General features: G+C 42.9%; 2 long non-coding RNA genes across 15 annotated transcripts in view; both read left to right on the forward strand.

The window, feature by feature from the left end:
* The first annotated feature begins 14,324 nt into the window (after window positions 1–14,324).
* LOC119867052 lies at window positions 14,325–76,899 on the forward strand. 14 transcript variants are annotated; one of them, XR_005382277.1, is made up of 5 exons: window positions 14,377–14,895; window positions 14,989–15,136; window positions 27,104–27,208; window positions 37,726–37,870; window positions 41,019–42,750. It is a non-coding gene; the product is annotated as an uncharacterized LOC119867052 (long non-coding RNA). The 14 variants fall into 14 exon arrangements; XR_005382282.1 differs by lacking the exons at window positions 27,104–27,208; window positions 41,019–42,750 and adding exons at window positions 75,462–75,605; window positions 76,680–76,899 and having other exon boundaries at window positions 14,392–14,895; XR_005382279.1 differs by lacking the exon at window positions 27,104–27,208 and adding an exon at window positions 44,905–45,142 and having other exon boundaries at window positions 14,787–14,895; window positions 41,019–41,090.
* Window positions 76,900–141,586: 64,687 nt separating this feature from the next.
* The window catches only part of LOC119867018, a 4,189-nt gene continuing 1,596 nt past the window's right edge, over window positions 141,587–144,179 (forward strand). Inside the window, exons 1-2 of the long non-coding RNA XR_005381996.1 lie at window positions 141,587–141,696; window positions 144,142–144,179. The exon at window positions 144,142–144,179 is cut by the window's right edge and continues 110 nt beyond it. This is a non-coding gene — a long non-coding RNA (uncharacterized LOC119867018). The remainder of the gene's footprint in view (window positions 141,697–144,141) is intronic.

Raw genomic sequence — 144,179 nt, forward strand, 5'->3', positions numbered from 1 at the left:
GTCATAGTTTGTAGCACTTAATCTCTGCTGCCACGTGGGGAAATTACCTTGGTCTTGTGGACACTGCCCTGGAAACCATTCCAGTGGTCTCTGGGCAGAGAATGCGCAGATCAAATTAAGATGCTTGCCTCTTGTGGTTTGCTGGTTTGTTAAATCAGTCCAAAACACACAGCAAGAAGCAGGGGGAGAAGCACGGGGTAGTCACCGCAGTTGGGATGTTGTGCAGGTGCAGTGGAAAGGCCATCCCCCTGAATCCCGGTTGCATGACCTGTCCTGTCTCTCTGCGGCCTGTGTCAACCTTCTGCCACAATGGCTTGGTGTCAAGGTTGAGCAGGGGTTCAGCAGGGGGAGTCCGTGTACACTTGTTCTATTGGAGGGATGCAGGGGCTGTTATGCCTGGCCACTGCTATAATTTGCCAACAGCTATGGGTTTTATCTGCATTTCTTGGATGGTACATAAGGGATTCAGACTGGGACATATTGAGTGTCACAGATGGGTGGCCGATATAAGGATGACAAAACCATCTGCTTAGAAGTGGCATGACCCATACCCATTGACTTGGTCTTTCCAAAACCAAGTAGCACTCTAGCCGTTCTCTTTCTCCTCCTCCTCCTCCCCCTTCTTGTAAATCACATACATCTCTTACAAGTTACTAACTTCTTATCTACACTTAACATTCCTTATGAATTCTGCTTATGTCTCAAAGACTACGTGCTTGCTCATTCTCTGTATTTCACCTTATTAATTTCATCCAATCCATTTGTTTTCCTGTCCTCGATAGCAGAGTATAATATCCTCAAATGATAGTACCAATTCATGTTATGTCTGCTCATGACCTGTACCTTGGCTGATGAATTCCCAAGATTACAAAAAGAAAAAAGTGAATCAGATCTGTCTTATACTTAAAACACCTAGGTATCATCTACAAGGAAGTTTTGGGAGAGGGATACAAAACTCCCGTTCTCACCAGTCCCCATCCACATCACTGGTGGACTGCAGGGACTTATTTGGATTAGAGTATGGAGGTGGCATCTGATCAAGAAAAGACAACTGGGCTGGGAATTGAGTCTGTCCAGATTGGTGAGGCCCAGTGAAGAGAAGTGGATGGGAGGTGTGATGTGGTTCCTTTGAAGGGAGAGAGAAATCTCATCTTCTGTGTGGTGGAGAATTCAGCTCTGCCCGATGAGAGGTCTGGTCTTTGTCCTGAGCTCCTGGGAGGAGATGTCTAAGCCCTTGGGACATCTTGCCTGGCAGGAGAGTGTTTGTTTGCCTGGAGGTTTGCAGCTACAGTAATGTGATTTAGGGTGGGGGCTTCAGGTTACTTGGGATCAGATCCCTTCCAGAGGGATACTGAGGTTAACCAGGTAGGAGGTCAACCTGATAGAGGGACCTGAAGGAGCCCTGATAGAGACTCTGGACTCCAAGGTTTGGAGGGTTTTCCTGGTTGGCAGTGCTCTTTGCAGATTGTCACACATGTCTGCTGCGAGGGTGAGGCTGTCCTGACTCCACCAGGAGAGGGCAATTGTAAGCTCCGAATTTGGAGCATTCCCGAACTCCACCCTGTGCTCCTCTTCTCATGGCTGATTTTAAACTGTACCCTTACCCTGCAATAAACTGTAACCATAAGTATAAAGCTTTCAGTGAGATCTATGAGTCTTTCTAGTGAATTATTGAACCTCACGGTGGGGACTATGCCCTGACCCTGAACTTTGCATTGCCATTGAAACCCAAAATACTGCATAACTCAAAGTGTTTATTTGCCGGGCCAAGGGATAGACAGGATGGTTGTGGGTCACTGTGGCTGGTGTTTCCAGGATCCCATAAAATATGGTTTGAAAACATGTTCACATAAAATGGAAGATTTATAGATGCTGAGGGAGCCTCTTATTTTTCTGATTTAGAATTTCTTGACATAGTGTGATATGTATGTATGATTGTGTGTGTGCACACATACACGAGTGCACAAGAGGAGAATTCTCTGCTCTGTTGCTGCAGAAACACAGTGATCATAAAGCTGCACACATGGGGTAGTAGCATTGCACCTACGTATATCATATTTGAACTGCAGGAAATCAAAGACATGGAGAAAATCTTGAAAAGATTTCATGGGGGATGGGGAACCCCTTGCCTATAGAGGAAAAGGGATAATGATCACATTGGATTTCTTTTCAGAAACCGTGCAAGCAAGAAAGAAGATAGTGGAGTGACGTATTTATAGTGTTGAAAGAAAAAACCCCAACAACCGAGAATTCTGTACTCTGCAAAATTATTCTTTGAAAGCCAAGGGGAGACAAAGACTTTCTCAGACAAACAAAAACCAAGAGAACTTGTTATCGCTAGACCTGTCTTGCAAGAATTGTTCAAAGACTTTCTTTGGAGGGAAGGAAAATGATAGAGGTGAGGAACCCAGATTTACTTGATAAAGGAAGAGCATTAGAAAAGGAATAAATGAGGGGCACCTGGGTGACTCAGTGGTTGAACATCTGCCTTTGGCTCAGGTCGTGATCCCAGGGTACTGAGATCGAGTCCCATATCAGGGACTCCCCTGAAGGGAGCCTGCTTCTCCCTCTACCTGTGTCTCTGCCTCTCTGTGTCTCTCATGAATAAGTGAATAAAATTTTTAAAAAAGAAAAAGAATAAATGAAGGTCGAATAAAATATTTTATTTTTCTTATTCTTGATTGAGCTAACAGAGAACAGTCTGTTCCAAATAATCATAACAACAATGCATTATGTGATTATAGCTTACTGGATAAGTGATCCGACCATAGCAGTGTAAAGAGATGGGAAGGGAGACGAGGTGAATACCCTGTTAAGAGATGTTTGTACTGCCCGTCAGAAGGTAGAATGTTGTTGGAAGACCCCTTCCTGGATCACTGGTGAACAAATGTTGCAAACTCAAAGACAACTACTAAAAAAAAAATCATTAAAGGCGTGTAACTGATATGCTGAGAGAGGAGACAAAATGGAATCATATAAAATGTCAACTAAAACCAGAGAAGGCAAAAAAAAGAAACAAAAGGCAACGAACGGAAAGCAGTAACAGGATAGACATGAGTCCAAATGTATCACTGATCGCTTTAAACGTCAACAGTACAGGAATTCAAAGACAGAGACTGTTGGAGGGAATCAAAACACAACACCCAGCGATATGCTGCCTGCAACAGACCTACTTTAAACACATAATCAGATGAAAAGTGAAGGGAGGGAGAAAGATATGTCATGTCAACGTGGAATGAAAGCGAGAGTAACTATACTGGTACCAAGGCAGGGAACCTCTGCACCTTGAACCCTGGCACCCCTAGGGAGCCCCAGACTGGCTTTGGCTGACAGTTCTCTTGTTTCCCTCTTGGGTAGAGGGACAGGGGACAAGTGGCTCATGACAGAGTCTCAGGGGATAGACAAGGAGGCTCTGAGCCTGGGTCTGCTGGACAATTCCTATTGACTTCTTATGAGTTGTTAGGATTGGATTCTTGGTCTCTTAGGGGATACCTTTCAGTCCTGGGTCCCTGCCTACCCACAGTGACCACACACAAGGAGAAAGGGAACCTCACAGAAGGAAGATCCCAGAAACTTTGTGGATAGCGCCAGAGTTCCTAAAGCAGAAGGACAATTTAAACCAGATACTGAGACTCATCCAGGGGAAGGATCTCTACCATTCTGCTCTGACTTCTCTTGTGCTCATAAAGGGACATGGTCTGGCCCTGCTTTGACCCCATAGGTTTGCAGGAAGGCCACAGGGACCTAGAATGGTGAGCTCCAGGCTGGGATCGGCCCCTCCAGCCTCCCCCAGTGCTTTCTACTTCAGAGCAGTTAGGGGGGAGCTATTCTCTAGAATGTGGCTGGCCTCCCCTCTCCCAGCCCAGCTGATCTTCTCTGTTTGCCAGACACCTGTTACCTTAGAGATGGAACTCTCCATAGGGTTCTGAGTGGTCAGCTGTGGCCCACGGGCTGGCACTCGGAGGCAGAGCTGTGGAGCCCTACGCAGCCATGGAGGGCCCACCTTTGGCCCCTGGATTCTCTTTCCAGTTCATCCTGGAGCTCATGTCGCATGTACTTCTGGTGATTTCTGGAAGCTGGGGAAGTAGCCCAAGTGTCCCTGTGTTTCCCTGGGGCGATGCTGCTATGTACTGAGGTGCTGGTTTTCCTAGAGAAGAGACGACTCACTCTAAGAAGTGTGAAGGTGCTGGGCAAAAGGTGTTCTTCCCATGGTAAAGCCCGTGGAGGAGGCAGTGAGAACCCTGGACAGATGACACCAGCCAATGATGCCCTCAGGCCGCCCGGGGTGGAGGCCAGTCCTCCCACATTGTAAACCTGCTCGTCAGCAATGAATGCAAACCTGAGCAGGCTCTCACTTCGGGACACTGTCAACTTTCTGAAAAAGGCACAGATGGGCCAACCTCCTAAACTTCCCCAAGTCACTGGTGAAAAAACCCATCTTAAGGGTATCAGAGAAGGATGGAGAACAACTTTGGAAAGAAAGTAATGGATCATTTGAGTAAAAACACTCATTTTCCAGAAAAGTCCAGAACTGCTTAACCAAGAAATTTCAACATGGAAGTAGAGAGGTCAGGAAAAGGAGGGGGAAGAAAGGCTGGAGCCGTGGAAGGCAGGCGTGGAGCCGCCCCGAAAGATCCAGCCAGCCAGTCCCAGCCCAGGGCAGGCCCCGGGCTGCAGGCCGCCCCTCGCCTGACCTCCCTGCAGATCATCGGGGTGCCGGGACCTAGGGAGTCCAGCAAAAGTGGGGAGCAGGACACAGCGATCACCCCGCCCATCGGGCACAAGGATGTCACTGATGATGCTGGGATCAGTGTGTCCCTTCAGAGCTCTGACCAGGAACATCAAGAACTAGCCAGACAAGCGTGGGAAGAAAAGCGAAGGGAATGAAGAGCTTAGACGACAAATAAAAGTCTCCAAACCGAAGAAGCATCTTTGCAGCGTGAAAATTCACAGCTTGAAAGGGAGATTCAGCGGCTAAAGCTGCAGCTTCAAATTCTGCCTGAATTACACCAAGAACACATCCTGCAACTTCAGAGAAAACTGGCGGAGGAGGAAATGCGGCACCTGCACCCGAGAGGAACCTGGCCAGCCTGTGGCGAGGCACGAGCTGCACGCATGTGTCAGATCCGCAGCCTCTGCGGGAGGCCGGCCAAAGACGCAGGCAAGGAGTTGGGGAGGAGCACCTGCCACTGTCGCCAGAGGGCCTCTTCATGAGAAAAGCGGTCCAGAAGGCTGGGTGGCAGCTGTACTGACCCAGAGGGAGCTCAAGGAGCTAAGAAGTGATCGCAACGGGCACCTGCTCGCTGGCCGACGTTGAATCCAAGCAGCACTGAGTCTGCCCCCTGGACAGGTGCACGCGGTGAGGCCTCTGGGCCCCCGAGCTTACATCCTCGCCAGGGCCAGGGCAGGGCAGGGAAAGGAAGGGGGTGTGGAAGAGGAGGAGGAGGAGGAGGGAGATGATGGGGGATGAAAGCTCTCAAGGCCAGCTTTGGCCTGTAGCTGGCTGGCTCCTACTACCCAAAGGTGGACAGCAAGAGGAACGAGGGGAAGAACAAGGTGTAATTATAATTTCTTTTTAAAAATTTTGGCCTCCTCAGCAATTAATATTGCTTTCAGATCATTTAGGAATTTTTTTTTTTTTTTTTTTTTTTTTGGAGGGATGGGGAACGGATGTCTGAGCTTTTCAGGCCTTCCCTAAAGTTTTTTAGAAGAAAATTTTCATTGATATCCAACATACACACATGAAAATTTCAATCACACACATAACATCATAAATATACACTTCAGTCAATCGTCACAAATGACCACACTGGTGTAGCCACAGCCATGTCAAGGAATGGAAATCTATCAGGATCTGAGGCTTCCTCCCAATTGCCGTGTCCTTTCTTCTACCCTGAATTCTAACCTGGCAAGTTGCTGTTTAAATATGATAGATCTGCCTTATTTCGAGGCTGGCTTCTGTCCCTTACCTTGTGTTCCTGGTTGTAGCTGTGACACGTTCATTCATTGTTACTTGGTATCCTGTTGTATGAGTGTGTCACACTTTCCGTAATAATGCAGCTATTTTATCTTGTTGTCTTGTTTATCTTTGGATAAACATACGGACAGGCACACCTGTAGGAGGTGCTGCCAAGGTTTTCCCAAGTGGAGTTATAGCTTCCACCACCGAGATACTGCTCCACATCTTTGCCCCCAAATGGTAGCGTCAGTCTCTTTCACTTTAGTTTTTCTGATGGGTGCATGTGGGTTTTCTTATGGCTTTAGTTTGCATTTCTCTGCAGACTAATGAGACTGAGCGCCTTCTAATTTATTTTCACTGATTTTATTTTTTGACACAATTAAAAATCTTCTGGCTGTGGACTCAGCAAGGCCTGACCCATGGCAGATCCATGAAGTACAGAAATTTAAGATCTAAATTCGTTTCCCAAAGTGTTCCCGGCATCTGTATTATTTGCCATATCGAATTATCACAAACTTTTATCTATCCATTTCTCTCTCTCTCTCTCTCTATCCTCTAAACTGCTCATTAGAAGAGCCTCTTTTCCGAGGCGACTATTCAAACTTCTTAACCATTATTTTCCTTTGAGCTGTCTTTTTGTTGTTGTTTAATTAGAGAATTTCTTTATAGAGTCTGGATATACATCTTTTGTCAGGTGAGTAGAATGCAGATGTCTTATCCCTTTCTATGGCTTCCTGTTTCACTCTTTTTTTTATTCATTCATTTGAGAGAGAGAGAGAAAGAAAGAGAGACAGAGAGAGACAGAGAGAGAGAACGAGTAGGAGGAGGGGCAGAGGGAGAGGGAGAAGCAGACACCCCACTGAGCAGGGAGCCTGATGCAGGGCTTGATCCCAGGACCCTAAGATCATGGCCTGAACCCAGGACAGATCCTTAACCAACTGAGCCCCCCAGGCAGGCCCCCACCACCAACACTCCATTCTTCTAACAGTGTCTTTTGATGAATACAAGTTCTTGATTTGGGTGAAATCTAGTAAATCAGTATTTTCCACCATGGTCATTATTTTATGTGTCTTTAAGAAATCTTGGCTCACGCCTGTGTCATTAAGACATTCCTCTGTTGTATTTCTAGAATCCCTATGGTTTTGTTGTTCTCATTTAGAGCCACAGCTGGTCTAGAATTGATTTCTATGTAGGATGTGAGGTGGCTGGCAAGAGAGATATTTTTCCTTATAGTCAACTGGCTTAGAACCGCTTACCAAAAAGCTGCTACTTCCCCTGTTCTACAGCACGAATCTCTCATTGTGTAACAAAAACAAAGGTGTTCCTGTACATGTGGCTCTGCACCTGGATGTCCTATTCTCTTCCCTTGGTCTGTTCATCTCATCTCTTTGCCAGGAACACACCACCTTAATGACGGTAGCTATATAATAAATCTTGATTTCCAGGTACCGTAAGTGCTTCCGCTCTCTTGTTTTTCAGGATTGTCCTGGCTATTCTTGAACTTTTGAACTTCCATACACATTTTAGAATCAGCTTACCAGTTTTCACAAATATCTGCCTGGATCTTGATTGGGGCTACATCGAATATACATTGCAATTATATCAATCAATTTGGGAAAGAAGTGGTATTTTTTATTTACATCATTGAACCTTCCAATCCGTAAACAAAACATACACCTTCATTTATTTAAATCTTCTTTAATTTTTCCTCATATTTAAAATTTTTTATGTAGAAGTCTTGCATGTCCTTTGTTATATTTATTCTGTGTATTTAATAGATTTGACCCTGTTGTAAATGAAATAGCTTAAATTTTTTATTTTCTAATTATGTATTATTGGTATATAGAAATATTATTAATTTTTGCTTTTTTAATATTGATCTTGCATTCAATAAAATCTAGATTCATTTCCAAAAATACTTATCATTTAGCTTCTGATTAGTTTTCTGTGGCCGCCACAGCAAATGACCAAATTAGGAATCTTAAAGCAACACAGATAGTCTGCAGTGGGCCATGCTCCCTCTGCAGGCTCTGGAGGAAAGTCCTGCCTGGCCTTTTTCAGCCTCTGGTGGTTTCCAGTGCTCTTTGGCTCCTGGCAACATAAATTCCAACCTCTGCCTCCATTTCCAAGTGGCTTTTCTTTCTGCAAATTAAATATCCTTCTCCTTTCTATTATCTTATAATTGGATTTAAGGCCCACCCTAGATCCAGAATGATCTCATCTCAAGATCCTCAGCTTGTTTACATCTGCAAAGACCCTACTTCTAAATAAGGTCTCACCCCTTAGTACCAAGAATTAGGACTTGGACCTATCTTTCTGGGAGATACAATTCAGAACATTGCAGCTTCCAAGCAAATACAAATATTCAATATCTTCTTTGCCCCAAGTGAAGTTCTGCACCTTGCTCTTCTTCACTTTGCAATGTATCTTGAAAATTGTTCAAAAAAAAAAAAAAAGGAAAGAAAAGAAAAGAAAATTGTTCCATATGAGCCTCTTCAAGGGTCTTCTCACTATCTCTAAGCCTGCAGAACTCTCTGTTGGGGAAGATGCCACTATTTACAGGACACATCCTCTATTGCTGGACATTTGGAAAGACTAGAGCTTTGTTTTTTTGTTTGTTTGTTTTTTTTTTTTTAAGATTTTATTTGTTTATTCATGAGAGTCACAGAGAGAGGCAGAGACATAGGCAGAGGGAGAAGCAGACTCCCTGGGGGGAGCCTGGTGCGGGACTCAATCCCAGGACCCCAGGATCACAACCTGAGCCAAAGGCAGATGCTCAACCACTGAGCCACCCAGGTGCCGGACCAGAGCTTTAGAGCCCATTCAGTCTCGTCCTAGCAAGTGACCCTCTCTTGGGTAGGTGATTGCAGTCTGTGGCCTCAGACTCCTCCTCCGTAAGACACGCAGTTGGAGAGATGGTCACAGCCTGCTTTCCAGCTGTCAGGGTCTATGACCCCCTAGTTCCCTCCTCCTGTGTGCTCTCAAGTAGGGGTTCTGAGGGAAACTTAGAGAGAAGACATTCCTTGCTTCCTGCCCGGGCACAAAATGATGGTGGTTTGCACATGTAGGAAGGAAATATGGGAGAAGGAGGAGAAGTGTCCTGACTCAGGCAGAGGAAGCTTTCCTAATCAAGTCCAGATGGCTGAGTGCTCATGGCCCATCCGCCGTGTCAAACCCAAGGGCTTGGGCTGTTGGGTGCAGTAAGGTTGCCAGTGCTAGATGGCCTTTGCTGGCGGCACTGCCTCTTCTTAGAAGCACCAGCAGGACCAAAAGGTCCAGGCCATTTTTCAATGTCTCGCCTTTGTTTCATGATCCTCTTGGTGACCTCCATGACCTATCCAGGTTTGGGTTTCCAAAACAGAAAACAGGTGCTTGATGTCTTCAGTCCAATGAATGTTTTTCTAAAACTCCTTCCAAGCCACTTGTCTCAGACAGCACCTGGCTGCCGTTAGCAGTGTGGCACTGGTGGCTCTGAGGTGCTCAGAAGCCCTGCTGCAGAGATTGTGTGTCATAATATTATTCTTTAGCATGGATTAATTATAGTAATTTTTCTCAGCTCGCAGCAGCTAGCAAATTCCCCGTGACATGCAAGGATCCAGGTTGCTGGGACTGTGCATCTTGTGTTTATTGACTTCTCACCTACCTTGGATGACCTGGCCTCTGGTGAGAGGCTGCTGTTTTTATTCCTTTAGGTCATCTTGGTCTGGGTTTCTGCAGAGGCCTGTCACCACACTGTAAGCTAGTCTGCCCTCCCCCATGGCAGAGTGAGTAAATTCCAGAGCTTTAACAGGGGGGTCTATGGGCCTGGGATGTGGCAACGCATGTCCCAAATTTTCTCCAACTTAGCCTTCTCACCAAGCAATGATTCCTGTGTATTGGTGAGAGCAAAGTTTTCGGATGCCAGAACCAACAGCTAAGGGTTGGTGGGGCCGGGCGGGGCGGGGGGGAGTTCTTCATGGCAGAGGGGAGGTAGAAGGATGTAGAGTTAGGTAGTTCAATACTCTGGCTCCGGCTGTACCAGGCATGTTCTTGATCTTGGGCTCTACCTTCACAGACACTGAGCCTCAGTTTACCCATTTATGTCTTCAACCAGGTGCTGGGGTGACAGAGAGGAATCAGGCACAAACCCAGGCTCTTAAGGAGCTTACAATCTAAGATGAGAGACAAGCAGGAAAACAAGGGTTTAAAGGTATCTTAGGGGTTTTGATGGAAGTAAGTAGGGATGACCATGAGGACACAGTGGAGGAAAAACTCACATGTCCCCGTGGAGGAGACACGTGGAGGAGAGAGAGAGATGCACAAGACAGACTACACCTGATGTTGAAAGGTGAGTGGGCATTTGCTCAGTGGGAACAGAGGAGGGAAACACCTGCCAAACTTAGGAAACCAAAAATGGCTTAGCATGGCTAGAGTGTGGGGAGCAAGAGGTGCTATGGGGAGGAAGGAGGGCTGAGTCAGGGAGGACCTTGTGTGCTCTTCCAGGGAGTTCGTGCTGTCCTCCCAGATCCCTGGTTCTCAACCAGGGGCAATCTTGCAATATCTGAATATATTTTTGATTGTCACCACCAGGGAGGCAGGGAGGCTACTGGCATTTAATAGGTAGAGGCCAGAGATGCTGTTGAGCATCCTAAATGTACAGGACAGCTCCCCCTGCAACAGAATTATCCAGCCTCAAATACCAATAGTTGAGAAATCTACTCCCATGGTAACTGGAGCTGTTGGAGGGTTTTAAAAGCTGGAGATTGGCCCCCACAGCTTTTTTTCTCAAGAAGATCACTTTAGGAGCACAATGGCAGGTCTAAGTCAGGGAATACTGGAGGAAGGAAGATTGTTTCAGGCAAGAGATGTGATGTCCTAAAGCTAGGAGTTGACAAACTGTGGCCCGTGGTCCACATGTGGCTTGCTATCTGGTTTTATAAGGCCAGAAAGGTAAGCATGGATTTTACATTTTCTAATGGTTGAGAAAGATATATATCATGACATTATACAAAATTCAAATTTCAGAGTCTATGAATAGCTCATGGAAACAGAGCCACATTTATTTATTTCCACATTATGTAGCCTTTGACCTACACTGATGGAGTTGACTGATTGTGACACAGACCACATGGCCCACAAAGCCTACCATGTTTACAATTTGGCCTTTTATAGAAAAAGCTTTTCAACTCCTGACTTTAACCAAGCCAGTAAGGTGGAGGTGGTGGAAAGATATGGGCCCAGACAGAAAAAAGTAGAGTTGATGGGCTTGGCCACAAGTTGAATATGAGATGAGGAAAAGAGATCATTTTCAGGTTGAGAATTTTGGTGAAAGAGAAAAAGGATCCAGGAGAAGACAATTACATAATTGTGAGACATCATGGTTGGACAGACAGGGCTGGAGCTTAAGAAAGAGAGAGGGGCTGGTGATGAAGATTCACAAGTCATCAGCTTGTGGAGCATCGATGAAGCCAGCAGGTGAATTAGCCTAGAACAATGGCCTTGGCCCTGTATGGGTCATATGACTCTTGGGGGATCTACTGAAAGCTTTGGTCCTCTGTCCAGAAAAAGAATACACTCAAAAAGATCTTCATATGGACCTCGGTTCTAGAACCATGGACATCATGAGGTCCTGGACTCAAGATCAAGAATCTCTGGCCTGCCCTCGAGAGCAAAAAGAGAGTCAAGCCTTGTGAGGGCACATAAACATTTAAGATGTGGGCAGAGAAAAAGGAGTCTGCTAAGGAGGCTGGTCAGAACGACTAGAAGAAAACTTAGATGCTTAGGGACAAAGCCAAGGGGGAAAATGTCCGAGGAAGGATAGATGGAAGGATCAAAGTGTTCTGTGCTCATAGAGAAGTTTAGGTTCATGGTTGAAGAGCATCTCATGGAGGCTTGGTGGTTGTGGTCATGGGTGAGCTTTGCCTGGACATCCGAAAGGAAGATGGGGTGAGGGGAGGGCTGGAGCATGAGTGGGAGGTGAGGAAGAGTGGACAGTGAATGCAGGCCTTTCTGCAAGGGCTTGGGTGAGAAAAGAGGACAATTATGGCAGTGGACAGTTGGTGTGTGGTGCTGCTCCTGTCTTAATCCCAGATGGACTTGAGTTTTATATTTTGGCAATGAACCAGCAGACAGAGCGGTTGAAAATGCTCAAGACAGCAGAGAAATCTTAGAAGCAAGATTCTGGTCCTTTGGGAGGTGGTGTGGGTTGTAGGTGGGAGTGGTAGGGGGTTGGGAGAGTGTGCTGCTGACTCCCCAGGTTCCCATGCTCCCCTGCACCCACTAGGCAATACCTCAGCCGCCCACCATGGCCAGAGTGACTTCGGCTGAAGGTCTACACTGTCCTGCCATCCTTCCCACACACCTGGGATAAATGCTGATCTGGCTGGAAAAAAAATTTGAAATTTATATCCAAGGCACCTAGGCTGGTAATTCTCACCAAAGACATCTGGAGCCTGAACAACATTTGAGCCCAAATGCATTGGTTGCCATTAGCTGCTTTTAAGGGAACGATAAGTAGCTGTTGATATTTTAATGATGGTTATTTTATTGAGTGGCCTATACAAATGCAGTCATTTTAAGATGTTTGCACTGATTGAATACACACTATTTCAAATGAGAGGTGTAAATCAGTAGTAAATATATAATGAATCATCCTTTTTGAAAAAAAAAAAGATGATTTATTTATTTATTTTGAGAGAGCGAGAGCAAGCAGGGGGAGGGGCAGAGGCAGAGGGAGAGAGGGAGGGAGAGAATCTCCAGCAGACTCCTAGCTGAGTGCACAGAGCCTGATGCAGGGCTCGATCTCACAACCCTGAGATCATGACTTGGACTGAAATCAGGAGTCAGAGGCTTAACTGGCAGAGCCCTTCAGGTGCCTGGAACCATCCTTTCACAGGTATTGCTGAGTTTAAGAACTCCTATCTAGGGAAATATAAATTATATTAGTAATTGATTGGTATACCCTTTCAGAGAATTTGTGACAGTTTTCCTATAAGTGCTGAGTGTGGGACACTATTCCTTTGGTGGCTCCCCATCGGATCGTAGTCTTCCCTGCTTTGAATCTGGGCTGGCCTAGGCCTGCTTTAACAAATGTGTGGAAGTGACACTGGGCTAGTTAGGGGTTAGCTCTTTAAAAAAACAAAACAAAAAACAAAAAACAAAAACCCATCAGCTTCTGCTTTGTACTCTAGGGAAGCCAGCTGCCGTGTAAGAAGTCCAGCTGCCCTAAGATGAGATGCTGGGAGGAAGTGCAAACTGTGTGAAGAAGCCACATGGAGGAGAATCAGGGACCCTCTGTCTCTCCCCAGTAACGAGAGCTGAGACCTCAGACATATGACCCAAGTTGAATCATTTCATTAGCTGGTCAAGCTACCAAGCTGACATCATGTGGAGCAGAGACAAGCTCTCCCCACCAAACTCGATCCAAAATTGCAACACCTTGAGCAAATAATACAATGGTGGCTGTTTTAAGCCACTAAATTCGGGGTATATTGTTTTGCAGCAATAGGCAAGAGAGACACGATGCCTTCAAAATATACAGAAAGGGAGAAGTCACATGCATGGAGCGTTTGCAAAGGATCAGCCAACAGAGCCTGATCAGCCGGTCAGCCTGGGTTGAGGAGGAGAGAGATAAAGGTAGATCCTTCCCTTCAACCCAGATGAAAAATAATTCCAAGTAATATTTGTACAACACACTGCAAGAAGTTATAAGACGTGTCGGTATGATTGTATATTCATCAGTTTCTGGTCTACTTTGGCAGGGTCCAGGGTGGGAAGGGAACAGAGAGGCAAATACAACGAATGTTCCCTGCATAACAACCCCGAAGTTCAGATAAGCAAAGAAAATGAAAATTATCCACTATCCCATCACACAGAGATAACATTTTCAAAATATTTGCTAATTTTGATAGGTAAAAGGATATTTTATCGTTGGCTCATGTAATATTTATTTGATTTCCAGCTGTTTTTGCTACTTTCATGTTTGTATTTCTTCTGTGAAACATAAATTTGCATTCCTTGCCCCCCCCCGTTTATATTCTCCAGGGATTTTTTTGAGGCATGCTAATAATCATAAAAAAGTGGGCTCACACTGTGTGATTGTTAGCTATTGTGTCTCACTCTACACTAGATCATGAGCATCTTTGCATGTCTATCAACGGCATATGGGTTAGGGCCTCATAATAGTGCATCAAATGGATGGTCCATAATTTGACAAATGTCTTATTGCTGGACATTCGAGGCTGGTTCCAGTTTTTCAATTCCTTTTATTTTATTTTATTTTATTTTATTTTATTTTATTTTATTTTATTTTTTTCAGTTTTTCAATTCCATAGTGAATGTTTCAGCGAACGTCTGCGTAGCTACATCTTTGTGCACATACGTACTTATTTCCTTACTACAAATGCCAAAAAGTGGACTCGCTAAGTAAACAAGTTGCCTATAGTGAAGCCTTTTTGAGATATAATTTCAAATTACCATGACAACGGGGACCAAAACTGTCCACCTTCCCCAGGGGTATCAGGGGAGAAATCCCCCTGCATCTATGTGCTCCCAAACTAGACGTGATCTCACTCTTTTTTGGTTTTCAGGAAGGCACTGCTTTTTGAAAATTGTTACTAACATTTGCCTCAAGTACACATATGTTCTGATGCCAAATAGCCAAATGCCAAGTTGCGGGGGGTGGGGGCAGTGGATAGGGCCAGCTAGCAAATATTTTAGGCTTTACAGTCTAAGAGGTAAAATAGAAGATATTATTTAAGTACTTAGATAAATATTTAAAATGTAAGAACTATTCTTAGCTCATGGCTGCACCAAAACAGGTGGTGAGCTGGATTTGGCCTACGGGTCACAGTGGCCTGTGGGTCACAGTTGCTGACTGCTGCTCTGACTGTGGCTCACCCAGCCTGAGGCACTTCATCCCATCATTTCTCAGCAGTCAGGGTCACAAGTCTCATCAGGTAACTCTCAGGATGGAACTTGGCACTAAAGCTCCTGGTGGAAGGATTTCCTAGAATCCTTAGGTTGTCACCCTTTTGTGTGTCTCCTAATAGATCCCAACAGTGTTCCGTATCTAGGTGAGCCATGGGCATGCAAGCGTGTCGTCAGAGTTCCGGGGCAGCCAGCTAGCAGAGCCTGGGCGGTCACCTAAGCAGGTTATGAGACGGGCCTCGTTCTCACTGTGTATTTTACAATATGAAGGTGGGTTTTTCCTGATCATAGAAGTATTACATCTTGTAAAAAAAGCACAAAAATGTATAATTATTATATGCACTTTTCAGAGATTACCTCTATTAATATTTTGGTTAATTTCCTTGTGGTCATGTGTGAGAGAGACAGAGAGACAGAGAGAAAGATAGAAGAAAGAGAAAGAACATGAGAGACAGAGAGAGGCAGGGAGAGAGATTGAGAAGAGAGACAGACTTCAAAACTGGAATGATTTATATATCAAATCGCATCGTTTTATTCACCAAACACTGAGTTAGGAGTATCACTGGTGGGTTGATACCGCCACACATGGATGTGCCTTTTGTTTTAAGATTTATTTATTTATCTGAGGAGGGGAGAGATATAGGGGGAGAGAGAGAATCTTAAATAGACTCAATGCAGAGCTCCAGGTGGGGCTCAATCCCAGGACCCCGAGATCAAGACCTGAGCCAAAACCAAGAGTCAGACACTCAACCTACTAAGCCACCTGGGTGCCCCTGGATGTACCTTGCTCTTTCTTTCTTTCTTTCTTTCTTTCTTTCTTTCTTTCTCTTTCTTTCTTTCTTTCTTTCTTTCTTTCTTTCTTTCTTTCTTTCTTTCTTTCTTTCTTTCTTTCTTTCTTTCTTTCTTTCTTTCTTTTCTTTTTCTCTCTTTCTTTCTTCTTTTATTAAAAGATTTTATTTATTCATGAGAGATACAAAGAGAGGCAGAGACACAGGCAGAGGGAGAAGCAGGCTCCATGCAGGGAGTCCGATGCAGGACTCGATCTCAGGACCCCAGGATCACGACCTGAGCCAAAGGCAGACCCTCAACCACTGAGCCACCCAGGCATCCCTGGATGTACCTTTTTCAAACCAATTCCCACCTAATGCACATCTGGTCCTCTTCTAGTTTCCATTGTTGGAAGTCATGCTACAGTGAGTATCTTTAAATCTAAGGCTTCCTCTATGTCTTCATGTCTTTTATTATTTCCTTACAGTCAAGTCCAAAAGCAGGGATGCCCCTCGAAGACTAGGTGTGTACTTAAAATCTTTTATCCGTAGTGCCGCTTCGCTTTTCCAGAAAAGTTGCACTAATTCACGACAATGTACCTGCGTGATCATAATCACCGCCTCAGAGCAATATCATCTTCAAAAAATTTGCTAATTTTGATAGGTAAAATGATATTTTATTGCCGGTTCATGTGATATTTATTTGATTTCCAGTTGTTTTTGCTACTTCCAAGTTTGTATTTCTCCTGTGAAATAGAAATTTGCATTCCCTGCCCCTGTTTTACTTTTTTTTTATTTCCTTATTGTTTTTGTAAGAACTCTTTAAATAGTAATAATATTAACACTATTGTATAAGTTGTGAGTGTTTTCTGAGTTGCTCTTTAAGATTCTTTAGGTGTCTTTTTGATGTGGAGAAGTTTGTGTTTTTATGTTTTCCAATCTGGCAAGCCTTTTCTTTGTGACTCCTCCCCTGGCTTTCATGTTTGGGAGGTTCATCTCTGGTCTCATCCTCTACCCCACAGCACCTTTGAAGTTTCTTTTTTAATGGCTCCATGTTTTATATTTAATTCTTTAAGCCATCTGGAATTAATTTCAGTCTAGGTTGAAATGAAGGCTGTAACTTCATCCCCCTTGCCCCTCCCCAGAGCTAACCATCTGATCTGGCTTTATGCATTAATCCTTTCCAAACATTTAGCGGGCATTATTTTCTCCCACTCTGCAGTATGGGGGGCAGAGGGGGGAGGCTGGGGAGGAGGGAGGGAGAGGGGGGCAGAGATTCTCTGAGCCACACTCCAAAGTTGCCAGTAAGTCCTAGGTGGGGGTTCTTTTGTCCCCAGGGGCCTGTGATCCTCTGAAATGCACTAAAATCCTCATCCACAGAACTCCTGTCCCCAACAAGGGTCAACAAGCCATTGACAGAGGCCATCTCCGGCCCCCACTCAGAGGCCTCAGACACAACCCCAGCTTACACTGACCTACCAGCCTGAGTATGGGGCCAGGTGTCTCCGGGTGGGGCAGTCACATGGTGCCAGTGTGCCAGTGTGCTTTGTTGAGGAACCGCACTGACTATCCAGAAGACTCCCCTCCAGACCCCTCGCCTATATGGGTACTCGGGTACCCCATTACCCAGGAATTTCCAGAGATCCATCGCTGCCTCCTGGAGACCAGGCCTTGGGCCGCTCCATGGACTAGTTGTGAGCACCCCCAGCTGGCTTCCACTCTGCCACTTGATTTATCTAAATATTTACCGTGTGGACAATGTGAGACCTCAGCCAGGACCCTCACCACCCCTCCCTGCCCCTAGGAACTCAGAGTCTAAATAACATGCGGCCAACAGACGCTTCACTCAGGCCAGAGGAGGCCTGGCAGGGTGTCTGCTCCAGACTGTGACCCTATACCCACCGTGCAACCTACCAGTGCTTACCCAGCCAGCCTTTCCAAAGTGCATTGGAGACAGGAGCTCAGACGTTTTTAAGTATATATATTTCTATTCATATATGTATAAATATTATAATAATTATAAACATGCTTCAATTATTTTTTAAAGATTTTATTTATGTATTTGAGAGAGAGAGAGCACCAGCTGGAAGAGGGGCAGAGGGAGAGGGAGAAACAGGCTTTCTGATGAGCAGGAAGCCCGATGTGGGGCTTGATCCCAGGACCCCGAGATCATGACCCGAGCCGAAGGCAGATGCTCAACCCTGAGCCACACAGGTGCCCTGCTTCATCAATTATTTTAGAAACATAATTCATCAATTCATCAATAATTCATCAATTATTATATTTCTATAATATAGAAATTGCCAGGTTAAGGAGGCACTTGCTCAAGATCACCTGTGGGAAATGGCAGCCCTGGGAGTCAACCCCGAGGCAATCTGTTCTTCTGCCTCAGTCTCCCCCCGCAGGTTCATGGTCCCCAATCATGATGGGTCAGTGCATCATGACCCAACATTTTCCCCCAAACATGCACCATACATCAGCCCTTTCCCATTAGGGGTTTTTCTCTTTCCTTTCTGTTCTCTTGCTGCTTGCCTGCACCCACCAATGTGTCTGCGTATCCTTACCCCCTACACATAGCTCCTCCACATTCCACATCTACATTTGCAACATGATGACATTTGTATGAGATGTTTTGGGTCCTCCTTTTGGTGCCCAGAGGGATGCAACCATATTAGATAGATCACTGGGTGCGGTGGCTCTTTATCTCTAAGCTCTGGCAGCGTACATAGATGACGTGCCAGGGTAGAGGTGGTTTGTGCAAAGATTGGCACATTAGGATTACAAGAAGCCTTGAGGGACTTTGCTTTTATTTCCACACTATTTTCCTCTCTCAGTAGAATTATTATTGATGTTTTGAGTAAAGGATTTTATTTTTCACTGAAGACCCTTCCTTGTCTTCTGCAGACAGTCTGCCTGCAAGAATGTCTGAGGAAAGTTTTGATGTTTCTATTGCTCAGTGGTATGGCTGCATTTCCAAGATCATGCGGAAGGCCACTTGCGGTTTGGTTCTGTCCCTAAAGTGTTTGGTTCTGTCCCTAAAGGGAAACAAATGCAAGCATGTTTTGGTTTTATTGTTTTGTTTTTAAAGATTTTACTTATTTATTCATGAAAGGCACAGAGAGAGAGGCAGAGACACAGGCAGGGGGAGAAGCAGGCTCCCTGCAGGGAGCCTGACGCAGGACTCGATCCTGGGTCTCCAGGATCACGCCCTGGGCTGAAGGCAGCGCTAAACCGCTGAGCCACCCATGCTGCAAGCACGTTTTTGAAGCATTGTCCTTTCAACGAGGCCAGGTCTCGTTGTTCAAGAGTGTCTCTGCCTACCTCTCCGTTCCTCTTCCTCCCCCTGACCCGGCCAGGGGAGCACAGCCCTCAGGGTGAGCCTACGAGGAATAATAATAACAATGACACTGTGCCAGCAGCTGCCATTGGGTGCCTGGGGTGCCAGGCACTCTGCTTGGTGCTTTTTTTTTTTTTAATATTTTATTTATTTGTTAGAGAGACTGAGAGCACAAGTAGAGGGAGTGGGAGAGGGAGAAGTGGACTCCCTGCTGAGCAGGGAGCCTGGCGTGGGGCTCGATTCCAGGACCCCCAGGATCATGACCTGAGCCGAAGGAGATGCCTAACCGACTGAGCCACCCAGGTGCCTTCTTGGTGCTTCATGTGCATCTTTTCACTTAACCCTAAACAGCAGCTGATGGAGGCAGGAACTCCTTGTGTTATTCCCGTATTACAGACTGGGAAATTGAGAATCAGAGAAATTAAGAAACTAGCACAGTCACACAGCTAGCCAATGGAGAGCTGCCTTTCTGCTCCAAGTCCCCATTCCCGGCCTTGGGAGCTCTTCGCCCTCCATCACCAAGGCTGGTGTATGGGGTCCTTGTAGCAGGTCCAGCAGCACACTACCAGGTGCCTCAGATTGTAGTCATGATGGTTGCTAGCACCAGGACCCGCAGCTTGCTTCTCTGCGGTGGTCCCAGGCCCTCTGGGGCACCTCCCCCTCACAGTGGGAGCCACTTGATGTCCACATGTGGACGCGGGCCCTGTTTTCAAAGCAATGCTGAGCCAAAGGCGGTCCCTTTGAATGGGTGAAGACCTTGTTTCTTTACCTTTGGGTTAATCCACTGCCAGTGTGGCCATGCTCTCCTTCTTGCCCCCTATGACTGTCCTTGCGGCAAACCTCCACCTTGGACCCACGTTTGGCCTTCCTGCTGTGTCACCCAACAGGGCAGTGGCTGCCCAGACACTGGTGACACTCTTCCTGGCCTGGGGACCGAGGTGCTGCTTCCTGTGCACCTGGCTCTCCACTGATGGCATTTGTGTGGCTTGTCTTCGTGGGAGGGGCCTGGGTCTGGCTGACTTGTGGTGTCTGGGGAGAAGAGGCCGGGAGGTGGCAGCTGGGGAAAGTGCTCTCCAGCAGAGACAGCAGGCACTGGCCTTTTGTGCGGCCCCGAGCAGGGCCAGAGGGAACTGCCGGCATGCCCCGTGTCTCTGTGGGCATGCTCTGCTCATCCTTGGTTCCCACCGCATTGCCAGGAGACACTGGATTGCATCCTGCCCTCGTGCACCCTGGGTGCTGACATACAAAACAGGGCCCGTGCCCTGAACAGGCACATTGGGTTTAGTCCTGTGTTCACAGTGATGCGGTTACGTGTGCCTGCAGATGGAATCTCCAGGAGAGCTTGTGGAAAATGCAGATTCCTAGGCCCACCCACGGACCACCACCCACTGCCCACCAAATGGGTCGCATCTAACATTTATGCTGTGCAAAGAACTGCTTTAAGCCCTTTCCATGTGCAGACTCACATAGACCTCCCAGCCCGACGAGGCAGGTGCCACTAGTATTGTTCCCACCTTACACCAGGGGACACCGGCACAGAGAAGGTGGGTAACTCGCACAGGTCACACAGCCCATAAGTGCCAGAGGCGTGATTTGAACCTGGGTCACAAAGCTTCAGAACCCTCTGCCCAGACAGTCTGAGAACCTACTGTCTCATACAGAGAAGCTTCTCCACTCTCAGGAATGGGCAATCTACTTTCAGTCCACTGGGCTGATTGCTGCTCTATTGCAAGTCAAAGCTTAAAGAAAATCTCGTTAATCTATAATATTCATATTGATTCAGCCATCATGCTCCTTGATGTTTCCCCAGAGGGACTGAAAACGTATGTCCTCACAAAAACACGCACATGCCAGTTTATGCCTAATTGTTAAAACTCAGAAGCAACCAAGATGTCCTTCAGCAGGTGAGTGTCCATCCAGACAATGGAGTATCATTCAGCACTTAAAAGAAATGAGCTATCAAGCCAGGAAAAGACATGAAGGAACCTTAAATGCACATTACGAAGTGAAAGAAGCGATTCTGGAAAGGCTACACACTGTATGATTCCAAGTATATGACATTCTGGAAAAGGCAAAACCATGGAGACGGTAAATAGATCAGTGGTTGCCAGGGTTTGGAGGGAAGACAGGGTAAGTATGTGAAGCACAGAGGAGTTTTAGGGCAGTGAAATGACTGTGTATTTTTTTTTTAAAGATTTATGTATTTATTACTTTTGAGAGTGTGTGTGTGAGGGCAAGGTGCAGGGGCAGAGAGAGAAGGAAAGGGGGAGAGAGAACCTCAAGCAGACTTCTGAGCATGGAGCCCTACGTGGGGCTCAATCTCATGACCTTGACCTCATGACCTGAGCTGAGATCAAGAGTCAGGTGCTCAACTGACTGAGCCACCCAGGTGCCCTTGTGTGATATTTTAATGATGGATACATGTCATTACACATTTGTCCTAACACACAGAATGTACAACACCAAGAGCAAGCCCTACGGTGTACTGCAGACACCGGGTGATTATAATGTGTCATGCAGCTTTATGGATAATAACAAAGGTCCCTTCAGCGGGGGGTGCTGATGGTGGAGGGGGCATGGAGGCAGAAGGCAGAGGGTGTATGGAAAATCTCCGTACCTCCTACTCATTTTTGCTGCAAACCTAAATCTGCTCTTCAAAGGGAAAGTTTATTTTCTAAAAATTGCATTTTAGTGGCTCTTGGCTGATCACCCACCTCACTGTTCTCTAAACGAGGTGCTATTATCTTCCCAAACTCTGTAAGGAGGTTCTTAACCTATTGGGGAGTCACTTACCCTTTTGAGAATCTGATTAAAGTGTGGACTGTCTTCACATAAAAAATGACACTCGCATGCAAACACACACACCCAGTTTATAAGTAATAATAACAGGGGTTCCCAGGGAACTTACAGACCCATGTTGAGAATCACAACCTAATGAACTCATTAACTTTCTCTCAACCACACCCCCTGCTCCCGCCCTCTGCTCGTCTGTTTAAAAATTCTTGGTAAGAAAGAAAGAATACAAGGGGAAAATTATTTGGTTGGAGACCAAGTAATTAAGGCACAGGCTTTACTTTTCCTTGGTTCTTATAAACACTCACCTTAATTAAAGTGCTCATTTTGAGATCAGAGCATTGGCTGCCAGGAGGCAAGATGAGAGGGGAAACCCCCTTGGGATTATGAAAGGCCCCTGCTTGCTGAACCCGGGATTCTTATTAGTGAGGTGACCCTCTGCCTTGACTAGCTTACACAGATTCTATCTGGCAGCAGATGTGGGGTGCTTTTCTCTTTGAAGTCAGCTGTTGCCATAAACTGTAGAATTATGCTACTGCGTGTTATGCAACAAGTGTTCTTTCCCTACAGGTCTACCTTGGGTAGGTAGATTAAATCGATTAAGAAGCGTCCTCTGATGGTTAGTTTTCATGTGTCCCCTTGGCTAGTCTTTCAGCCTAATCTACAAATTTTGGACTTGACAGCCCCTATAATTGCATGAGCATATTCCTTTAAATAAATCTCTTTAGAAAGATAGCATCTATGTATCTATGTATCCATCCATCCATCCATCCATCCATCCATCCATCCATCCATCCAACCATCCATCCATCCATCTGTATGTATATCCTATTGGTTCTACTTCTTTGAAGAACCCTAATACACATCCTAAAGAATCCAGCAATCCATGTGGACGACATTGCTCTGTAATAAATGAATGATCTATCTGTTATCAAATGTCATCCACTTATCCCCATCCCATGCTCAGAGCTCCTGGCCCCTAGGAGGAGAGATGTGAAGTCAAAATAGTGAGCTGGGGATAAACAGTCACCCGGGAGCAGTGTCACTGTGGCCAGTGTGGGAGGCATGGCGGGGGATAGAATTTGTTAAAAATGTAGATTCTCAGAGGCCCATCTCCCCAAATTCCATGTCTCTGTGTCTGCATCCAGAATCCTGCATTTTAACCATCCTTTAGAGCAATTCTGCCGCAGGTAATCCTTTGAGAAATCGTTTGCCAGAATGGCCTCTAAGCCTCTAGATCAGACCAAGGTCCATTCTCCACCCTCAGGACTTTTACCATCAGTTCCTCAAGTTCCAAAGCTGGGAGTAGGGGGTCCATTTTTTAGCCTCTGGGTCTCTTGACAAGACTAGTGACCTGGCCTAGCCATGCCTGTTGAAGTGCAAAATGCTTACTATCAAGAGATATATGAATATCTTGGTCTTAATATTCTGGTGGCTTCACAGTTTGATACTGACCTGCAGACCCATTTTACAAAGCAAAATGTAAGTAAGATAGAAAAGAACCCAAGACCCACCATCAGGCACTGACCCTATAACCACCACCAGCTCTGGGGGTTCCCTCCCTCTGACAAGCCTCACCAGACCTCGTTTGCCTGCATTTGAGAATGACGAATGGGGCTGACCTCATTTTTTTTTTTTTTTGACCTCACATTTCATTGGAACTTTGTTAGTCTTCACTGGGAAGAAAGCGATCAGGATACTGGGTGGGTGACTGGGGGCATTGGGAGGACGCAAGCAGGGGGTGGTGGTCATAAAACATGAAGACAAGGAGGCACAGGCCCCTTCCTACAGTGTTCTGTTGATGCAGATTTCCCGACTCCCATCTCTGTGGGGCAGCCTGTCTGCTGCTTTGACAGCAACTCGTGGGAACATTTAGTAGAAAAGGGAGTGAAGACTCAAGGCTTTGACTCCAGTACTGGGATTGCTACCAATGCCATCATCCAAGCTCATCCTGTCCCATCACCTGGAGAGACCATGGATGTGTGTAACCTGGACTGGGCTCTGAAGGTCCAGTTCAGATCTCTGCCGCCAGCTAGTGTGACCCTGGGTGAGTTCAGGAACCTCTCTAAATCTCAGTTTTCTAGTCCAGGAAGTAGAGCCAATGTCTCATGGATTTCTTGTGGGAGCTTGGTACATAGTGAGCTAATATCGACAGATGTTAGCTGTTTAGTGCTGTGCCACTACCCCGAACAAATGTCACATTTCCTTTCCTGGCATCGCCCTCCCCTACCTTATAGGGTTGCTGGAGAATTGATCGAGACAGGAGTTGTCAACACTGTACCTTGCAAACACAATTCGAAGTTCAACTAATGCAAGGGTCATGATCATTACCTGCCAAAGCCACACCACCCTATTGCTCATCCTTGCCTCTCTAACTGGAACGTGCTCCCTCTCCACCATTTTCTACCTAGCAAATTCTTACTCAATTAACCATTACTCCCTCCAATAAACTCTCTCCAGCCTCCTCAGCCCTTTGGCTATTTCCCTTTCTGAATACATGGAATTATAATTACAGGTTTCCAATCTGACTCTACTAGAATCCAAGCTTTTCTGAGGAAAGGAACTTGTCTGTTCTTTTGTAAATCCAAAGGTCTAGCAGAATATTTTGCACAAAGTAAGGACCCAGTAAATTGATGGATGGATGGGTGGATAGATGGATGGATGGGGGAATAGATGGATGGATGGGGGATAGATGGATGGGTAGGGGGATAGATGGATGGATGGATGGATGGATGGATGGATGGATGGATGAACAGATGGGCTAATAGATGGACAGATAGATGGTTGGATGGGTGGATGTACAGATGGATGGACAGATTTTGTAGGTGTGTCTCAAGAACCACCAACAGTTGATATCTGCTCTCTGAGCTATCTCTGAACATGGTGTTGTGATTCCCTTCTCTTCAGCTGACATTAATCAGTGATCGGTACAATAAATATAGGAGGACTGATGGACTTTTAGCAAAAGGTTAGTTCACTCAACTCCACATCTAGAATATGGTCTTGGGATATTTCAACCTACATTTGGTCTTCCTCAAGGGAGTCTGCCTACAAAGGGCTGAATGCTTGTCCCAATTGGAAGTCACAGTATCTGCCCTGCTTTTCAAACTTCCATGAAAGATCTGTCATTGCAAAGCCAACCAAGTACATCACCGTCTTAGTGACCAGAATGGGTTGTTCGGCATCCTTTATGAATCTGCCAGACTGTGGAAGAGGAGCACTCCCTCTCGTTAAGACAGAACATAGTATTTAACAAACATCGCTGGTTGGGAAACCAGGACAGATGCTCTTGGCCTGGTTCACCACTAATTTGCTCTGGGATTTGGGGCCAGTCAGTCACCTCACTAGACCTCAGCCTCTTTGTGAGACAAATGGGGACTGGATGAGTCTCGACCTCCGTAGGGTGTGATTTTACGTTCTGCAGGGCCAGTGGCCTCCAGAGGGACACAAAATGCCAATACTGGGTCTTCAGAACATCAGGAGCCCCTCCCAGTCCTCCCCCCGCCCCATCCCCTGTCTGCCCCAAGTGAATAGGACACAGCAGAGGTGGAAGCTGTTCGGCACAGTGGCTTGGGTCCACCATCTATTTGCTCAGTGGTCTTGAGCAAATCCCTCAACCCTCTGCACCTCAGTTTCCTTATGGGTAAGATGAGACCATGAAAGAACCTACCTCCAGAACGATTGAAAGATGAAAAAGGCATAAAACACAGGAAATGCCCATTGTGCCTGATGCAGAGTAAGTGCTGGAAGGATGCTGTTTGTTACTAAGGCATCAGTGAGCGAATTAATGCTGGAGCCAAGGGTCTCTCCTCCTGGGTCCTCCCCCAGGGCTCAACACCATGATGCTTAGGTCTATAGTCTCTGGTTTTTGAAGGTGCATTCAGCCTACACACTGTTGGCATAGCCCTGGGCCAAGGAGGGAAGCCAACTGGCTTGAATTAAGCCATTGTCTGGATAAAGGGGAGCCCCGTCCTAAAAGCAGGTCATTTGGAGTCTGGCAGAGCTAGTGGGGGGCGGGGGTGCTTTCATGGCTTTCCAGCCCTTCTGGATGTCTCTTTCTCTATTTCCTTGCTTTGTCCTCGTGGCCCTGTGGGTGCTTTGATCAGAGCAGAAGGGCTCTGACCACTGACCGGGAAAAGGCCACACTCCTCCGATGTGGCAGTAATTTAAACCTACACCAGAGCTCAGGCTCCCAGGGCCCAGGAGGGCTGGTTTCCACCAGGAGGCTTGGAGCAGACAGCTGCTCCACTTCGGAACATTTTGAGAAGGACTTTGTCTCCAGCAAGCAACCCTTTGGCTGCCGGACTCCTGCCTGCACTCATGTAATGAGGTACAAAATAGGCCACTGTCCCCAGAGAAGAGCATGTGCCTGTCCCACTGGCGGCGAGGAAAGGAGCTCTGGGGTGACATTTCGGCCTGCTCGGGCTGCCATCACACAGTCCCACACCCTGGGGAGCTTGCACAACAGAGATTGATGGTTGGACAGTCTTGGAGGCTGGAAGCCTGAAATCAAGTGTCAGCATGGTTGCTTCCTCCTGAGGGCTGTGAGGGCAAATCTGTTCCAGGCCTCTCTCCTGGCTTCTGGTGGCTTGCTGGCCCTATTGGGTGTTTCTGGGCTTGTGGACGTGTGCCCCTCTCCATCTCTGCCTTCACCTTGACATAATGTTCCTCCTGTGCAGGTGCATGCATGCGTGTCTTTGTCCCGATTTCCCCCTTTTCTAAAAACACCAGCCACACAGGATTAGGGGCCATCTAATTGGGGTGGAGGATGTTATCCATTCTTCCCTCCTAAAATATCAATAAAGGGTTTTTATGTACAAAAAAACCCCAAAAAACAAAAAGCTGCTTCTAAGTGTCCATTCCACCCTTTACTGAGGGGACTGGACCAGCCTGATTCCAGGGTCCTTCAGCTGCCCCATGAGTGGTTAGACTCCTTGCCCTCAGCTGTTGCCAAGTCGATCACCTTTGTGAGAGAAAACCTAGTAAACATCAGCCCTCATCCTTCCTCTGCTTGAAGGATGTGATTGCTCCTGAGACTTTTCCCAAGAAGGTGCTAGAGACATCCGCAAAATTAGCTGAGGTCTGCAGAGGCCTCCAACTCCCCTGCACACCCATTAGGACTATCCTAGAGGGGCTGATCTCAGTTCTCCGGCTGCTTCCAGAACTTCCGGGGAGATCCCTCAACCTGAGCAGCCCCAGAGACCATGTGGAAGGAGGGGAGGTCCCCATGGTTCTGGTCATTGTAACACAGACCAAGCTGCGCATGTCTAAGGCCCGGTGGAGTGTGAGAGGTGCCCTGGGCTGGGGCTGGAAGATCCCAATGGTATTTTGTCTTTGTAGTCCACTCCAAGAACTTGAGGGATATCCTTGGCCTCCACAGAATGGGAAGTTGTAAGCAGTCACGTGAGAGTGGACAGGCCTCAACTGGATGCTCAGAGGAGTGAGGTGAGCTGGGCAGAGCCAGCGAGGCTGGTGACCAAGGACAGGTGACTCAGCTGCTCAGGGCTCCCCCAGCCTGGGTGTGGGCCTCACAGTACCTGCAGGGGGATTCTTGAGGATAACACACAGTGTGGAGCACACTCAGTTGGCAGTGGCCAACACTGGATGTGTAGACAGCAAGCAGGGGGCCCACGTTGGTGTCGTCTCCCAGACACCACGCACTCCAATCTGGGGTCAAAGCAGAGGCTCCTTTTGTCTTCCTCCTCCTCCAAGTGAAGTTCAGAAAAGTAGGGTGTGAAGTGAGGAAACCCTTGGGAAGTGATAGGAAAACTAGGAAATGTTAGCCAAGCCTTGCTATTTCACTGGATTCCACTTCTTACTGGATGAACGTCCTTTGCCGCATGCTTTCTGGGCTGGCTCTCTGCCATGTTCTGAACCCTCTGAAGAGGAAAGGGGCAGGCCAAGGTCAAAGTCACAGAGGGAAGGAAGGTAAATCTCCTGTGTTCTGCCCTCCATACTGTGACTTCTCCTAGGATGAGAGGTCACTGGTTTCTGCCTGCCATGCTTTGTCCTTCATTATCTCCACATACCCCAAACCCAGAGACCCTCGGATTCCAGAGACCCTCTGGCCAAGGCCTCTCCCCACACTAGCCCCTTCTGTCTTCCTCCACAAGAAATCTTAGCTGAGGTCAAGCAGCAAAGCAAACAAATCAATATTAGCTCTGTAACCATGATTACACTAAATCTTTGCTAAACAGTGATTTTAAATCATTTATAAGGGCCCTCCAGAAATGCACAATTTGTTCTTCCATGAAAAGCAAGCATTTTGAACTTAAAAAAACAAGGATAAAAGAATAATATAATATGTCAGACTACAAGGCTAAAAAACATATTTTTCGGGAAAAATAATAATAATCTATAGGATATTGCTCATGGGTATCAAAAAAAGTCTTTCCAGGAAAAGTGCTGGTGATGTGAAGAGCCATAGTTGAACATTTTATACAGAGTGTAGTTGACATCTCAACATAACTGAAACAGTAAAAAAAAAAAAAAAAAGTATTCATGGGTTTTCCCACCCTGTTCCCTTGTCCAATTCAAATTAGTAAATAAAAACAATCGTAAACTATAAAGGAGGCTCCACAAGATCCTGGTTTGTCTATGATGATGACTCTAGTACTTTTTTGAAACATCAAATAAGTAACTCTCAAAAGAAAGAAGGTTGCTTTGCTTTGCTAACATCTAGACACGTACTTAATTTTATCTCTTTGTGCTTTTGGTGCCATCATTTTTTAGAATGACTCCCCCAAAAGGAGATGGTTGAGCCAAAGGATATGCATCTTTGCCAGGTTTTGAAGCCCTACTGCTAAGTTGTCTTCCAGAAATGGCACATCAGTTTGTATTTTGGGGGCTGAAAACTTAGCTTCATATTCTGTTTGTTAAACCCAGTTACGCAAAAAGTGGTTTCTCTTGGTTTTCATATATATTCTATTGACTAAGGAGGCTGAACCCTTTTTCTCATACATTACTTGGCTATTTCTATTTACTATAAGAGTATTTCTTATTCTCTCCTGTTTATTTTATGCTGAACCATTTGCCTCTTTCCTACTGTCTGTCCACTTTCTTTGTGTTTTAAGTATATTAAGCCCTGTGTTTGTCGTATGTTACAGCTGTTTTCCCAGATGTAATTTACCTTTCATGCTATTTTTAGATTTATAAGAGTAAAATATTTTTTAAAATCATTTCTCCCAATATGTTGTTTTATTGATTTTTTTCCCTTTGCTGTTATGCTTAGAACATTTTTCCTATTGCAACTTTACATAAAATCTTACCTCTTTTTCCTTCTAAGACTTTTATGCGTTTAAAAAATATATAACCCATATGCACATTATTACCATGGGTGTTACGAGGAGGGGGTCTGGCTTGATTTTTTCCACATGGTTAGCCAGTTATTTCAAAATCATGTATCGAGTGATTCGTCCTTCCCCACTGATTGGAACACTATTTTTATTTTACCTCCTGATTTCTTATATATAAGCAGAGCTGTTTCTTTGGTTTTTATTCTACTCTTTATTTATTGGTTTCTAAGTGTCAGGCCTTTTATATCTTTGTCACTTTAAAAATCTGTTTTAATATCTGACAAAACAAGTTCCCTTCCTTCTTAAAAAAAAAAAAAAAAAAAAACAACTGACCCATTTCACACATTCTGTTAAATCAACTTGGAAATCATTGTCAAATTCCAAAAATAACTTTATTGAGATAGAGGCTAAAGTTCTAATGAGTAATGCAGTTAGTTTGGGACGAATAAACAATTTTTCAGTGGTAAGCTTTCCCAACTCTGTTCTTTCTACTTATAAAGTGAGTTTTATTCAGTAAAATTTTGTGGTATTCTGATCCTAGCTCCCAAATACTTTCCCCCCTCGGTAGTTTATTTTTATTGCCATTGTGAGCAGATTTATTTTTTCCTTTATGTTTTCCCAACACCCACAGTTGCTGGTGGGATGCTAGTACATTTGCTTTTCTTTTCCATGAGGGCAGGGGCTCTGGGCCCACAGGCCATGTGAGATTGACTTTTCCCTCATTAATGTCAAATCTAAGAGATGTGATGGCAGGTTCTTCATAGACGCAAATTCGTTGGACGCTTCTGAGAATCCGTAGAACACTCTTTCAGAAACTCTCAACACCCTTTAGATGTGATAAAGCAAAGCACAGTTATCCTGGACACATTTCATATGTTACTCTCTGCAGGCAGTCTGAACTCAATTTTCTTTTCAGCCTCTCCTTCAAGAAAAAAACAGATACTCAATGCCAGTGTAGGATGTCCAGACAGAAAGCTCCTTGATGGTCTATTTCATACTTCTATGCATCCCTCATGCCTAGGACACCATGGGCACAAAATCAGGACTCATAGTATAAATCCCTGATTTGAAGCACTTGGAGACCAGACTCTGTTCAATGGTTTGCAACCCTGACTCAATATTAGAATTATCTGCGGAGTCTGAAATGCTACTGATGCCTGGAGATGCTGGCTTAATTGTTCTGATATTGAGCATCAGTATATTTTAACCCCCCCACCCCCTCCCACTCCAGAGGACTCTAATGTGTAGCCAGGGCTTAGAAGCACTGTCTTAAAAGATGCTCAACCTTTTTGTCAAATTCTTATTTACAGGCAGCAGAAATAACCCATGGATAATTTGTGCAAAAAAGGGATTTGTTGGAGTAATATTTAAATTTAATATTAAAATATTTAATATTAAAATCCAGGGGCTTTGGGCCCACAGGCCACTTGAGATCATCTTTTCTCTCGGTTAAAAAGATATAAAATCATAAACAGAAAATTAGGCACAAAAGTAAATATGTAGGATGAGGGGAAAAATAAATACCATAAATGTCACAAAATTTAGAAATACTACATAGTATTCTAATATTTTCAATTTTTTGCTTGACATACTGCTGCAATAGACTTCTCCATTTCCTTTTTGGTTGTTGAAGAACAGGGTTATGAAACCTAATTGTATAATATTTTCCATAGAAAGAAGAGATAAGTCACTTGTTCTTTTAGCATGGCTGATTTAAATGTCTTTTTAAGGTGGTCTTTTTAATATAGAGTAGTTTTAGATTTATAGGGCGGTTGTGAAGAGAATACAAAGAATTCCTGTGACCTCTCACCCATTTTCCAATTTACATTTGTTGCCACTAATGAAACAACACTGACTGATACATTACTATTTACTGAACTCTGCACTTATTTGAATTTCATTAGCTTTTCCCTAATTTCCTTTTTCTGTTCTAGGGTGTCACCCAGGATAACACATTATATTTTGCCATCATGTGTCCTTGGGCTTTGCCGGACCCTGAGTTTCTCAGATTTTCCTTGTTTTTGGTAACCTTGACAGTTTTGAGGACTACTGGTCAGAGATTTTGTAGAATGTCCCTCAATATGGGTTTGTCTAATATTTTTCTCCTGGTGAGTCCAGGATGGTAGGTTTAGAGAGGAAGACCTCACAGACAAAGTGCCACTTTTATTCCATCAGATGTAAACGTGGTCGCCTGGTTGAGATCCAAATTTGTTTTATATTACTTATAATTTTTAAAAGTTCCTTTCAGTTCACAGCCATCACTGGCCACATCATGAAAAGTTGTGGGATTGTTGTCAGATTTGGGAAAATCTATTGAGTTTCATCTGCGCCATGAAGGTTTAGGAGAATTTTCCTAGACCGGCTTCTGGCTCTGTGCATTTTGAATCTTGCTGTCCTCCACTCTCTACATAATCCCAGGGCTTGGCTCTAAAGACATATCCATACTTCAGTATAAAAGCTGGCCCTGCCCTTTCATCTCGTGAGGCTCAGTGAATGGGCACTGGGTGGTAGAAATGTTCCTGGCAGCATTCTGACCTTAGGGTGGCTAGCAAAGACTATGGAGGTAATTATGAAGCACATAAATGTGTCACACTAAACCCAAACTAGATGTATCCTAACCCAGATTCCCTTTAGCTTGTTCCCCAAAATGTGGCAGCCTCTCTGACACCATGCAAAACAAAAGGAAGTGTGACAAATGGGTATTTGGAGCGGAAGGGATCAGTGGTCTTAACCAATTACAGTTAAAATAGCTTGCTTTTGCAGATTCTATAAAAACAGTGAATAGATTGCAGGAACCCCCTTTTGGTCCTAGGAAGAGGCTCATTCAGGTGAGGAGCCCGGAAATTTAAGTCATTAGACTTACTGTAATCTGGTTCTGCAAATGCCTTCATATGCATATTGACCCCACAGGCCCTGGATCCATCCAAGAAGCTGCAGTTTGAACCACTAGCACCACCGTGTCTGGAAATGAGATGTAAAAAAAATTCTCCCCCATGCTTGCTTTGCTATGCCACCACCTTCTGATTCAAGATATGGAGACAGTGCTTTTGATTGACTGAGCCTAGATCATATGTCGTCACCACAGGTGCTGGGAAGGCTGGGAATGCATCTATTACGATGAGCTTGTAGTGGGGAAGCGAGCTCTAGCGTCTAAAGTAGGATCCTCCTAACTTAAAGAGGAAGGTTCACCACTTGAATTTGCATAACGAAATATGAAATGATACAAAAGTGGTTACCTGTTGGAGGAGGGTGGATGTGAAGAGATTAGGAACATGACTTCTTAATGGGAACATTTTCGTACCATTTTGAGTTTTTAAACATGTGTATATATTATCCAGTGACAAATAAGAAATCTTAAAGGGAATATAACCACAGGACCAAATGTCACAAATCGAGGTAATGTCTTTCTTTGGTCAGCATTCTCAGCAAGGATTAAAGACACGACAACACAAAGTAGATCGTGTTTAAATCTGTGTTATTTAATGCCACCAAATCCATTGGGCCAATTTGCTGTCCTCCTTTCTTTGGCCATTTTGGCATGCCCCCAAATGACTCATTTTCACAATAGCACCGTGAATTGGCAGTGATTACCTCGCTAGGGAGAGAGAAATGGTGTGGATTTCCCATACAGTGCAATGTAATATGACTTAGTTTCTTGTCAGGAGATTTCAGAACAGTTTCTCATACACAATAGAGCCCTGTCAGAACCAAACACCACACTGTGCCCTGGGGTAGAATGAACCAGTGAAATGATTCTGAAGATTTGCCTATTGTCCAGAGGTGAATCCTTAGGTCTTGTCAATCCAAGGTCTTGACCCCTTTAGGACACAGACGGGGTCTGTGTGTGTGTGCAGAATTATCATCCAAGAAGAGAAGTGGAAGTTTCCAGAAAGTGTCCTCTGAGGCCATCTTTGTCCATCAGGAAGATCATACTCCTCTTTGAGAAGAGAAAGCATTGGGAAAGGGAAAGATGAGGAGAGGATCCAGCCAGGATGATATTCAAAATATTTAACAACTTGTATGGGATGAACCCTACAATCAGAGTAGTCTCTAGTTGTTACTTTAGTACTGGCTATAATGCTGATTTTTTCAACCCTGTTCTTGATCACCCATACTAGCATTTTCACCAGGGCTTCTAGAACTTCTCCAAAGCTCTAAAATCCATGGGATCCAGGAAGAGGAAGTAAAGAGACAACTAGATCCTAACTACTACCTTTCACGGGGCAAATGACACCACACATAATCTATATAGACCCCAGACAAATAAGAGAATGTACTCCTAGGACTTAGTGAATGTTCAATACATATGTTCCTTTTTTTAAAAGATTTTATTTATTTGTTCATGAGAGACACACAGAGAGAAGCAGAGACATAGGCAGAGGGAGAAGCAGACTCTTTGTGGGGAGCCCGATTGTGGGACTTGATCCCAGGACCCCGGGATCATGACCTAAGCCAAAGGCAGACACTCAACCACTGAGCCACCCAGGCATTCCCAATACATATGTTCCTTAAGAGTGGGAGTAAGGGTAAGCTTTAAGGTGATATCCCTGAAACTCAATCTATTGCCATGAACACATAGAAGGTGTTCAATAGATATTAAATACAGATTGATTGATTAAATAAATGTGTTGGCTACAGGTTCTGCCAAAGTCTTTATATAAGGATCCTCCATGTGATTTCTAGAGACACTAGACACTAGAGACACTAGACACTCCCATTTAAACCCAATATGACCTGGTCTGAGAGGTAAGGGAGGAGTTCGGTTATGAATTGGATTTTTTTTCTTGGCAGGATAGGCATGAATCTGCTATTCATGGGCTTGTGAACAATCTTCTTGAAGACTCGTGGACTCTCCTGTGGTCACTCTTGCTTCCCACCCCAATGAGAAAGGAAGCTTGTGCTCTTTGTGTACCATTTGAAGTCTATAATCTGTCCCCACACCCCGGCTCTGTGCCTGACCATCGGCACACATGGAGTGTCAGTTATTATGGATATAATTATCTGGTCCACAAACAGGTCAAGCTATATATAACTTGGAAACTTTCAGGTGCTCAAATTAGTTGTCATAACTAATGTGAATCCAAATACTTATTTCATTGGATTTTTAAAAAGTTTTTTCCAGTTGGGCCACTCTAGTCTTGGATTTTTTTTTATTAGAGAGATCCATCCAAGGATCATAGGATAAGCACCCGATAAGAAGAAGCTCCTGGTTTCTCAGCCCTGGGTATGACCACCTTCCTGCCGCCATCATGTCTGCTCATTTCCCTATCCAGGTTTTGGGGCTTTATCTCCTGTTATAATCCCGAGATTTCCCCTTGGATAAAGAACAGCTGAGTTTCTATCTGATCCTCTGACACATATTATATCCTTTGATCTTCCCTGGGGATCAAATGATAGGCCTCCTTGATCAAGAAAGACACCTGTGTGCAATATAAGATTTACCTTGTCAAATAAATGTTTGGCCTTTGCCCTCAGCCCCTGGAAGATAACCTCTAAGTCCTTGGAACGACCTGACTGATAAGAGTGATTTTGTTTACCTGGGGGCCTTGAGCCATGCCAGAGGGTCTTTGTTAATGATGTGATTTATAGTAGAGGGTCTCGGACCATATGGTATTAATTTGATGTCTGGACTAGCTGGAGACAAAGTTCAGACATGTGGATGAGTCCCAATTAAAACTCTAGACAGTAAGTCTTGAACTTCCCTGGTTAGTAGTAATCTGTTGCTTGTCACCACACAAAATATTGTATCCTAGAGAAAGGTGTTCTTGGCACAACTCATGTCTGATGACTCCTGGACCCTGGCCTATACACCTCTTCCCTTGGCTGATTTTAATCAATATCCTTTGCTGTAATAAACCATAACCAAGAGCGTTTGGCTTTTCTGAGTTCTGTAAAGTCTTGTCACAAATTACTAAAACTGAGGGTGGTCTTGGGGACCCTGAACTTTGCAACTCTAAAAGTGGAACACCAGCATTAACCTACCTGGCCAGAACTCCCATGAGAAGCAACAAATATCTTCATCCCAAACCTTGAGGACATTGCATTATTATTCTCATCCTGATTAACAGGTGTTTTCAAAGTTACCCCATGCTTAGAACAGTCTCCTAATACCACTGACTTTTGCAGGCATCCCTGCCTCATTCTCAAACCATCCCTCTTTCTATTTATCTTCTTATAAAAATATCTCCCATTTCTGTATTACTGCCTTTTTTGGTCAGGCACACACCCCAGGCTCATACCTATCCAAATAAGATTCTCCTTCTAACAATCAATTCCTGAACCATCAGAATTTACCATATCTTCATGCCAACATTTGCATATCACACCAACTTGCTCAGATAAACTCCAATATACAGACACAAGGAGATCTAGCCAAAAGAATGTAGGAAATTCATGACTTATCACAGAACTACATGTGGCGGTCTTGATGTAAATGCAAAAAAGCAGGAAGTCCCTGAATTGTACAAAAAGAAATGACATGAGAATTGGAAAAGACAGTCCTGCAGCTTTTATAAGACAAATCCATCATATGCAAGAGAGAACATTAGATTTCCTATTCTATTTTTTTCAATGGTGATCCAATTAACACTTGAGCAAAAAGCCATCTACAACAGTATTATGTTTCTTTAAGTCTCAGATTAAATGCTGGAGAAGTGCAGTAAAACCACAATAATTTGAATCAATGGGCAAAGAGCCCCATATAAATTAATGACAGAATTACAGAATATAGTGGAAGAAAAACAATTATATTACTTCCAAGTACTTACATAAATTTTTTAAAAATGGTAACCAAATAGACATCTTATGGGTCAATTGTAATGGGAAGACAATTTTCCTATGTCATTTCACATTATTTTAATTGAAACTGGTGTTACTTAAGTGCTTTAATAATGTGGAAAATCATTTCTATTCTTAGTTTAAATATTTTCCTTCCAGGTCATCTAATATTGTTGGGTAAACTTGGAAAATAGTAATTCTTGTCTCTCATGAAGATAAAACTTGAGGGAGGAGAAAAGATAGGAGGGAGGCTGAAATTAATAAAGAATTGCTTGACTTGAATGAGCTGGCATATTTTTTAAAAGATTTTATTTATTTATTTGAGAGAGCCTGATAGAAAGTGGAGAAGCAGACTCTCTGCTGAGCAGGGAGCCCACCACAGGGCTTGGTCCCAGGACCCCAGGATCATGATCTAAGCCGAAGGCAGGCACTTAACACACTGAGCCACCTCAGTGCCCCTGAATGAGTTGGCGTATTATAGATCAAGAGATGGCTTGCTTTCCACAGATAAAAGTAGGTACATCCTGGGAAATGTATGGTCCAAGAAGGCACTATTAACTCTTCACCTTGTACTATTAACTCTTCTATTTATTATTCCACAAACTCTTTTATTCAGCAAACATTTCTTTAAGACCTATGTCATGTCAGGCCCCATGTTTAGTTTTGGAAATTTCAAGATATGTAAAATACTGTGTCCTAAAGCAGTCCACTGGGGATTCCAAATGACTATAATTCAGAATAAATGGCCTCCTGAATGTTCTCACAGAGCCTAGGGTGGGAGAAATGAGTTCTTTCAGCCTCTTCCTGAGCTTAGAACTAGATATTTTCTAGTCTTCCTTCTTGGTCACATAGGGCCACATGACTCAGTTCTTAAAACAGAATATACACAGAAGTCACGCTGTCTACACCTGGGTCTAGGCTTTAAGAGGTGAACATACCTCCTTCACTCTTTCTCCCTCCTGAAACCGAGACACAGCGGTCCCACTTTGGCCACAAATGAAGACGACGTCCTTGGATCTCGGGAATGATGGAGCAATGACTAGACAACCTGGAAGAGATTGAGTTGCTGCCCAGCAGCCTGGCACCCCTGAAGGAGCAGATGGAACAGAACTGCCCACACACTTGGCACACTCACTTTGGTTCTGTTACTTGAAGGGGGAAAAAAAACAACTATAGTTTTAAAACCATTTTGTGATGGAGTCTGTTTATTTTTATTATGAAAATTTCGAAACACATAGAAAAGCTAAAGGAATTATACAATGGACATTCATCTGCTCCCAGTCTGGATTCTTCCACTAACATTTCACTATATTTGTCTTCATTATTCCAAATCTATCCATCTTTTTACCCATCTTTTCATCGATCAGCCATCAGTCCTTCTTTTTGAACATAATTCACAGTATATTGCAGACTTCTAAGTACTTCAGCATGTGTATTATTAACTAGAATTTAATAATTCTTTTTCTCTTGAAGAAAACTTCATATACAATGAAAGGCACAAACTGTTATTGTATAATTATAATTGTTGAATTTTGACAAACATTGCACCCACATTACCAAAATCCCTATTAAGCAAAGGTCATTTCTTTTCTCTAGATGTTTTGAGAGTATTTCTGTTATAGCAATTTAGCTTTACCCTAACTCACACAGAGTAATCATTTTAATGATAGTTCCATGAGCTGAATATCTTTTATGTGTCAGGAATTATATATATTATCATATTTAATTTTTATAATAATGTTATGTTGGAGGTATAATTAGCTCTGTCCTGCTAAGAAAAATGAGGCATAAGAAATTGCCCAGGTTCACCCAGCTGGTAAGTGGCCAAGGTGGGCTCTTGCAGCCAGATGTGTCTGATTCCAAGGTCTGCTAACTTCTCTCCATTCCCAGTGTGATTGACCTTGCCCAGGGGCTCAAAGAAGCTTAGCTTCCCACATATGGGACACTGGAGCTACATCTTGAGCCTCAGTCCTTGAAGACTGAGCTGAATCCACTCAGCAGAAGGACAAAGCAGGGATGAGCCTTCACATGCAGGGTAAGCATCACATACAAAGGTAATGAAGTGTGAGGTTGTAGCATTTTGAGAATTGCTAATGTCTTCATCTGCCTAGAGCTTATTAGGGTAATGATGTAGGGGCAATGGAGGATGAGAGTTAAAAGTTGACCAGGATTCCAGTGCTTTGCTAAGCGGATTGGACCTGGTTTTCTAGGCTGTGAGAAGCCATCAAAGAAGTTTAAGCAGGGAAATGACATAATTAGATTTGCATTTTTAATGCAATTTTAGAATATTGCAGGTGATATAGAATATTATATGGAAACGATACAGGAGCTAAGGAGACCAATTATGGCATAGGTGAAATAGTCCAGAGGCTTAAGGATCCAAACTAGGGCAGTTCCTGTGAAGGCCAAGAGCACAGCTGAGGAGACAGATCATAGAGTCCTGATCAGGTTATTCCAACTTTCTGGACCAGACTTCCATCTGTTCTGTATGTGCTCTGGTTAAGAAAATCTTTATTTATTTGGTGGTGAGGACCCTACAATATCCTTTACTCCTTTCCATAGTCTGTGGCTTATCTTCTAATTCTTTTGTTACTATGTTTTGTAGAACAGAAGTTCTCATTTTAATGAGGTCAGCTTCTCAACTCTTTCTTCCATGAATTGTGCCTTTGGCGTCATATCTAAAGAGGCATCGCTATACCTTAAATCATGTCAGCTTTTGCCTATGTTAGCTCTTAGTTTTATGGTTTTGCATTTTACATTAATGTCTAGGATCCTTTTGAATTATTTTTTGTTGCCGTCTGACTTTTCAACTCTTGTTCCCCCTCCTTGCTATGAGACAGGGCAAGGAGACTGAGTCATACATGTGAATCCCAGACCCATTGCTAATAAGATAGGCACCCTTGGACAGGGTAAATGATGTTTATGGTCATTGAAGGGCTCAGGGCTTCTGCAAGTTAAACTTATTTGGTTTGGGGTTTGGTTTAGAGGATATTCTCAGTTTCTAAGCTGCAGAATGAGCCTTAGGTGCATCATCAGGTTTATTGTACATGTGGAAAAACAACTGTCTCCATGAAGCTTCGCAGGCCAGCTTGCTCCCATTCAGTAAGCGCTGTGCTGCAAACTAAGGGACCATCCCTTCCAATCTTTCAGCCCTGTGTAACCAGGGAGACTATTGATGCACAAGCTATAAGGAAAGAAAAGAAAAAGGAAACCTGGAGTTCAGGATAGTTGAATACCCTTTCCACCTGGGAAGTGTGGGGTCTGTATTTCCTTTCCATCAGGTATCATGTTGTTGAGTAAGAGCTCTTCCTCTCTTTAGCTTTCTGTCTACAGACCTCAGACCATTGGTCTTTACTTCACAGTGCACTAGCATCGCTTGAAGATCTTTGAGAAAACATCAGGTCCCTTTTCTCTGTTGTCCAAGGAATCAGATTCAGTTGATCTGTGGTGAGACCGGCTTTTTGAGAAAAGCCCTCCTAAATCAGTTTTTATGGAGAACGCTCTACTAAGCTTGGTTAATACTTCTTGTAGAATTAACAACATTTTGTAGCATAAATATTTCTGATGGAGAAAGAATGACAATACCCTGTTTTGTCCTGGCATGTGGAAGGCTCAGAATCCCGGGTCCCCTTTGCTGCCATACCTCCCAACCCCCTGCCAATTTCACTTACTCAGAAAGGTTTTCATTTTAAACCCATTTTAAAAGCAGGGTCTGTTAAAGTGAAGGACATTGAAAAACCCTGAAGTCAGAGCTCCCACCCAGATGAAATTTCAAGGATTTTCAACCTGTGATCATTTTCCTGACCACAGGTTGAAGAGAGACACAATTTTTGTGGATGATTTGCAAGAAGCAGACCACCTGCTTCTTCTTCCTCCCTTCCTTGCAAACCTTTCTTTTTAGATATGTCACTTGGCCCTTGGGGGCGGAGAAGGGTGAGTAGGAAAATCATTCCCAGGCTGGAATACAGGCACTCCTTCTCTTGCAAGAAGCAAGTACACTTTTCTGAAGAAGAACCCTCCCTGTTCCCCTAGGTAGGAATGCCCTAGAAACAAGAGCTTGTATTTCTCACCCCCTGTGGACTTTGATGTATTCTGATTTTAATGCCCACCAAGGATTTTCCAGATCTGGGCACAAAAGATCTATAGGGGAAGATGAGAGCTTTCAGTAGAGGTAATGTGGGTAGACACGTGGAGGGGAGTTTAAAGGAGTCTGAAAACACGGCCACTACAAGGGGCACTGTTCTAGTGTCCAGGAGTCATCCTGCAGCAAGAATCATCTTCTGCTGACTACTCCAGCCTCATGAGCTGTGAATGTCCCATCACCTGCCAATCTCCTTGCCCTAGGCTCTTCACCAAGGGCCCTCTCCATGGCAACTCAACCCCCATGGAGCCACCTACCTTTGACCAGAATCAGTCAGCTCCATTGTGGGTCACCTTCTTCAAGGGCTCCCCATCCTCATTCCAGAATCTCTTGTTCCAGTTTTCTAGAGCTGCTGTGACCAAGTACAATAAACTGCGTGGCTCAGAGCAACAGAAATCTATTGTCTCACAGTTCTGGATGCTAGAAGCCCAAAGCTGTCAGCAGAGCCACGCTCTCTACAAAATCTGTAGGGGAAGGATCTTTCTTCACCTCTTCCAGCTCTTGGTGGCTCCAGACATCTCTTGGCTCGTGGCAGTGTCATTCCAATCTCTGTCTCCTTCTTCACCTGGCCTTCTCCCCTTGTCTCTGTGTTTTTTTAAAGAAACACCTATGTTGTTATCTGCAACAATATGAATGGATGGATGGAACTAGAGGGCATAAAGGGAAGTGAAATAAGTCAGTCAGAGAAAGACAAATACCATACTGATTTCATTCATATGCAGAATTTAAGAAACACAAATAAAGAAAATGGAGACAAACAATCAAACAGAAAAAAAAAAAACCAGACTTTTAACTCTAGAGAACAAGCTGGAGGTAACCAGAGGAGAGGTCGGGGTGGGTGGGTGAAACAGGTGATGGGGATTAAGAGTGCACTTATTAAGATGAGAGCTGAGTAATATACAGAGTTGTTGAATTGTTATGTTTTACACCTAAAACTAATGACACTGTATATTAATTATACCTGAATTTAAAAAAAAAGAACAGTCGTATTGGAGTAAGTGGACTCTATGGTATCTTACATCTGCAATGGTTTTATTTCCAGATCAAGTCACATTCTGAGGAACTCAGGATTAGGACAGCAACATATCCTTCTCTTTTTTTGGTGGTGGTGGTGGTGAGGATGAGTGTTATAATTTAACCCCTAACAACTGGGATTAGAAGGAATTTGAGTTGGAAATGCCTGAGCCCCTAAACTGAGTTAATAGGACTCCCCCACCCCACCCCCGTTCCCTTCCTCCATTCTTCCTTCCTTTCTTGTTTTTCCTGCCCTCCCCAATACCTTCTCTTGCTTCTTTCCCTTCCTCTCTCTTGTCTCCTGTTCCTTCCCTCTATTACCTGTGCCCCTGCTGCTGCCCTCACCCATCTGCTCATCTGTCCATCTCCTTAGGAGGCCCAGTGAGAGGCACAGATGAGGAATGTCAGGCTGCCCAGAATGGCACCAGCCGGATGCAGCTCACAGACAGCTCACAGGCCCCAGGGAAGGGGGAGGAGGCCAGTCTCCATCTGAATGTCCTTCTACTTTGCAAACCTTGTCTCCGCTGCCATTTTTAGCAGCAGCTGAACTTGCAGAGACACTGCTCTGGCCCTCATGCTGTCATCCCAACCCTTCAGGCGATGCCTTGGCTCTCCCTCCCCACTGTCACAGGACACCCGCCGCCCTGCTGACAGTCAGCCTGCTTTTCTGACATTGTGAGGCATGGGCCTGGACAGCCGAGGACAGTGCTGCAGTTGCTGTGGAAACCCGAGTGCCTGTGGGGACTCTAGTGGGATTCTGATCCACCACTGGAAAGGCTCTGGACAAGATGTCAAGAGTTTAGGGACAGTGATCAACCTTTTGTGTTAGGTGTTGTCTGTGGCTCGGGGGATGCCCTCACTCACCTTCCCTGGGCCCCAGCTTGCTTTTCTGGTGAAGAATTACAAAACCTGGCCACCTGCTGGAAATGGGGGTAACAGGTAATATACAAACCACCAAGACTCTGAATACAGAGAAATACAGAGAACAAACAGGTGGTTGCTAGAGGGGGAGGTGGGTGGGAGAATGGGTGAAACAGATAAAGGGTTTTAAGAGACATGAACTTCCAGCTACAGAATAAATAAGTCACGGAGATGAAAAGTATAGCATGGGGAATACAGTCAATTAGACCATAAAAACATTGTTTGGTGACTGATGGTGACCACACTGTGGTGAGCACTGAGCACTGTATGGAATTGTTGAATCATTATGTTGTATACTTGCAACTAATGGAACTGTATGTTAATTATACTCAATAAAAATAAAAATTTAAAAAAAAAGAAGCACAAACACAAACTAACATTTTAAATGGATTATCTTGCCAATTGCCTGGGGTCTTTTGGTTTGCTGTCCCTAGGTGTTTGGGGTTATTACTTGTAGGAAGGAGTGATGGAAGAGAGAGAGAGAGAGAGAGAGAGAGATGGGAGGAGAGAAAGCTGCCTGGTTCCCTCATAGAGAAAGGCTCAGGACAGAAGCAGAAGACTTGGTTTTGAAGAGAGGCATTTGAGTCTTGCTGCACCTCCCCGTGCGCAGGATCAGGGCCTTGGAGACACAGTGGAGAGGGGGAGGTCCCATCTCAAACTCCATCTTCTCAATTTGCCCCGAGATCATGGTGTAGCTCAGGACCTCTGAAGGCTTTACTGCCTTGAGTGAAGAACATCAGGACCAGGTAACATGTGGCTCATGGACCACTGCACAAAGGGTACATCCCTTCTGGAAACACCATGCTACCAAGTGGCTACGAAGGCCTTGCAGGTGCCACAGAGAGGCCCCAGGGCAGGAGATCATGAATAAACTCTTTTCGCTTTGAGAAATATTCACAGTTGCAGTTGTTATTATTTATTATTATTTATTTATTATTATTTATTTATTTATTTAGAGATTTATGACAACATGAAATATTTGTTTATTATTTCATTGGGATGTATGTCATTTACTGACCACGATCCAGGACCTGCCCTCCCTTCCTCCTGGTAGCAATAGAACTGCCTGGCTGGACTACATTTCCCAGCTTCCCCTGCAGGGGCCATGGCCACGTGACTAGCTCCAGTCAATGGATGTTGTAAAGTGATGTATGCCTTTCCCAGGGTCCTGCCCTTCAGGGAGGCTGCTTGCCCTCCACCTCTCTTACCAGGGCTAAAAGGTGGACTTGGGGTTAGTGAAGTGGTTCCAATGAGGATGACATCACAGAGAACAATGGAGCAGAGAGAAGGAGGAAACCTAGATCCCTCCATGACCTGGTGGATCACAGCAGCTGCACTCCCTTAGACTTTAAAGGAGAGAATAGGGACCCCTGGGTGGCTCAGTGGTTGAGGGTCTGCCTTCAGCTCAGGTTGTGATCCCCGGGGTCCTGGGATCGAGTCCCGCATCGGGCTCCCTATAGGGAGCCTGCTTCTCCCTCTGCCTATGTCTCTGCCTCTGTCTGTATGTCTCTCATGAATAAATCAATAAAATCTTTTTAAAAGCAATAATAAATGAGAGAATAATCAACCCTGTATCTTGTTTAAATTACTCTTATTTTCATCTCTGTTAAAACTGCTGAACCAATAGATCCTAACAGGATCAATAAGTAATCTGCATTTTATGAGGCATGCTTATTGAGCTCCGTGAGAGTTAAACCTGAGCCTACGTTTTCATGCCAAAATGCCCAAATGTTGCCTGTTCCCCACCCTTGCTAACCAACACAATCTACCACTTCCCCCAAAGGGTTTCTTACACCCAGGAAGTTGGCCCAGAACTCTTTTAAAAATATTCGATTCTCAAATCTGAATTCTTCAAGTCCATGAAGAGGTCAAATCAGATGGTTCTAGCCCAGAGAGGAAACTTCAGAGTGAACCCTGGTTTCAGGAGTTGTAGGAGGCCCTATTGGCACCATAACTCTATAGCCCAGATTTTTTTGTTTAGATTTTTTACTTACTTTTTTTTTTTTTTTTTTTATGAGAGACACACACAGAGAGAGGCAGAGACACAGGCAGAGGGAGAAGCAGCCACCATGCAGGGAGCCTGATGTGGGACTCGATCCCGGGACTCCAGGATCATACCCTGGGCCGAAGGCAGGCGCTAAACCACTGAGCCACCCAGGGATCCCCTATAGCCTAGATTTTTATGACAATTTAATTTAAAATACTCTGGCCCAGTTTACATAAATGTCTTAGTGTGTGTGCCATACTTTTTGTGGACAAATGTGGTCATGGTCCCCATAGCCCCTCAGCTGAATGCCATTGCTTTATACATTTTGTACTTCAGGTCCTCTTAACAGTCAACCCCAGAAGGCATGAACTTAGCCGACTTAGGACCACTCCCCACGAGCCACTCCCTCTGGCCTGCTCTCTGACTTACTTTTTCTATTCTAAGACTTGAACTGAACTGCACTTATCTGTAGAGAAGTGCTTTTTTTTTTTTTTTAAATAGAAATTAAGCTCCTTTAGAGATTAAAGTTTGGCTCCCCCAGCTTCTTTACAAACTCACATTATTAAAACTGGGTCATAGAAAATAGTTGCTCCATTTTCTAACCAGACAGTAGCTTCAGACAGTACCAGGTTCCCCTCCTCTGGGCCCACCTTCTGGACAGGTCTCCTCTGCAACCTCTCCTCCTCTCTGGGCCAAGGGCACTCACCCTTGTCACTTATCAGCTGAAGCTGGCTGTCCCCTTTTTCTTGTCATCACTAATTTATGCTCTTGGCCTCCAGGGGTTTCCTCTCAGCTCCCCATCCCTTCTGTTCCTCCCTCCTCCCCACAGGATGCATTATAATGAAAAGCAAGGACATTTTATTGGGTCATGGTGCTAGGGGTGGCACTTTTTGTCTGTCCTCAAGGGTTTAATGTTTTGAGATTGTTTTAGAATGTATCATTCAAAAATATACGCTGGCCCTTCCAGAAGGACCCGATGCTCTGCTATTCTCCTCCTCACCCCCAGGGTCAGATTTAGCACTGTGATTTGCGGTTACCAACAAATGCAAGCAAAAGTCACGTGACCTGTGTGATGTCCAGCAAACGCTTTAAGAAGTAGTGCATGGTTTGCTTCCCTCTTCTACAAAGTGGACATGATCCAGAGAGAGGCTTTTCATCAGCCTAGATTTCAAAAAAGAGGACAAGAGCAGAGACATAGTCAACCCAAGATGGACATGCAGCTTGAGCAAGAATAAACTTTTGTGGCTGTGAGTCATTCTGGGTTAGGGGTCATTGTTACTGAGCTGATCTCAGATTGGACAGGCAGGGAGACTATTGGGTCATGAGAAGATTCTGTGGAGGGATGAGTTTACCTCTGCTCTATGCTTTAGATAGAGCTCCCCCCACCCTCCTTATTATAGCCTTGGTGTGACCTTGATGTCATCTGCTTCCACACATGCCCTTTGTTTTCATCACTGCTCTGGCTTACAGCAAGACACAACCTCACTTCCCAGGCTCCAACAAGAAACCTTATACCAGAACTGGTAAGCAATAGTATTTTGCTGAATATTTCATAGGGAAGACAGAGAGGTTTACATCACACATCGCAGTGGCAACCATCCATTCATGTCTTTGGCAGTTCTGCATGATATGGTACATTTGAGCCAAAACACAGGTTTAAATGCCAGCTCTACCACTTACTGTTGATCTTGGGCAAGTTACTTAAATTATAATGTCTGAGTTTTCTCTTCGGTAAGTTGGGGACAATAACATTTCCTGCCTACCAGGGTCAATATTATTGGTCTTGGAAAAGCATGAAAGTTAGACTTGAACCAACCTCTTCCTGTTGAAAGCCTGCTTCATCCTTTACTTATTTTTTTCTTGGTAAGCTGAGATATCCATGTAAAATGAGGCTGAGTGTGGATACAAGAAATACACACTAGTGTTAGTTATCACTGTCATTCTTTCTGTTGCTTAAAAGCCTTCATCAGAAATGCTTGCTTTCCCCCCACCACGTTGTTCATGAACTTCTCTTTCCTTTGACCTTCCCCACAGAGCAGCTACCCTCCTGGTCTCCTCCCTTCTGTGGGAGGGGCTCTCCCACTCCTTGATTCCCTTGTGGATTGGGAATGTGGGCTTTGTGCTTTCTCTCTCTTTCTCTGTCTCTCCTCACACTTCTCCAAGGTGGAAGGGCTGACAGAGAGAGACAGAGAGACAGAAAGAGAGAGGAAGAGAGAGAAATGAGAATTTTCTTAGTTACTTGCAGAGAACAGCCTGGAATCTGCACTGAAGCTCCAGCAGGAAGACACAGTCTTGAGGGATTACATCCACAGCCCCAGGCACCAAAGATGGAAACTGGATTCCCTCAGAAGCCCTAGCCTCCTAATCTGAGTCTTCTCATCTCCTCTGCAACTGTAGGTAGTTTGACATGGATCAGGCATTCTTCAGGGGAAAAGATGTTGGCAATTCGTTCTTCAGTATCTGTGAATTTCAGTGAAGTTACAGTCCAGATCTGGAGTACTTGCATTTCAAGGGTTATCTCTAAAACTGTGGTTAAAGGTGATCCAGGATGTTGGAAAATTCTAGTTAACTCGGGCCAACCAAAATGTGACTGTATTCAAACATCCAGAACCAGTTCGGGGTGGGGCAGATGACAATGAGAACATGCCCAGAATTGTGTGAAATCATTTTTTTTTTTTTTTTTGGTTAGTAGCTATTTAGTCCCACAAGGCTAAATGAGCCAGAAATGTGACATTAAGACCCTTGGCTCCTCCTCATGGGACTCTTAGACCCTGATGAATCCAGTCTTCAGGGGCTCCGAGGCTATGTGCCTGGTGGTCTAGAGTGTGGGGATAGAGTCAGAAGACACCCATTACAATCCAGGTTTCACACACCAATAAAAATATATATATATATATATATAGTAGACCTCCAAGAGAGGCAGATGGAAATATCTGGAAAAAAAAAAATAAAAGCAAAGAACAAACTTTTAAAATAAAAAAAAATAAAAAAAAATTATCTGTATAAAATAAAAAAAAAAAAAAAACAATCCAGGTTTCACTCTGAAAAGCAGTGTGAGGTTGAACAAGTTACACTGGGGCTCATGTTCTTCATCTGTGACAAGGTAATGGTGGTCACGATCGTGACCATCCCTGCCTCACAGGCTTGCTAGTGTTCAATAGGATATGTACACAAACGGTTTGGCCCAGGGCTTAGGACATAGAAAATTCCTGCTGCTTCTGCTGTCACTCTTCTTGCTACTGTTATGATTACTTCAGGTCACCTGGTCCTCCTTACCACTCTTACAAAATGATCTCTGACTCTCTGAGCCTGTTTTTATTGGAAACTTAGGAAAAATAGTATTGTGAAGCCAAATACAGTTGACCCTTGAACAATGAAGGTGTCAGGGTGGCTGATTCCCACACCCTACACAGTTGAAAAATCCGTGTGTAGTTTTGACTCCCCAAAACTTAACTACTAAGAGCCTACTGTTGACCAGAAGCCTTACTGATGCCATAAACAGTGGAGTAACACATAGTTTGTATATTATATGTATTACAAATAAATACACAGTAAAGGAAGCTGGAGAAAAGAATATGTTATTGAGAAAATCACAAGGAAGAGAAAATACATTTATAGTACTGGACTGGGTTTATTGTAAAACATCCATGTATGAGTGGACCCATGCAGTTCAAACTGGTATTGTTCAAGGGTCAAGGGCATTCAGTCTTGCTTGTTCTCAGCATCTTTGGTTACTAACAAGGGTTGTGGTGGAGGGCTGGTTGCCCTGCTTAGTTTACATGCTGTTTCACACCATCCTCACTGGTCAGGTTGGCATTCCCATTTCCATTTCATGGATGAAGTGGCCCAGGGAGGTTGAGACACTTCTTAAGGTCACACAGCCAGAAAATGGCAGAACTGGGGTATGAACCAGAGTCTATCTCATTTCAATTTGTTGTGTGTATGTGTGTGTTTGTGTGTGTTTTAAACACCTTTCTAGCACTTTCTATGCTCCTGACACTATTTTAACTTTCACAAGTATTACCTCACTGCATTCTATGAGGTAGGTACTGTTACTGCCTCTACTCTATGGATGAGGAAACTGAGGTGCAAAGGGACCACGTCATTTGCCCAAGTTCATACAAGTTCATGTATGAATTCCATACATGGAGATGGAATTCAGACTCAGGAATGGTCCTAACTGACTCATGAAGCCGATCTTTCCTATATATCTCACCATGTCTCTCGAGGTTCTAGTTTTCTTAGGGGGCAAGTTGGCTGCCTTCCTGGTACAGGCATATCCTCCTTCCCACCACCCCTCAAGCCACTTAGAGGGTGAGCCATCACTCAGTGTTCATCCCACGGAGACTGTAGAGAAGAACCAGTCCCTTCTCCTCCTGTCTCCTTCTCTGGAGCCAGTGAGCTCTGGTAGCAAACTGATAAACCTGACAGGTTGGGCATTAGATAGGCTGCCAATGTGGACAGCTCATTTGTGAGTCCCCCAAGAGAATCAATTTGTCATAGCTGTCACCAGGTCCTAGACCACAGCCAGAATCCAGTGACCTATCCTCATGTGGGATCCCACTGCAAGGAGGCCCATCCCTAACAAGACTCTTCCTAGGACATCATTTGACAGCATGTAAACAAATAAACAAACAAAAATTCTTAGAAAGACAACCTGCCTTGCCTAACACAGTAAAATCCAACTCCTATTGGCCTCAACTTCAGCAGATGTACTCAGCATGCCCTTTGGCAAAATATCCGAAGATAGTTGTAAGAGGAGACCCATTTCCTTTCCAACGTGGGTCTTCTCTCCCTCACTTGTCCCATCAGATATCTGTGTCAATCCCACTTGCGCACCCAACTCATTCAATCCTAATCTGCAACCTGGACTCAGACTGGGAAAGGCCATTCATTCAGCTGGTCCCAACTCTTTAACCTACTCAACATGGGAATTCCTGAAAGCACCATCTCTACCTGAAGCAGTTCCCCCCTCACATCTGCTAGAGCTCTCCAGCAAACAGAGAGGCGGTGCTCACTCCACTTTAACCAACTGTAACTGTCAGGCAGTGTCTCCGTTGGAGTCAAATCTACTCTCTTAAAAGTCCCTGCCATCTTCATACTGCATCTTTTGGAGTAACAAGATCAAAGTTGCTTCCTCCTCTACATGGCAGTCCTTGAATGAAGAAAGCAGCTGTTCTTTTTTTTTTTTTTTTTGGCTACAATTTCATGGGCTAAATATATTCAGTTCTTCCATCCATTATTCCAACAGGATGGTTCCGAAGCCTCACCATTCAGAATGCCTTGAATGGGATACTCTCAAGATTGTCAGGATCCCCTTTAAACTGAAGCTTTAGGAATGGAGCCCAATCTTGGAATTTAAGAGAATAGCAGGCAGCATGGAGGGTAGGTCTGGTCTCCCTCAAAGCAGGGCTTGGGGTGCTGGGCTGCATTTACTTTCCTTAGGAGCTGAGTCGCTCCCTTGGCTCCCTTCCATCCTGTCTCCTCCCATAAAATACCACCAGTTATGTTTCCCCACCTTCTAAACTTGGATAACCTGAATGTAGGCTTTTATATTGATAGATTATTGTTTAAACACATCTTAATTCCTTCAAAACAAAATTCTAGTCAAATTCAACATGCTCTCTTATCAATGACATTAACTTAGACTTTTTGTTTCCTATCATCTTCAAATTTGAAAAAAAAAATCCCCTTAAACATTTGTCCAAGAGAAACATTGAAAAGAAATTTTGCCAAAAGCAAGAAAAAAGCAGTGGGTTACCCTTTTAAAGACAATTCTCTAAAGAATGTCATCTGGGGAGGCATCCTACTACACTGATCATCCACAAGTTTTAAGCACATGGTTTGGAAGTTTGTTAGAAAAAGGATGAGGTGATCATCACCAGTCACCAGCTAGTTAACTGAACTCAGCTATAAATGCACTAAGATTCTATCCTTCCTACCGCAAAGATATCATGGTAGTCCTCGTCAAATGCTTTGTGAAGGACTGTTCTCTTGAATTTTAAAACAAAAACCTCTAAAAACACAAACACAAAAACAAATGAGGTTGGTTTGCTTTTTGAGACTGTATGCTGATTCCTAGGGATCACTAAATATTAAAATGTCCAAATAATCTGTTTCATATTCAAATCTAATGGGACTACCTTAACCCCAAGCCACATTGACTAGTTCGGAGGAGAGCTTGTGTCCCCAGCCCAATTATTCAGAATCCACCCAGAAATCTCTTCTGGAGCTAGTTAGAGCTATTTATTCCTCTTTTCATGAAATTGCCAAGCTTGGAGGATACAAACTTTAGGTGTCTTCATCATCAAAGAGAACTTACCTGAGAAGGAATTTAACATGGAGACAAGAAAAGAAACAGGATGAGCAGCTACTAACACTTCATGACATGTTCTGACACCCCAATCCAGGTATGTCTGAAAACAGAACGTTGCTTGGACTTTTTAGTTACAGGAGGCAATGAATCCCCCCGTTTGGCCAAGCTCCCAACTTTTTGAAATATATATCTATCTCATTTTTTTTAGCCCCTCATGCCAACCAATATACATGTGCCTCCAAGGATGGCTTCAGTTGCATCCCCATACACTGTAATATGTCACAATTTACTTAGCTTTCAGTTCAAAATATTTTCTAATAACCATTGTGATTTCTTACTGGACCTGTAGGTTATTTTGAAATGTGTTGCTTAATCTTCAAACATTCAGGGCTTTTCTGGATATTTTAAAATTATTTCCAGGTGCCACCAGTCTGTGAATTTATGCACAGGCTCTCATTTCCCTTAAGGTTTTCCACAAGTGTTTTGGGGACTCCTCATAGGTGTTTTTCTTACAAGTGGCCATGAGTAAGTTATCTCCTTTCAGGGGCCACCCCATTCCCATCGTTTTCTGATGCAAATTTCCAGTGTGGTGTGTTATCTGCTAGTCACTTCTCATGGAAGCCTGGAGCTCTCTAGATATAAAGCTGTCCCTCCTTCCATAGTGTAGGGGAGAAGAATGTCCCATGGTAGGCATATTTAGTTTGCCTGCCCTGCCTCCCTTCCTTGGGGATATGCTTCTACTCTTCCATATACTTTGAGTGGGGCTGTCAATCATCATAAAGTCCCTCTCCTCACATTTATTTCTGCAAAAAGAGACATATGATTATCAGAGTCTTCCCTGGGAATGCTCTAAAGCGCTGTCAAAGAAGACTGTCTTCTCCAACTGTAAGGTAACAAGTGTGAGCTTCGAAGAGCCTTATGGAAAAAGCTTGCAGAAAGAACAAAGTCAAGCTGAGACAAGTAGAGGTGAGAAATGGAGTGGAAACTAGAAAAGAGCTGTGCTAACATCATAGAGCCCTTAGATCCACTTGAAGCTAGAACCCCTCCCCCCCATACTTCTCATGTCCATGAACACGCAAATTTCCCTTTTGATTATTTTAATTTGGGTAGTGGTTCTGTCACATAAAACCAAAAGAGCCCTATATGCTTGTGGTGGGTTGAAGGGCGAATCCCTTCCCTCAACCCCAGCCAAAAAACAGTTGTGTCTGTGTCCTCATCCTGAGAACCTGTGAATCAGACCTTATTTGGAGAAAGGGTCTTTGCATATGTAATTGAGTTAAGAGTTGTAAGACGAGATCATTCTGAATTACCTGAGTTGGTCCTCAAACCAATGGCAAGTATCCTTCTAAGAGACACACAAGAGAGAGGAGAATATGACCACGTGACTACAGAGGCAGAGATTGGAGTGACACAGCTACAAGCCCAAGAATGCTGGCATCTGCCAGAACCTGGAAGAGGCAACAAATAGGATCTTCCTGAGAGCTTCTGGGGTTGAGGGGGAATGCAGGTCTGGTCATAGACATCTTAATTTTGGACTTCTGGCCTCCAGAACTGTGAGAATGAATGTCTATTGTTTTAAGTCACCATACTTGAGGCAATTTGTTATGGTGGCCTTGGGAAACTAACACATTGCTCCATTTTTGTTAGAGGTAACCAAGGGGTGATATTTTGGCCCTGATCTCCTACAATGTTTCAGACAGTAGGGACTGAGCCAACAGAGGCCCTGCTATGTTCTAGATTGCCTATTCCTTTTGACAAACAAAGTTTTCTCACTGGTTTAGTCTGGGCATGCCTCACTCAGAATGAGTTATTTCTCAGGGGTCCCCTTAAAAATAAGTTCTTGGTAAGTCTGTTTTCCATTCTCCCTTCTTTACCATAGGATACCATTAGCAGCACAGGCATTGGAGTTGACTGGAACAAGATTTCAATTCCAGATTCTTGTGAGACCATGAACAAATTGCTTTACATTTTGGAACTCCGATTTCTTCAGTAGCAAAACGAAGATGTCCAACTCACTGGGAATTATAAATATTAGATAATACACGCAGAACACAGAGCAAGGGACCTGGTTGATGGTCCATGGTCCATAATCCATGGTCCATTTACACAGTAAATACAAACGATGTGTGTTTAGTTTAGCAGTTAGTTCTGGCTGCTATAGCACAGATATCGAAGACTCAGTGGCTTCAGCAACAGAAACATTTCTCATAGTTCTAGAGGCTAAAAGTCTGAAAATAGGGTGCCAGTATGGTTGGGCTCTTGATGAGGGCCCTCTTCTTTCCAGACCCTGCCTTCTTGCTGTGTGCTCACATGGCAGGACAGAGAGAGATAGAGAGAGAAAGAGAGGGAGAGAAAAAGAGTTCTTCGGCCTCGTCCACCTTCATGACCTATCTCCCAAAGGCCCTACTTCCTAATATCAAACTAGGGGATAGGGCTTCAGCGTATGAGTTCTGGGGGTGCACATTCAGTTCATAGCACTATGGTATGTCGCTAGATATATTTAAAACTTAGCTTAGGACTTCATTCAGGTTACTAAGCAGCAATACATTTAGTGAAGGTGTGCCAAACCTCATGGACGTAAGTCATGATTTGCCAGTGATGGTTTAGGAGTTGGCAGGGGATCCAGTTTGGGCCAATGAGATGAGAAAGGCAGATCTGCTGGGGTTTTCTGGGAAACATTTCATTTCTGGTAAAAATAGGCACACAAAGAGGTGCCCACTCATACTTTTCTGCCTTCAGATACTGTGATATAAAGATACAGTGCATAGAGTGCTGGCATCTGTGTTGTGACCATGAGGCAAAACCCCCAAAAATCTTAGGCATAAAGCTCTAATGTCAGCAAGTTATGGAGTTCACCAGTTTTGCAAATGCTAATCTCCAACCTCTCGATGTATAAGATAATAAATCCCGACTGTCTAAGCCAATCTTATAGCTGAAAACCTAAATGTTACCCAAGGACTTTGCATATAGTGTAGCTGTTCTTGCCAGTCATACACTATTTTTAGGCTTAGTGGGCAACACCCTAAAGGAGTTCATGACAGCTACTACTATTTGTCACCCTCTCCTCAATGCTGAAAGCAAATTATGTTTAATCCTTGGTTTTCTGTCTTCTATTGAAACATTTTCCCATCACTTTGAGGAGAGAGGGCTCTTTTCTTTTCTTTTCCTTTCTTCCTTCCTTTCTTTCTTCTTTCTTTTAAAAATTTATTTATTCATGAAAGACACAGAGAGAAGCAGAGACATAGGCAGAGAGAGAAGCAGGCTCCCTGTGGGGAGCCTGATGCAGGACTCCATCCCAGGACCCCGGGATCATAACCTGAGCCAAAGGCAGATGCTCAACCACTGAGCCACCCAGGAGCCCCAAGATGGGGCACTTCCTTGACTAAAATCATTTTCCCCGTAAATGTCGACACTTGGTGATTAATTTCTGTGGTGGAAATCTTTCTAACATTAAAATGCAATCTCAGCGTGCACTTCATCAGGGGACTGGATGAGCCAGAAAACAACTTTCCAAAACCAAATGCTGAATCAGACACAGTTCAGAGCTCTATTACCTGGATACTGAATCATGATCAGCTTTGACGGTGAGCTTTGTCTTGTTTCTATTCAGTCTGCCCTACATTAGTTCTCTTGAACAGAGGCCAGATCCTTCCCTCTTCCCCTCAGCAACAGGCTGGACTCTCTGAAAGAGGCTCCAGAGTCCAGGCTGCAGGGTGCCTGATGGTGACTAATTTTAAGGAGGCTGGGGGCGGGGGTCCTGCTTTTCATGCATGAATTCTCACACTCTACCCAGTGCAGTCACCAAGGGGCCACTCTCTCTGCATTCTAGGACAGCCCAAGAGAATGGCTTCTGAGTCAGAGTTAACCCTTAGTTGTCACATTGCATATGAAGGGGGTTTGGATGTTACAGGGCCACTCTTGTCTCCTCTTGCCCATCTTTCTCCCTTCTGTCCTTACCTCTTCTTCATCTTCCCACCTTCTTCATTCCTCACACTACTGCCATGGCCGCCCAACTGGTGTCCATATTTCCACTCTTGTCCCCACCAGACTACTCACACAGAAAGCAGAAAGAACCTTTAAAAATGGAAATGACCTGAAATAATCCTGTCACCCTCTTGCTCAGAATGCTCCAGGGCTCCCCTCTCACCCTTTGTGAAGTACAAAGTCCTCACCATGGTGCTTAGTTCAGCTCCCAGGCCCCCTCCACCTCCCTTCATAGACACACAACCCCAGTCCCTGAAGGTTTCTCACTCTCCAGGGTGGCTCATTGCCCTTGGGCTGGCCACTCCCCAGATTCCTGCTTGGCTGATTGCCCTCATTGTGTAAATACCATCTTTTCAGACAGGTCTTCCCCAGCCACCTAATTTAAATTGGAACTCTGGCCACTTTCTGGCTCCTTACTTTGACTCATTTTTTAGGGGAAAGGAGGCTTAATCTGAAGATACTTCTGCCTTATTTTTTTATTGAGCTATAATTGTACACACTTAGTAATTAGTAATTAGTAATTAGTACACACAGCAAAGTAATTGATACACACTATTATATTAATTTCAGGTGCACAATATAACAATATTGTATATATTGTAAAATGTTCACCTGTGTGAAGTGTGTCCAGTTAACAGCCATTACCACACAGTTACAATTTTTTTGTGATGAGAACTTTTAAGATCTACTGCGTTAGCAATTTTCAAATATACAACACAGTATTATTAATTCTAGTCACCATGCTGCATATTACATCTCCATCCTCAACTCTTTTTAAAGTTGTACCTCTTGAGGCATAATTTACATAGACGAATATTCACCCTTTTTGTATTGGCCACTGTACACAGTTGTGTAACTACCACCACAATCAATGTGGAGAATATCTTCAGTACACCAAAAAATTCCCTTGTGCTCCTTTATAATCTATCCCCTCCTCCACCCCAGATGGAAACCACAGGTCTGATTTTTGTTGTCCTACTTTTGCCTTTTCCAGAATGGAATCATACAATATGTAGCCTTCTGTGAATGGCTTCTTTCACTTAACATAATGCTTTTGAAATTTATCTGTGTTGTGTTTCTCCACTGTTTGTTCTATTTATTGCTGAGTGGTATAGCCCGTGCTATGAAGGTCCTACAATTTGTTTATCCATTCACCTATTGAAAGGCATTTGGCTGTTTCTAGTTTCTGGCTAATACAAATAAAGCTGCTATGAATAATTGTGTATAGATTCTTGTGTGCTCTATGTCTCATTTCTCTGTGATAAATGCCCATGAAACAATTCCTGGGTCATATAGTAAGTGCATGTTTAGTTTTTTCTTTCTTTCATCTTTTTTTTTTTTTTTTTTAGCTGCCAAACTACTTTTCAAAGTGTCGCTAACATTTTATTCATCAATTTTTATAGAGACCAATTTATCAATATTTTACTTTATGGATCATGCTTTTGATCTCATGTCCAAGAACTTTGCCTGATCCCAGGTCACAGATATTCCCTATGTTTTCTTCTAAAAGTTTTACTCTTTACATTTTGAACTTACATCTATGATGCATTTGAGTTAATTTTCTTGTACTAAATGTGAAGTTTAGGTAAAGTTTTATTTTTTTGTTTATGGGTAACCAGCTGTTGCAGCATCATTTGTTGAAACATTAACTTTCTTCTTTGAATTATCTGTGCATCAAGTGTATTTGTGTGGGCCTATTTCTGGACTTTCTTTTGTTCTATTGACCTATGTGCCATACTCTTAATTACTGTGGCTTTATAGTAACTCTCAAAATCAGGTAGCATGATTTCTCCAACTTTATTGTTTTTGATAACCATTTTTGCTATTCTAGTCCCTTATCTTCCTTGCCATATAAATTTTAACATCAGCTTGTCTCTATCTGTAAAAAATTATCTTCCTGTAATTTTGATTAGAATCATGTTAACTCTGCACATGAGTTTGGGGTGTATTAACATCTGGACTATATTGAATCTTTCAATCCATGAATATAGTATGTCTCTCCATTGATTTGAATTTTCTTTGGTTTCCATTATCAGAAAACAAAGGTTTTTGTGGTTTTCAACATAAAGATCTGGAGCAATTTTGGTTAGATACAAAAAAAGTATTTCAGTATTTCATTTTGGGAGTGAGAGGGCTATTGTAAAATTTCTTGATTTTTAAATTTAAATTTCAATTTAGATTATACATTGCAAGTATATAGAAATATGACCAATGTTTTGTGTGTTGACCATGTATCCTGCAATCTTGTGAACCTCACTTGTTTGTTTTAGAAGCTTATTAGTAAATTCCTTGGGATTTTCTACATAGACAACCATATTGTCTAGGGGCAATTTTTTTTTTCCTTTCTAATCTGTATGCCTTTTCTTTTTCTCACTTAACTACACAGGCTAGGGCCTCCAGTACAGTGTTGAATAGGAGTGACGAGAAGAGACTACTCTATTCTTCATCTTAAGGGAAAAATATTCAATCTTTTATCATTATGTGTGATTTCAGCTACAGTTTTTCCATAAACATCATTTATCAGATTGAAAAGCACCTTTCCTAGTTTGCTTAGATTTTTACAAATCATGAACAAGTGTTGAATTCTGTCAAATACTTCTTCTATAACAATTTATATGACCATGTTGTTTTTATTCTTTAAACTATTAATAAGTAGGATGTTTTGATATTCTAATATTGAACCAGCCTTGAATTCCTAGAGCAAACTCCATTTAGTTGCATTATATTATTCTTTTTGTATATTTATGGATTCAATTTATCAACCTCCTATAATAATCTTTGCATCTATGTTCATGAAGGATATTGACCTATAGTTTTGTTTTATTTTGTTTTGTTTTTGGTGATGTCTTTGTCTGGTTTTAGTATCAGGATTATGCTGGAAAATATTCTGTTTCCTTGTTTCTACTTTTCTTCATAACATTTATATACTGGCCTCTCTCATCTTAGTTCCATGTTGGAGGTGGGGGCTTGTTTCATTTTTTTATTGTTCTAGTGTAAGTGTCCAGAACAGTGGCTGCCATATAGTAGGCAATCAATAATTACATGTTGCTGAAGAAATGAGTATACTCTGCTTGAGTCAACCAAGAGCAGTGGAAACTGAAAAGGAAAGAACAGGAGAACCTAGAAAGAAGACATTGACTTGAATGTGCTTGGAAATGTGATGAAATAAAAATGATGTTGATGGCAATGTGCTTCAGTAGTAGAGAAAGACCACTTTGGAGTCAGACTGTCTGGATTTAGGTCCTGCCTCTGCAGATGTGTGGTCTTGGGCAAATTGATTAGCCTCTTTGACTTTCCATCTCCTCTTCCACCAAGTGGGGATGAAGATCACACACACCTGGCATGGTTGAGATAGGTGAGGATGTATGTGAAGTCCCTGGCAGAGTGTCAGCACTCAGTAAATGAAAGATATGGTGCAATAATAGTAGGTTCTTTATTGAATGGCTTCTAGAAGTCACCTCTACAGCCATAGATGGATACAAGCTGAAAAATAAACCAGAGCAGAATGGAAGGCATTATACCCACCTGCCCAGATCTGCTTGAAGTTGAAGAGTATTTAATTTTTCTTCATTTGATCCTAAGTAAGACAGCAAACATAATTAGAACAGCCCAAGCTGATCCTGGCACGACAAGCATGACTTCTCCCAGGATCTATCTCTGCCTATAGACCTGTGTTATAACACCCTGGTCCTCACCCAGGGCCACAGCCATAGTAGAGTGTCAGGCAACTGGCAGAGAATACTTCTAACTGCCTTCAGAAGAAAGGAGCTGGGAGGTAAAAGAGGGGGAGGATGCAAATTCCCAGGCGGAGATACTCAGTAGGAGTACTTGGGTTTCTCAGGTGGAAGCTGAAGCAGAGGAAGTTGGGGAACTAGGAAATCTGAGCCAAACCACTGGGTCATTGTTGTTATCCTCCAGTTCTCTACAGAAGTAAAATACCCAAGAGAGAAGGTCTGAAACATTCCCAAGATAAGAACATTCCCTTCCCCTGGGATCCAAAATGGATGTGATTGACAGAGAATGAGTATTGTGGAGGGACGATGCATAAGACAGAAAATCCACAAGTCTACCCACAGGATTTTGTGAAATATCCATGGCTCCATGACAGATGGCTCCATGGCTCCACTCAAGGAACTCCAGAGCCCAGGGCAAGCTTCTGTGCAGCTATGCTGTGCTACTACCGGCTGTCATAGGGGACCCCCTGCCCCAGGCCCTTTGCCTCCTTGGATGCTTCTTACAATTCCTGGCAACAACCCCTGTGCCAGGGCATACACTTATTTCTCATTATCCCCAAGAGTATAAGCAAAAGCCAACCATAGGGCAGTCAGGTGGTCATTGCACCTTTTAGTTAGAGAGAAATGCCAAAATGGTTTCTTTGAATAAATCTGGTTATAATGTAAGGCACTACTATTTCTCACGAGCAAAAGTCCAGCTAAAAGTCAACATCATGCCAAGCCTTTTTAATTTCAGAAAGTGTTTATTTTCCCTCCAAAGCCAAGCAATATCTTTTTATTTTGTTTAATTACATACACATGGGGGAAAATATCAGAATTTAGAGGTGTCTTGAGGTTCCTATAAAAAATAGAACTTTCTCTCATCTAAAAAACAGGTTGCGTTCCTGGCTTGACATGTTATGTTGTCTGAGCGTGAAACGAGACTCTTGGGAGATTAGGTCCATTTGATGGGAAGCCAGTGTTCAGCTGGCTAAACTGAACAGACTCACCAGGCATGGTCTGGGAGACAGGGGTGAGATTGGTGAGGTACTGCTCCTTTGGATAAGGAGCACCATGTGCTTTCACTCATCCTCCAGCTTTGTCCAAGTAAGAGGTATTTTGCCTTGTATCACATACACCTTTCCGTCTTTAATAATTTCTGATTGTATACAGGAATGCTTGACTCTTTGACTCTTATGGAGGAGACTGTAAATAAGGGTATTAAAAAGAGTATTTTGGAAGGTCATAAGTGATTTAATAATTTTTCCTATATATTTTTTTAAGATTTTATTTGTTTATTCATTAGAGACACAGAGAGAGAGGCAGAGACACAAGCAGAGGGAGAAGCAGGCTCCCTGCAGGGAGCCCGATGCAGGACTCCATCCCAGGACCCCAGGATCATGACCTGAGCCAAAGGTAGATGCTCAACCACTGAGCCACTCAGGTGCCACAATGTCATGTTTTAACCTTGTATTACATTCATTACATCTAAGACCATCACCTTAAATGATTTCCCATTATCCTCAGCAATGATTTTCAGAGTATATATATATATATGAGTATATATATATATATGAGTATATATATAATGTTTTATATATTATTTTATATTATATTTATTGTTTATATTTATTATATTTATATATAACTATATATATTGTTTTATTTATACATATATATGCAGTGGAAGTTACTCAAGTGAAATCTCACCCAGATCCCCAACATAAAACAGATAAAAGTGCAGCTTAAGCTAAGCTCTTTACAAGCCACGCAGGGGAGACTGGGGCTTGACCAATCCCAACCCCCCCCGATGCCATGCTACAGTAAGAATGGAACGCATGTAAAGATGGGGACCTGGTTGCTTCCATGTTGAAATGATTAGAACACCAGCGAGTGGGGAGGAAGGAAATGCAGGAGAAAGGCCAATGAGTTCCCAACCACAGGGCCCCCTCCTCCAGCCCGCACTGGAGGATCACAGGCATCCAAGATGAGGAAGATACTTCTTGAGGCCACATCCCCCCTTCCGGGCTCGGTCACCCTGTGGCGAGGTGAAGGGGCCCAGACACATTTGCACATCTGGTTCTGATGACTGACAACCCATCCAAGTTGGAGCGGCTTGAGTTTCCCAGAACAGTTGTCGCCGCCCTTTCTTCTCCCATAAGGAAAGATCCCGGGCCTGTTCTCCATAGGAAATGTGCTCTCAATAATGTTCACCATCAAATGAAAACACAACTCTCCCCTTGTTCAAGAGAATGAGAACCACTCGCGGTAACATGGAGATTCCGTTAAGACAGAGTATTTCCTTCCCTACTTGGCTGGAGCAAACGATCCTCCTGGAATCCTTCATGCTCTCTAAGAATGACAGGATGCCTTGCTGAGAGCAAGGGCCTTGGCTACAAGTGCATGGCAAGACCTCTACAGAATGAGCTGGACCTTCTGTATCTCGGTCCTCCCACCTGGAAAAACAGGGACAGGGCTGGGTTCGAACACTCTGGAATTTCAGAATAACAGAACCCAAGCCTCAGCTGCAAATGCCATTCTCCTTAAAGCACTTAGCTCTAAGGCTGTCAGGAAATGAGTTCAAATTCAAGGGGCTGCCAAACTGAAAAAAACCAAGGCCTCTATGGGTCTGGTGGGAGAGTCACGCTTATGTGTCCACTTGGCTAAATGATAGTACCAGTGACTTAATCAAACTTGAATCTAGGTGTTGCTGAGAAAGGTATTTTGTAGATGTGGTTAACAGTTACAATCAGTTGATTGTGAGGATGATTGCCCTTGGTCATGTGGGTGGGCCTCATCTTACCAGTTGAAGATCTTGAAAAGTAAAAACAGATTTCCCCAAGAAGAAGAAATTCTGCTTCAAGACCGTAACATAGAAACCTTGCCTGAGTTTCCAGAGTAGTGGCCTTCCCTACAGATTTCGAACTTGTCAGTTCCCACAATTGCATAAGCCATTCCTCAGAATAAATCTCTTTACATAAGGTAGGTGGTCCCAGATTGTTATTGCTAAGAAACAGAGACAACACCGGAGCCCAAATCTCCTTGGACTTGTACCTCATTCTTGTTCTTTCTACCAGGACACACCTCTCTTCAAGTTACTCCACTACAACCTAAAAACTGACTCTAAAATGAACTTCACTTTCTGCAAGAATTTAGAGGCTGTTCCAGTGGAGCAGCATTTTTCTCTGTGACGCACAGAAACAAATACTCCTTATGCCGCAACCCAATGCATACATATGCACACAAACATGTTTAGCATGTAATGAAACAAAAATTTCCTGAAATGGTATTTTTCAGATGCAATACATTTGGTCACTTCTATCTTATTTTACTTCACTTAAAAAAAATGCTCCTCAGAGCCATCAAGTTGCTTGTTTGAGCCAAAATTGCCCATTATGGCAGATGTGTCTGGTGCCTGTAACACGTCTCCTTGAGCCACCCCTGATTTCAATCACAGCTGTGCTGGAAATTTCCATGCGAGCTCAGTTTCACTTCACTCACAGCATTCCTCTCCAGGCATGCGGTACACAGATTCTGGGGCCTGGTGGTAGTCCCTCAGGCTGCTACACCAGTACCACCTGGAAGTATGGGGCAGTCAGCCAGTGGGAAGAGGAGCTGGTGGGTGGCTGGCCCAGCCTCCTCCCTTCAAGCAGAACATCTGCAGAGGCACTCTGTACATTTCTCAGAAGGACCACAACAGTGAACTTGACATTGCTCCTTACGTTAGCTCCTCTTTCCCTGCCCTGCCTGTCCTGCTCCAAACTACTGGCTCCTGGCATCACCTCTCAAATCAATTACTGGCCCCAAGTCTTTGCCTTAGACTCTACCCCCAAGGAAATCCAAACCCTGACCCATGTCCTTTCCTTCTTACTGCAAGAACCTTCTACAACCCCTTTCAGGTGGCCACCCTGTATTTGCTGGTATCTCCAGGAATGACAACAGTTCTGATTTCCTCAGCTAAGTCTTCCATTGCTGGACACGTCAGAGGGTCAGAAGTGAAGTGAGCCAGAGGGCATCCAGGGCTCTCCACGGGTCAAGCATGTGCTAGTATATTCTTCCACTCTCTGTTAAAAAGGCAGGTTTGTGTTTTTTCAAAGTTAAAAACAGGTAAACTGAATTTTAGAGTAGCTTTTTTGAGATATTTACATAACATACAATTTACATAACATACAATTTACATAATGTACATAAAATGTACCAGGGGTTTTCCATATATTCACAGAGTTATTCAATCATCACCCCAGTTTTAGAACATGTCCATCACTTAAAAAGAAGCCCTATACCCATTAGCAGTTACTTCCCAATGTCTTCTGACCACCCCCCTCACCCCTAGGCCCAGGCAACCACTGATCTACTTTCTGTCTCCGGATTTGCCTATTTTGGACATTTGATATAAATGGAACCATACAATAGGTGCCCTTATGCATCTGGCTTCTTTCACTTACCATCATGTCTTCAAGATTCATCCATATTGTAGCAGGTGTCAGTATTTCATTCTTCTTATCACTGAATAATATCTCATTGTGTGGATATGTCACATCTTGTTCACTTATTTTTAACTCGATGGACATTTTGGTGGCTTCAGAAAGTGGCTTCTTATGTTGAACAACAATCTGCCTTAGAAATTTTTAAAGATTTTATTTATTTATTCATGAGAGACACACAGAGAGAGGCAGAGGCATAGACAGAGGGAGAAGCAGGCTCCCTGTGGAGGGCCCGATCAGGATTCGGTCCCAGGACCCCTGGGATCACGCCCTGAGCCAAAGGCAGACGCTCAACCACTGAGCCACCCAGGTGTCCCCTGACTTAGAATTTTATCTTCACTTTGACCTTCTATGTTAAGCCATGACAAACATCATCCTTCTTCCACTGAGAAGCCCTTCAGCGTGTGGATGATAAGCATCCGCAGTTGTCAGTGTGGTGCCATGATCTCTGCACCACGCCTTTCTCACCATACTGATCATGTTCCTTTGACAAACCCCAGTTTACCACAACCATCCTAAAAGTGGGATGGTCTGGGAGAAATCATAGCAAGTACTTATCCTTTTAATTATTCATTTCTATTAAAATTAATGACAAAAGAACAAGTTGAATGAGAATCATACTAAGAAGCTGGAGAAGAGGACACATCCATTTTCCATTATATATATAATATATATATCCATTCATACATAAATATATTCCATTCATATATATACCATAATTGTATATATAAATATATATAAATATATATTTATATTCTGAGAAAACTAAGGAATATTTATATGTAAACATATAAATATATATTTATATTCTGAGAAAACTAAGGAAGGGTCCATTCCACCACAGTGACATTTCTCTGGGCGAGTAGGAGGGCCCAGCTGCAATAATAATGCCATTCAGGAAACAGCTCAATAATATTCTGTGAAGTGGCTCTGTAATGTTCTTTTCTCAGCTGTGTTAATGTGACCACATAATGACTTTCAGCTAAGGAAGAAGTTTGACAGGGATAGGCCTGCTACACAGGTGTCCAAGAGAATATAGCAGACAGAGGGGGAAGAAAGGGGTGACAAGGGTCCTGTGATTCTCTTGTACTCTTCATCAGCACTGATCATTCTAGCTGTATTATTATCTTTGCTGCAGGGGCTTGTCTTCCCACATTAATAAAGGACTCTTCTGGTACAAGGGCCCATCTTTAACATGTCCCTTATATCCCTCACAGGGCCTGCCATAGCCCCTATAATTATGTGCTCAGTAAACACTTTTAGAGAATAATGAATGAAAGAATGGATGAATGGGTGGATGAATAGATGGATGAATGGATGATGGGCAGATAGATGGGTGGATGGATGGATTGATGGATGGGTGGATAGAAGGATGGATGGATGGATGGATGGATGGATGGATGGGCAGGTGGGTATATGGATAGATGGATGGATAGATGAATGGATGATGGTGGATAGATAGATGGATGGAAGAATGGATGGATGGATTTAATGGGTGGATGAGTGGATGGATGATGGAATGAAGGGAGAGAAAGAGGGATAGAAACATATGACCACAAACAGAATCATCCTCTCGAAGTTTAATCAAAAGCTTGTACTGAAAAATACAAAATAACCTCCAGCTTCTGGAGGCTATTTCGTTTCTTCCAGTTGGCCAAAGAATGTACCTTTACCATATACTTGTATCGGTGTCAGTCCTCCCAGCAGCCTGGGGGAATACTGAAGTGTTTATCATAATAATTCAGATAATGTGCATGGAAACTCTATAACTATAAATCTCCATTTGGATGTGAATTGTGTGGGGCAGTGACACTATTATTTCCTTAGTGTGTTTGGGTACAGGATGCTGTCAGGTGTTCTCTCTGCCCATTGGCAAAAGCTGCAACCTGCCACAACCCTTCTCCTTGGTGCTGTGACAGAAAATTGAGGTCCAAAGAATGGCAAATAGTTATAGGAGCCTTAAAAAAATTGATCCCCTTGCCCAACTATCTCTTTGTACAAATAAAGAAACTGAGGACAAGAAAGGAGAAGTGATGTATCCAAGGTCACATGAGTAGTTAATAACCGATCCAGAGCTGGGACACAAGTTACATAATTACTACTTTCTTTGCCCCAGACTTTCTCCAAAATCCTCACTGGATCATTTTATAAAGATCAGTATTCATCTCAAACACACTGCCATTACTTTAATGACAACTTCCTGGCAATCCCAGCAGAGCACAGATGAGCACTACAAATTCTCTTCTGTTCCTTTATTTTTTTAATTTTTTAATTTTTTTTTAGCTTATTGACTTAATGGTAGGGTCTCTTGGCTCCTTTCAAATTCATTTTTTCCAGTGTGTCCTTTATTTCTCGGTTTAGCCCAGTGGCAAGGAGTTTGAAATTTGCTGGTGAGAATGGGAGCCTTAGAGACCCTTTCAGAACCAAGTGACGTCTTCAATGACGCACACGCTCATCACAGGACTTGGTGGGCTTAAAAAAGCTCTTTCAAATCACTCAGATTATTTCCCCTGGTAGAGATCTGGCCCAAAATATCCAACAGTCCATTCCCAGTGCGCTTCTCAATGCTTAGATGCTGCAAGGATAGTGATCTTTCTGGGAAATGCAGCTGCTGTTACATAATAAGGCTTGGAACTTTCCTGTCTTAGCAGATACAGCTGCCCCTGTTGAATGGGGCAAGGAATAAGTATTCATCAAAGTTCTACTTCATGCTCAGCTCTGACACTAACCCTTTTTGCTCCAAGCATTCTTCAAACTAGAGAGTACCTCATTTCTGCCTCTGCCTCTGGTAAGAAAGCACGCATGCGAGAGTCAGAAGACCCAGATGGTAGGGGGTCACTGCCTGTTCTGGACTTGTGATATCCTAACTGAGTTTTGGATTCTTCATCTGTGAAATAGCAATAGTGGTCGTAACAGCTCTGTCATAGGCCAATATTACATATAGTAAAACAGTCATTTGAATAAAAAAAATACTGCTAAAGAAAAAAATTATTCATTTTTTTAAAGATTTTATTTATTTATTCATGAGAGACACAAAAAGAGAGAGAGAGAGGCAGAGACACAGGCAGAGAGAAAAGCAGGCCCCATGCAGGGACCCCAATGTGGGACTGGATCCCAGGACTCCAGGATCACGGCCCTGGGCCAAAGGCAGGTGCTCAACCGCTGAGCCACTCAAGCGTCCTGAAAAAAAAATTATTCAAATGACACTTCTGAAAGCACAGTAAGGAAGACTTTTTCCAAGGCAATAGGAGTAAGGATCACTGTAATGGGGGAGAATTAAACTCATCTTTGAAGACAACATGGACACATGGGAATTTATAGCCATGGGGCAGGGTGGGAGTCAGTGGGTAGAAATTATCAAGTGGAAACATCAGGGATAAAGGGAGATTCTTGCTAAATGGAGCAGAGAGGATTCTTGCTGAAGGCACGCTGAGGTGATCAGATATCATCTGGGGGATGGTGGAGGATAAGAAACTGGATCAAATATCAAAGGCTGAGGATTCTAGTTAAGTTGACTTAGCAGGATTCTCACTAAAATTGGACAATGCAGAGATGAAGATGAAGAGTCAAAAAGTCAAGCCCTACTTGAAAAGTTCATTGGAGCCTGAGTAGTTTGGTAGAGGAGAGAATCTGTGTCAATACAAATATTAAATGTTTTCTGACTTGTTACAAATGGCTAACAGACGCGTAAAAAATGCTCGATATTACTCAACTTCGGGGAAATACAAATCAAAACTACAATGAGATACCATCTCATGTCGGTCAGATGGCTAAAATTAACAACTCAGGAATAGCAGATGTTGGTGAGGATGCAGAGAAAGGGGAACCCTCTTGTACTGTGGGTAGGAATGCAAACCAGTGCAGCCACTCTGGAAAACAGTATGGAGGTTCCTCTAAAGATAAAAATAGAACTACCTTACGACCCAAGAAATTTACCCAAATTTACCTTTGGGTAAACACTACTAGGTAAGGCTTGTACTGAGAGACAGCTGGTCTAGTCCTGAAAATGACCAGCTTCTGGAAGCTAGTGGTATTTACCCAAAGGATACAGAAATAGTGATTTGAAGGTTAAATGCCCACCAATGTTTATAGCAGCATTATCAACAATAGCCAGAGTGCAGAAAGAGCCCAAGTGTCTATCTGATGAATAAAGAAGATGTGAGATATGTATATATAGAGAGACAATGGAATATTAGCCATCAAAAAGAATGAAATCTTGCCATTTGCAGTGGTATGGATGGAACTAGAGTGTATCATGCTAAGCGAAATGTCAGGCAGAGAAAGACAAACACCATATGATTTCACTCATATGTGGAATTTAAGAAACAAAACATAGGGGAAGAGAAGGAAAAATAAAATAAGATAAAAACAGAGGGAGGCAAACCATAAAAGACTCTTAACTATAGGGAATAAACTGAGGGTTGCTGGAGGAGAGATGGGTGGGGTGATGGGGTAACTGGGTGACAGGCATTAAGGAGGGCACGTGATGTAATAAGCAATGTTATATGCAAATGATGAATCAATAAATTCTACTAAAACTAATAATACACTATATGTTAACTAACTTGAATTGAAATACAATCTTTAAAATAAAAGTCTTCTGTCTTGGTTGCTTGGGAAATGTTCATAGCAAAAGGGGAGTCAATGGAGAAACTGAGGCACCAACTCCTTTAGAAGCCAGCCCAAAACTGACCTTCCAGCCAATTCCACTCGCCTAGAGGTTGTGGTATACACAGCCAAACATTTTTTCCTTAGACCTCAGATGCCAAAAAAAATTCATCTCAGGATTTATTTTAGGCTTTCAGATCTTGCACATAAGGAAATAGTGAAGCAGAGACTAATGGTTCAAAATAACACAGCAAACCAGCTGGGAAACAAATGGTTGATCCAACTGGTTTCCCAGGCACATCCCCACTTGACCAGTAAGAACTCAGGATGCCAAGTCAGTGAGACCCCACCTGCATTCCCATTTCTTCCCTGGGCTCAGGATTTTGCATCACTTTGGTAGGCAACCCAGGGTCCTCTGGACTAGAAGTATATTTAAAAAATACATTTCTTAAAAAAAGCAAGCTCAGGAGCCCATTCATTTTTCAAGGATGGCCAAAAGATTGACTCAATTTATTATGTCAAAAGAAGCTGAATTTTTCCCTTTCACCTTCGAGGCCACTGCAAATATGTCAGACCAAACCCACAAAGGTTTTGCTAGGATACAGCAGAACAATGCGACTTTACCTTGTGTGTGTCTTTCTCACCATCTGTGCTCCCCAAGCACTTCTCAGTTAAAATAGACATATGGAATTGAAGAATTTGCCCCAAAAAGAAAAAAAGTGAGAGTCACGAAAAAACTGGGATGAAGGCAAACTAGATTTTCAGAGATGAAATGAGCAGACCAGAGTTGCACATGGAGAACAAGCTATGAGCTCTCACATGCTGATTAATTGCCAGTGGACACAGCCTCCTGGCCTCTTGAACTCCAAGCACCCCCACACCACTCCCCCAGGCAGTCACTGCCCCTCAGTGGGCATTGGACAGCATCCTGTAGGTCTGGTGGGAATTTATTACTTCCACCCTCCCCTGCTCCGCCTCCAAGGCCTCACTCCTGGCTGCAATTAAACTTTTCAACTTGGAAGATAAACATCAGGGATCCAAAGGGGTTGATTCAGAGTCCTCGTGGAAACAGCTCAGAAGTTGGCCTGGAAGCAGCCAGGGGAGGCTAGAGGAAAAGGAGGTCTGCATGTCTCCCACAGCCCCCTGGGGCTGGGGCAGGGGTCTCAGTGGGGTTTGGGGAAACAGTGTGGTGGGAGGGGAGGATGGGAGCTTTATGGAGAGAAGGAAGAGGGGAGAGGGAGGAGATGGACTGGTATTTAGTGAGGAGGGAAAAGTGAAGGCTGGAGGAGGGGCAGAAAGGAATCATTTGAGGCACAAGAGTGAGAGGGAAATTTCTCTCAAGACTTATGAAACCAGGGATGCCTGGGTGACTCAGCGGTTGAGTGTCTACCTTTGGCTCAGGCGTGGTCCCCGAGTCCTGGGATTGAGTCCCACATCGGGCTCCCAGCAGGGAGCCTACTTCTCCCTCTGCCTGTGTCTCTGCCTCTCTTTCTTTGTGTCTCTCATGAATAAAGAAATAAAATCTTAAAAAAAAAAGACTTATGAAACCAAAACATAAAAAATTTAAAAAATAAAATAAAATTTAAAGACTAAAAATAAAAATAAAAAACCCAAAAAGAACAAAAAAAAAAAGAGAGAGAGAAAAAAAACCACAAAAACAAAAACAACAAAAAAACGAAGACTTATGAAACCAAAACCACACAAACTTGACTCCAATTCTTATTTTCTAAAATTAACAGCAGAGTTTCAGAAGTAGCTTAGATTCTGGATTGCAGCTTTACAGGGCTCTGCATATTTTGGTAAACGTCCGAAAGGAGATTCTGGGTAACTGCCTATAGGTTCCTTGGTAACCCAGACCACCCCCCTCCCTGCCCAGCTGAGTCTACTCCCTTCCCCTCCCAAATTGTTTCTGTATGTAAATAAAGATGGCCTTTATAACATTTTAGAATATTAATATTTGTTCTACACCACTGATTTTTCTTGTTTTTTCTAATGTGTTGATGAGCCCCTGTTGCGTGAGTTCTGCAGATATTCCTATCCTCAAGGCAATTTGGAAAGTTTGTGTGAAGCCAGGGAAAGCCCAAATCTGATCTAAGGAAGGAGAAGGGTCACTGAGTAGAGGAATGTAAGGCCAAACTATTAGCCATCCCTGATGCATGAAAATTTAAGTAGATCCATTTCAGCTAATGGGTTAAGTTCTAAGTCACCTGCTCTAGTCAATAGTTCTATCCCCTGGGGATTATCTTGTGTTTCAAGTATTCTCTTACTTTTAATGTGCTTTATACCTTTAGCTGAAAATGTTGCTCCAAAGGTGCAGGCAAAGATTAAATGACCGCTCCAGGTTTCAAAGGGACTCCTAGTAATTCAACTTCCAAAGGGGCCGACACCTGATCTTTGAAAGGCCTCTGTCCAAGCACTGGCTTTGAGGACTGGAAAGGGCATCTGCCCTCAACCCACCATTTTATAGATCAGAAAATGTTCACAAACCTGGCATGAAGAGCAGTCCTGTAACATGTTCATGTGCAAGCAGCCCATCAGTGCCAAGACCCTCCGCCCCTAGCCTTGCTCATGCAGCTCACCACCCCACCATCCTTCAGGAGTTGGAGCTTCAGTAGGAACTTCCTGGAGGAACAGCCAAAGCCTAAAAGATGGATCATTGTACTTGAAAACACACACACACACACACACACACACACACACACACAATCTGGTCAGCAGAATGAAGAAACCTATGTCTGGGGAGGTATCCCTAAGCAATTTGAGTATCAAGAAGGAAGAAGAAATTTGGAAGTCTGAAGATTTGGAAGCCAAGAACTTAGGACCGCAGGGATGTGAATGAGACTGAAGTCAATATCGGCAAAAAGAAAAAGCCAAACTTCCCAAATCTGTGCAGCCCAAGGCCTATCCCTCCCTAACAGGGACCTTCCAGATCTAGGCATCCAGGGGATTATCCTAAACTGGCAAATAAGAACTGCATCAGAGTTTCCTCTCTGGAGAAGTTGAACCCAAGTGCCTTTGACTCAGAGATATCAGGAGAAACGTGGTGGGGTGAGGTGGCACCCTGAGGGAAGTGTGTCCTTTACCCCCTCTGGAGGTCCCAGAGACTGGGATCCAGGCTAATAGCTCAACTCAAGTAGGAGGTCAGAGCATTCCTTGCCAGGGAAACTGAACTAATGGGAAAGGCCAACAGTTACTGACACTTGGGAATCCCCAGTGAGATGACGAGGTTCCTAACCTATCCCTTGGGTCCAGGTCTACCAGTCAATGAGCTCTACCCTTGCACAACAGAGATCTTTGTCCCAAAGCCATTTTGTACTTCTCTTTTTTAAAAAAATTTTGTGTGTGGTGAAATTCACATAATGTAAAACTAGTCATTTTAAAATGAACAATTGAGTGATGCTACATTCATAATATTGTGCAATCACCACCTCCATCTTATTCCAGAACATTTCATCACCCCCAAAGGAAACCTTGTGCTTCACTTTTGACTAAAAAGTGGACAACCAGGTGTCACCAGGTATTTGAGGGAAAAGTTCTAGCATGAATGACAGAAAAAGACAACAGATAAGAGGAACTCAAAAGATGTAGAGTGGCAAGAGCAGAACCTTTTCATTTTTCTTTCTTTCTTTATATTTTATTTTATGTTAATTCTGATACAGTTAATACAGTGTTATATTAATTTCAGGTGTGCCATATAGTGATTCAAGACTTCTATGTGTTACGCAGTATTCATCAAGACAAGGGCCCTCCTTAATCCTCATCACTTATTTCACCCATCCCCTGCCCACTTCCCTTCTGGTGGCCATAAGTTTCTTCTCTATAGTTAAGAGTTTGTTTCTTGGGGCAGCCCCGGTGGCGCAGCAGTTTAGCGCCGCCTGCAGCCTGGGGTGTGATCCTGGAGACCCAGGATTGAGTCCCACATCGGGCTTCCTGCATGGAGCCTGCTTCTCCCTCTGCCTGTGTCTCTGCCTCTCTCTTCGCTCTCTCTGAATGAATAAATAAATAAATCTTTTTTTTTCAAAAAAAGAGTCTGTTTCTTGGTTTGTCTTTCTTTTTCCCCCTTGGCTCATTCATTTTGTTTCTTAAATTCCACATAGAACTGAAATCATATGGTATTTGTCATTCTTTGACTGACTTATTTCACATAGCATAACACTGTCTAGCTCCACGCCTGTCATTGCAAATGGTAAGATTTCATTCTTTTTTATTGATGAATAATATTATATATATATATATATATATATATATATATATATATATATATATACCACATCTTCCTTACCCATTCATCTATCGATGGACACTTGGGCTGCTTCTACAATTTGGCTATTGTAAAAGGAGTAGAAACCTTTTTATTATTATTATTATTTTTAGAAACCCTTTAAAACAATGCTTCAAAAAGTTATCCTTAGAAAGATGAGAAAGTATTGCATATTTTAAACAAAAAAGCTAATGTTAAAAAAGAAAGGTGATATTTGTAGGATGTATAGAATAAGAAAGAGCTCCAGGAAATTCAAAATATGAGAGCAGAACTTTTTTACATTGAAGTATAGTTGACATGCAATATTGCATACCAGTTTCAGGTATACAGCATAGTGATTTGACAAGTCTATATACAGTATGCTGTGTTCACTGCAAAGTGTGACTAACATCTGTCCCCAAACAGTGCTATTACTATGCCATTGACTATATCCCTACACTATACCTTTTATCCCCATGACTTCATTTCATGGTTGTAAGCCTGTATCTCTCTCTCCCCCTCAACTCATTTTGCCCACCCCACCATCTCCCTTGCCTCTGGTAACCATCATTTTGTTGAGAACAGAAACTTTTATTTTTAAAATTTTATTTATTTTTTTAAAGTAGGTCCCACACTCAGTGTAAAGCCCAACATGGGGCTTGAATTCACAACCCTGAGATCAAGAATTAGATGCTTAAATGACTGAGCCACCCATAGCCTACAGAAGAGAAGTTTTTAAAAACCAATAGAAAAGAAAAAAATTGAAGCATTATAGAATAATGTTGAAAAGATCGCCCAGAAAGACAAAAAAAAAATATATATAAAGTTGGAGAGAGAAGCTAAGATAATTACAACCTATGAGTCAAAGCAACATTGCATGACAGGAGTTCTAGAAAGAGATAAAAGAGAATATAGAAGAGAAGATCTTATTAAAGAACTACAGAAAAAATTTCCAAGACTGAAGGCATTTGTCTCCAGATTGAAAGGGCTAACTTGAGTTTCCTGCACGAAGAATGAAAATGAGACCCACATCACAGCAAACCATTGCACAATTTTAGAAGAGCAGGCATGGGGAAACATCCTAAAATTCCAGGAAGAAAAAAATAGGCCACATATAGAAAGTTTAGAATAAGAATGTTATCAGAATTATTGAAAGTGATAATGGTATCTGAAAAACAATGTAACAGCGCTTTTCAAACTACGAGTGAAAATTATTTGTAAATGAAAATTTTATACCCAGCTGTGTTGAATTCTCCAGAAAAAAATAGAACCAATAGGACATACGGAATTAGATTTGCTATAGCTATAGATGCAGATATAGGTAAGAGGAGATTTGTTATAGGAATTTGCTCACACATTTATAGAGGCCTGGAAGTCCCACAGTCTACTGTCCACAAGCTGAACAATCAGGAAAGCCAGTGATACAATTCAGTCTGAGACTGAAGGACTGAGAACCAAAGAACCACTGGTATAAGTCCAGAATTCAAAGATCTGATTCAGGGCAGATCTGTTGTCCAAGGGCAGGAGAATGGACCTCCCAGCAAAAGAAGAGAGAGTGGGGAGTCACCCTTTTCTCATTGTTTCTTCTATTTTTATCTTTATGCAATCTACTGAATAAAATGCTCATCTCTTCCAGAAACACCCTCACCAAAACCCCCAAAAATAAAGTCTTTTTTTTTTAAAGATTTAATTTATTTATTCATGAGAGAGAGAAAGAGAGAGAGAGAGGCAGAGACACAGGCAGAAGGAGAAGCAGGCTCCATGCAGGGAGCCCGATGTGGGACTTGATCCTGAGTCTCCAGGACCACACCCTGGGCTGGAGGCAGTGCTAAACCACTGAGCCACTGGAGCTGCCCCAAAAATAATGTTTTTTTTAGCCATCTGGCCATCCGTTAGCCCAGTCAGGTTGATGCATAAACAACCATCACACCAGCTATTCTAATAGTCAAGTGTGGACATAGAGTGAAATTATTTTTAGGTATTCATGAACTCCATTTACTAAGATGCTTCACCAAAGCAAGGAAGTAAATTTTTGAAAAGAAAAAGATATGAGGTCAAGAAAGTAAAGGATCCAACATGGGAAAGAGTTAAAGGAATTCCCAGGATGGTCGTGATGAGGATTCCTGTGATGAATGTAAAAAAAAAAACAAAAAAAAACAGAATTGCAGTCTGGGGTCTTCTGGAGGCAGGTCCAGAAATTGTCCAGAGGAGACACACCTAAAATAAAAAAAGGAACTTGATGTGCTGTTATTAAAAAAAAAATTTCAGCTCCAGTAGTGACAACAGTACCAATTAATGGTGAATACTCAGAAAATTAAGCAAAATGTTTTAAATGAGGCAATTATTAATGCTAAGTATGAGAAAGAAAAGGTAATTCTGGTCAGCTCTATGGTTCAGCTGTGATTGATATTTACATGAACAAAGTAGCACAAACCCTGAATACTAATTTGACCAAACATTGATATAGAAATAAGTCAGATGGCTGGGGAAGCAGAGGAAGTGTGAGTGTCAGGGTATAAACACCAACACTATACAATAGTATCATAGGGTATACAAACATCCAACCCAGAGAAATCAAGAAATTGCAATATGCATATGTTATTGAGAAACACAAAAAGAAATACCTCCAAATATTTGGAAGTCTTAGCCTCAGGGGAGGAAGAACCAGTGAGGGTAGAGGGGACTGCTGTTTTCAAGAGGTTTTTGAGTACTGTTTGCCGTTTTAAACTGGGGCCACGTATGTCTCTAACAGAAATACAATTTTTTTTTTAAACTCCGGGACTGCAATTTGGCTCTAACAAAGTGAGTTATACCCAGTGCCACGTGATGGCCCTCCTTCCTATGAGTGGTTCACAGAGAAGAAATGCTACTGGCTGTCAAGTTTCATTCCTGAAAGATGTGACCTCCTTTTCAACTCAGAGGAAATGGAGCCACTAAAGACAAGTCAAATCCGGTTACAGTCAAAATCTAAGTGAACTGTAGCCAAAATATTTGTAAGCCGCAGGTAATGGCCTAGTTACCCCAGCATAATTTGTTGTAACAGCACTTTAGAACTCTAAAAAAGTTACAGTTCTTGCACTCTGGGCTCTGATAGCATCCAACCACCTTACCAAAGCTCTTGTCATCCTTGCTCCTTGCTGGTGGGATTTTTTAAAGAGTTTGTTTAATGAGCTGTCTTCATGAGGACAAAGACCACAGCTGACTGATTTTTATTTTTTTATTATTATTATTTTTTTGTCTCCTGTGTCTAACACAGTGACTAATATATGGAAAGCACACAGGCGGGGTTTGAATAAATGAAGAAAGGGGGAGGAGGAAATAATTAAAGCAGCAGCCAAGATTAATGCTGCATAATGAAAGCATAGCATGAACAGGACCAAAAAGAGAGAGTAGTGGCAAAGGTGGCAGGGACAGCCTTGTACGCCTATTGCTGTGTGCCAGGCACTGTTCTGGAAGCATGATCAATCCTGATAACTCACGAGGCAGGTTATCACTGTTTCCAAGTACAGACAAGAAAGTAATTGGCCCCAAATCACACAGGAAGCAGGTGATAGATGAGCCAGGTCAAGGACCCAGGCCACCTGGCTTCAGGGTCTGTGCTCATAAGCACTTCACACCTGTGGTGAGAAGGAATGCAGGCCTTTGAGGTTTGCCCAAAGGGATGCAGCCCGAGGCAGCTGACCTGGCTGCAAGCTGCCCTGAATTGGGCTTGTTAAGAAAGCTCTAGAGGAGAAGGTATCTTTAGTTTGAAATCAAGGCTTATAGGATAAAAACTATTGGGAGCCTTGGGGACCTTGCCCCAGGGCCCTTGGCTGTTCAGGAGGACAGCCGCCCAAGCTTCATGCCTCCCAGAGGTTCAGCCTGGAAGGGAAGAGCCACCTGATGGGATGATAGTGCCCTGATGCAAGTGGGTATGGGCCAGTGGGAGGAGCTGTGATTGTCCAATGTCCTGGTGGTCTCTGGATATCAGGGGAGGACAGCAAGAAGACTGAGCAAGTGAAAATAAAAGCTAGTCCATGAACATTTCTGCAGAAAACAGAGGATCTGAAGAAGTTCTGGTGAGAGATAGAGTAGGACAAAGGAGGTGCGATTCACAAGTAAACAGAATGTCTTGGGTCCTACCATGACATCAGGGCACTATAGCATCCCTCAACCTGGGATGAACGGATTACAGAATGGCTGCAACTCTTCACCTCTACCTGTATCCGGTCCTTCCAGTGTCCCTTGGCAGCTCTGACCTGCCACACCTGTGAGAAACCCCAGCCAAATTCAGCACAGCCACCTCCCAGGCCCGCAGCTGATCTCAGATGGATGAGCAAGTCCAGCCTAGACCAGAGAACCATCCAGTCTACCTGTGCACTGGTGAGCAATGACAATGCTTATTGTTTTATCCTCCTGAGTTTCGGGATGGTTTGTTACGTACTGTCACTAACTGTCATGGAAATCACTGGGACACCGTGAAGGTAAGAGTCGTGGGACAACCCAGAGCTCCCTCTTTTCCCCCTCTTTGAGGAACAGTTATGGTAGGGCAACAGAGGACAAGCCAGGTTCAGAAGCTGTCAACTAAATCAGAAAAAGAAAACTAGCCACTGTTCAATGAGCACATAGTACCTTCCTACTACTTCCTACTACTTCCTACTATGTGGAAGGCAACCTTGGGAGGTAGGGGTAAGGGCTACTTCTAGAAGCCTACCCAAAACATACTTTCCTTTCCATTTGTTACTAACAGATCTTGATTTGGGTTCTGTACCCAGCTTTAAAAGTGACATTTCTTAACTTCCTTTGCAGTTAGGAGTGGTGATATGACACAGTCCTGGTCAATGAGATGTGCATGAGTAGAGCTCTGGGAAAGCTCTTTCAAGAGAGGCTGACCCAGCTGATGCATGCCTCTTGCTGTTTCCTCTACTCATTCCTGCTTCCTAGAAAGGCATTGAAAGGACTGGAGTGATTGCAGCCATCTCCCTACCATGAGGGAAAAGCCAAGAGAATTGTGGACACCTAGACCCTGACATCATTTAGTCTCTGAGCTAACACTACCAGCAGCTTACCCCAGATGTCATGAGACATGAGAAAAAATAGCCCCCTGGATCATTCACACCATACTTATTTGGGGGGGGGGGTGTCTTACATAAATTCAGCCTATTTTCAGTTAATACTTAGATGATTTTTCCCATTTTATAGGTCAGAAAACCAAAGTTCAGAGATATTAGGAATTTAATCAGTGTCATTAGTGCGGGGATTGTTATATTAATTCCCCCAATGAATTCTACCTCCCAGGATCCACATCCTCATATAATTTTCCCCTGCCCCATAATAATTGTGGGCCTGACCATGTTACTTGCCTTACACATCAGCACAAGTGATGCAAACAAAGGTTTGATAATCACTTGTGCATTGGAGCTTCACCTTTTGGAACAATCTCTCTATTATGTGAAGACACTTTGTCTAGCCTCCCTGAGGATGAGAGACCAGATGGAAGAAAGAATACATGGAGAGAGACACCCAGTGGTCCCAATCATTCCAGACATTCTTGATGAGTACCCAGTCGTGGTAGTGAGGACATCTGGGACCAGCGAGTCCTCACTGCAGCCACATAAATACCCTTCCCAAAGACCAGCTGAAGAGCTTCCCACCTAAGCCCAATCCAAACTGTGGAATTCTGAACAAATACATGGTTGTCATTGTAAGCTACTAAGAATTGGAGTGGTTTGTTACACAGCAGTATATAACTGCTACAGCTAGCTAGTAAGTGGCAAAAGCAGAATTTGAATTAGGTCTTTTTGACACCAAAGACCAAGTTTTTGTTTGTTTTTCTAAAGACCGAGTTTTTAATGACTACATGCCACCATCATATTCTTGTATTCTTCAAATACACACTTCTTCCTGGCCTAGAGAAAGACTTGCATTGCTCAGATGGTGGTGCTTTTCCTTTCTACCCTGGGCTTTGGATGCCATGTTCACAGAGTCCTTGTCAAAAACTAAAACAGTTGAATGCTGATTGAAACTCCAGACCCAGCCTTGCTCTGATGTCCATTTTTTCATGGGCTCCAAAGTCTTTAACACATGTGCAGAATTCAATCACATTGGAATTACAGAGATGGAGCAACTTGGGGAACATTTCACTCACCCTAATAATAAAACATGACTGTCCCTCTCTATTCCTGGCCCCATCTTCAATTTAACAAGGAGCATTTCCCATGTACAGTGTGCCCTTCACAGCTGATGCTCCACAATGCTCGGTAATCCTGGGTTAACTCTTCCAGTAGCACCAAGACCTGCATCTCATCCCCATCCCGGGCACCCAACACTCCCTCAAGAAGACATCAAGATACATATATGGAATTGAACACATTTTCTGTTTAACTTCTACATTCTGGAGTGCTAGTGAGATTTTGTTGAAGACACAGATCACAGGAGTGGTGCGGGAATTTACCAAAAGCTGTTGGTACCAGCTTCATCCAGGGCCCCTCTGTTCATCCCATGGCCCATCAGCTTCCAGCAAGTTAGACCAGCTTCCTTCCATGACATCCTCAGGGCAGTGTCTGGCTTGGGAAGTCACATTTACCACACCTATTGGTCAGAGAAAGTCACAAGGCCAGCCCAGTTTGGAGGGGTGGGTACATACACCCCATTTCTTGACTTGCAAAGAATTTATGACCATAGTTAATCTACCACATTATATTTAGGGTTAATTTTCTTGCTGAATATTATTTGCACTAAAGAGTAGGATTGGTTTCTGTAAGAGGAATGCTTAGTCATCTGTTCACCTTCAGCCTAAAGAGGATAACTAGACCTGACAGGAGATGCTGGGGTCAGCGCAGACACACAGCTTAGGGCAGTGCAAAATCACAGAGCAGATCAGCTAAGAGAAAGACCAGCATGTAGGGCCTGCCCTGGTAAGGAACCTGAGACTGTGTTCATAGGTGAGAATCAGAGAAGCTAAGGATGCTGGGAAAGCTGTGGGGAGGGGTAGGTTGGGCATATACCTACAATGTTCCAAGTGCTTGACACACATCATCCCATTGGGTCTGCATAGCAACTCATGGTGATCCTAACAGTAAACTCCCATCATGCTTACTATGTGCTAGGCACTATGCTAATTGCTTACAGCCCCAAGATAGATGCCAATGTTTATCTCATGTGAAGGAATGCTAAGTCCCAGAGAGGTTAAGTAACTAGTGAAGGTCACACAGCTAGTGGGTGACGGAGTCAGGTTCAACCACACACAGATAAGTAAATTGAGGCTCAGAAAGATTAAATCACTTGCCGAAGGACACAGAGCCAAACTAAGATTCATGCCTAAATCTGTCTGACTCCCAAGTCTGGGCTCCTTCCTATAACATTGGGTTTCCTCAGGGAAGGATTTTGCTTCAAGAGAAAGATTATTCTAGACTCTTCCAGAAAGAAGAGAGACTGGCTACCATGGAAGAGGCAGACTGGGGTGCTCAGACCTTTTTAGTGTAACAAAACTAATATGAAATCAACAGTGGGCATTTGTTTAAAAGCAGTTAAGAACAGATAGTGTGAGCTGAGCCCCTAACAATACAAGGGAAGTAAGAAGAGATGATGTGTGCCTGGTTCTTGCATTGCTCTTCTTTTCCTTCTATTTTGACATTCTTTTTTGCTTGTCAGTAAAGAGAATTAACTGTTTCCTGTCTTAAACAGATGTGGGCATCTTTAGGGGATGCTGTGTGCAAACACAGGTAGCGTTTCACTGGGAGATCTTTCGCCGGCTAATCTTCTAGAATTCTCAGCTGGCCAATCTGGTGAAATAGCAGCATGGACATTTCACCTCCTGATGGCTCAGACAGAGCAAAGGGCCCAGGCCAGAAATCCCCACCGACGGCCCCCCCACCCAAGCCACAGGCAGAGAGGGGGCTTCCCCGTGATCCCAATCTTGTTCCTTCCTTGAGACAGCATCTGTAGGTTCTAGCAACAAAGAGGGAGGGGATGGGTCTAGTTGGAGGGCTGCCACTCTGGGAGCTGTCGCTGGGAAGGCAGCTTGAACGCTAATCAGACACAACATATGCCCAACTAGAAAAAGCAGAGAAACTGGCATTGGATCTGTCTAGGCCTGTGCTTGGAGAAACATCTCCTTAGGTTTTGTCAATCTGTGTGCTATGTTCCAGAAAACTCCATGTGAACCAAGCAACAGAGCCATTCTAGGTAGAGCTGAAAAACACAAAGTGGCTATGCAGAGGCAGGATCATGGTGGGATCTTGAGGGTTCAGGGGGTGCAGAGCCAGCCCCTCTGAGAAGGGAGCTCCAGCTTCCTACTCACAGATCACAGCCTGGGCCTCCGAGTTACCTGTTTCGAAGCTGGAGCACTTCAGTTGTTGAGTCTTCCATGAAATGACCCATGTGGGCGTGTGAGTGTGTCATCCTGGTGAGGACTGCAGGAGAGGCCACAGTGCATCAGAGTGGCCTAGTGAGTAGGTCAAAACTTCCCGGGAGTAGAAGGGTCCCTTTAGCAGAAGAGCAGATGCTGGTGTTGAGGGTTGATGTTTCCATGAGTGTATCCCCTTGAGACTCCCTTCCCACCTGTCTTCACATCCTCCAGTCTCCACAGGATCCCTATGGGTGGGGGAGGCAAGTCATCCTCTGACTCTTCCTCACTTGGCTGGTGACTATCCCAAACAGCATCCCTTCTCTCCTCAGAGCTCCACAGAGCAAGTGTCACCTCAGTATGTCCACTTTTTGTCTGCACACACCATTCCTCTTGTAGAGGAGTGGGATTCTGACATAAAAGTAGGAAGACTCTCCTCTCTCCCTCCTAGCCTACCTCCTCCCCTTCACTGCTTCTCTCACCTTCTCAACTCTTTCTCACCAGCACCTGCCCTCTCTCTAGCCTGCTTTGGGCTCTTGATTGCATGTCATTCTGTCCCTCTCATACATTTCAGGCCACAAAGCATCACCAGAGGCCTCCTGCCTCTTGTCTTGGGCTCTTGTCAGAGGGACCTGTTTTTGTTCCTTTTGGCCTTGAGCCCTGTCTCTCAAAGAACACCCTCAGACTTCTACAGCAGGCTGGAGCTTTGGACCTTGGCAGATTATAACCCATGTCAGGGTCACCACAGGGGATTGAGCATCTTTGAGCCCAAACTTGGAGGGTCCTGGAGGACAGGTGTCCCAGAAGATACTGAATTCCATTCAGTCTAACTTCTTGGAGTGTCTCCAAACCCCCAGTCTCCCCAGAGTGTAACTCAGAGCAAGTCAAGCCTCTTCACTTGCAATATAGAGAGAAAGGGAGGGATGACCATGCATTCAATAGCTAAAACAACTCTACTTGAACTTGAATTTGAACTTGGTACTTGAACTTGGTTATCATGAACCAGTTTGCTGCTGAGATTGTGATTTTGGAGGAGCTGGGAGTGGCTCACTTCATTAAAAGCAAATACACACTATGTACACCCAGCTCATTGTTTCCTACACAACCCCAGTGCACATCGGGGGCTTCCAGAAATGTTTATTGATTGGGGGAACAACCTTGCCCTCTCACAAGGCTGCCACCATGCTGACACCCACAGGAAAGGCATCTGGGAGCTCCCTGTGGCAGGGAGGTCATCTGATGGTGATCTTTTAGTTTGTTTTCTCTAAAGTCCTCACAGCAGGTACCAACTGTTCATATTTTACTGCAAAAAAAGTTACAAAATCTCCCTCCCAGAAAATCAAATACTGCTTTCCGTGTTGTAGGAGCAGCACGATTTAAAGCTCCTCAAAGCAGCGCCAGGCACAGTGATTCATACTCTCTTCAGAGGCGAGTCTGACATATGCTGTGCACGTGTGCCCAGCGCAGACTGAGCGGCCGGCTGGATCCTAAGAGAGGCCCACTCAGAAGAAAATTCTTTATTTTTACCCTCTGCCAAAAATGGAACCTTACCCCATTCTCCCTCATAAATAGCACAACCAGCAGGCCTTGCCATTTCAGAAGGCTGCCTAGAAGCACAACATGCTCAGTTGAAGTTAGACCACAAAAGGACAATTGGGTTTATAGAAATTGAATTAGACTCGTTACCTAAAAATGAAAGAACCCAGCCATCTAAAATTGCAGTAGTATTTACTTCTACCCAGGCCCCTATGTTTGTATACTTTTAATTTTCTTAGGAAAGCCATGCCTTTTAAAAGACATCCTGTTGCCCCAGCCATAAAGGGCCATTTCCCAGGGCAATGGAAGATCGCTGATGGCTCTGGTTCCACTAGAAAGAAAATTTGGAGGAGGACACCTCCTGAAAGTTGAAAAGACACAGGTGCGGGGTGACAGAGACATCTGGGGTGGATTTTTGTTGTTATTTTTATAGGCAGCTGGAGAGTTCACAGCTGTAAGAAGTAGGCCTGAGAGTAAGATTCAGTCCTTGCAAGGAACTAACTTGGCAAATATAATGATGCTTTGTATTAACACTATTATCCCAAGACACATGAGCAATGACAGGAAAACGTCCCAATCACTCCCTGGAGACAAGGTAACTTGACTTATCATTGAGGCTATCAGAGATGAAGCTTTTTGCCCAATATTGTGTAGTAAATGTGGGTCTTTGGTTCTGGCTTCTTTCCACTGACTTGTCGGCATGAATCTCAATAGTTCAGGAAGAGCTGGCTCTCACCCAAACCCTCTGCCTGATGAGGTGGTCTTCATTTGTGGGTAGAGAAGGCAAGATTGGGCAAGGGGACAACAATAATGTCTGTTTTGGCTCCAGTGGGAAGCATCATAGAAATGTTTCTCTCTCACAATCACTGAATCTGTCTGTCCCCTGGTTTGCAGAGATTCTCAACCTAAATTGCCCAAGACATATATTTGCCTCTGCTAGGCCAAATCTAGTCCCATGTTCCTATGGTAGGTTGAAATGACCTCCCTCCAACTGACAAGAGATGTGCCCACATCCTAATCCCTGTAACCTGTTAGTATGATCTTATTGGAACAAAGGGTCTTTTAACCTGTTAGTATGATCTTATTGGAACAAAGGGTCTTTGTGATTAAGATGTAGTTAAGTTGAAGATTTTGAGATAAGGAGATAATCTAGGTGGGCCCTCAATGCCATCACAAGTGTCTTTAGAGGACACTTGAATAAAGAGGAGCATTCGACACCCAGGAGGAGAAGGTGATGTAAAGGTGGAGGAAGAGATTGGAATGACATGGCCACCAGCCAAGGGATGCCTACAGCTACCAAAGGTGGAAAAGCTTCTCCCCTGGACCCCATACAGGAAATGTGGCTCAGCTGATGCCTTGGTTTCAGATTCCTGGCCTCCAGAACTATAAGAAAAGAAATTTCTGTTGTAAGCAATCACATTTATGGTAATATGTTACAGAAGCCACAGAAAACCAGCACAGTTCTCCATCCCCAGCCCAGCTACACTAAACCCCCAAACTCTAATATCATGGAGGCTGTTTTTCCTGTTTCATCATCATTTCAATAGATATTTATTGAGTGTCTACTATGTGCTGACAATGAGCTAGGTGCTGAGATATGATGGTGAGCAATGATATGAACCCCATCCTCAGGCAGCTTATTTATGGCCAGAGAGATGGTCAGTAAGCAAATAACCATGTAGCTATCATTACAGTCTGCAGAGTACAGGGTGCAGTGACAGGTGATGACACAGTAACGACCCAGTGTGGACACTGAGGGAGGGAGACCTAGACAGACTTGGACTCCAGTAGAAGTTACAGGGAATGGTCTACAGGAAGATCAGAAGCAGGAAGGTGCAGAACACAATTAAGCATTCCCAAAAGAGCAGAAGGGAAGAAGGGTGCTTGTTGGGAACAGAAGGCAGCCCAGGCTGACCCTGGAATCCAAGAGTAAGAACTTATATCTCTGTCCTAAAGGCATAAAGACCAGGTGTTTTATGTAGAGGGGGGTCCAATCAGACTGGTTTCACAAGGGATCAATCTGGCTGACAGGTGGAAAGGAGGTGGGAGTCCTTCTGGCTGAAGTCAATGGCCCAAGGCCAGGGAGAAGGCTCTTGAGAAGCCCAGGCCAGAAATGGTTGTGGTTTGGACTGGGACTTAGTAGCTAAGACTGGAGAAGTGGGTGGATTCCCAAGAGATGCAAGAAGCCGACCTGATGATGGAGTGGAGGTGGCTGATGAGGGAGAGGGTTGGTATAAAGGATACATCCTGGGCTTCTTGTTTGTACCATGGGCAGAATGGTGATGCCAGAGCCATTGGAAGCCCTTGAAAGGGATCCAAATTTGAGGAAAGAAGATAATTAGATCATTAAAATGATCTGACTTCTCAGTTTTCCCCTGGGACAATCCACGTTATGTCTATTATCTCAGAGTCTTGTCCAGAAATGTTATTCCCCCAAATGCCCTGGTTTAAACCAATAAATTATATTATGGTCACCCTAGGCAGAGATTTGTGTGATTTGAAAGGCCTTTGAAATATTCAAGAGAAGATTTTGAAAATGAAAAATGAGAAGAGGAGGGCCAAGATTTGAACCTTGATGAACTTTAATAACCGAGGATGGCCAGAGACAGGAAAGAAGCCAGGAGAGTGTGCATCCCAAGTAGTCAGGAATGCTACAGGAGACACATTGCCCTGTCCTGTGGTTTTCCTGGAGACACATCCTTTAGGGCAGAGGTCAGCATTATTTGACTTTCTGGGCCATGAAGTTTCTGTCACTACTCCTCAACTACGCTGCTGGAGCAGGGCAGCTACCATAGACAACATATAATAAACAAATGTGTGTGGCTGCATTCCAGTAGAACTCATTGACAAAAATGGTCAGAGAGCCAAATTTTGCCCACAGAGAGTAGTTTGCAGACCCTCCCTTTAGAGTAACACTCTAGGTGCCTATTCTCCTGATTCCTTCCCCCAGGGAAGTGTTGAGACTGATGGGTATTTTACTAGAGAATCAGGCCATTCCCTCTTTGGGGGAGCTAGCCTGATAGCAGGGACCTCTATGATGCTGAAAGTCACGTGGAGCAGGACATCCAGAGCATGCCTAAAGCTATTCCATGTCACCAGTGAGAGAGCCGTGATGCAGCCTTATTCTGGGGTGAGGTGTCTTATCAGGCCCACTTGACTAAGAGAACTAACCCATGGTCTCCAAACCCAGTTTTATCAGAAATGAAAGTGATACTGTGACTCTATCTGCATGATACCTATTTCCTATCTCAATTGCTCCAAACTCAGGAGGCTGCCTCCCTGGCCAACTCCAACAGTAAAAGAGTCTATTTCTCAATTCAATGGTCCATTGGGTTGGCTCTCTTTGTGTTGAAGATTTGTATGTTTTCAGGCAATGTCAGAAATAGTGTGGCCACTGTGGCATCTCATTCCATGTTTTCTCTTCCAGCTAATGAAAAGCTATGGAGACCTTGTTGGTAAGCAATGCATGTGATGCCTGTTGACATCAACAGCAGTTGGCAAGTAGTACTGGTGAGAGATGCAAATGGAGGCACAGCCTTTATGCCTTAGGGAGTTCTACAGGGTGCCTATGTTTTTGTTTCTACCCCATTTTCAGACGCCTGCCCTCACTCAACACCAACATTAAGTTTGTTCCAATTAACCAAGTACTATGCATTCTTTATTAATAATAATAGTTATTATTTTAGAAAGCACATAGAAAGAGGAAATGAAAACCACCTTTAGTCCATGCCCAGAGATAGCAATTATTAATAGCTTGATATGTATTTTTCCAGATGCAAAAATGAGATCATAACGTCCATGTTATTTTGTAACCTACTTTTGACATTTAAAATATAATAAATAACTTTCCTTATTCCAGAGTCAGAATGTATACCATGACTTTTAGACTGGCACGATTCATTCACCTGATCCTCTATTATTGGCCATTTAGGGTGTTTCCAAGTTTGCTCGGTAAAAATAATGCAACAGGACACTCTTATCCCCTGTTGTGAGAACACATGCTTAATTATTTCCTAAAGCTAGATTCCAAGAAGACAATCAGGACTAGAAAGTCATTTTTCAGAAAAATCACACATTCTACATCCTTCTAAGGAGATTTTAACTTGAAGTAAGTTCACCCATAGAAGAAGAGCATGTTCATGTCTGTGTTTAGATGTTTAGTTCTGGCAATCCCCCAGATAGCTTCTGTGGGCTAAGAGGTTAGAGCCCAAAGAATCTCTCAACCCCAGAAAAATCATATCAGCACAAAGTCTTTGCCCCTGGGAGGATGGGTTCTGTCAATCAATACTCAGTGAAAACACCAACAAAATGGAAAAATAAGGAGACAAGATGACTAAGTCATTTAGAAGAAGATGAGCTGAGAATACCCCACATATCAGGGATGGGCTTCCCTACCGTGGCAGGAGTGGGTGACTCTAAAGTTTCCTCCTCAGGATGCCTGGGTGGCTTAACAGTTGAGCGTCTACCTTTGGCTCAGGGGGTGATCCCAGGTCTGGGGATCCAGTTCCGCATCAAGCTCCCTACAAAGAGCCTGCTTCTTCCTCTGCCCGTGTCTCTGCCTCTCTCTCTGTGTCTCTCATGAATAAATAAATAAAATCTTTAAAATAAAAAAATAAAGTTTCCTCCTCTTCTATAGTTTAAACTTTGTGTTATTAGTGCTTAGTAAGTTTCTCATAGGGGCTAGGACAGACTTAGTGGAGGGCCCCTTAAGGTGTTCAGAACTAATAGGAACAAAAGACAGAACAAGAGGCAGAAACCTAGCTCTAGGATGGAAAAGGAAGGATTGAGATCTCAAGGTTTCCTCTGGACCACTCAGCCCAGCTCAGAAGGTCAGGAAAGAGCTAGACTAGGGTCAGAATACCTGCCTTTTCTTTGGTCTCCCCTATTAATTTTCTTAGGCCCAACGAGGGGCCACAGGCAGGCTTTAGTACCCACAGCAGAGTAGAGGGCTCCCTGAAAAAGGGTCAGCTCCCCAAATTGCCCCCTAAGCCCCACATCACCTAAAGTGTTTTTGCACTGGTTCTCCAGCCCACCAGGCATTTGAATCCAGTGAGCAGATTTAAGACACAGATGCTGAGGCCCCAGAGGTTCTGAATAGGTCCAGGGTAGAGCCCCAGCCTTGCCCAGATTTTCACAAATGTTAAGAACCACTGAGTAATCTCTTTAGACCCATATCACTGGGTTCACATGATTTAAGAACAGAATAAAAAGGAAGTCTCTGGACTTTGGAATTGGCTGATCAATCCAGGAATTTGGAGAATGGGAGTAATAATGGACAATGACGTGCAAAACTGTAAGGTAGCCAGCACACAGTGAGTACTTGATGGATGGCAGTTCAATGTGTTGGGGATTAATTACTTGCATGGCTGCAAGGGAAAAATATAAAAGGCAACAGGAGAATAGGCAGTGAGAAAAGTAAGGAGACAGTCTATTGCTCATTGAGACTGACCTGAGAGTCTTGGCATCAAAGAGAACTTGAACTTTTTGTTTTGCCATGAACAAAAGTCAAGAGGCCAGTCTTAAACTTCAACTCTGGAGTCCAGATTTCCTATTTTTTCCAGTATGCTGAGCAAATCATATAAGGATTGAGTGGCCATTTAACTTTATCTTCCCTTCCTGGCCTGCTGTTAGACTGGGGGCTAGGATCTGCTTTGTGTTAAAGATTATCTCCCTGGAGAGAGTGTAATCTGGTCTTATTATGTCTTGTAGGTGGAGGCCAACTGTTTTCCCACAGTCTAAATCTGAATCTTGCCTTCCCCGCTGTTTCATTTTATAACAGCAATTGCCCAAAGGGAAGGATGGGGGACTCCAAAAGGGACCTGAAGCTTTGAGTCTAACAATAGGTGCTTCTTCCTGCACAGTTAGGATGATCCTTTGTTTAACTTTCAAGGAAGCTGATCTGATTCCAGGTATGATTCTAAGTCAGATGGTCACGTGATGACTTTCAAGTTCTCTGCAAAGTTGGATTTTGTATGAATGAGTCCATGGTAACAACCATTCTCTCTTCATCAGATCACTTTATACTTCAAGACTCTGGTCTCTTGATTTTTCAGTTGATCTTCACTTGACACTTCATGCTTGGAACACTTTGGCTGGAAGGGTCTTTGTCCCCTTCCTCAGAAATTAATGGTGTGTGGGAGATTTTTAGGTGCACCCAGGGAGCTCCAATTAAAAGAGGCCTGCATTGTGGTCTTCTGCAAAACAATCATCCTTTGAATACGTGGCTGTTCACCCTGCCCAAATCTGTCTGCTTTGCAAGTTTGAGTTCTCTGTGTTAGAGTTTCTTAAAATAGGACTCACAGTTGAACCTCATTCAGGTTCTGAGATAAAGCTTTGAGCTGGGTCTGCAGGGAGCAGTGTGAGTGAGCTGTGTGTAGTGATGACGGCCACAGCCTCATGCTGGGCTCTAAATCACAGCTAAAACCCCAGAGCTAAAAGCATCATTCCTCTCTGGCACTTTCAATTTAAAAGCCATGCTAAAAAAAAAAAAAAAAAAAAAAAAAAAAAAAAAAAAAAAAGCCATGCTATATTTTTGTTTCCAATTATAGCAGGAGAAAAATAAAAGCATCTGGAACTCATTACTGTCCCTTTATTCCACACCATAACTTTAAGAAAGCAAAATAAGCTCTCTCTAAAATGCACAGGAAAACAGAGGAAGCAATGCCTCCAGAACTAAGCTCTCACACCCCAGCCCCCGATCCCATGTGCATCTCTGTGACCACATTGCCAACACATGGAGTGTGGGGTTTATGAAGGAAACCTTGACAGCTTGTCGGCTCCTGCAGGGAGGAAGTTCCAGGGGAGCTTGAGAGTCACCCGGCTTCTCAGGCTGCTGGCTTCCTCTGCCTGGCCATTCCTAATGTGCAACCCTGGACCCCTCACCCAAGAACCCAAGTCCACAAGGTCAGGCCTTCTACCAAAACAGCTGTTTTGGTAGGACTGCAAGAATCCTGGATCCAGAAACACAAGATTCCAGTGGATGTTATGAAGATACTGGCTTGAAGAGAGGGTAAGCCCACATTCCTTTAATGCCTCATACAAGATTGACACATGACTACCTGTGACCTCAGGACTCGAATCAAACTCTTTGGAATGCCACAGAAGGCCTTTCTCAGTCTGCCCCCTGCCACTACCCTGGATTTGTTATAATTCATTCTCCCTGAGCATGCTGTCTTCCGTCAGATTTTTTTTTTCTCTAAACATACCACAAACATTCATGTCTTTGCTCAAGCAGCTCCCTCATCTTCAAAACCAATCTTAATCCACTTCCATGTCTAGGAAAATGCTATTTATTTATTTATTTATTTATTTATTTATTTATTTATTTATTTTTAGAGAGAGGGTGCTCATGAGTGGGGGCAGGGGCACAGAGAGAGGGAGAGAATCTCAAGCAGACTCCACACTGAGCTCAGAGCCCAACAAGGGGCTCAGTCTCTTGACCCTGAGATCATGACCTGAGCCAAAATCAAGAGTCAGATGCTTAACCGACTGAGCCACCCAGGTGCCCCATTCTTGATCATCCAGCTCAAATAGTGCTTTCCTTCACATGCACTCGAAATAGTCACTGACGGCCAACTATATGCTAAATGTGATGTAGGTACTAGGTCTAAAACAGACAAAAGGATGAGGTCCTTGCCCTCAAAGAACTTAAAGGCATTCTTTTTTATTTATTTTTAGCCAAAGACTAAGATGCATCTGGTCCTGTGGGTTGTATTAGCTTCCTATGGCTGCTGTAACAAATGATTGCATGTTTAGTGGCTTAAAACAACATAAATCAATTATCTTGCAGTTCTACTGGCTCTAAATCCACCACACATCTTACTGGACAAATATCAAGGTATTGGTAAGGCTACATGACTCCCTGGAGGTAAGAATCAATTTCCTTGCCTCTTTCAGTGCCTGGAAACCATATGTTTCCCTGGCTCATGGCCTCTTCCTACATCTTTATAGCCTGCAATAATGTTGGCCTCCTTATCACATAAAATCATGCTGACTTTCTTCTGTCTCCCTCTTCTGCTTTTATGGTTCTTTGTGATCTCATTGGCCCCATGCAGATCATCCAGCTTAATTTCTTTTTATCTTAAGGCCAGCTGATTAGCACCTTAAAATCTACCTGCAACCTTAACTATCCCTCATCTTGTAATGTTATATATTAATAAGTTCAGACTAGAATGTGGACTGGCCAGGGGAGGGGCACTATTTTGACCACAAGGATGAAATGATAAAGAGGATACTGTCACTTTCCACAAAAAGACTTTTCTGCAAAGCCTTCCTTATAAACACAGGCAGGATTAATAGCCCCTTTTATATTCCCATTACACTTTTTGCACTTTATAAAGATCTCTTTTACAACATTTAACAGACTTAAAGCAGTGTTCCCCAGAGCATGGGACATGTGATACTTGGTATTTTGCATTTAGTCATCTTGCATTTTAATAATTATGCATTTATGTTCATATGAATTTGAAAAGCATAAGTAGCATATGCAATCTGTGATATATCTTTCTTTTAAAATTAAATTGACAAGCTTTTGAAGAGTGAGACAAAATATGAATTAGCAGTACAAGTGGTATAGACCATGGCAAAAACAAAATGTGAGGGTAGTACTTGAATGACTATAATATAGGAAAACCTCTCCTACAGTTAATGCTTTTCAGGGAAATCCTGAGTTTCCCGAGGGCAGAGAATTATCCATCTTCTCCTTATCATATCCCTGGACCCTAGCCAAGTTCCCAGCACAAAATAGGTGCTCGATACATATTTGTAGGATCCACAGATAACTAATTAAATGACTAACGTCTACCTCTATATTTCCCTCACCCCTTCAGGACAGGAATTGTGCTTATTAATTTTTCTATTTCTGGAACCTAGAACCTAGCACAGCACAAGCACTCAAATGTCTATTGAATGAATGAATAACATAGGCTTGAGCTGTGGGCTTGAATTGTGATTCAAATGTATACCATTTAGATTATTCCCACATAATGGAAATGCAGCTAAAGTAATGACTGAACAATCACTACCTGCTATTTTCATTATTTTATCGTAATGGGATTTTGCTGCAATGTGTATTCTGTAGGAAATAATATATGAGAGTACAAATATTGAGGAATAAATATAGCTGAGCCCCAGATTCTTGGTAGTGGATTAACAATCAAAAATTGCACCAAGCTTAGGAAGGTGAAAGTCGATATATGCCTGCAAGACTTTCAGCTTTTCTCTCCTGGTTCATGAATCTTTTTAGTAACAGTGTTCTGATTTAGTGGATGTATCCTAAATTACATGCTTCATTAGCTTACTCATGCATCCAGCATCATGGCAGGTCCATTGTGTGCAACATAAAGCTATGTACGAAGGACACAAAGATAAATAAGACCAGGTTACTATCTTTGACACACTTACAGTTCAATAGGGCAAAGACCCACACATAAACCTATTATTGTTGTGCTATTTAAAAAGCTGTACCAGGAATGACAATAGGGCTTGGAAGCACTAAAGGTGACTTGTAGTTTAAGTTCAACCAAATTAATTAGATGCTAAAACAAAGATATCAAAGGTGAATCAACTTCCTGTGAAAGAATATAACAAAATCCAGAATTCTACAACATAAGCCTTATAATATATATCTAAAACTACTTAACATATGAAGAACCAAGGAAATATCACTCATTCTCAAGACAAAGACAACCGAATAGATGTTGAAATTAGCAGACTTGGTTTTTCAAGCAGTTTTTGAACTACATTCATTGATTTAAAGGAAAACACAGAACTATAAATTATCTTTTAAAAGAGCCAAATATAAATTCTAGAACTGGAAAACACAATATCTGAAATTAAAAGTTCACTGTTCGTGCTTAAGAATAGAATGTAAAAGATAAAGAGTAAATGAACTTAAAGGTAGATCCATAAAACTATGGATCCAATCTATGGATCTGTTCAATCTGGAAAAAAGACAGAAAAAAAGGTTGAAAAATTAATAGAGCCTCAGGAAACAGTTGAAAAATAATCAAAAAGTATGACATATATAATTGGAGACTCAGGAGAGCTAAGAGAGATGGGATAGAGAAACTAATAAATAATAAGTAAAATGTTCCACATTTGGTGAAAAACATAAATTTATAGAATGAAAAAGTTTAGCAAACTTTAAGCAGGATAAATATGGATAAATATAAAGAAAAATATTCCTAGGTACATTATAGCTAATAAAATAAAAATAAAGAGAACGTCTTAAAAGCAGCCAGAAGAAATGGACACATTATACACAAGGGAAAACATTTAAAAAATGTCTAAATTCTCATCAAAAATTCTGGAAAACAAAAGAAATGAAACAATATCTTTAAAGCATTGAAAGGGGAAAATATTTACAACCCAAAATTATTTAACCAGTGTAAATAATCACTAAAAATGAAGGCAAAATAATGATATTTTTTGGATAAAGGAAAATTAAGGTAATTCATTTCCAGGAAACTGCACTACCAGAATTACTAAAAGAAAAATTTCAGGTTGAAGAGAAGTGAGACAAGATGGAAACTCAGATTCTTAAGAACAAATGAAGAGCATCAACAATAGTGACTAGCTATGTAAATATTACTAGCTTGGTAAACTGGGAGCTACTTCCCACAACCTCCATTCCTATGAGTTCAGATTTAAAAGGAAAAATCCCATATTTCTAACATAGTAAGGAAGAAATAGTCATTACTCTCTGAAGGTCTTTCTACACTCATATGTAGTGACTAAGGAAGAAAAAAGCTCAGATTTGGTTTACAGATGGTTCTACATGACATGTTGGTACAAACAACTAGCTGTATCACTATAATGTCACCAAAAAACAGTGAGTGAATGGTTCTCCCAGCTGGCAGGAATTCAAGCAGTGTGTCTGACTGTTCATTTTGCCTGGAAAGAGAAATGACCAGAGATTTGTGTCTGATTTATGAGTAGCAGCTAATGGTTTGGTCAGAAGGTTAGGGACTTGGAAGAAACATAATTGGGAAATTAGTGACAAGATCTAGGGAAGAGGTATGTGGCTCAGCCTTTCTGAATGGGCACAATGTGTAAGGATATTTGTGTGCCATATAAATGCTTACAAAGAGCAGCCTTAGCAGAGGAGGTTCTTTTTTTATTTTAAATTCAATTTAATTAACGTATTGTATTATTAGTTTCAGAGGTAGAATTTAGTGATTCATCAGAAGACACAATCATGGTTCTGTTCAACTGGAAACTGAGACAATCACTTGGCTACTGTGAGTTCCTCTTGTCAATGAACCAACAGGACAAGAGAGGAGATACTGTACTGATTTGAGTGATTGATCTCATGGAAAGTAGATGGCCACTACACAATGGGGGGCAATAGAATATGTCTGAAACACAGGAATCTTCTGGGGCAACTTAGAACCCCAATGTCCTGTGATAATTGGTGTGAATGTATTTAATACCACTGAATAGTACACTTAAAATGGTTAAGATAGTAAATTTTATGTTCTGGGTATTTTAATATAATAAAAGAATTGAAGACAAATTTTTGAAAAGCTAAATGGAAAACTATAACCCAACTTAGGCAGAACTGTTAATGGTACACAACCTTCAGGAATAATGATTGGCTCATCTACCAGGCAGGGAATCATGACAACCCAAGGTGCTTGCTGAGAACAAAGAGAATATGGACTGGCTAGCAGAAAAAGTAAGTGATCAATATGAACTGTGACCACATGATCAGTTGAAGAAATGAGGACTGTAATAATTATTAGTATTTTCAAGGAGGGATTCAGAAGAGAAATGACCATCACCCAACTACGGATAAAGTGATACTTTGTGTGTCCTTCCTGGGGGAGAAGTAAGCATGTTTTTGGAATGGTTGTTCATCATCCATTTTTTTCTATTCATTTTTCTATTGTCTTTATTTTAAAATAATGGTTAAAAGAAGCTGATAGACTGTGCTGAGTTGTTCTATAGACAACTTTATTAAATTGGGAATTTCACCTCTGGAATTCTCTTCCCTGTATGGTTCTGGATTAAAACTAATCAAAAGAGGAATTCAAAAAAGATTTGAGAGAGAGAAGTGAAGCGTCTCAATTACTCTCTGAAGGATATCATTAGATGCAGAAACAGCAAATACAGAGCTGCCCAGTGGATCTCAGCTTGTCCTTGTTCTCTTCTGTTCCACATCCATCACATCTTCCTGATTGTAGGTCCCCATCCCCAAAGGTGACCCAAGGCTCACTGTCAGACTCAGTAGAAGATGGGCTCAGTCAACAATTTCCCATGGACAACTCTGGAAGCTCCCTATTCATGGTCATACTTTGGTGGCTGGATGTACCAGACTTCTCAGACTCCCCTGAAAGCTCCAACTTGTCTACCCACTTCAGTGCTTCAGGAAGACTGGCTAATAACTTTGTCTCCCATCAGCTATCTCTCCTTTTGAGATCCTCTCTTCTCCATTGTGTAGGATGCACTTCCTAAAGTCAATCCCTATTCCCATAGCATTCATAGCAGTTCCACTTCCCTGAATAGACCTTTGATTTACATACCAGTGAGGAAGAGGTTAAGTAATGATTTGAATAGTTATGCTAAAAGCTCCGGCCCATCAGAATGCAGTTCATTTCTGCTTACATTCCATTAGCCAAAGCAAATCCGTGGCCATGTCTAACTTCAAATGTGGCAGGAAAATGCAATTCTTTAATGTGCCTAGAAGTAAACTCAAATAGAATATTTGCAAATATACTACCACCCATGACAACCACACATACGATAATAAGTAAATGATCAACAGATATATGGATATGTAGATGAATGTATAGATGTGAGATTTTAAATATTTTTGAGGAAGAGAAAAATAAATTTCTATTCATGAATTCTCATGTACTAACCTTGTATCAGATCATTTTACAAGCTTGTCATTAGACCTCAAAACCTCCCTATGTGTCCATTTTCTTTATTCCCATTTTGCAGAGAACAAATTCTGCAAGATCAGGGAACACGTCTCTTTTTAAAAATATATTTTTAGACCGTTTTCAGATTTACGGAAAAGTTGAGAAGATAATACAGTTTCCCATATACTTTCCTGTCCTCTCCCCACACAGACATATTTCCTCTATTATCAACATCTTACATTATCAGTGTGGTACATTTCTTACATTTAATGAATCAATATTGATACATCATTATTAAATCATTGTTATCGTTCTAGTATTAAAGTCAGTTCTTTATTTAGATTTCCTTGATTTTTAGTTAATGCCCTTTCTCTGTTCAAGAATCGTATCCAGGATACCACATTACCTTTTACTGTCATGTCTCCTTAGGCTCCTCTTGGCTGTGACCTTTTCTCAGAGTTTTCCTTTTTTTATGACAATGACAGTTTTGAGGAGCATTAGGTATTTTGTAGGCTCCCCCACTATTGGAACTTTTCTGATTTTTTTCTCATATTAAACTGGAGTTATGTGTTTTAGGGGAGACTGTGCCTAGTTGTTCACTGCAGTCACTTCATTGCTAGCGTAAGACTGTACTCAGAGGCTCCTTAATAAATGTTTATTGAATAAATCGTTGCCTACCAGCTAGAAAATGGATTCAGAAAGGTTAAGAAACGTGACAAAGAATACCCAGCTAGTCAGAAGCAAAACTAGGATCAGAATCCAGGACTCTCTGACTGAGAAACTCTTCTGCTTTTCAATACATCATATTAGCCTCACAATAATTATAACAAAAATTTTCAGTTACTTTTCTAGATACTTTCTATATGTTGTTCCTAATTTTCTCAACAATATTTGGAGGACTGTGCTATTATCTTTTTTCTTAAAGCTTGGTGGTATCCAGGAACTTCTCCAAGGCTGCACAGTAAAAAAAGTAGCCCTGGATTTGAACCAACTCTGGCTGCCTCCAGAATTTCTGCTCATTCTGTCACCATTACAATGACCTTTCAAAGATGACCAAATGATTTTCCTCCTTTAAATCTCTCCAGGGCACCTGGGTGGCTCAGTGGCTGATCATCTGCCTTTGACTCAGGTCGTAGTCCCAGGGTCCTGGGATCGAGTTCCACATCAGGCTCCCCACAGGGTTTAAAAAAAAAAAAACCCTCCAAAGACTCCCTCTAGTACTGCCAGTAGACTTTTCTGTCTACACCCCAAGCTCTGGGCACAGTGAGTATCTGGCCACTCTTCTAAAGAATATCTCAGTTCATGTGTCTGTATGTGCTGTTATCATGCCTTGAACACATTTCCTCCCCAACCTCTACCCCTTCATATAGGAAAGAGATCTTATTTATGTTTTATCTACCAATTTCAACTCTTAACTCTACAAACAAACCTCCCCTAACCCATCCAAGCAGATTCTATCCTACCCAGTGTTCATAGTACATGCTTCTAATGTTGCATTGGTCATACCACCGTAACACTATTCATTTACAGTTCCCACTGTCTAACCAAATGTTGAACTCTTCAGGGTAGGAAATCTGTCTCCTAAATCATCTCTTCATCTGTCTGGCACATTACCAGTGTTCAATTATGAACAAATGAATGAATGAATGAATGAATGAACGAAATATGGAAGGCTATATAATAATCTTCTACACAGGGACATAAAACTCCTGAAAATGAACTGAAGGCTGCCTCTATACTCTCCAAGGCCAGGGGCACATAGCCAACCTCTCCAGGAGTTTTCAATCTTGCTATAAATGCATCTTGTTGGCTCCATGGCTGAGTAATGTCTGGAACCTGGGAGTGAAGAATTGGCCTAATCTCAGTATCTAAGTTATTTAATGGACCGGAAATCCAGCTGAGCCTCTTCTGTCATTCTGCAAAGAAAATACAAGAAGAGTCTCATCATAAAGTACCTTAAAGGCCAATATCTATTCCAAAAGACATTTTCATCAGCTATATATAAGAGCCTCAGATGCATGATTTAATCCCCCTTCCCTTTTGCTGTCCCTAAGCAATTCAAAGTACAGTGAAAACCTGGCAGTTAACCAATTAACTTGATTGTAGTAAACAGCCAAATTAGATCATTGATGATCCTGTTTGCCAAATTTCCACTTCATTTTTTTTTCTGGGTACATATAGCCCTGAGGCTACAGATTCATTTACAAGCAAATTGCCCATTTCTCCTGGTGAATCCTCCTGTATCTTTAATTTCACATCTTCCATTACCCCTCTGGCTCTTCTCCATCACCTTAGAAAACAATAAGAGGAGGCGTGCTTACAACACCAGGACACTTATTCTCATCACCAGTTCTGAAAGGAATCTACTGGCGTCAAGCTGGCAGATCAACCCAGGCCAAGGTGATAAACTTGTATTTCCTTCCTATATCAGCATCCAAAAAGTGCCTTCTCTGTGTCGTTTGCCAAGAGAAATGGAGATCTCTTGATGCGTTGAATGTGACTTGTTAATTGATCTTTTCTCCCTGAATTGTTACCTGCTGGCATTTTACATGGCTGGTGGCTGAGAGAAGCCATATCCATTGCTTACCTAAGGCTTTTTTTGGCCACTGTTGGGTACATGGAAGATTAGGTGGCAAAGCATTTCTAGATTTAAAAAAATCTGGATTAAAACCTAGAGGTTCAAAAGAGAGTCTTTTGTAATGAAGGTAATATGGCCTGTGGAGGGTTTGTTTTTAAGGTCAACAAGGTAAGAGTATCAAGTGCACTGCACAGATTTTTTTTTTAAGATTTTATTTATTTATTAATGAGAGATAGAGAGAGAGTGTGTGTGTGGCAGAGACACAGGCAGAGGGAGAAGCAGGCTCCATGCAAGGAGCCCAACGTGGGACTCGATCCCAGGTCTCCAGGATCAGGCTCTAGGCTGAAGGCAGTGCCAAACCACTGAGCCACCCAGGCTGCCCCACTGCACAGATTTTAATCAAGTGCTGGGAGGCTTGGGGATAGAGGATGGAGAGAATTGCAGAGCTGGTATTAGTATAGCCAGTCTACACTGCAGCAACATTCAATTACTGGTGTTAGAATACTTAGGAATTCTCAAACCTTTCAAGAAGCACATTTTCAATTGTCACAAATTAACCATACACTATATTAGGCCCATGCTGGTATTTGATGCATTAAATTTTTTTTTTCATGAGCACCTACTTCATACTAAGGGCTATTACACAGACTTAATGACAAACAAGACAAATAACTCACAATCCAGTTAACAGGCATTATTGCCTGCTCACTCCTGCAAAGCTGACATTAAAAACCCATCTCAAACATTCCTCCCCACCCCAAGGTCTACAAACAAGGTAGAGATGCAGGATTAAAATTAAATGAAGAAAGATGGATGGTTGCTGGGGATGCAGAGCAGAGTGAGCAGCTACAAAAGGGATGCACAAGGCAATTTTCTGATGATGTCAGTATTCTGCATGGTACTATGATGATGAATACATGACTCTACACATTTGTCAAATCCCATAGGACTGTATCTCACAAAAAGTGAACTTTATCAAATAATTTTTAAAAATCTACCAGAAGTCAGAGAATTCCAGGATGGAATACAGACTCTGACAAAAGACTCTATCTTATAAAAATGTATGACACAAGCTCAGTAATACCAAGCATGCTAGTTAGTTAGATAGTGATTTCTAAACAGCATTCTCTAACAAAAGAAACCAGAGCCTTGGAGAAATGGCCAATTCTAGGGCTAAGACAGGGAAAATATAAGATGAACCTGGAACATCTTGTAGTATTAAGAAAGGAAGGCAGTGTCCAAAAAATCAAAGGATAGAGGCATATCAAAAGGACACAGAAGCCAAACTGAAGGAGCTCCCAATGGCCAAAGCTGAAACGATTTGAGCAATCAATCAATAATAAAATAAATCAGATAAAACTGAATTGTAACCCAAAGCATAAAATAATTATATATGAGTCCATACCAATATAAACATATGATTGAATCAATAAGTAAATAAAGGAGAAGAGACAAATATTCCTTAAAGAAGAATTCCACATGGTTATATAGATATCCCCCTCTAGGAGATGAAGCTTAATTCCACCCCTTATGCTTGAATGTAGATTAGACTTTATGACTTGCTTCCAAAGAACAGGATATTGAAAGAGGAGAGGGTAAATTTATAGTGGAAAAGCCATTCAAATATCTTCGCTAAGTGATCAAGGTTAACATCACCAGGAGTAAGACAGGTTGATAGCATGTACACCCTGATATGATGTGATGTACACTGATATGATGTGATGTGCACCCTGACATAAAGTGATTAGAAAGGCATTTTTCTTCCAAATAATAATAATAACAACCCCAGTATAACCATATAACAAACATCAGGTAAACTCCAACTGAGGGACATTCCACAGTATAGCTAGCTAGTAATACTCAAAACTCAATGCCATGAAAAACAGAGACTAAGGAATTGTCACAGATCAGGGGAACCAAAGGAGACATGACAACTAAATAAAATGTGGAATCCTGGGTTGGATCCCAAAACAAATAATGAAAAAGGGCATTAATGGGAAAATTGGTGCAGGGATGCTTGGGTGGCTCAGTGGCTGAGCATCTGTCTTTGGCTCAGGTTGTGATCCTGGGGTCCTGAGAGTGAGTCCCACAACAGGCTTCCCACAGGGAGGCTATTTCTCCCTCTGCCTATGTCTCTGCCTCACTCTCTCTCTGTGTCTCTCGTGAATAAATAAATAAATCTTTTAAAAAATTGGTGCAATCCAAATAAAGTCTGGAATTTACTTAATAGTAGAATATCAATTTTTTTAGTTTTTAAATATATACAATGGTAATATGAGATGTTAACATTAAGAGAGGCTGAATGAAAAATAAATGAGAACTCACTGTGCTATCATTGCAAATTCTATGTCAATCTAAAATTTCTTCCAGATAAAGTTTATTTTAAAAGGAAATGCCATTTGTCAAAATCCATAGAATGTACAACACCAGTGTGAACACTAATGTAAACTATGGACTCTGGGTGATGATGATGTGCCCATGTAGGCTCATAAATTGTAAAAAATGTGTCATTCTGATGTGGGAAGTCCATAGTGGGGGAGGCTGTGCATAAGGGGTATATGGGAACTCTATTTTTTGCTCAATTTTGTTGTGAATCTGACTGTTCTAAAAAAAATTAAGTTTCTTTTAAAAAAATAACTGCAGACTTTTAATTCTAGCTTTGATGGAGTAACTTCTTAGCAGGCCAATGCTCCCATTAAACACACACACACACACACACACACACACACACAGAGAAGAGATGAATTAAAAGGGAAAAAATCTAAAAGCTGTTTGAAAGCATCTATTTTCTTTAAAATATTTTACTTTATTTACTCATGAGAGATACAGAGTGAGAGAGAGAGGGAGAGACACAGGCAGAGGGAGAAGCAGACGCCATGCAGGGAGCCCAATGTGGGACTCTTCCTGGATCTCCAGGATCACACCGTGGGCTGCAGGTGGCTCTAAACCGCAGCACCATCAGGGCTGCCCTGTTTGAAAGTATTTAAAGAGCTTTCAAGGAAGCCAAGACCTGATACAACATATCCTAGAGAGAAGGAAACTGCATTGAAGAACCTCAGCTTTTCGCATGAAGCTTCTCCCTTAGGGGCATTTGCTAACCTCTGTGTAGGGCCGAAAAGCCAACCAAGCTTTACAAAATCTCACATGGTGAGAAAGACAAAAATTGGAGTTTGTGGATGCCAAAGTAGCCAGGTCTTGAGAGGTCAAGATTCAGAAGAAAAGAAAGGCACAGGAGGTGAACCCAACACTCAACATCAGCTTTTCTACAGAGGTATTTTCTTCAGAGCAGGCATGATGCTAAGAAGTCAAGTAGAAAAGTTTTCAGTGGTTTCACAGTGCCATGAAAAACAGAGACTAAGGAATTGTCACAGATCAGGGGAACCAAAGGAGACATGACAACATGGAGAAAGTAAAATCCAACCTCAGGATTCACTAAGAAGGAGCCCCAAGAAGCTTCTCAGTTTTTGGACTGAGCCTAACAAAACCCATAAATTGGTCTTGAGTTTTCTCAGTCCCTCAATAGATTGCATTGAATTTCCTTTTGTTGTCTGCAGAATATAGGGTGAACCCTCTCTGGAGGTAAATAATATCACCCAAAGCCCTATAACTTATCACACACAGCATCCAGCATTCAATCTAAAATTATCAGGCATACCAAGAAGAAGGACCAGAAGAACTAGAGAGTAGACCTACAGGTACCCATATGTTAAAGTTATCTGACACAGACTTTAAAGTAATTGTGATTAATATATTTAAAATACTAGATTACAGCTGGACATTTTTACCAAAGAAATGGAATCTATTCTTAAAAAACAATGAAAATGAGAACACTAAAACTTATGACAACTGAAATTTAAAACATTGCATATGAGCTAATAATAGATGAAACACAGCTAAAATGAGGATTTGGGGGCTGAAAGCTAAGTCAGCAGAAAATATCCTGACTTTGCACAGAGACCAAAAAGAATGAAAAATACTAAAAACAAAACACACACACACACCAAAAACAACACAAGACACAAAGCACATGGTAAAAGAGCTAATGTTCAAGGAACTATAACAATATATGAAGAGATAATAGCTAGGGATTTTTCAAAATAAATGAAAGATATCAAACTACAGATTCAAGGACTATAGACTCTAAGCAGAACAGACAGAAAGAAAATCACCCTGTGGCATATCATGTTCAACTGCTGAAATCCAAAGACAAGGAGGAAAGTCTTTAAAATGGCTTAAGGAAGAATATATTACTTTCCAAGGCAAAAACATAAAACAGGAATTTCAACAGCAATAAAGGAGACAGAAGACAATGATATGTTGAATGTCTGTGTTCTTCCCATTTTTATGTTGAGGCCCTAACCCACAATGTGATGATATTAAGAGGTGGGGCCTCTAAGAGGTGTTTGGGTTGTGAAGATAGAGCCCTTACAAATGGGTGAGTGCCCTTATAAGAGACATGAGAGAGATGATCTCTCCACCATGTGAGAACACCATAGGAAGGCATTAATCTGCAAGCCAGGAAGACCGTCTATAACAGAAACTGAATTGGCCAGCACTTTGATCTTGGGCGCTGCAGCCTCAGAACTATGAGAAATAAATGTCTATTATTTAAGCCACCCTATTTATGGTATTCTATTCTTATAGCAGCCTTAGCAGACTAAGACAGACATCATTTTTAAAGTGCTAAAAGAAAATAAATCCCAATATAGAAATCTACACCCAGGAAAAAATATCTCATAAAAGTGAGAAAGAAGTAAAGGATTTTTTTTTTTTTTTTTTTTGGTATTGTTGCCCACAGATCTGTAGTAAGGAGATACTAAAGCGACTTCTTTAGGCAGTTAGAAATGTATAGAGAATGAAAGTCATATTACATTGTATGGCAACCATGCTCCAATCTAAAAATATGTAAGTATGAAAGAATTAAGGGCAACAGAAAGGGCAAATATACAGGTAAAACTAAATGTATATTGACCGGAAAAAAAAAAAAAAAAGATGTGTTGTGTGGCTTTCTGTATATCTAAACAAAAATGCATATGTAACAATACAAAGGGTAAGAGAGAGGGAAATTAAGCAAAAGGGTCTTAAAGCCCTAGCATTATCTGGGAAGTGGTAAAGATACTAATTAATAAAAGATTCTTTGAAATGGCAGTTGTAATATCTAAGATGACCACTAAAAGAATAGAAATAGATATTTATATTTATATTTATATTTATATTATATATTATAAATAAATATATTTATATATCTAAATATTCATATGTATATATATGAAGCAAACAGATCAATAGTAAAATATAATTAATTACTTTAAAGGTATAAAATGAAGGGAAAAGAAAAATAAGACAGATGTAACAAATAGAATATAAAAAATAGGATAGTGGATATAAGACCAAATACAATAGTAACTCACTGAACACTCCACCTGAAAATTAAAGACTGAGAAGGCACCTCTATGATGACAGAATAAAGACTTCCAAAAATCCCACCCCTCCATAAAAGCAAAAAGAACACTAGCAAAAATTGTCAAAATGAAAAAAAAAATGTCAAAATGAACTTTTTCAGAACTCTGGAAATAAACCAAAGGCTTGCACTTATATGAGAAATATTTATTCAAGAAAAACAGCTGAACTGTAAGGACAGTGAGCATTAGGGCATTTTAACTTAAACTATTTCCACCTCCCATCCTCTCTACAGCTATGCAGTAGCCTTGTAAACCAGCAGCTTCACAACCACAGTAGCTGTAAAAAATAGCCACCTAGCAGCCTCTGGAAGGGGGCATAACAGGTTGGAAGCTCCCTCAAAAAACCCATTCTGAGAGAATTTTCATGATCTGACCTTTCTGGCAGCTCCCTGGAAAAGCCCCATTCATAAGCCTTCTCTTTATTGACCTGACTCAGAGATAGCTCCGTGGGTATTAGTCAAAGGCAGTCAGTGGCAATTAGTTAACATCACAGCTGCCTCAGTTGGCAAGACCAGATGTGCCAAACAAGAGACGGGCCAAAACACAAAAGGAAAATGTGGAGAATGAGATGTCCATAAGGAGGTCTTGAAAAACTCTAACATAGTCCTTGAATCTAGAAGGTCATGCTTATGGGAAAGACACATGCATGGCCAGGAAATATGAGAAAGCTTTACTCTCTTACCTCTGTCTGACCCTGATGCTCTGTATAAGAAGGAAATTAATACAAGAACAGAATTGTAAATCACTGGAACATAGAAAGTATTCCCCAACACGTACACAGAGTTCCTTGGCAAAGTATGGGATACTTACTGGCATTTAAGAAAATCCTTGTCTGATAATTAGATGAGCATTAAACTAACCAAGTAGAAGCTTCAGTGGCTGCTCACAACAAAGTATAAATATTTACAGACTAAGCCCAGGAAAGTCATTGAATAAACAAGTGGAAGTAACAACAACAAATCTGAGGGGAAAAGAAAAATCTGATTCCTAGAGTTGCCACATTATATTAACTTAAATGTCCAATTTTCAACAAAAAATGACAAGACATGCAAAGAAATAGGTAAGTATGTCCCATACACAGGAAAGGAAGAAGTCAATAGAAACTATCCGTGAGTAAGCCCAGATATTTATCTTACTTTACAGACTTTAAATTGGCTGTTATAATTAAATTCCTTAATTCAAAGAATTAAAATAAATCATGTCTAAAGAATTAGTGAGAAGGGTAAGATTGTTGTCCCACCAAATAGGGAGTAGAAATAAATGGAAACAATTAAAAAACAATCAAACAGAAAATCTGGGGTAGAAAAGTAGAATAACTGAAAGAAATTTATTAGAAGGGTTCAACAGCAGATTTGAGTTGGCAGAAGAAAGAATTAGCCAACTTGAAGATATGTCCATTGAAATGACATAAAAACAAAAATAAAAAAGAATAAATATAAATGAACACAGCTTTGGACACCTGTAGGACATCATCAAGTATATCAATATATGCATAATATGAATCCCAGAAGGAATATTGATGTGAATATCCTTGATAAAACTCTATGAAACCAGGTCTAGGATTATATACAAGGGTAATACACACCTTGACCAAGTAGTATCTATCCCAGGAATACAGGATTGTTTAGCATCCAAAGATAAATCACTGTAATACACAATATTCCTAAAATAAAGGGGAGCAAATCATATAATCTCAGTAGATGCAGAGAAAGCATTTAACAAAATCCAACATTCTTCCATGATAAAATACTCAATACACCAAGAATAGGAAGGAACTTCTTCAGTCTGATAAAGGGTATCTAGAAATACTCATATTCAATGGTGAAATACTGAATGCTTTCCCCTAAGATCAGGAACAAAACAAGGATGTTCAGTCTTGCTACTTCTACTCAACAATATACTGGAGGTTTTCGCCAGGGCAATTAGGCATGGAAACAAATAAAATGCATCCAAATAGGAAAAGGAAAAAATAAATTATTTCTATTGACAATGACATATGAACTTGTGTATTGAAAAAGTCCTGAGGAATTCACCAAAAAAACCCTACTCAAACTAATAAATGGCTTCAGCCTGGTTGCAGGATACCAGATCAATATACCAAATTCAATTGTATTGCTATGCACTAACAATAAATAATCTGAAAATGACATTAAGGAAACAATTTAATTTATGATAACATCCAAAAAAGGAAATACTTAGAAACAAATTTAATTAAGGCAGGTATAAAATTTGTGCTGTGAAAACTATAAAACATTATTGAAAGAAATTTAAGAAGAGGTAAAAATACGCAAAGACATTCCATGTTCATAGATCAGAAGACTCCACATGGTTAGGTGAGCTATATTCCCCCAAACTGATCCTCAGACCAATGTAATCCTATCATAATCCCAGTTACAGAAACTGACAAAATCACCTTAAAAATTCGTATGGAAAGTAAAGGAGCCAGAATAACAAAGCAAGTCTGAAAAAGAAAAACAAAGAACTCACACTTCCCAACTTCAAAATTTAAAACAAAACAGTGTGTTTTAGATCGATAACCAGGTCAGTGGAATAGAATGGATAGAGAGCAATAAGCTCTTACTTTTATGGTTATTTCATTTTCAACAAGGGTCCAAGACAATTCAATGGGGAAATTCAACAAATGATGCTGGGACAACTTAATATCTGCATGAAAATCAAGTTGGACTTAAACTCATTTTATAGCATATCAACTCAAAATGGATCATGGACTTAAATGTAGGATTTAAAATTATAAAACTCGGGATCCCTGGGTGGCGCAGCGGTTTGGCGCCTGCCTTTGGCCCAGGGCACGATCCTGGAGACCCAGGATCGAATCCCACATCGGGCTCCTGGTGCATGGAGCCTGCTTCTCCCTCTGCCTGTGTCTCTGCCTCTCTCTCCCTCTCTCTGTGTGACTATCGTAAATAAATAAAAATTAAAAAAAAATAAAAAAATAAAATTATAAAACTCTTAGAAGAAAACAGAAGTAAATCTTTATGACCTTGAGTTAAAGAATAATTTCTTACATATTGACACCAAAAGTACAATCAACAAAAGAAAAAAGGCAGGTAAATTGAACTTCATCAAAATTTAAAATGTTCATGCTTCAAAGGATACCATCAAGAAAGAGAAAGGACAACTCATAGAAGAGAAGAAAATATTTGCAATTAATATACCTGTTTAGGGACTTATATTCAGAATTTATAAAGAACCTTGAGAACTACAAAAAGACACATTTTCCAATTTAAAAATGAGAATAGGACTGAATATATATTTCTGCAAAGAAGATCTATCAAGGTGCCTGGGTGGCTCAGTGGGTTGAGCATCTGCCTTCTGCTCAGGTCATGATCCCAGGGTGCTGGGATCGAGCCCCACATTGAGCTCCCTGCTCAGTAGGGGGTCTGCTTCTCTCTCTGCTCCTCCCCCTTGCTTGTGCATGTGCTCTCTTTCTTTGTCAAATAAATAAATAAAATCTTTTTTAAAAAAGAAGATACATCAATAGCACATGAAACCAGCACATGAAAAGATGTTCAATATCATTAGTCACTAGGGAAATATAAATCGAAAATACAGCCCACTTCATACCTACTAAGATAGCCAGAATCAAGATAAACCATAGCAAGTGTGGGCAAGGATGTGAAGAATTTAGAACTCTCATGCATTGCTGGTGAGATTGTACAATGGTGCAGTAATTTTGGAACACTGTTTGGCAGTTCTTCAAAATGTTAAACATAGAGTTACCATATGACCCAGTAGTTCCACCCCTACATATATCCAAGAGAAATGAAAACATATGTTCATAAAAAAATGTACTTGAATGTTCCTAGCAGCATTTTTCATAATAGCCAAAAAGTAGAAACAACCCAAATGTTCATCAATGGGTAAATGAATAAACAAAATGTGGTATACCCATACTGTGGAATGTGATTTGGCAAAAAAAAGAATGAAGTGCAGATGATGAAGCTCAAAACCATTATGCTAAGTGAAAGAAGCCAGTCACAAAATACCACAGATTGTATATGATTCCATTTATATGAAATGTCCAGAAGAGGCAAATATATGGAAACAGAAAGTAGATCAGTGCTTGCCAGGGGTGGAAGGTGGGGGGTAATGATATGTGGGGTTTCTTTGGGGAGTAATGAAAAGGATCTAAAATTAGATCAAAATGTGATAATGGCAAAACTCTGAGGATTTATTAGAAACCACTGGATTTTACATTTTAAAATGGTGAATTTTATGGTATGTGAATTATGTCTCAATAAAGATGTTATTTAAAAACAGCAAAGATTGTTGTACTGGATTTTTAAAAAATATATATGCTGCTTAAAAGATGCCTTAAATATAAGAAAGTTGAGTGCACCTGGGTGGCTCAGTGGTTGAGTGGCTGCCTTCGGCTCATGTCATGATCCTGGAGTCCTGGGATTGAGTCCCACATCAGGCTCCCCACAGGAGCCTGTTTCTCCCTCTGCCTATGTCTCTACCTCTCTCTCTCATGAATAAATAAATAAAATCTTTGAATAAATAAATAAAAGTTGAAAGTAAAAGGATGAACATTATATACTCTGCAAACACTAACCAAAAGAATGCTGGTCTGACTATCAAACAAAGTAGGCTTTCAAGCAAGAAGCATTACTAGAGGTAAAGTGGAATATTTCTCAATAATAAAGTGTCAAGCTTCTAGAGACACTTGGGTGGCTCAGTGATTGAACATCTGCCTTTGGCCCAGGGCATGATCCTGGAGTCCTGGGATTGAGTCCCGCATTGGGCTCCCTGTATGGAGTCTTCTCTCTCTGCCTATGTCTCTGCCTCTCTGTGTGTGTGTCTCTCATGAATAAATAAATAAAATCTTTTTTAAAAAGTGTCAAGCTTCTATAAAGATAAAACTACATTTTCTTGCATTTAGTAACACAGCTTCAAAATACAAGAAGTAGAATTTGAAACAGTGAACAGAAGTGAAGACAAAGCACAGTACTCTTAGTAACTAATAGAACAAGCAGAAAAAATCAGTATGGATGTACAAAATGTGAGCAACATGATTAAGCAACTTCACTTAAATGACCTAGAGAACATGATAGTCAATGACACAGAATATACATTCTATTGAAGAGCACATAAAGTGTTTATTCAAATAGACCATATTGGACATAAAATCAATATCCATAAATGTAAAAGGACTAAAATCAGAGCAAATTCTCTGAACGCAGTAGAATTAAGCTGGAAACAAATAGCTGAAAATAAGACATCTTCAAATATTTTTAAACAAAGTAGTTTATTTCTAAAAATCCACTTTGAAATGGATGATAATGTAACACAATGTATAAAAGTTTGTGAGTTGAAGTTCGGGCTATGCACAGAGGGACATTTATATCCTCAAAAATCCATACACTAGAAAAAAGGGCTGAAAATCATTATTTCGATTATGATCATTATAATTATAATAAATCATCATTATCTAAATGTCTATCTCAAGAAGTTAGAAAATGAACAGTAAAATAAACCTAAAGAAAGGAAATAATGAACATAAGAGCAAAAATATATAACATCGAAAACAATTGTGTATAACAATGGAAAATCAACAAGCCAAAACTCAACTTTTTGAAAATACTGATAAATCTGAAAGGAGAAATTGTGCAAATCTGAACAAAACTCTTCCAGGGAATAGAAAAATAGGAGAACACGTATAAAACCATTGTATGGAACAAAAATAATGTAGATTGTATAAACTTAATGAGGACATTATAAGAAAGGAAAATTAAAGCAAACCTCTCCTGAAAACATGCAAAAAATCCTAAACAAAACATTAGTAAGTCAGCTTTAGTGATAAATAAAAAGGATAATCCTTCATGACCAAGTTGGACTTATCCCAGATAGATGCTAACTTAAAATTTAAAAATCAGAAAAAAAAATTAAAAATCAGTTAATGAATTCATGTTAACAGAATAAATTAGGTAAATTATATGACCATCTCAGTTGTAGAAAAGCATCTAATAAATTTCACATCCATTCATGACCAAAATTTTAGCAATTAGGCTTACAATGTTCTCAATCTGTACTTTTTAAAATCTGTAACTTTTAAAATCTCTATATCGTATGTGATATTGATAGTGAATGACTGAAAGCTTTTCACTTGAGATAAAGAATAAAACATAAATACCAACTTTTACCATGTCTGTTTATATTGTACTGGAGGTCCGGGCTGTTGCAAAAAGACCAGAAAAAAAAAGTAGGAATTGGAAAGTAAGAAATAAAACCATCATTATTCCTACACAGCATGATCACTTGATTGCATAGATAGAAAAGAGAATTTGTGGACTATGAAGTAATTCTAACAATGGTCATTGGATAGAAGGCCACTTCAGAAAATTAAATGTAATCTATACAAAAGGAAGGCACAATTAGAAAATGAAAATTTTAAAACAGCGTTTATAATAACATCACAAAATTAAAATCATGGGAATAAATATCAACAGCATTTTAATTCATAAGCAACAAAACATTGTTAATATTATATTAGTAATTATTAACAAATAAAAGGATAGATCATGTTCCTGGGTGGAAAGATACATTGTAAAGATGTCAATTATTTCTAACTTGATCCAGTAAAAATCCATGCAAGTTTTTTTTTCCTTTGGAAATTAACAAACCCGTCTAAAATCCAAACAGAAATGCAGAGGAACCAAAAAAGCCCAGACATCTTTGAAAAAGAAATTAGACTATGATTTTGGTTGCTGTTGCTGTTTTATATAGTTGTTGTTTCCTTCGGCTTATCCAAATGTTAACATTTTTATTTTCCCTATTTCTTACTGCATTTCAGACTTTCCCTCTGGGTTTCTTTTCTTCCTGAATTATATTCTTTAATGTTATTAATAATTGCCTGCCTAGTAAACATTATCAAACCAGCTCTCTACTTCTAGGTTGATGATGGTTTCTTTCAGCATTTGGAAGATAGTATCTTAATGTCTTCTTGTTTCTTTTTTTTAATTGTATTTATTAACTAATTCATTCATTCATTCATTCATTCATTCATTCATGAGAAACACAGAGAGAGAGGCAGAGACACAGGCAGGGGGAGAAGCAAGCTCCCTGCAGGGAAGCCTGATGTGGGACTAGATCCCAGGACTCTGGGATCACAACTTGAGCCAAAGGCAGATGCTCAACCACTGGGCCACCCAGGTGCCCCTGTCTTCTTGCTTCTATCACGGATTTTGAGAAGCCAGCTGCCAACCTAATTATCATTCTTTTGTAGGTAATCTGTCTCTCCTCATTTAACATGCCTTTGTCTTGGTGTTCTACCAAATAAAAGATATGTTTTCTTTATCCTGCTTGGGGTATGTTGAACTTGCTGAATCTGACATTTCATGTCTTTCATCATTTTGGAGGAATTCTTATCTATGATCTATCTCTTCAAATAGATCTGTACCTGTATCTCCGCCATTCTCTCCAGTATCTCTGATGAAACACAGGGGAGACCTTTTTTTTAAAAAAATATGTCTTCCATGTTTCTTAGTTTATCTTTCTTATCTTCACTCTCTTTCTCTCTCTGCTGAATTCTCAGTGATTTCTCAATACCGATCTTCAGCTGCCTAACCTGCTGTTTAACCCAATCATTTGAGTTCCTGATCCCAATTATTGTATTTCTTATACCCGTAAGTGTAATTATCTCCCTGGTCCTTTGTGGCAGTGTCTTGCCTTGTAGTTTTACCTCCAATACTTTCTTTTATTTCTTTAAACATATGAAATACATATTTTATATTTCTCTTTGCTGACTGAAGTATCTAAAATATGTACACCAATATGGTTATATGCAGAATGAATTTTAGCTTCAAACTCAAAGTTAGGAAGCCTCAAGACTTTTATATTTCTTTTCCCCTATATTCAGAGTCAAGGCCAACATGGCTAAGAATATCCACTTTTTATCTCTGTGATAGGCTTTTTTCTGGGGAGGGATGCCTGTGTTTGGTGATATTGGCTTTCTTTGGGGGAGGACTCAGGTTTGCTGGGGGCAAGTGGTTTCTGATTCACCCTAGAACATTGTGTGGGCCCCAGATCATCTCCTCTATCCTCTCTCATGCACAAACACACACACATGCACACATCTACACTCTAGTCCACAGGAGCCTACAGATCTTCCCAGGGTAACTGCCAGCTGCTGCACTGATTTGTCCTTCTAGATTCATGTTTGACCTTGAAGGACTTCTCTCACTGCCAGGTCACCCATCTGTTAATTTTTGTTCTCTTTTATTCAGTATTTTCAGGTGTTCTGTACTGAAAGGCTATCTTCAGACATCAACATCACCAATTTTCTGGAAAAGGAAGTACAGGCTGAAGGCTTTCTCACTCATAAATTAGAAAGACCATACCATCAAGTCGAATGACTATCTTAGTCAGTTCTGGTGGCTCATAAACAACAGAAATTTATTTCTCACAGTTCTGGAGTCTGGAGTCAGTGATCAGACTGCAGATTGCCAACTTCTCATTGTATCTTCATAATGTAGAGGGGAGAGAGAGAAAGCAAGCTCCCTCATGACTACCATCCCATGGGGAGTAAGACTGCAAGATATGAATTCTGGGGGGACACAAGCATTTAGTTCATAACAATGGCTTCCTTAAGTTCAATGTGACTTCCAAAAGGGTATAAAATAAGTAAATCCAAGTGGGGATAAAAAGAAATTAGGATTAAATTTCACATATCCCAATTTCCAAGGTTGGAAAACATTGGCCTAGTCTTTCTGACAGTTTTCTCTAAAGAATAAAATAGTCTACACAAGACAGCCCACAACAGAGCTGACCAAACCAATAGCCTATTGAATGGGATATATTTGGTTACATTAATAGGCAAGTTCTAGATTTCTCTTAACACATCTCTGTTCAATAGATAGGGATTATGGAGGGCACGGGATGTGATAAGCACTGGGTGTTATATGCAACTAATGAGTTATTGAAAGCTACATCTGAAACTAATGATGTACCATGTATTGGCCAGTTGAATTTAAATTTAAAAAATATTACATTCAGCAAAGCAAGCAAAATGTATTTGGGAAATTTATCAGACATGTCTCCTCCTTAAGGAACTTCACGTACCAGACTCGCTTAGCCCCACTCTCTGCATCCAGATGGGGAAACTTGAGTGAAAATACAGTGGTCTTCTTTGGGATGTTCCTCATTTGCAGACGAAGTGAAAGTCTGCTTCTCCTGAGGTCGAAGTCCCCTTCATCTACAGAGTAGGGCAGAAGCCAGCTCCCAAGGTCTCTGCTACCAGACCCCATTGTGCTCTCATCCTGCTCTCCATCCACAGCTGGCCTTTCTTTCCCTTCCCCCATCTGACCTCCCCAGAGTCCCTCTCCCACAGAGACTCTTCTCCATGATCTTATTAATGCATTGATTTTGCCTAATTTTTCACTATCACAGAAATGCTGCCATACATCTTCTTGTGCACATGAGCAAGTTTCTCCAGCAAAAATACCAGAGTGGAATTGGTGGATCATGGTGGATGCACATTGTTCACTTCCGTGTCACCAGGGTGCTTGCCAAAGTGGTTTACCAATAGCACTACCAACTGTAGGTATGGGCAAGTCCTGGTGCTTTGTCTCTTTGCCAACATGTGATACTGATTTTGATTTTTTTAAGATTTTATTTATTTATTCATGAGAGACAGAGAGGGAGAGAGAGAATGAGAGAGAGAGAGAGGCAGAGGCACAGGCAAAGGGAGAAGCAGGCTCCATGCAGGGAGCCCAACATGGGACTCGATCCCAGGACTCCAGGATCACACCCTGGGCCGAAGGCAGGTGCTAAATCACTGAGCCACCCAGGGATCCCCCTACCCCCGATTTTAATTCTTAAGGACCTTCTCTCTACAACCAATCCAATGAACTCCTCTTTCTGACTTGCTAAAGGTGAATGAATAACATATTTGTGTTGTTCTGGGTTCTTTTAGACATTGGACCTAAGCAGGAGTTCACATTTTCCTGAAGAGTGAGCTGAGATCCATTGATTGCTTCCAGTGGCTAACTGGAAGATGGAGGTTTTTCTTTAATTTACCTGGAACGAGAGCACAGGCCAGTGAGGAGAAAGATTGTTGAGGCTCTGAGGGCCACGGGGTCAGTCCCAGCCACCCACACTACTCACTAGCATGGGTCTTGGAGGTGAGGTTGCCATGGCACTGACCCTCGGGCCAGTGAAACCAACCTAATGAAAGAGAGGCCAAGGTAATGGGAATCCCAGGTCCTGGGGCCACAGGACCAGGAGACATCTGGCCTTTTGATGACAAAGGGCAGTGCAGAAAAGGCCAGGTAAAGAAGGGGCATGGAAACAGAAATAATGGAAACCGAGGTCCTGGTAGATCTCTGTGTGAGTCTGGATCTAAGACAAAAGCTTGTCTGTCATTCACCTCGTCAGTGTCTAGAGGCTGCAAAGGTAGCAGACTGAGAGTCTGACCTCCGAGGTAGACAATCTGGGGTCTTTTACTGATGGGTCTAGATCTGAGGCATTTTACTTAACCTCTCTGTGCCTCAGTTTCCTTATCTGTAAAGTGAGAATATTCATACATATTTATAAGGTTGCCGTGAAAAGAAATGAGATAATATTAATAATATTAATAAAATGCTTAGCAAAGGCCTGGTCTGTAGTAAGGAATCAGTAAATGTTGTTATTCTTACCGCCATCATTACTGATATATATAAAATCACTATATGGGGGCACAGTTGATTGAACCTCCAACTCTTGGTTTTGCCTCAGGTCACAATTTCAGGATTGTGAGATCAAACCCCATGTCAGGCTCTGCACTCAGTGGGGAATCTGCTTGAGATTCTTTCTTTCCCTCTGCCCTCCCCTTTCTCCCACACTTGCTCACTCTCTCTTTCACAAATAAATAAATTTTTAAAAATAAAATAAAATCATTGTATGTATATAAAATCTATGAGCAACTCCAATGGATAAAGCTGCAGTATCAGGACTGGCAGCCAGTTTCCATCTTGGGTGTTAACTGTGATTGATTGGCAGTGGCTGCCTGTTGAGAAGGATTCCAAGGACATCCTTGGACCAAGGGAAAGGAGGAGTAGACTGTGACCCCCTGGCAAATGTCTGCCATGGCCCAAATGATGAACAGGGGCAAACAGAGCTCACGTCTCCCCATGATCTGCACGTCACAACTTACCTGGTAGGAAATACCGATTCAGGAATGTTCCATTTCAAGTTTCTAAGAGAGGACCTATAAGTGGACCAAAAAGAATTGATTTTTATTTATTTATTTATTTTAAAGATTTTATTTATTTATTCATGAGAGAGACAGAGAAAGAGAGAGGCAGAGACAGAGGTAGAGAGAGAAGCAGGCTCCATGCAGGGAGCCCGATGTGGGACTGGATCCCTGGACTCCAGGATCATGCCCTGGGCCGAAGGCAGACGCTCAACCACTGAGTCACCCAGACGTCCCGAGAACTGATATTTAAATGAGGCCAACTGCACATGGCTCTTTTAAAAATATATTGAGGGCAGCCCGGGTGGCTCAGGGGTTTAGTGCCGCCTTCAGCCCAGGGCCTGATCCTGGAGACCCGGGATCAAGTCCCAAGTCAGGCTCCCTGCATGGAGCCTGCTTCTCCCTCTGCCTGTGTCTCTGCCTCTCTCTCTCTCTCTCTCTCTCTCATGAATAAATAAATTAAAAAAATAAAATTTTTAAAATAAATAAATAAAATAAAAATATATTGAAAGCAGGCACTGCCTCCTTTTCTGTCCTGAGCTCTGTAGAGAATTTCCATTTGCTCATTTGCTCACCACCCTGGTGCCTGCAACAGTGGGAGAGCCTCAGGTGAGCTCATCATAAGCAGAGGTGGCACTTAGCTTTTCACACCTGCTACTATAAAGCAGAGAGCCCTGGGGAGGGAGGTATAGATTCACATGACAACGTGGGTAATGGAAAAAGCTGGGGGACCCACAGGCCTGGATTCTAACTTCTGCATGGGGCTGGGTGGGCCAGGTGACTTCTCAGAGACCAGGTTTCCTGTCTCTAAAATAAGGTAAATGATCTCCAAGATCCTGTAAAATTTTTCTTTTTCTGTTCCAGGAAAGGGAAGGCACTTCTTTTACTTACCACGTTTGTAAAAGAGAAAGAAGTACACAACAATGCGTATGTGTGCACAAATGTACAATAATATATGTGCACCATAGTAAGGCCTTGGCCTTTGTGACAGACATCTTCCAGAATTTTCCTAAATTCCCAAATGGTAAAATAACATGACGACTCAGATTTCTCCTGGGGATTAGTTTTCCCAATGAAAAAAAAAGATTTATCGGTACAAAAGATGATATTGTGTTGGGGCGCCTGGGTGACTCAGTTGATTAAGCATCTGATTCTTGGTTTTGGCTTAGATCATGATCTCAGGGTACTGAGATCGAGCCTCATGTCAGGCTCAGGGCTCAGTGTGGAGTCTGCTTGTCCCTCTCCCTCTGCTCCTCCCCCTGCTCTCTTTCTCTCTCTCTCCCTCTCGTAAATAAATAAAAAAATTTTTTTTAAAGATATCGGGACGACTGGGTGGCTCAGCGATTAACCGTCTGCCTTCAGCTCAGGGTGTGATCCTGGGGTCCTGGGATTGAGTCCCACATCGGGCTCCCTGCATGGAGCCTGCTTCTCTTTCTGCCTATGTCCCTGCCTCTCTCTCTCAGTGTCTCTCATGAATAAATAAATAAATAATAATTAATTAATTAATTAATTAATTAAACACTTTAAAAAATAAAATTAAAATTAAAAAGACGATATCATGTAAAAGCAAGGTTTCAAGAACAAGTTACCTTAGGAGGGGAATTTGCAGGTAGGAGCTGCATCATATGCTTGCACCCTTCACCTGCCCACCCTACCCCACATACTCCTCATACACACACAGAGAGACTTCTTAGCCCATTGACTCGAGACCCTATTTCAGCAAAAGTCTAAATCTGTACATGTCATGGGGCTCTGATATTGAATTTACCACTATTGAAACTACAATTATTAAATTCACCACCACAAAGGGTCCATCACATACACAGTGCTTAAAGCACACAGACAACCACTGCTGTGGAGTACGTTTTAGTAATAAGGCACCAAGAGAATTAAATAATAAAACGTGCTTTTTCTTTTACCCAAAGCTATGAAATTATCATGAAAACGTCAAGGCAATTTCCCCCAAACATAATGAGTTTTGCACTTTTCTTTTCTCACAGACAGTAACCACAGTGTAGGATGATTTCTTACATAACTGTCCAGGTTTGCTGATGAAGGGAGACGTGTCTCTTTTCAAGACGACCACCTTGGGCATGGCTGTCCTGACTGCAGTGGTGTGGTCACTCTGGGTCCTTCTCTTTAAAAACTGCTTTCCCGGGCCAGTGAAGGAGCCTCGAAGAAATCAGGCCCGAACTTGCAGCACCCCTTGCTTTTGATCTGAAACATGGTACAATGGGAAAAGCTGATCCAGTGATTTTCCGGATCCATCGTGCCCCTCACAAAGATTCGCTTTGCTTCAAGCTTAAAAGCCAGGTGCAGAGATTCGGCTCTTGCCAATGCAGGTGGACACTATCCAATCCACCAAGGGCCCGAATAGAACAAAAAGGCAGAGGAAAGGCAGATTTGCTCTGTGTTGAGCTGGGACATCCCTTCTTCTCCTGCCCTTGGACAGCAGAGGTTCCTGGGGCCTTCAGATTTAGTCTGAATTACACCATCTGGTTGGTCTCCCTGGCTGTCCAGTCTGCACACAGCCTATTATGGGACCTCTTAGCCTCCATAACCCCATTAGCCAATTCCTATAATAAATCTCCTCTTCTCTCTCTCTCTCTCTCTCTCTCATTCTGTTTTTCTGGAGAAACCTGACTGATACATAATAGAGTTAAAGGCCTGTTTAAAGGAATGGTATTCATTTGGATTTTTTAGCTTACCAAGTTATGGGACTCTCAGGGGTTTCCAAGTCAATCTCTGAACCCTCCTCTCATTCCTCCCTCTCTCTTCACTTAGCTCAACATGGTTGTGTCAAAATAGCCACATCAGGAAGCCCCCTGGCATCACAAGTGCCACGTGAGAATGTCTGGGGTCTAGAGAGTCTGTCCGATTTGGATGCCGTCCTCCAAACACAACTCACTGGTTTTCCTTCCTCCTCCCAAGATGAGACCTTGGGGCTGGATATTTTCAGAGACATCATCAGGGGAAGCGGACAAATGGAGATTTCATTCCCATACTGAGGGGAGAGCAAATAAAATGTCCAAATGCCATTATCCTACTCACTTTAGAATTCCACCCCTAGCTGAATAGAAAATGCCAGATCCAGGTTACACTGGTTCTTCTTTAGGAAACAGAACATTTGAAATCTTTTCTCAACCTCTGCTCTGGTGTCGACTATGAAAAGGTCACCGGTGACATCGCAATTACCCAAGCTGTCCCCACCCGACCTGATGGGTCCTTCAGCATTTGACACCTACCCACCCTGCCCTTGTAGGTCCTCCTGGGACGCGCACAGTTTCTCCCTCCCCTGCCTTCTGGTCCCTTAGGACCCCTGGGTGTCTTACTTTCACCTTCAGCTTAGTGCACAGACATGCATGCTTATCCCTGCCCGACAGCAGGTGGGCTCCTCTCCTCTGATGAGGGTCCCCTCATCTCTGCTTGTAGGACACAGTGTCTCAGGCATCTGGGCACAAACCTCATCCCCCGCAGCTGATCACTAGGTCCTGGCCATTCTGCCTCTCGTGGTGCTCCCATGAGCACCCACAGCTGGTCCACTGGTTGGGGCATTTCCTACACTGGCCCCGTATTGGCTTCTGCCAGGCTTTCTCCTCCAGTCTCTTCTCTGGGGGAATCCAACCCATACTTTGCTCATGGATTCATCTCTCCCAGTGCTGCTTAAAGCATCTTCTGAGATTTCCAGTGGTTTCTATTGCCCAGAGTTTCTACCAAGGTGCTTCACTTGCCAGCAGCCAATGGAGTCTTCACTTGGTCCCCATTTAACCTGGGCAGTTCAGACAGGTCTATTTATGATTCTCTGGGCCCTGCCATTTGAGGGGATCCCATCTCTTCCACAACTGGTTTCCACTGGGAGAAGAAGCCCCTCTCCGCCCAAGTTTTTGACACCTGACAAAACTTTTCTCAGACCCTGGGCAGAGAGGGGCTTCTCTGACTGGTTAATTTAGGAGAAGGAACAGGGCATTGTAGCCCAGCAGCTTTTTCTTCCTTTTTTAAGTTGGGAGCCAGGCTGCCCACTCGGTGGATCCAGGCCCACACTCACACTGGGGAGGCCAATCACGGTCACAGGCTCTCTTTGTGGGTGCTAGGAAGCCCGCTCCTTTACCTCTCAGCACCACCCACATCTTCCAATACCAGATTTTTCAGTAATAAAAGTGATGTTTTTTGCCTCCCATTTGCCTTATTCTTTTTTACTTCTTATCAATTAATGTAAAACTCAAGGAAAGAGGGAAATTCCTTATTCGGACCCTTTATATCCCAATAACACAGCAACTTCACTGCCTCCTATCTCATTTCCGCCCCTCCCAGGAACACCCACTATCTCCTTCTGTCTGTCTAGTTCTTATCCTCTTCCCAGACCCTCTCAAACTCCCACATCGCTGTGAAGGATCTCAGGCCCCTGAATCCCACCTTCCTCTGCACTCACAGCCCCTGGCTGCTCCGGCCGCTTAGCAATCGGGCGCTGCCACATAATATTCCTGGAAACCTCACCTTGCTTTGTGGTGGGAATTCTCACCTGTTTCTATCTTGCCTTCTTAGTAAGTTATACCTGAGGGCAGGTATATTCCCTTCACACTCATCATCATTCACACCCTCAGACTACCGGCAAGAGGTCCTGTTCAAGAAAAGCTCTGGGGAGCGAGGTGTTTCATTTAACCACTGCCAGTGTTCGGGAGGCTTCCTGCCTCGCTGTCTCAGCCCTAGATTCCAAGGAGGCCCAAGGCATGGCTTCAGGGCTGCAGTAGCATGGTCTTTGTAATTTCTCACACTGTGTGGCCTCAGACAGAAACTCTATCTGAGAAATGGAGAAACAGAGGTGCCCATATGGCTCAGTAAGTTGAATGGCCAACTCTTGATCTGGTTTCAGGTCTTGATCTCAGGGTCGTGAGTTTGAGCCCCACATTGGGTTCCATGCTGGGCGTGGAGCCTGCTTTAAAAACAAACAAACAAACAAACAAACAAAAGAAAGGGGCACTTGGGTGATTCAGTTGGTTAAGCATCTGCCTTTGGCTCAGATCATGATCCCAGGGTCCTGGGATCGAGCCCTGCACCAGGCTCCTTGCTCGGCGGAGAGCCTGCTTCTCCCTCTCCCTCTGCCTGCCACTCTCCCTACTTGTTTCTCTCTCTCTCTCTCTCTCTCTCTCTCTCTCTCTCCCTCTCTCTCTCTCTGCCAAATAAATAAAACCTTTTTAAAAAGAAAAGAAAGAAAAATGGAAAAAACGATCACCATGACTTAGAAGACTTTCAGAGACCCTTTTCTCTGACCACATGTCTATTTTGTCCCAAATGGTTTTGTCTTGAATAATGAGCAAAATACAAGACAGCAAGCACAGAACACAGACACGTTAGCTTCCCATATCCTGTGTGCCTGTGGGCTCCTTCAGAACAGGCCTTATGTCTCTTGGGCCTCCCCAGTGATGCTGCTGCCGTGTAGAGGGGGGTGCTCAGGGAACACAGGTCAGCTCAATTTCTTCTTAACAGTGGGAATGATCTCCAAACTCTCATCAGGGTTAGGTTTGTTCTTTGCTTACATAATATAGCATTTGGTTGCTTGGGGTTAAACTTCATGCTTTAGCTGCAGATATAATAAAAAAAAAGAGTATGATGCATATAAAACTAATTTAGGGTACGTGTCTGTGAAAGAGAGAGAAAGAGGGAATGAAGTATACAGAGACAGAGAGATACTTAAGGACAGTCTTTAGACCAAGTACCATTCCCTCAGACAAAACTTTTCTCAGTGCAGTCATTTTGCAATTCCCTCAGCCTCCATGAGCACTGGATGGGTAGATCTGCCTCTTTGATCCTAGGCACCAATTGGCGAAATAAACCATACGTTCCTGTCTGGTGCCCGGGGTTCAGAGAGAGCCCATTCTAACAGAGAACAAAGGTTTGGGGTAAAGCAGTTCCATGCACAATGCAGCATAATGATTGACAGGCTGATTATTAGGCTGAGTTGTCCTCATCTGGCCTTTTTTAAGTGCAATATGGTATGCATAACATGACATATGAATGCTAAATTCCTGGCAGTTCTTGCAAAGGAGACAATGCAGCTGGCAGCCTGACACCGGAGCAGCTGGGAGGGGAAGGCTTGGTTTCTGCACATTAACACATTTGACATTTGGTATCGAAAGGGAAGAGCTAATAAATAACCCGCCAACGATGACACTCTGTAATGACAGCTTTTATTACCAGCCAGTTAATCCTGCACTCTGGCTCTGTCCTTTCAAGCCATCTGGCGTTGAATTCTTATTTACTTACTTTTATTTTCCTGGGGCTTGAACTTGGAAAGTTAGCCTCTCGTCATGTCATATTTTGAAATTAATTCAAGGACGAGGGCAGTGGCTGGTTGTAGGTGACTCAGCACCAAGGTCTGCAGAACATGGGAGTAGACAGAGATTAAAGCAGTTTGGAGCCCCCTTCTTGAAGCCAGGTAGTCATCCTGGGACCAAAGGAGTGAGGGAAACTCACCTCTTGAACCAATATGCATAGTTTCTGCCTCAATCAAATCAGACACACATTTACCAATTATCCACTGTGTGCCCCCCTATGGTATCAGAAGTTCTGGGACATGCAGACAAAACTATTCAAGTCCATCTCTTTGAGGCCAAAGCTGACAGGCCAGAAGAAGAGCCCCTCACATAATAAATCTCAATAATAGGACATGAGCTATAATAGGAATAAACATAGAATGCCATGGGGTCAGAGATGAGGGGGTAATTCCTTCTTCCTTAGAGGATTGAAGGAAGAAGCTTCCCAGAACTGTGAAGGGTCTACGGTTTTCCTATTTGCAAGCTACAGGTTAGCTGGTGCTATGGACTGAATGTTTGTGTCTCCTTCCAAATTCGTACGTTGAAGCACTAACTCCCAGTGATAATATTTGGAGGTGGGACCTGCAGGAGGTAATTGAGTTTAGATGAGGCCATGAGGGGAGGGAGTCTCATGATGGGATTACTGTCTTTATAATAACAGACCAGAGCTACCTCTCTCCACTATGTGAGCACACAGCAAGAAGGCAGCCGTCTACAAGCCAGGAAGACAGCTCTCAGCAGGACCCAACCATGCTGGCACCTTGATCTCAGACCTTCAGCCTCCAGAACTGTGAGAAATAAATGTCAGTTGTCTAAGCCACCCAGTCAATGGTATTTTGTTACAGCTGCTTGAGCTAGGACAGCTAGCCAGTTTCATGGATGCTATTCAAAGACACAAGACTCCTGAATCAGAGACAAAAGACTTCATAACTCACAGCAATAGCAGTGTCAGCTTATGTGCAGTTTCCCCAAGCCCAATCCCCACAGAATGACCCAAAGGAGGCCAAGTGACACCTGTACACACTCAGAGTTACATTATGAGAGGGGAACCCTAAGCTGAGGGAATCCGAATCTTTTATAATGGATAGTAAGCACGCCTGCCCTTTGCCTCAGAGAAAGACATTCACTCTGTCTCCCAAGGCTGTTCACTAGAAAAACATCTCCGAAAAGAGGGTTTAGAAGAAAGATAGTGAATGCCTCCTTCACAGATGGGCAAAATTACCCAAGAATTCTCCCATAAAGAGCTGGCTTCCAAAAGAGGGCACCAAACCAATGAATGTCCGTTCTCCATCAAAAGATTTTTCTAAAGCCCAAGACACATCCATAGAAAGAAGCAGAAATTTTTTCAAGGTGGCATTTCTCTCAAGCTGGGCTAGCCATGGGATCCCCTTGAAATACAATCCATGGTGACACTTCTGGGATAAACCCCCTCTGCTGTAACCCTATGAAAGAGTAGACGGGGCCATAGAAAAGCACGCTAGGTGCAGAGAGCCACATGGCTCAGTGTGCGGATGCAACAGATGTGGGACAGGAAGAGGCATTGCGGAACCCTCATCAACGGCCCTTTGTGCAACTCCCCAGCTACATGTCTGGCAGCTCCCTGCCTCATACCTCATACTGCAAGGGCTTCCCACTGCTATGGTCTTACTTCCACACCTTGCTGTTTCTCTCACCCCTTGATGTTCTATCACATAGTCCTTCCTGTTTCTTCTCATCTGAAAACTCCCTTCACAGGACTCACTCCCCCTCCTTTCAGACCTGGCTCCAATGCTGTCACCTACACGCAGCCCTCCTAAATTACCTCAGCTGGAGAAGCACCCTTTCCTGCACTTCCTGGAATCTTCTGTGTCCACCTCACTCACTGCCCTTGGGGAAGTGCCCTTTCCTGTGCTTCCTGGAATGTTCTGTGTCCACCACACTCACTGCCCTTCCATACCACTCTTGGTTATCTGTGTCCTTTCTCCCCATTGGGCATGGAGAGACCTGAAGCAATGTTGTTTCCTTTTTCTGCCCCTATCACGGCCCCCAGCACCAAGCAGTTATCCAACAAAGGCTCACTAAAATGGCCAACTCTCACTTTCCCTTCCACTCTGTCCTTGACATCACAGATCTGAGTCCACAAAGGTCTAAGATCATTAACAAATGTGAAGATGGCACAACTCAACCGCGTGTTGCAGAAAACTTGGTTATTTTCAAGTAGGCCCCAAAGGGTCATGAGATAGTGAAATTTAGTTATTTTTCTCCACTGCTCTATTTTTTTTTTAAGATTTTATTTATCTATTCATGAGAGACACAGAGAGAAAGGTAGAGACATAAGCAGAGGGAGAAGCAGGCTCCCTGCTGGGTGCCCGATGCAGGACTTGATCCCAGGCCCTGGGATCACAATCTGAGCCAAAGGCAGACACTCAACCACTGAGCCACCCAGGTGTCCCTCCCCACTATTATTCTTTTACTGTTTCCCCCTCTTCCTCTTCTGAAATGCAGCATTAGCTATATCATCCTCTCTGTGTCTCTCTTTCTCGTTTATTCCCTCTTCCCTGCTGTGTACAATCATACCAGTTGTATGCAACAGTATTGCATAATCTCCTGGAGGCATGAGGGTACCACCCACCTCTGTTGTACAGAAGGAAAAAATGAGAAGTGAAAGATGCCCAATTATCTGATGGTTCCAAAGCTTTGTTTTTGTTTTGGGAGCTGGCGATGGGCACTGGTGATAGATACCTCTGAGAATCCGATGAATACATACACCTTCTCCCTGCCTAAATTTATATACCCGCCTACCCTTAAAATATTGCAAACAAATGCCTACAGTTGCTAGAAGCCCATAGTCCTCTGGCTAAGGAAAAAAACAAAAAACGCTAAACCAAGTGCCCAAATTATGCCCCTTACTACTTTAATTTTCCTCAAGCCTCCAAAGTGATAGAGCACAGAGCACACAATCTCAGAAAAGGGCTCAGATCCTGTAGCTCTTTGTAAAGTAAACCAACCATAGGATTTGACAGAGGCGACCGAGGAGCAGATGGTGTGTGACCATTTGACGACATTGGTCTCACTGCATGGGGGTGATAAATAGGCAGAGAAGCCATGAAAATAGTTTTCCATAATCTTTAGCCCTGTGAAAGTTCAGCTTGACCTAGAAATTCTGCATTCATTAATTCCACCTCCTCCTGCTCCTGGCCATTTTGAGGTCCTTCTGCTACTGCAAGTCTTATTGAACCAGCAAAATTGAGTCATATGTGCCATAAATACATTCCCTACATGTGCCCCATCCTCCAAAACACACAGATTTCCCTGAAAATAAAACAGAACAAGTGTAAAATGACAGAGCGAGGCATCTTATGTATGGGGTTTATGATCTGAGTCAGCCCAAGACACCTGTCTAGCCCATAGGCTATGTACTCTCTACAGGTAGGACTACCTTCATGTTCACGTCTGCATCCCCAGACCCAACTCATAATAGGTGTTCAGCAAATAAACACCCGGTAAATGAATAAACAAGTGGAGGGATGTTTATAGTCTAGAGTTCACCGTAAATTTCTGGGGCCCCCAATGTCTTTTCTCTTCAAAGATATAGAAATTGACGACATTCCATAGCTCAAAATTCATCTCAAGTTTTCAGCATAAAGTTCATGCCACTTTTTTACCTCTTCTCTTTCACCCCCAACTTAAGGGGGGCACAGATGTTTGAGGACAACAGCAAAGTGAAGCCCATCAGAGGAAGATGAGACCATAGCTGTTATGAACTGAATATCCAGTTATCTGGTAAATCCTAACCCCCAATGTGATGATGTTAGGAGGTGGAGCTTTGGGAGGTGATTAGGACATGAAGGTAGAGCCCTTATGATGGGATTAGTTCCCTTCTAAAAGAGACCCCAGAGAGCTCTTTCGTCCCATTTGCCATGTGAGGACACAGAGAGAAGCGGCCATCTATGAACCAGGAATCAGGTTCTCATCAGACACTAAATCTTGGTACTTTGATCTTGGACTTCCTAGCCTGAAGAATTGTGAGAAATATATTTCTGTTATTTATAAGCCACCCAGTCTGTGTGATATTTTGTTATTCAGCCTTAATAGACTACTGGTAGCGCCTAGTTCATATTCTGCTTTCTGGGCTCTGTGGATTCCTGTACCTGGACCCTCCTCCACTCACTCGCCCTGAGAGTCCCCCAGTCCTATCAGCCAGCCCAGATGGGACGAGCCATCCTGCATTTGCATGTCCTAGATGGTCATCAGTCCTAGATGCACCTGTACTCATTCGTAGTGACCTCATACCAAATCCTCCACTTGACTGCACATGGGCAGACCCACCCCAACCCCATCCTGGGATCTTCCTGGGGGGTCTGACTTCTGTTCAGGAACAGTTTAACTTAGTTCTCTCCTTGGTCTCCACACCAGGTCTCCTTCATGTCTGCCCCACCCTCCCTGACCCCATCCAGACCTTGGCCAATTCTGCTGGAGTTCCCAGACTCCCAGGGCTCTGAAGCCACACTGTAGCTGTGCGAGAAGGATGGAGACTAGCCCCCTCCCCAACTACCTTATCTGGATGTGCTATAGCCTCCCATGATTTTTCATGACTCACCTCCTTGGCCCCTTGCCCTGACCCCATGGTCTAAGAGGTGTCAGGTGATACATTAGTGGGGGCTGGGGGGCATGGTACAAATGCTAACATTTCCTTCCTCTCCACGAATTCATGGCCCACCCATCTCCCCTCCCCCACCTCAGGTGCCTCCATACTCTTCAGTCCTCCTTGAGTCCAAATGTGGATCTTTGCTGAATAACCTGGAGGGAGGAGCAGTCACCTGTCAGCCCACCTGAGCAGCAGGAGGTCTTCACCAGACACAGCTTGCAGGGCTCCTGGGAGCCATGAGACAGGCACCTGCAATGGCTTCCAGGTGGGCCCCCACACCTCTCCTGAGTTTACCTGATTAGTTCAGACTAAATCAACATCAAGGGCTCCCTGTGGGCATATGAGAAAATAAGAGGAGCAACACTTTGCTTTCATGATAATGAAAAATGAGGGAAGACAGCAAAGGTCCTATGCTCAGAATCTGTCTCGGGTTTTTATTTTGATTTGTTTTCTTTAACAGGAGCTAAAAGGGTCCCCTGCCACCTCTGCCCCAGGAGCAGTCAGCATAGTTTGGGAGAGGGCCTGAGAGGGCCAAGCCTGGGGCTCTGCCTGCTGTTCCATCCTTAACAGCGGAGAGAGGGTCTCCCAAATCCTGAAGAGTTCAGGGCGCAGCTCTGCATTCATGGTGCTTCCAGCCACAGCGGATGAGAGTCTGAAATCCACAGCTAGACCCTGCACCAATAAATAGGAATCCCCTGGTTTGGGCCCAAAGGGAAAGTATCTCATCCTTTGTGACCAAAGTTCAAGCAGTTGGTTCCTGACATGATAGATAGATGTTAGATGATATGTAGATGACAAATAATAATAATGATATAGATGATAGATGATAGATAGGTAGATAGATAGATAGATAGATAGATAGATAGATAGATAGATATAGATTACACAGATTGATTGATTATATAAATTGGATGCCTGGGTGGTTCAGTCAGGCAGTGGGGAACCACTGTGCTAAAGTAATAAGGCTGTGGCAACAGGAGATCTGGGTCAGCCACACTGAAGTTTGGACATAGGATTTTTAAACTCTCCAGACATGGAAGGAGCTGCACCTGTGCCTTGTCATGCCGGTCCCTCCCTGTACCTGTGCAGGAAATAGAGAAACAACCATCATCTTCCTTACTCCATCAATGGAGCCAGAATTCTAAAAATCAAGAAGAGGTGTGCCAGGGGGCTCAGTCGGTTAAGTGTCTGGCTCTTGATTTCAGCTCAGGTCTCCATCTCAGGGTTGTGAGTTCAAGCCCCATGTTGGACTTGAAAAAAATAATAATAAAGGGACTCCTGGGTGGCTCAGTGGTTGAGCATCTGCCTTCAGCTCAGGTCGTGATCCCAGGGGCCTGGGATTGAGTCCCACATCGGGCTCCCCACAGGGAATCTGCTTCTCCCTCTGCCTATGTCTCTGCCTCTCTCCATGTGTCTTCCATGAATAAATAAATAAATTTTTCTTAAAAAGAAGGAAAAACATTTTAAAGTTTATAAAATAAGACTCATAAAGCTACAAAGGGAACTGATTATATTGAAAGGCAGTCATCAAAAAGATTATACTCCATGATAGAGTTATAGTCTTGTGTCTTTATGGATGCATTAGCTCATGGGGTCTGGGGTGGGCCTAATAATTCTGGCACTTTCAGAGTGGTGACGAGCACACATGGGATTTTTGAGATGTCTGCCTTAATTGTAATGTGATAAAGATACATCTGTGATTTCTATTGGTTTCAGAGTTGCAGGCACTATTAATACTACTGGCCTATGTTTGTCATTAAAAGAAACATTCAATTTCAGTTCAAGCATGGTTGAAATAGAAATGCAAGGTCTCAGTTCACCAAACTCTCAGAATTCAGAGGCCCGAGGATTCCAGCGGATTCTATGCCCTCATAGAATGCCTCCATCATTGCAGGGACCGCTTGGTGCCCCAAGCTCCTTATGGCCCTAGTGAATCTCAGTGAATGTCTCATGGGTAGCTGACAACCAAGCAAACCAGAGTCCTCTCTGGAACTTGTCTGGCAAAATTCTCAAGGAGGATCCACTCTGTACGTGAAGGATATTATGAGTGTATTTGTATATTTTTAAATATGGACTTCGCACTCTAGAGAAGCCTGGAAGAATGGAGGAAGAGGGGAGTGCTTTACAACTCCATCCATCTGTGATGGTTAATGGTATGTGTCAATGTGCCTGGGCCATGGGAACCCAGATATTTGGTCAAATATTATTCTGGGTTTGTCTGTAAGGGTGTTTCTGGATGAGGTTAACATTTGAAGCAGTGAGCTAAGTTAAGTCAAGTGCCCTCCCCAGTAGGGATGGCCTCATCCAATCCACGGAAGGCCCATATGGAGAGAAGGCTGAGGAAGGGAGGGAGGATTCACTCTCTCTACCTACTGTCTTTTTTTTTTTAAGACTTATTTATTTGAGAGAGAGAGTACAAACGGGATGAGGGGCAGAAGGAAAGGGAAAGAATCTCCAGCAGACTCCCTGCTGAGTGGGGAGCCCGACTCGGGGCTCAGTCCCAGGACCCTGAGATCATGACCTGAGCCGATATCAAAAGCTGCTTAACCAAATGAACCACCCAGGCCCCCCTCTGCCTGACTGTCTCAATGCTGGGGGCATCATCGTCCTCTGCCGTCTGACCTGGACTTGGACTGGAACTCCACCATCAGGTCCCTGGGCCTCTAGCTTGGACTTCTCAGCCTCCACAATCATGTGGATTCCTTATAATAAATTTCTATATATCCTAAGATACTTAGAGATTTATTATAAATATATATAGAGAGATTATATATATATATAGAGAGAGATTATATATATATATAGAAAGAGATTTATGTGTGTGTGTATATATATATATATACATACATATATCCCATCGAATCTCTTTCTCTGGAAAACCCCGAGTAATATACCAGTCGAGCCTAAAGTCCATGGTACAAATGTTTGCATAAGATGTGGTGAACGCACACAGAAATAGGCTATAGTTCCACTTCCTAGGGTGGAGAGGAAAAAAAAAAAAGACTTATTCTTTTTATAATATCTTAATCCTAGGATGGTAAGATTTGAAAAAGAAACAAACTTGCTGAGAACTGAGCCCACCCCATCAGATAAACTAATGCAGATTCACCATGTGGCAAAGACATAATCCCATAAACTGAGAACCACCTTCAGAGAGGTTCTGGGGTCAAGGGCCAACCCCTTCACGCTATGGTGTTAGAAAATGGCTCGATTCAAGTAGCTAAGGAGGATGACTGCCCTGGTTCTCCAGAGATCCCCTGCCTCTTTCATCCCCTGGTTCCTGAGTCCCTGGCCCCCAGGAGAGGTCCCAGCCTCCCCAGGGAGAGGCCATGGGGCTGCAGCTGAGAGTTCCTGCGGGAAGGGGAGCTCATTTGCAGGGAGCCAAGGCTGGTGGCCCAGGTAAGGGGTAAGAGGAAGGTCAGAAGCAGGCACCGTAAATCAGAGTGCAGAGTTGGGGGCCAAAGGCTCGGAGGAGCTGAAGAGAAGGTCGAAGAGTCAAGAGAGAGAACCAGAGAGGCCCTGGGGAGTCTTGTGATGAGGTTGCTGTCTGGGGGGCCATCTATCATCCCAGCACAGCACACAAGGTCACGTGTGACAAAGGCTGGGAGTGAAGGGCCAGGCACTAGGGGCACCGGGCTCTGGTGGGGGCAGCACCAAATGCCTTATCTGGGGTCAGTTCAGGATTCAGCCCTTTCTCCTCTCAGGATTCACACACTGAGAGCAGACATGCTGAGTCTCCCTATTGGTAATTAATCCCAATTCAGACTCAAGGCACAGGCTCTTCGCTGGCCGTGTTTCTACAGCGCCACCAAGCTTGGAGTCCCCATCTGTGGCTGCGTGAGCACCCCAGACAGCGTTCGGACGGAACCTCCCCTCTGTCTGGAACATCCCACGAAACAATTAAAATAAAATAAAACATGGCAAGCTCCGAGGTAGTCACCCAACGCTGCATTTTCATTTTGTGAGTGAAAAATAAGTTGCACAACGTTTCAGGAGAGCTAGGACAGCAAAGTCCTAATTTAAGGATATATGCTAACGTGACAATCTAAAAAAAAAAAAAAAAAGTGACCTGCTATGACTTCCTGTTCATATCTAGGATTAGCATCTCTGTGCTATGTTAGACTCTGGGGAGTTTGGGCTCAGGACCAAGCCCTCTCTTCACATTCTCTGTCCTCATTATTTCAAAAAAGACATTGCTGGGGCACCTGGGGGCTGGGTGGTTGAACATCTGCCTTTGGCTTCAGTCCTGATCCCAGGGTCCTGGGATCCAGCCCCACATCAGGCTCCCCTGCAGGGATCCTGCTTCTCCCTCTGCCTGTGTCTCAGCCTCTCTCTGTGTGTCTCTCATGAATAAATAAATGAAATCTTTAAAAACGAAAACCAAACCAAAAAGACATTGCCTTGTGGTGGTTTCTCATGTCACCCTATGAAATTTATCTCCATAGCTGGAGCTCTCCGAGGCTCTAATACCTGTTTCCTACCGACCCACGTGTGGCTGGCATTTTGACATCCATTGTCCATCTATGGGTGCTGTGCGAGCATGGATTTGCGTCTCCACGTCCATCAGTCAGTTCTAGCCACTGCCAAACAGATGATAAAGCCCAAGGACCTAAAAAGAGTTTTTGTTGTCCTTGATCACTGTGCTTTGTTCTTCTTTTCTGATCGTTCTTGTCTTTATTGATTAATGTCTGGCAAAGTATAGGGCCAGGAGGCAGCTTCGGGTTATCTTCTGGAGAGATCAATGATATCACAACCTTGGGGACGGCTTACCACGAACGGTGACAAGATGCTAAGAGCTTCTGTACTGACATCATGATTATGTAATGTTCAGCATGTGCCAAAAACTTTTAATGCTGATGAATGAGTTCTGAGCAGTGGAAAGGAAATGCACTATCTGCACTCTGCATAGGCTCCGACGCGCGCATCGGGAAGGACGATTCGTGGGCCCAGGATCCCCATGGCTGGTAGCACTTCTTCGAAAGGCCAGTGCTTCCCAGCTCCACAAGGGTTCCACCACCACTTGATGGAACCAAGTCAGGTACTATTTTGCAAAGAAACTGGGTGAAAGTGGCATCCATGTGTCCAAATGGGCAACCCTGTAGGTTCCATGGGAGAGGTCATTTCCACTTCTAGAACACGTGTAGATTCAAGAAGTGATGGATCAAAAAGAAAGGGTTTTTGATTGATTCAGTGCTTGCGGCATCGAGGGAAAGGTCCTGGGATCCATAAGGCTGAAACTGCATATTCTGGGTGACTTCACACAAATGAAATAATCACATTAAATTTTGAAATATTTCGATCGTTTATGTGAAAACCGTCTACCTGCTTTCTGATTAAAGCCCGGCAGAGGAGAGTTTCCTTGTAACCTCCTCCCTTTTTCACTGGAGGGAGGGAAACACTTTTCACAGATGCTCTGGAGCTGTTAAGTCAAGGGAAGGACAGGGAGGCTCGGAGCCTGAGGTCTGGATGGTGCACCCCAGCCACAGAGCTGTCTTCCTCACCAGCACTTGGCCCAAACCAGCCCTCCGTTGTTTCCAGTCCCTTGTCGTGCCTCTAATTTCACAGAAATGGCTATTTTGCTTGGCTTTCACCCCATTTCTCATGCAGTGCAACATGTCTGTGCAGCCACATGTCCAAGAAAGTGAAATGGAAGAGATTAAAAACAGATTTGTCTGGTGAACAGGTGTCGAGCATTATCTAATAGCAAACTAAATATAAAAAGGGAGACTAATTAGAGTCCTGGCATCTCTCCGGCTGTTGGTTTCATAGCTCGTTAACTCTTGAAATGCTCCTCAGATGGAAAACCAGAACTTACTGAAAAGGAGACAGTGACTCCACACCCCTGTATTTGAGGGACATAGGAGGGTCTGTGTCAGGGAAGGAAGAGGGTCAAGGAGGGCAGTAGTACCTCCTGACGATGCCCAACAATGAGGAAGGCTGAGAAGAAGTTGCTGTCCTAGTGTGGAGAACCCACCCTTCTAGAACCTTGCTCCTTGAAGGGTGGTCCTTGGACCAGCAGCATCAGTGTGCCCTGGGAGCCTGTTAGATATACAGGGCCCCATCCTAGAGGTACCAAATCGGAACTAGTATTTCTAACAACTGATTGCCAGTTGACTTGTGTGCAACTTAAAGTTTCAAGATGCACAAATCCTAGAAATGAAGTAGAGCTCATGGTGGGATGGGGTAAGGCTGAGGAGATGTTTCCTGAAAGAGCAGATTTGGGTGGGCTTCTTGGTGATTGCCTAAGGCAGGGGTCAGCAAACTTCTTCTGTAAAGTCCAGACAGCAAATATTTAAACTATACAGTCTCTGTCACTACTAGTCAATCCTATCATTGTGGGGCCAAAACAACAACAACCACCATAAAACAAATAAACAAACAAACAAAAAAAACAACCCAGCCATGGACAGTATGTAAATAAATGGGCATGATTGAATTCCAGTGAAACTTTACAAAAAGTAGGTGCTGGGCCCCATTTGGTTCATTGGCAGTAGTTTGCTGACCCCTGTTCTAAGGGAACAAGTGTGTCTTCATACAGTATGGAATATTCTAGACCAATTATAGGTTTGATTACATCTGATCTTAAACTTGGGGACTCACTAGCTTCTGAACCCAGCCGTGTCTGTGAGACGGAATACTTTAAATCAAGGCCTTCTTGTTGAAAATTAGGAACATAAAATAAATAAATAAATAAAATTTTTAAAAAATTTTAAAAAAAGAAGAAAATTAGGGACATGTGATCTAGTCCTGTTCCTCAAATATGCTTCTTTTTTTAAATATATTTTTTAAGATTTTATTTATTTCTTTGAAAGAGAGAGGGAGCACAAGTGGTGGGTGGGACAGAGGGACAGACAGACTCCCCGCTGAGCAGGGAGCCCGAAGCAGGGCTTGATCCCAGCACCCTGGGATCATGACCTGAGCCTAAGCCAGACGCTTAACTGACTGAGCCACCCAGGTGCCCCTCAAATATGCTTCTGATTGTAAGACATGCTTAAAATTTAGGTTATTGCATTGGCTGCTTGGGGCATTTGCAATTATCTCCTGAGATGATCCTCAGTAGGTAAGAGAACCAGAGAAAGAAGAAAATTAGTTACTTAAGGTAAACCCCACATAGTTCACCAGAGCTTACAAACATTTTTGCCCAGTTGTAAACTAGAGCTGGGGTTGGTGTCCTACCCTTTCATCTTTTTTTTTTTTTCCCTTTCATCTTTTATGGCCAGACCATAACCCCCATCATGATGTGTGCCTCTCATACTAACTCCTCTTTCTTAGTCTGCTGTTATGGGGGTCCGGATCACAGAAAGCTTTAGAAGAGGAAAAGAATCACCGAGAAAAGACTGACAGCCAGAAGCACTTCAATGCTGAGTTAGCAGGCACCCTCGCCTGACATTGCAAAGACTGGCTTAGTTTTATGCGAAGGACCAACAAATACTTCTGGACCTCATTAACTTCTGTGACCTCAAAGCAACCCTGTAAAATTCCACTATCTGGGTCTGGGTTCCCCCAGGAGCAAACCCTGAGACAGAGATTCTCATGCAGGTAGTTTGTTTGTGAGGTGATCCCAGAGGCCCCCGATAGGAGAGTGTGGAAGTGAGACAGAGAAGAGAAGGAAGCCACAAACGTACGTGCTATCAAGCCAGCTACTACCGTGGGCAAATGAGGCTCCAATCTGCTCGAAGTATCCGTGGGCATCCTGGGAGCCGGTGTGAAATCTGATTCAGAATTATCTCACCTGAGGGGCAAGGGAACTGGGGTATTTATATACCAATCCCATCAGCCATTGGTTGGTGGATGCTCCCAAACAGTGAGAATGAGGGGAATATGATTGCCCTGAAACGTCCTTCCAGACTGTCCCAGGCTAGAGAAGCATCTCAAGCAAAGTCACAGGTGTTGGCAGATAGAAATCAGGCTGCCATGCTGAGAAATGATGAGCACCAACATCTGCCAGGTCATCATAGACCACAACTTCTTTTTTTCTTTTTTTTTTTTAAGATTTTATTTATTTTTCCATGAGAGACACACAGAGAGGCAGAGATATAGGCAGAGGAAGCATGCAGAGAGCCCGATGTGGGACTTGATCCCAGGACCCCGGGATCATGCCCTGAGCCAAAGGTCAACCACTGAGCCACCCAGATGCTTCTAGACCACAACTTCTATAATCACCCTCTCTGAACATATAACTGAGCACAGATTCCTACTAACAGACAGAGAAAATTGATGTCAGCATGGGCTGCATTCAGCTGCAAATAACAGAAAATGTGACTAAATAGGGGTTTAAATATATTAGAGGTTTTGCTTTTTTTAACGTAACAAGAAGTTGTGAGCCCATCAGGTCTAACGTGGCGGCCCCTGCGATGCCATCAGAGATCCAGCCTCCTCCTGCCCTACCATCAGCCGTCCTTATTGTATGACCGACCTCACGTTGGTCAACTGATGGCCGCAAGATGACAACTCCAGCCTCAGCACCCTGTCCATAGTGGAGGCAAGGGGAAGGGGAGAGATCGAGAATCATGCCAGCTAAGTGAGCCCCATTTAAAACAGCTTTCCTAAAAAGTCCTACTTGTTTGCATCCTATTTGTCTGTAAAGGAGATGGGGAGATGGAGATTTAATTTTAAATGATTGCTGTCTGAAACAAAAATTGAGGTTCTGTTGGTAGAGATGTAGAGGACACATGTTGAGTAGGAAATTACCAGTTAGTGCCACTAAAATGTTTCCCACACATATACTATAAGGTTGACACACTACTAACCCGAGGTTGGGGGTGAAAGGGGAAATTTATTTCCTAGATATATCCTACCTCCTAGAAAATATTTGAAAACTACAGACTTTTTGGACTGAGGATAAAGAGAAGGGAACCTAATCTACAGAAGACAAAACTCAAAAATTCCTTAGGGCAGACCGCTAACTAGGGCAGGCTCTGTTATAGCAAATGCCATGCCATTTGTTGGTCACTTAAATGACTTATTTTGCAAGCCTGGCCCAGCATCTAAATAAAGATGGCCAGTTTCTGTGAAGTCAACAGTTGTAACTTTCAGTTACACAGCTTAACCTTGCAGATTATTCTTCTCTTGTTTTCAAACCTCCAAAAATGGCAGTAAAGGAAAAAATGTAAGTGTAAACCACAAGGACAAAAAGAATGGGGCAGGAGCCCAGATAAAAGATTACAAAGTAGAAGGAGGGTGTTGAGTGATGAGTACAGGTAAAGGAGCTCCAGAAGACGTACAGAGAAGTAAGCCATTCCCCCACCCTACAAATCATGGGGAAAGCCCAGGAAATGGAGACCCCAAAAACACAGAAAGAAAAGGTAAGTCTCAAGGCTGAAAGATGAGGACAGTCTAAAAGTATACACAGGACAGTTGAGTCTCTATTTTCCCACCCCCCTATCTCCTAGAACGGATAAAAGAAATTCGTTCTGTAGAGAAATTGAACTAAAAAGGGTTCGATTCAGGCAAGCAGGAGGCAAATGGAGAACCATGATTAAAAATATGGGAATTAAGTGAAAGTGTATGTACAAAATGGTGGAACCCTTGTGCCCTCCCCAACTCTGAACTTGGGAAGGCAATTAAACTTGTCTCTTGAGTTTCTGAAAAAACACCAGAATAAAGACCTCCAGCTGTTGACATCTTGGGATCCCCAACTGAAATGACTGCCTCACTGTCCACTGATTCTCTGGCGAAACCTACCCATCAAAGATATCACCCCCAACACAGGAATTCCACTCGGTTTTGGATTACCTCACTCAAATATGAATAGAAAACTGAATGGTCCCTGATACTCAAGGAAAGACCACAACATTAAAGACAAATAACAAAACAAACTAGGGATTATGAAACCCCAGGTTCTAGAGATACTGTTGGAGACAGAACACTAGTTTTTTATTATTGTTTTAAATTTTCAGTAAATTCCACCCCCACCATAGACTCCGGCAGAGGGCCTCTCTCTATCTCTCTCTCAAATAAATAAAATCTTTTTAAAATAAATAAAATAAAATAAAATAGCAACAACCTTAAAGTACAACTTTTAATGGACAGCAAGAGTTGATAAATAAAAAACCCTTGCTTTCCATGAAATGGATGGCCAGTTCTGGGAGACACTCTGTATATGCCTCAGAAGTTTTGGCAGAATGAAGCCACCTTTGCCTACCTCAGTGACTTAACTAACACACCTGTATATGGGCTTATCCTTCTTCTGTGTCATTCTCTACCCCTCCACCATTCTTGGTTTCTAGGATCACATCTCTAATAAACTACCTGCACTGAAAATAAACCCCACTTTATTCTTCTTCTCCTGCCCCCCTACTTAAATGCACTCTGCAAAAGCTACTTTCTGCTCCACCATTTGAATGAAGTGTAGAGCAAGTCCTCTGATTGGTATGTGTATGGAGAAGGATGCCTTTATTAAATAATTGAAAAGACTTCTGGTCATCTATAATCATAAAAATGCTTCATTTCAGTAATTGAAATGTCCAGACCTATCTAATGGTATGGTCGTCCCTCAAATTTAAAGCTATGCCCTTTTGACTATTCAGGTCTATGATAGCTTGACTGTCACAGGGGATGGACAACTCAGACTTGTGCTTCATCTCTTTTCAGTTTGCTAAGCAAAAGTTCTAGCCTTTTCAAGGTGGGAGCAGAGGGAAGAAGGGAGAGGTAAGGAGATAAGAAAGTTCCCCCCTGCCCCTTTTTATTCTGATGAGTGCTATCATGAGATGCAAAAGCTATTTCTGAGCTGGGTGTATGTTTAGAGATGATGCCTTCTCTTATGGGGCACTTTGGGAGAGAGCAGAGATATCCCCACCCCAACAATTCTTGGGAATTTCTCATCTGTAATTCACTTGACAGGCAAATGCTCTTCCCTGGCTGGCCACCCCCTCTTTCCCCTTTGGCTCCTGGGAATCCAGTGGTCTACACCCCTTTCAGGACCAAGATGCTCTTCCAGATTGTCCTCTTGGACATAGGTCCCTCTCCCATGTGGGCTATCTGGCTCAAGTGACATAGCCTTCAGTTTTTGCTCTGACAAACTCTGGGAGCAGAGGGCATCCCCAATGCTGCCACTTCTTTTGTCCCTACCACCAGAGCCAAAAGGTCTCATCTTCAGATTTTTCAGGAGTGATTCAGACACTACTAGGTTCACTCAAGCTCTTGGAGACTTGGAGTAGGCTCTGGGGGGACCCACTGAAGCCCGTTTCTCTAGGCTATAGGTGAGGGGGGAAGTACCACCCATCACCTCCATATGTATTGCTGTGGGATGGAGTCAGGGAGTGTTGTGTTACAGTTCTCAGCTGTTGATAGCTCTCTACAAAAATGTTCATCTAATCCCCAACTTCCTAGGTTTCTACAGCCCTGTTTTATGGACTGGAGCTGGGTGGTCAACTAAGGGCAAAATCTAGTTACTCGATTCTCTACTGCAAGTCCTGCTTAGGTGACCCCATTCCTCACTTTGGAAAGTGGGAATCATTACGATCTGTTGTCTTGGAGATGCAGCCTTAATTGAGCAAAAGAGTGGGGGGGAGTGTCCCTGTTTAACATCTTATTGCACATAATATACAAATTGGCTCAGCAGTAAACAATATTTACAAGGTCCTAATAATGTAAACATGGGAGACTGATATAACCAAAAATAATGACGGGAACCTAATGAGAGATGGGAAGCAGCATCACAGAGCCATTTCATCCACAGAATGTGTAAGTCAAGGCTCCTAGGTGTAAACAACAGGTTCTATTCTGGCTCATTAAAGCAGGAAATGAGGTTTTTAGAGGATGTATAGCAGGTGCAGTCCAGAACCTCTGGGAGCAATGTCTGACATACTACAGGCTGCACTCGTGGATGCCCCTCTGTTGCCAGTGCCCGGCACCCAAGCTGCAGCCAGCACATCATGCCACGACACCCTGGACCATGTGTCAGAGCCTCTGACCTTTTGGCCTCCCCAAAGCCAGACCTATACCTCCATGGGCACCAGAATACGCCTTCCTCTGCATGCCTCTTTCTCCACGTGCTCACTTCAGAATCAAACTTCGAGCAGGTGCATCTGATTGATGACGTCCAAATTACATCGCTGCACACCCAGCTGTCAGGGAGGCTGAGAATGCGATTTTTATGGCTTCTATCTTGGGAATGCAGGAAATGACCAAAATACGTGGAATCTTCAAAAAATATCAAGCCTCTACCAAAAGCAAATTTCTCCTTCCAGAAGTCAATAGATGATGACAAAAACTGATAAATCCAAAAAATTGCAGACAAGCATCTTATCCAGAAAAATGATGGTAAATGCCACAAGAAACAACTAGAGCAGAAAGTCAGTCCTGGAAAGGAGGATGGAAAGTAAAGAGTAGTGGGTTAAGGGATAGCTTTTTTTTTTTTTCAAAGAAATTGTTGGGAAGTGTGAATTTTTTTTTTTACAGCGTGTGTATGTGGTACCCTGATAAATATAAAACTGTTAAAGGGGTCACATTTTATAAGCATCAGACTTGAAAGGTGACACATCTCAGATACCCCAGGGCAGCTGGCCCAGTAGAACCACATGCTGCCAAATACCGTGTTTGCTGCTAATCTGCCCCCAGCTGTCTGCTGTGGAACTTGCTGCTGGATCTCTTGCTAACCGTTCAGCGTTGGCATAAGTGGGGAAACAGATTGGCTCTTCTTGGATTTTTTTCATCCACAATAAATATGAAGACCACATTAAAGTTTAAAAGAAAAGTATAATACCAAGTTTACCAAACATTTCTCAATGCAGGATCTTACATTTTACAAGGCTATAGTTTCAAGGACAGACCAAAAAAGCCCTCTGTGACTCTTCCCCACCTCATGTGCCTGGGGCCAGCTTCACAGGGGTACTACCCTATCCCAGAAGGATCCCACACTTGGTGCTCTGCTGTTGCTGTCTCAAAATCCTTAATAGTTTTTTTGACAGGAAGCCCCTGGATCTTCATTTGGCACTGGGTCTCGCAAACTGTAGACAGTCTTGCATGTGCCTTAAAGTCCAGTACTAAATTGAAGAATTAAATGAAGAAGACACATTAGTCAAGGTTTTAGTATATTTTCCTCTCTCTCTGTGTCTGTGATTCTTAATCTGGGGGCTCCTGAAATTGCACACAGCCCTTTCTGTAGACATGTAGACCATGCACCCGTGCATTTATCTTGAGGTCTTAGTCTATATCAGATTCTCAAAAATTCCACGACCCTCGAAAGTCTAAGAACCACCAATGAGATTTGACCTTCCAGTTCCTCGTTGACAACACAGGATAAGTGTGTAGATCATCCTAAATCACCTCTCAATTTTGTTGACAGTAGGTGGTGTGTAAATTATAACGACATCATGTGTTCATTCTGTAGGCTGAACCATGTGCTCACATTTCTCATCACCAGGCATCCCTCCCAATGCAGGGGGACAGCGCCAAGCAATGGGCAACCTTCCCTTGTTTAAAGTGGTTGGAAATGGCACAGCTGTTAGATTCTTTTCTTAGGCAAAAACTTAGGTGCTTAGAAGCAAAGTTGTCCGTCTGGAAGGAGTCGTTTTATGTATGCAAGGCAGCCCATCAAAAGGAAAATTCATTTGATACAGTGTGGCTTTAAGAGTTACTTGCCTTTCATGGAATCCTCTTGATAATAATAAACTCTGAAAAAAAAATAGAATCAAAGCATGTTAAAACTGGATGGGCTCCTAGAGACGGATGGGAGCTGCTCACACAAAAAAGCTGAGCGTATGTTAAAGCATTTTAGGGACAGTTTGCCAAAGTTTATTTAGTCTTGTGATTTTGACAGGTTAAATGGACCTTTGAGATCTTTCTTCCTCAAACACACAGGCTCACTTGCATAATTAATAGAGTCCCAGAAGAGCAGGGGGTGGTCTTAGCTCCAACGTCTTGCCTAGGATTCTAGAGTTAGCACAGGGCTCTCATATGCCCAAATTACTATATTCCATTTTCTCCATTTTCCTTGGTGTAAGAAATATCATCCACCATTGTTCAGGTAAAGAAATCAAAACCCAGAGAAGTTGCATAATATGCCCAAGGCCTAGAACGGGGGAGGTGCTGCTGACTCCTAACCAAATTCTGCTTCCCCTACCTCTCCAGCTTTGGGAGACATCCAGGCAGTGACACTTCCCCAGATGGGTTCTCTGCAAAGTCTCAGACTTTGCGGTTGAAATTTGGGTGGCTCTGAAGGCTCTGCTGGGAGGCTCTCGCACCCACTTCTTAGCACTGTGATCTTAGGCAGGTCACTTAACTTATCCATGCCTCAGCCTCTTAAACCTTATAATTAGAACAGTAATACTACCCAGCTCTTAGAATTTCAGTGAGAAGTGAGTTTTTATATGTAAAAGTCTTTCTTAAAAGTCCTAGCTTGTAATAAGCAATAAGCACCATGATATTCACTGGTATTATTAGTGGTAATACTATTATAATTATCCTTACATGTCACCAATATTGGAAATTATTTCTAAATAGCTTCCACAATCTGGAGACAAAAATAATCAGGAGACAAGAAGAGAAGAATCTTGGTGTTGTTTTGATGCTCACACTTGGAGACCTAGAGATGAACTCTTCTTTATTTACCATTTATATTTATTTTGTGCATGGCCTCACCACGTGCTCATGCATTTTTAACACCAAGCCAAGAAGGGCTTTGGGTTGACAGTGTTGATTGGATGGGATTGATGTATTTTAATGTGCCCTGCTCCCTCCTCGTTCCGTACATTGAATGGTGACACTAGGCTGTCATGAACACAAAGGTCTCCTCAAAACTAATTTCATTGTCCACTTGGAATGAAGTTTGAGGAGCAGAAATGCTGTCTCTGATAAATCAGGGTGTTAACAATTCCATGGTCGGGGAGAAGGCAAACAATATGACCCACTCATTCTCCTTAGAGACATTCAAAGTAGATCGACCGTTATTCCTTCAAATATATTTAAATTCCCCCTGCAACCTGCTGTCCAGCCACTCAGCAGCCCACACAAGCCAACCAATGGGCAGGATTTTTAAGTGGAGAAATGAAGGAGTAGATGTATGACTATTTCAGTAAATCGCACCTCACTCTTCTTCCTCTGTATCAATTTCCATCAGGAAATTAAATGCACCCCCTGCCAGCTGTATTCCTTCACTGACACCTCAGAGGCCAACTCCTAACAACAGGATCTGTTCTTAGACATGACTACCACCTCGCCCTGACCCTGTCTGCAAGGTGTCTGGAAGATAGGTACGCTCCGCAGCCCCCCTGCCATCTTTGAGCTTTGCTTTTAGGGACCTCCTAGCAGGCAACCAACCCATGATGGAAGCCTAAGGAGGGGGGTGTATGTTAGATGGGGGATTTGAAACTTCTCTTTGTGAGTTTTCTGATCCTATGTCTGACCATTTGGCCAGGCATTTTTCTGGTGGACTTTATAATAATCCAGGCCACAACAGCCAGAGAGAGAGAGAGAGAAGGAAAGAAAGATCTAAAATACTATGTACAAAGAGAATAGCCCAAACTACATGATTTCATCCCCATCTGCATTGATGGAATAACTTTATGCTTTCAGGGACTAAGTATCCATAGGACCAGAGACTCCTTTTCCTCCTCTGCTGGCCCCTCACTATCTCCATATCCACAAAGAGACTCCGCAGCTGCACTCTGTGCCCCCATACACACTCTGATTTCAGCACAACAGATTCATTTAGAGAACTAATTGGTAAATAAGAGATCTTTGGCAAGAAAGGAGGTCTAAAATTAATAGTGCCTTTTAACCAGAGGGTGAGTATGGGGTGATTACAGTACTCATGAAATAAACCTGCTGGGGGAAAGACAGAAGTGAGGCAAGTCGGAGAGAGAAGGCTAACATCAAGGCGACCCGGTGAGTTTTTTGTCTGAGTAGCTGGATGACTTTCCCTTACATAAAGTTGTTATTCAGATTAGTAGGAGAGGCTTGATAAGTGTCAAATGCAGAGCAATCAGAAGATGTGGCTTTAATGTGTCCTGAAAATGCAGTCATGCCTTCGTTCTTCTAATATTCCGGTGTTTGCAGGATTACACAGCAGCTCACTGCCGCTGTCCTGTCCCTGAATGCCCTGGACTTTGCTTCTCAGCTGCAAGGCCCTAACTTTTATCAAGCCATGAAGGATGCTGTCCAAGAAAAAACTGGAGAAGTCAGGCTCTCACACCCACTTCTCCAGGAGGTCTGAAAGCCCAGTGGCGGAAGACAGGGTGCTGGCCTGCATCCAGAGGCCCCCCGACCTAGGTAGGCGTGCAGGTGCTGGGGACACTGGGCAGGAGGCTCCCAGGCTTGGGGCACCGGTGCCTCAAGTTCTTCTCGAGACTCTGTTCCCAGAGTTGCCAAGGTCTCCCAGTCCCCATCTGTCAAGTTGTTAGAGAACATCAAGTCAGATGACATGCTGTGTCACCAGAGGCTGGGGGCACACACCTCCAAACACTGCTGCTGGGAGTGTGAACTCCCATCTCGAAGGTGGGCAGCTTGGCAATATCTAGCCAAATAAAGAAATGCACATGCCCTTTGGGAGAGCCATCCCACGTACATAAAGTGCAGTATCACTAGGATCTCCGCCGTAGCATCATTTGCACTAGAAAGAAATTGGACACAACCTAAAAGTCTATCACAAGATGCCCAGTTGTGTAAATGATAACATGCATACAAAGAAAATTGGCATTGCCATTACAAACAAGAATCCCTGCCCCCTACAATCAATCCCTGACACAGGATCAGCTCCATGATACTATGAAGTAGAAAAAGAGAAGGGCACAAGCTTGTGTGTAATATGCTACTATTTGTCCGCAGCGTACATTTGTGTACGTACCTGCTTGTCAGAATTACTCTGCAAGTGTCTGCAAGGAACCGGTTAACTGCAGTTCCTTCTAAGGAGGAGAAGCCTCTGGAAGCTGAGAGTCAGGAGAGGAGAAAGAGTTGCTTCCCAGCTTCCAGCATGGACCGTAGTCAAGTATTAATTTTTTAAACAACAACAACAAAAAACCCACAGTTATTTTTTTATTTGATTTAAATTCAATTAATTAGCATATAATGTATTATTTGGTTTCAGAGGTAGAGGTCAGTGACTCAACTGTCTTTTTAAATTTTTTTTTTTAAGATTTTTAATTTAATTATTCATGAGAGACGCAGAGAGAGAGAGGCAGAGACATAGGCAGGGGGAGAAGCAGGCTCCCTGCCTGGAGCCCAATGTGGGACTCGATCCCAGGATGCCCTGAGCCAAAAGCAGATGCTCAACCACCGAGCCACCCAGGTGCCCCTCATCAGTCTTATATAACACCCAGTGCTCATGACATTACCTGTGCTCCTTGATGCCCATCACCCAGTTACCCGACCCCCTTACCCTCCCCCCTCCTACAACCCCCAGTTTGTTTCTTATGATTAAGAGCCTCTTATGAAAACCCCTCATTTATCTATAGAAGGCATTATGACTGTCATCTGGAATTCTTCTAACATTCTAAAGGTCAGAAGTCCAAGATCAGTCTCACTGGGCTAAAACCAGGACTGGTTCTTTCTGGAATCTCTAGAGGAAAATCCAATTCCTTGCATTTTCCAGCTTCAAGAGGCTGCCTGCATTCCTTGGTACGTGGCCACACCCCTCTGGCCTGTGCTTCTATGGTCACATCTCCTCTCCAACTCTGACCCTCCTGACTCCTTCCTCGAAAGACACTTGTAATTAAATTGGGCCCAGGATAGTCCACAATATTTCACAGATTCTGGGGATTAGGACATGGACATCTTTGGCATCCATTATGCAGGCTACCCCAGGGAGCATGGGCAAAAAGTATTCCTGTTCTCGCCTCATTACTTTTTCCACTGTTTCTTAGAACATTCCAGTGAGTACCTGCCATTCAACAGCAGGGTTCACTGCGTTTAAGACCTCACTGTCTCACTCTCTTGAGTGCCCATGTCCTTGACCCTACACTTCTCTACTTTTATTCTCTGATAAGCATAGCTATCAGGTCCAGCTTCAGAGCCTGGAAGCCTCCACTCTGGGATGGGACATTTGAGAATGTTCTAGATTCCCCTGGTGGTTTGCTCAGAGCTCCACATCTTAACAACTAGGCCTTACCTAGATTGCCCGATGCATCCAGCCCATTGACATTTCTGACAATGCCAGATACACTGGCCAGAGCCCTGGAGGGTGAGACAACTAGGATTTAGACAAGGTCACAAGGGTCGTAGTCAGGGCGGTTTTGTGCCACACTTCCCAACCTATTTTTACATATAAAAAGTTGACCAGTGACCCCTTTATTAATTTTCTGCTATTGGCTCTTGAGTTTTAAAAGCTTTTTTCTTCCATACGATTTACATTTACTAAGTAGCAGCCTGTGTGTTCTACTCACAAATTAAGGCATGATTTCCATTAAGCTTTCAAAAATACCCAATAGTTGGGTGCCTGGGGGTTAAGTTGGTTAAACATCTGCCTTCAGCTCAGGTCATGATCTCAGGGTCTTGGGATTGAGCTCCAGTTGGACTCCCTGCTCAGTGGGGAGCCTGCTTCTCCCTCTCCCTCTGACCCCTTCTCGCCACCCCCACTCATGTTCTGTCTCTCTCTCAAATAAATAAAATCTTTAAAAAAAAAAAAAAACCACCCAATAGAAATACATAAACCTCCATTACCATATCTAGGGATAAAAGTCTTGAGAGTCGGGATCCCTGGGTGGCGCAGCGGTTTGGCGCCTGCCTTTGGCCCAGGGCGCGATCCTGGAGACCCGGGATCGAATCCCACGTCAGGCTCCCGGTGCATGGAGCCTGCTTCTCCCTCTGCCTGTGTCTCTGCCTCTCTCTCTCTCTCTCTCTCTCTCTCTCTCTGTGACTATCATAAATAAAATTAAAAAAAAAAAAAATTAAAAAAAAAAAAAAAAGTCTTGAGAGTCCAAGGAGTCTGGGTGGGGAAATGCAGGTACAGAAATAACACAGAGATAATAACAATGCTAGTTAGTCATAGTGCCAAGAGCACCGAGTGGAGGGTCGGGATGCCCAGAGCTGTCTCCACACTGCCACTCACTAGCTGTGCAAAGTGGGGAAGTCACATCCCTGCTCATGATCTCACGGTCCTCGTCTGAAAATCACAGGCCTCTGCCCAAGGCTCTGATTTAATAGGCCCAGGGTGGGATTTAAGCTTTGGTATTTTTAAATGTTCCCCAGATAACTGAAATGTGAAGCCAGGGCTGAGACCACTGGTGGAACAGGATCTAGCCACCTCAGAGAACACGCCGGGCCCGTGTCTGATAGCTGGTCCAGGACGCCTGGGGGAAACACATGGGAGCCTGCGTGGGAGCAGGAGGGCAGCTGGGAAGGCAGGTGGGGCAGTCTGGCGGAGGGAAGCAGGCCAAGCAATGCCTAGAGGCTGCAAACATTGACTCCCAAGGGGTTTGGGCCACCTGGTGAGGCCAAGCAGAAGAGCTCTTGGCAGTTCTGACATAGCTCATCAAGTCAGCAACAGCCAGAGCCTAATGTGATTTGAAAGCCTCCAAAGGAGAAATTGCAAATCAGGGTCACAGCCAGGGCGGTCAGCAGGCTGCTGCTGAGGCTCGCCCGCTGTCCCTCCCCAAGGGGCATCTTCCCCCCTCACTTACCTCATCTGAGCTGAATCATCCTTCCACCAACACCTACAGGGGCAGCATAGTGGGGCAACATTTAGGAGCCGTCTCTGGCTCTGGCCTGGCTGTGAAAAGCTTCTCCCCTAGCAGTTCCTAAACAGGAAAGATAGTGGCTTCCCTGCAAGGCTGATTTCCCAGACAACAGGAGCCTGGTAGGCCCAGAGGCAAGGGATAGAGGCGTGAGGTGGGTAGTGGGTTGGGCCTTTCGCTAATGTCTACTAGGGACTAGCTTGGACTTAAATGAGGCCAAGGTAGGGCAGGATATATTACCCTCGCTGAGATCCTATGGGGAGTTGGTGTCCATCTCAGAGGGAGCTCTAGGGGGAAAGCAAAACCATGCTGAATGTCCCCTTTTGTTGGGACATAAAATTAATTGCTGTCTTTCTTCTCTGCCCTGTTTCTCATGCCCTTTGTCCTATAGAGGATTCTGGAGGAAGCCTCCCAACTTACTTGGAGTAA

The sequence above is a fragment of the Canis lupus genome, chromosome 31 (genome assembly GCF_011100685.1).
Source record: "Canis lupus familiaris isolate Mischka breed German Shepherd chromosome 31, alternate assembly UU_Cfam_GSD_1.0, whole genome shotgun sequence".
In the NCBI taxonomy this organism is placed as follows: Eukaryota; Metazoa; Chordata; class Mammalia; order Carnivora; family Canidae; genus Canis; species Canis lupus.